General features: G+C 45.8%; 1 protein-coding gene across 4 annotated transcripts; it reads left to right on the top strand.

Annotated features, from left to right (window-relative positions):
• The first annotated feature begins 45,586 nt into the window (after positions 1-45,586).
• LOC136620987 (protein unc-93 homolog A-like) lies at positions 45,587-137,415 on the top strand. 4 transcript variants are annotated; one of them, XM_066596141.1, is made up of 10 exons: positions 45,587-45,749; positions 57,203-57,376; positions 61,927-62,108; positions 72,449-72,678; positions 78,542-78,718; positions 95,728-95,939; positions 111,970-112,105; positions 114,284-114,415; positions 116,306-116,439; positions 136,914-137,170. In XM_066596141.1, exons 2-10 carry the CDS (start codon positions 57,287-57,289, stop codon positions 137,019-137,021), a joined length of 1,401 nt encoding a protein of 466 aa, XP_066452238.1. In that variant the 5' UTR covers positions 45,587-45,749; positions 57,203-57,286; the 3' UTR covers positions 137,022-137,170. The 4 variants fall into 4 exon arrangements, with proteins under 4 accessions (XP_066452238.1, XP_066452236.1, XP_066452235.1 ...); XM_066596139.1 differs by lacking the exon at positions 116,306-116,439 and adding an exon at positions 53,406-53,618 and having other exon boundaries at positions 45,588-45,749; positions 136,914-137,415; XM_066596138.1 differs by lacking the exon at positions 116,306-116,439 and having other exon boundaries at positions 45,588-45,749; positions 136,914-137,415.
• The last annotated feature ends 6,764 nt before the right edge of the window (positions 137,416-144,179 follow it).

Raw genomic sequence — 144,179 nt, 5'->3', positions numbered from 1 at the left:
CATGGCTAGGCCCATAATGAAAGGAACACCCGTTGGATTTCAGGGTACAACTGAATTAATTCCAGGCCCCATTGCCCACTTGTAGAGCCATTGAGCAGTCAAAACGATAAAGAACCCCCACAAATGACACCACTTTGAAAAGTAGACCCGTTAACGAGTTCATCTAGGGGTGTACTGCATATTTTGACCCCACAGTATTTGAATGAATCAAAGCAAAGCAGAAGGAAAAAATTCAGATTTTCTTTTTTTTGGGCAATTCTGACAATTTTAAAACAGTCTTTTTTGTACAGTGTACATAGTAATTAAGACGTTCTCCCCAAAATGGATACCCCCATTTGTCCCGTGTTCAGAAACATACCCATTGTGGCCGTAATCTACTTAAAGGACACGTGGCTAGGCCTATAATGCAGGGAACACCCGTTGCATTGCAGGGCACAACTGAATAAATTCCAGGCCCCATTGCTCACTTGTGCGGAAAAAAAAAATTGACGCCCTAAAAATAATCCCCCCCCCCCACACACTCCACGCCATTTCTGGTGTTCCCTAAATCTTAGATAAAAGTAATAATTTGAACTGTGTGTTTTTTTTCGAAGACACGGGTAATTAAGGGGACCTGGTTGGGATGGGTACATTGGGCAATAAAACCGGGTATCCCGCCTCCTCTCATGTTTTTTGTGGGGTACTTCTGACCTCAGTGCCAAGGATGGGGTGTAAGGCTGGGTTCACACTGGACGGATTTGCCGCGGAAATTCCGTCGGGAATTTCGCTGCGGCAAATCCGCCTGCGGCCGCTAATCCTGGGCTTAGCCAGCCATGCGGACGAGATTTCTCAGAAATCTCGTCCACATGGGACAAAAAACCCTCCGCGGCAAAGCCGGCATAAGCCGGAGCTGCGGATTCACCGGCCGCAGCATGTTCATTTTTTTTTTCTTCAGCTGCAGCCGCGCTGTCTTCCATGGAAGTGCCGTCCACAGAGGAGAAGCAAGCGGCCAGGCCACTTAAAAACCCGCGGCTAAGTGCCGCAGGTTTTGAAGCAGCAAATTCCCGGCAGAAATCTTGCGGTTCTTCACTGCAGCCAAACCGCGAGATTTCGGCCCAGAATCTGCGGAGTGTGAACCCAGCCTAAAAAGTGGCGCTGAGTCTCCGTAAGCTTGCAGAGCTGCGGTGGTCTCACACAGAAGGCGCTCAAGAAGCTGCTCCTGGAACTGCAAGAAGGCGAGCGTTCCCGGGCTTCTTGTAAATTACGGACTACAAATAGCGATCTAAATAATGCCGGGTTCACACGGCCATAAGTGGAATCTGCTTGCGGAGGCCCGCAGTGGATCCCAGCTGTGAACCTAGCCATGGCGCTGCATACGGACACGTAATGTACTGCGCATAACTGCCTACTCACGCAGGCAGTCATGCGCAGTACACCTTTCTTTTGTTTTTATTTCCCGTGCCATCGGTTAGCGATGACACAGGTACCCGCAGCCCGTATACAATGTAGTTGCGTATGGGCTGCCGGTATATCCACGTCCATAAAGCACAATGGGCTCTATGTTGCAGATATCCGCCGTAAAATAGAACCTGCTGCGTTCTCTTTCTGCGAGTGGATTACACAATTCCGACCTGCTAATGTGAGTGGAATTGTGTAATCCAATGCGATTGATCTGTGTATTACCGCGGAACAGACGTATGCGGGATCTGTAATTCCTATCCGATCATGTGAGACCGGCCTAAGGTAGATCGCTATCTTTTTATCATGTGACCGGGGACCGCTCACTGCTCCAGGCTCTTGGTGACCGTTGGTCGCCGGGAGCAAGGAGACTTTAGGTTTCCTGGGCTCCCTGCCTCCTGCGCATGTGTCCAGCATTTTGCCGGCGGTCGCATGCGCAGAATGTCGGGAAGGCCAAGGAGGAGGTCTCCGGTAAAAAGTTTCATCTCCTCTCACTGATCGCATCGGTGAGGGGAGATGAAACCAACTTTTTTTTTTACTTTTGTGTGATCGCCATTATCCATTGGATAACGGCGATCACGTGATCAGGAACCGCTCACCACGGCTCCCCGTGAAATCTCCAGGCTCTTGACTAAGTTTTGTAGCCAAGAGCAGGGAGATTTTAAATTACCCAGGCAATCCACAGCTTTTGCGCATGCATCTGCTGTTTTGGCGACGGGCACGTGCGCAGAAGCTGTGGTAAGGTCCACGGATAAATCCTGGGGCCTTAGGTACGTAATTTCATCCTCCCTCATGGATATGATCTGTGGGGTGAGATGAAACGTAAGCTTTTTCAACTTTTTTTTTGCTTTTTCAACCTTTTTTTTAATTTTTTTTTGCTTTTTACACCTTTTTTTTTACTTTAAATGATCACTGTTATCTATTGGATAACAGTGATCATGTCCCCAGTGACATCCCTCTGCTCCTGGCTACACATGGTACCCAGGAGCGTGGGAATTTAAATTTCCCGGGGCCTGAGCCCCTCTGTGCATGCGCCCAATGCGCGGAAGGGGACTTCAGGTCCCGGAACATCGCGGAGGACCCAGGTTGAGTATTTTCACCTCCCCTCATGGATCGGATCCATGAGGGGGGGTGAAGTTAACTTTATTTTAACTTTTTAAAACTTTTTTGTGATCGCCGCTATCCATTGGATAGCGGCGATCATGGGCCCGGGGACCACTCACCACAGCCCCAGGGGACATCTCCTGGTTCCCGGCTACCTTGAGAAGCCGGGAGCCAGGAGATTTTAAACTTACCGGGGCTCCCGGCCTTCTGCGCATGCGCGTGACATAATTTGTCTGGCGCTCACGTGCAGAACAGCGGCGACAGGACCCGGAGAACCCCTTCACCGCGGGACACTTGGGAGAAGGCTGGTAAGTAATTTCAGCTGCCCTAATGGATCCAATCCAATAGGGCAGCTGAATCTTTAACTTTTTAAACTTTTTTTTAAACTTTATTGCGAACGGCGCTATCCATTGGATACCGCTGATCACATTGCCGGGGGGGCCTGCCCGCAGCCCAGGATGACAGCTCTATGCTGTTGGCTACCTGCGGGCACCGACAGCATGGAGCTGCCAGGTCCTCAGCTAAGAGGGCATTAATCCAAAGAGGATGTATGTTTTTACGTCCTCTAGGATTAAAACCCACTTAGTGAGGACGTAAAAAAGCAATGGTGCCGTCACTAAGGGGTTAATTGCATTGAGCAAGCAGTTACAGCTAATTGAGCAAGACAGCTCTAGAACACTAATATATGAGCTCATGCAAAATCAATTCATCTGTGTGTGTAACACTTGTTTGTGGAAAAGTATCGACTCAGCCTGAATAACTCAGTAGATCAAGATTAATATCATCCTTAAACATGTGCACCTATGCAGGTGATAATTAAAGGTGTGTGTCCATTAACAGCAACTTATAAACGCACGTGTGAATGTGCGTGCTATTGAGGTCTGATGGGCGTTATTAGGTGTTCACGTTGACAATGAACACAAACAAGTGAAAGTAATAGCTCTCAGACCTCTTGGTATTCATTCCAGAAATAAAGGGAATAAATGAGGACATAATAGTCCATAGGGAGCATACACACAAAACTCATAAATCCCAACTGTGAATACAATAAAGAATGAAATAGTCCTGTATTTTGGGGACACACTTGAGCTATCCGTAGTAGGGGATTTGATCTAATAGATACACTCATCAGAGAATAGTGATGGTTGTATTATTTCCTTAATAGGTTGGATGAATCGGAATATATGATGAGCCAATCAGGCATCCAGTCACCTATATAGTCACCAGGAAGTGTGAAGGGGGTTGTACCCTGATTGGCCATATTGATATCTATGAAACAAGTGAGAGTGGTAAAAGGATTATTTCACCACCACATTGAGGGTATCACCATCTAACCTGGATGGATATATAAATTTGTGACTAAGTAACATAGGAAATTTGAGAGAATATATGTGCACACGTTTTTTAACAATATCAATAAAAGGTAAATTTTATAATTAGGGATTCCTTCCGGTGACCTCCTATCTATGCCTGTGCATATTTTAAGTGTCAGTCTTCACTGAAGTCTTCTAGCATTCTATTCATGAATTCATAAATTATTCCTGAATCAAAAGTTCAGGATAAAAAGTGTTGGAGATTTGTCTAGAACAAATACAGATATAGTGCATTTACTTGTAGCAAGAAGCATAATAAGTGAGTTTTTGTAAGTATGATAGTTTTTTAATAAATCATGTAGTATCTGTTCAAACTTCAGAGCTAGCTATTTAATTAATTGATACCAGTAATATAATATTACTCAATGATAGGGACACAATGAAGAACTGATGAGCCATATGGCATCATTTTTGGTTTCTTTAATTTCTGTTAACAAAAATTTAGCTTGTATTTCCAAGCTGGGCCATTGCAATCTGGCAGAACACCGGAGTGAAGCAGCCCAGTGAACAGCTACTGTTGGCCTATCCTGAGGGTGAGCCATCAGAAGCCCATAACTGAACAACCCCTTTGGTATTCCTTGCTCTCAGTTCTTCTTGACTGTCAGACTACTGGTCATCCACAGAATCATTGTGCAATTCTGTGTACGGTAGTGACTGGAAATGGGGAGAACGAGGAAGTCAGGAGCAGGAAGCGATATTTGTTAATAGGTGTTGGATCGCTTCTCTTGGAAAGGGCCAACTTTGGGTCTCATGTGTCCAGGAGGTCGAGTACTCAGGTCCCATGAATATGATTGGTGACTGGTTAGACAGAAATTGGGAAGCTTTCCGTCCCACCTGCCTTGATAAAAAAAAAAATATATATATGTATTAGCTGATATACCCAGCTACGCCTGAGTTAATTTGGTACTGGTGTTTATCTGGTGTTGACACAGAAAATCTTATGAAGTTGTGGTTACTTTAGAGATACAGAGGAAAAAAATATGTTCACCATTTTGCATGGTTCTTTGCGTTACCCTGGAAACACCACGTGGAGGTAACCATGTGACATATATAAAATAAAAAATAAAAATTCCTATTTATGAAATAATCAATGCTTGTGCCAAATTTCAAATTTCTATGACATCGGGAAGTGAAAAAATTAGATTCCATACGTAAAATTTGGATGCTAATTCTTTTGCGCTTAGGAAAAGCTAATGGGTCCCAACTCGATGATTCAATTCTATTTATGACATAATCAATGCCCGTGCCGAATTTCAAGTTTCTATAACATCAGGAAGTGAGAGAATTAAATTCCGTACGTAAAACATGGACGCTAATTGTTTTGCACTTAGAATTGAATAATCGAGTTGGGACCCAATAACTTTTCCTATTTATGACATAATCAATGCTCGGGCCAAATTTCAAATTTCAATGACATCGGGAAGTGAGAGAATTAGATTACGTACGTAAAATTTGGATGCTAATTCTTTTGCGCTTTGAATTGAATAATTAAGTTGGGACCCATTAACCTTTCCTATTTATGACATAATCAATGCTTGTGCCAAATTTCAAATTACCATGACACCGGGAAGTGAGAGAATTAGATTCCGTACGTAAAAATTTGGACGCTAATTCTTTTGCACTTAGAATTGAATAATCGAGTCGGGACCCATTAGCTTTTCCTATTTATAACATAATCAATGCTCGTGCCAAATTTCAAGTTTCTATGACATCGGGACGTTGGAAAATTAGATTCTGTACGTAAAATTTGGACGCTAGTTCTTTTGTGCTAGAATTAAATAATCAAGTTGGGACCCCTTTACTTTTCCTATTTATGACATAATCTATGTTTGTGCCAAATTTCAAGTTTCTATGACATCGGGAAGTTGGAAAATTAGATTCTGTACGTAAAATTTGGACGCTAATTCTTTTGCACTAGAATTAAATAATCAAGTTGGGACCCCTTTACTTTTCCTATTTATGACATAATCTATGTTTGTGCCAAATTTCATGTTTCTATGACAGCGGGAAGTTGTAGAATTAGTCAGTTAGTCAGTGAGTCAGTGAGGGCTAGATATTTAAAGGGGCCATGTTTCCTCTTACGTCTGGTGCCCCACCTGAGTCCTGTTGACAGGTGTATGTTCACTGTAAGCCTTTACTAGGAACAAATTGCTAATGGGAGGACTGCTTGACAAAGGCCAATTGCTAGTAAAAACATTGCAGTTATCTGCCGTTTTACTTGCTGAAGCAGAATAAAGGTGTTCTGGAACTGGAAACTACACCTCTGTGTGTCATGGAACTGGGGTCCGGGTACTGGAAGTCCCTGAAACTGCCCGCAACCCCTGTCCCTACCTACTTGCCCCCCTCAACTAAGTCCCAGGGCGACAACTGGGCGATAGTCCCTAGACTTTCTAGGGAAGTGGGGCAAGGGGTCAAACTACAGACACTGAGACAAACAAACACAAAGGCAAGGCAGGCAATCCGGGTCAGCAACAGGAAGGTACGCGGTACAAGGGGTCAGGCAAAGGCGAAGTCAGGGACAAAGCAAATAGTCAAACAGGAAGACAGGCAAATCCAAAGAACACGAGTACAGCGGAAGATCTAACTAACACTGGCAATGCTGGAAGGAACAGAGGCGTTTAAATGCTGTCAGAGCTCCTGCCCCTTGCTGGACAGACAGAGACCAAGGACCAGGGGCGTAACTATAGAGGGTGCAGGGGATGCGGTTGCACCCGGGCCCAGGAGCCTTAGGGGGCCCATAAGGCCTCTCTTCTCCATATAGGGAGCCCAGTACTATGAATAATGCATTATAGTTGGGGGCCCTGTTACAGGTTTTGCATTAGGGCCCAGAAGCTTCAAGTTATGTCTCTGTGCAGCATGGTTTAGGTATGGGTACGGGTACAGATACAGATAGAGGCGGGGCCCCAGCTCACGTTTTACATCAGGGCCCCTGAGCCTTTAATTACGCCCCTGCCAAGGATGTGTGCCTGGTCATCATGGCGACAGGGACACGGCACGGGGCAGCACCCACCGCATCCTTAGCAACCCAGCGGCGAGCAGGATTACGGCAGCCAGGGGAGGTTACCAGAACCGGGGCTCCCCTACGCTGCACAGCTGCAGCCCGGATGATAAGGCCGGCGGTGTGGGCGCGGGTGAGTACGCGCTCGTCTCTGCAGGCGCTCGGGTCGGGTCCCGTGGCGAGAATTCTCGCCGCCGGATCCGACCCGCTCGTCTGCAGGCGGGCTTAAAGTTATGTTTAAGATGACTGGGTTGTCCTCAGAAGGACATATTGGGAAAAAGTTCAGAATGGAGATTTGATGGACCATACCAGATCCAGTTGACGCCTGCCTCTTCAGTCAAATTGAAAGAAAAGATAATTGGATCCATGCCAACCACTGTATGTGAGTCTCCATCCAAAATAAAGAATCAAATACCTGCTAGACTATACATATGTTTTAAGTTATGATTATAGTTCCATGGCTTTGGGTTAGAATATTATGTTAGAAAATAATTCAGACAATATGTGTGTTACAAATCATGAAGTATTTGTTGTAGAAAACCGAAGAACTGTTTTATGCATACCCATGCTCCTATAATATCCTCCTCTATGATTTTGTTTGTATATCCCTCATTTCCTCATTATGAAGGAGGCCAAATCATGTAAAGGAATTTTTGTATGTATTCATGTGTATGCGTATATAGTTCCTGAAAGTGGTTACACATGGCTCGGTGAACTCTGGTAAGTTTTCATGAACTGGGGATCATCATGCAATCTCATTTGTGCAGGAAAAAGTGTCACTATGTATTTTATCCCTCCTGGACAGGATGTGCATGTGCGGAACTCACTAATAATGTTGTGCCTCTGTTTCCAAATCACATCCCCTATGGGGATTACAATAGGCTACCTAATAAAATAGTATACAATATGTGAGATAAAATGGTAGAAAATTGGGCCAGAGTTATGCTCTGCCTTTTAGATGACAAGTTGTCTGGAGCCCTAGATCATACGGTAGTAGTCATGCCAAATTTTGTGTTACTGTATAATCGTCAGTCATACATGGTGAGCTCTGAGTTCACACTTTCCAGGGCAGCTGAAGATTATTGGCTGAGGACAATAGTAAACCTCATGTAATGTTTATAGACTAGGCCTACTAGATGACTTTATTTGCCCAATCATACTATGGATGAGAAATTAGTTAATGCAAGTTACTGATTGTCTAGATCATAAAAGTTTTGAATATTAGGGCTAGCTAACCAAGTAATGCAATTCAGGGTTAATTTTGTAGCTAGCTAACCAATTACAGCTGCCCAAGAGTGTTATATGTTAGTAATATTAGAGATGAGCGAGCACCAAAATGCTCGGGTGCTCGTTACTCGGGACGAAATTATCGCGATGCTCGAGGGTTCGTTTCGAGTAACGAACCCCATTGAAGTCAATGGGCGACCCGAGCATTTTTGTATATCGCCAATGCTCGCTAAGGTTTCCATTTGTGAAAATCTGGGCAATTCAAGAAAGTGATGGGAACGGCACAGCAACGGATAGGGCAGGCGAGGGGCTACATGTTGGGCTGCATCTCAAGTTCCCAGGTCCCACTATTAAGCCACAATAGCGGCAAGAGTGGCCCCCCCCCCCCCAACAACTTTTACTTCTGAAAAGCCCTCATTAGCAATGCATACCTTAGCTAAGCACCACACTACCTCCAACAAAGCACAATCACTGCCTGCATGACACTCCGCTGCCACTTCTCCTGGGTTACATGCTGCCCAACCCCCCCCCCCCCCCCCGCACGACGCAGTGTCCACAGCGCACACCAAAGTGTCCCTGCGCAGCATTCAGCTGCACTCATGCCACGCCACCCTCATGTCTATTTATAAGTGCGTCTGCCATGAGGAGGAACCGCAGGCACACACTGCAGAGGGTTGGCACGGCTAGGCAGCGACCCTCTTTAAAAGGGGCGGGGTGATAGCCCACAATGCTGTACAGAAGCAATGAGAAATATAATCCTGTGCCACCGCCATCAGGAGCTGCACACGTGGGCATAGCAATGGGGAACCTATGTGCCACACACTATTCATTCTGTCAAGGTGTCTGCATGCCCCAGTCAGACTGCGGTTTTTTATAAATAGTCACAGGCAGGTACAACTCCGCAATGGGAATTCCGTGTGCACCCACAGCATGGGTGGCTCCCTGGAACCCACCGGCTATACATTAATGTATCCCATTGCAGTGCCCATCACAGCTGAGGTAACGTCCGATTAAATGCAGGTGGGCTTCGGCCCACACTGCATGCCCCAACCTGACCGGGCTTTTTAATTCATAGACACAGGCAGGTACAACTCCCTATTGTGAAGTCCCTGTGGACCGACAGCATGGGTGGGTGCCAGGAAGCCACCGGTGGCACATAAATTCATGTTAAATGCAGGTGGGCTTCGGCCCACACTGCATGCCCCAGGCAGACTGGGTTTCTTTAGAAGCTTACACATGTAGTTACAACTCCGTGTGGACCGACAGCATGGGTGGCTCCCTGGAACCCACCGGCGGTACATAAATATATCCCATTGCAGTGCCCAGCACAGCTGATGTAACGTCAGCTGTAATGCAGGTGGGCAAAAAATTAATTGGATTACACTGTAGGCGAGGGCCCCAAAAAATTGGTGAATTGGTTAATGTGGCTTAATTGGTAACTAGGCCTGGAGGCATCCCAGTTAAAATCAAAATTGGTTCAGGTGAAAGTTTCAACGCTTTAATGAGCATTGAAACGTATAAAAATTGTTTACAAAAATTATATGACTGAGCCTTGTGGGCCTAAGAAAAATTGCCCGTTCGGCGTGATTACGTCAGGTTTCAGGAGGAGGAGCAGGAGGAGGAGGAGGAATATTATACACAGATTGATGAAGCTAAAAGGTCCACGTTTTTGATGGTGATAGAGAACAATGCTTCCATCCGCGGGTGCAGCCTACGTATTGCTTAGGTATCGCTGCTGTCCGCTGGTGAAGAAGAGAAGTCTGGGGAAATCCAGGCTTTGTTCATCTTGATGAGTGTAAGCCTGTCGGCACTGTCGGTTGACAGGCGGGTACGCTTATCCGTGATGATTCCCCCAGCCGCACTAAACACCCTCTCTGACAAGACGCTAGCCGCAGGACAAGCAAGCACCTCCAGGGCATACAGCGCGAGTTCAGGCCACGTGTCCAGCTTCGACACCCAGTAGTTGTAGGGGGCAGAGGCGTCACCGAGGACGGTCGTGCGATCGGCTACGTACTCCCTCACCATCCTTTTACAGTGCTCCCGCCAACTCAGCCTTGACTGGGGAGCGGTGACACAGTGTTGCTGGGGAGCCATAAAGCTGGCAAAGGCCTTGGAGAATGTTCCCCTGCCTGCGCTGTACATGCTGCCTGATCTCTGCGCCTCCCCTGCTACCTGGCCCTCGGAACTGCGCCTTCTGCCACTAGCGCTGTCGGATGGGAAGTTTACCATCAGTTTGTCCGCCAGCGCCCTGTGGTATAGCATCATTCTCGAACCCCTTTCCTCTTCGGGAATGAGAGTGGAAAGGTTCTCCTTATACCGTGGGTCGAGCAGTGTGTACACCCAGTAATCCGTAGTGGCCAGAATGCGTGTAACGCGAGGGTCACGAGAAAGGCATCCTAACATGAAGTCAGCCATGTGTGCCAGGGTACCTGTACGCAACACATGGCTGTCCTCACTAGGAAGATCACTTTCAGGATCCTCCTCCTCCTCCTCCGGCAATACACACTGAAAGGATGACAGGCAAGCAGCATGGGTACCCTCAGCAGTGGGCCAAGCTGTCTCTTCCCCCTCCTCCTCATGCTCCTATCCCTCCTCCTCCTCCTCAACGCGCTGAGATATAGACATGAGGGTGCTCTGACTATCCAGCGACATACTGTCTTCCCATGCCTCCGTTTCCGAGTGCAAAGCGTCTGCCTTTATGCTTTGCAGGGAACTTCTCAAGAGGCATAGCAGAGGAATGGTGACGCTAATGATTGCAGCATCCCCACTCACCATCTGGGTAGACTTCTCAAAGTTTCCAAGGACCTGGCAGATGTCTGCCAATCAGGTTCACTCTTCTGTAAAGAATTGAGGAGGCTGACTCCCACTACGCCGCCCATGTTGGAGTTGGTATTCCACTATAGCTCTACGCTGCTCATAGAGCCTGGCCAACATGTGGAGAGTAGAGTTCCACCGTGTGGGCACGTCGCACAGCAGTCGGTGCACTGGCAGATTAAACCGATGTTGCAGGGTCCGCAGGGTGGCAGCGTCCGTCTTGGAGTTGCGGAAATGTGCGCTGACCCGGCGCACCTTTCCGAGCAGGTATGACAAGTGTGGGTAGCTTTTCAGAAAGCGCTGAACCACCAAATTAAAGACATGGGCCAGGCATGGCACGTGCGTGAGGCTGCCGAGCTGCAGAGCCGCCACCAGGTTACGGCCGTTGTCACACACGACCATGCCCGGTTGGAGGCTCAGCGGCGCAAGCCAGCGGTCGGTCTGCTCTGTCAGACCCTGCAGCAGTTCGTGGGCCGTGTGCCTCTTCTCTCCTAAGCTGAGTAGTTTCAGCACGGCCTCCTGACGCTTGCCCACCGCTGTGCTGCCACGCCACGTGACACCAACTGCTGGCGACGTGCTGCTGCTGCTGACACATCTTGATTGCGAGACAGAGGTTGCGTTGGAGGAGGAGGAGGAGGGTGGTTTAGTGGAGGAAGCATACACCGCCGCAGATACCAGCACCGAGCTGGGGCCCGCAATTCTGGGGGTGGGTAGGACGTGAGCGGTCCCAGGCTCTGACTCTGTCCCAGCCTCCACTAAATTCACCCAATGTGCCATCAGGGAGATATAGTGGCCCTGCCCGCCTGTGCTTGTCCACGTGTCCGTTGTTAAGTGGACCTTGGCAGTAACCGCCTTGGTGAGGGGCGTACAATGTTGCGGGAGACGTGGTCGTGCAAGGCTGGGACGGCACATCGGGAAAAGTAGTGGCAACTGGGAACCGAGTAGCGCGGGGCCGCCGCCGCCATCATGCTTTTGAAAGCCTCCGTTTCCACAAGCCTATACGGCAGCATCTCCAGGCTGATCAATTTGGCAATGTGCACATTTAACGCTTGAGCGTGCGGGTGCGTGGCGGCGTACTTGCGCTTGCGCTCAAACAGTGGCGCTAGCGACGTCTGGACGCTGCGCTGAGAGACATTGCTGGATGGGGCCGAGGACAGCGGAGGTGAGGGTGTGGGTGCAGGCCAGGAGACGGTAGTGCCTGTGTCCTCAGAGGGGGGTTGGATCTCAGTGGCAGGTTGGGGCACAGGGGGAGAGGCAGTGGTGCAAACCGGAGGTGGTGAACGGCCTTCGTCCCACCTTGTGAGGTGCTTGGCCATCATATGCCTGTGCATGCTGGTGGTGGTGGCTCCCCAGCTGATCTTGGCGCGACAAAGGTTGCACACCACTGTTCGTCGGTCGTCAGGCGTCTCTGTGAAAAACTGCCACACCATAGAGCACCTTGACCTCTGCAGGATGGCATGGCGCGAGGGGGCGCTTTGGGAAACAGTTGGTGGATTATTCGGTCTGGCCCTGCCTCTACCCCTGGCCACCGCACTGGGTCGGTCTGTGCCCACACCCTGACTTGGACCTCCGCGTCCTCGCCCGCGTCTACGTCCTATAGGCCTACCCCTACCCCTCAGCATGGTGTATTACCAGTAGTGCAGAAACAGAACGCTGTAATTAAATGTGCCGCTTATTGGCCTGTGGTTGGAGGCTCACTTCGCTTACCGAACGCACAGCAGAGCCAGGAAATAATTTTGCGCAAGCCTGCCGTAACACTTAGCTGGCTGCGTATGAATTAGGAGGACAACTACACCCAGCACAGACCCAGTACACTGAGGACAGTCACAGGCAGTCCAAATAGATTTTTTTTCCCAAATGTTTTTGGAAAGGCCCACTGCCTATATTCAATAAATATATGTCTTCTGTCCCTGCCTCACCGCTACTGGCCCTGGAGTATGTAAAATAACTGCAGACTGTTGCACTGTGGACAGGAATACAGCGGTGATGTAACAGCCAACACAGAGCCAGGAAATAATTTTGCGCAAGCCTGCTGTAACACTTAGCTGGCTGTGTATGAATTAGAAGGACAACTACACCCAGCACAGACCCAGTACACTGAGGACAGTCACAGGCAGCCCAAATAGATTTTTTTTCCCAAATGTTTTTGCAAAGGCCCACTGCCTATATTCAATAAATATATGTCTTCTGTCCCTGCCTCACCACCACTACTGGCCCTGGAGTATGTATAATTACTGCAGGGCGCAATGCTCTGCACGGCCGATACACAAAAAAAAAAAAAGTGCAACACTGCAAAAAGCAGCCTCCACACTACTGCACACGGTTAGATGTGGCCCTAAGAAGGACCGTTGGGGTTCTTGAAGCCTAAAGTAACTCCTAACGCTCTCCCTATAGCAGCTCCGGCACCAACAGCACTTTCCCTCCTCTATGTCAGAATGCATCTGTGGCGAGCCGATTTATATACTCGGGTGACACCTGATCTCGCCAGCCACTCACTGCAGGGGGGTGGTATAGGGCTTGAACGTCGCAGGGGGAAGTTGTAATGCCTTCCCTGTCTTTCTATTGGCCAGAAAAGTGCGCTAATGTCTCAGAAATGAAAGTGAAAGTAACTCGAACATCGCGTGGTACTCGTCACGAGTAACGAGCATCTCGAACACGCTAATACTCGAACGAGTATCAAGCTCGGACGAGTACGTTCGCTCATCTCTAGTTAGTATGTTTTATATATTATTACACTTAGATATTCTTATGCATCAAACACCTGATTACAATTTGGAGCTACAGGGAATCTTGTGTACTGGTTGAAGCCTGGAATAGACCTTCCACGCTACTGAGTACAAGTGAAGTAATAGCTCTGGGAACATCACTAGTAATAAATTATATATCATGTGATTTAGCAAGAGCACTTAAAGGGGTTGTCCCGCGCCGAAACTGATTTTTTTTTTTCAATAGCCCCCCCCGTTCTGAAAAGAAACCGGATAGTGCTTACCTGAATCCCCTCCGGTGACTTCTTACTTACCTTGTAAAGATGGCCGCCGGGATCTTCACCCTCGGTGGACCGCAGGTCTTCTGTGCGGTCCATTGCCGATTCCAGCCTCCTGATTGGCTGGAATCGGCACGTGACGGGGCGGAGCTACGAGGAGCCGCTCTCCGGCACGAGCGGCCCCATTCAGAAAAGAAGAAGACCGGACTGCGCAAGCGCGTCTAATCCGGCGATAAGACGCTGAAAATTAGACGGCACCATGGAGACGAGGACGCCAGCAATGGAACAGGTAAGTGAATAACTTCTGTATGGCTCATAATTAATGCACAATGTACATTACAAAGTGCATTAATATGGCCATACAGAACTGTATACCCCCACTTTGTTTCGCGGGACAACCCCTTTAATGCTATCTTGCACACCTTTGACTTACTACTGGTGAATGTACAAGGTACTTAGGATGCTATTCTATAGAACAGAGCTACAATTGATGGTATTTGATCACAGATGTAAGACATTTTGTAGTATTTGTTATTTCAACCTAACTGATAATTTGATTGACTTCCCACTTCCTGGTTTAGTGTATTTTTGTTTTGTTTTTTTGCTTATTTTTCTGCATACTTTGTAGTATAGTGGTAAACTTGTATATTCTTTAGTTGTTGCATTCAGTGCATACATGATCTAGTATTTAAACAATAATTGGCTCATGGTCCATTAATACACAGATTTGTAGTATGTTTTGTTAAAAATAAAAATATGGTTTGGTTGTTTAGGTGAAATCCAATTCGGATACGACTAAATGGTTGCATCATCATTCATCATCTATCCCAGCATGTGGCAGCAAGAATCCTCTGCTCTCAGACCCAGGGGTTAGAATAGAGGCCTTAGGGATGAGCTGGGGCCGCCCTATGTGGGTATAATCAGAGGATTATGGATGGTTCCTAGGAACCTCTATCTTCCTGGTTAGGTAAGGCAACACATTCCTTAGGCCTCCTTCCCACGAACGGATTTCCGCCGCGTAATTCGCGGCGAAAATCCGCTGCGTTGCCCGCAGCTATTAGGTTCTATTGAACCTAATAGCACAATGCTCACGATGCGTAATTCCACCGCGGAATTACGCACCGCGATTTCTCCCGTCCTCACCCGCAGCATGCTCTATTTTCTGCGGGTGAGGACGGGCTGTACGCACTGACGGCTTCCATTGCAGTCAATGGAAGCCGTCCATTCACGCTATCTCCCGCTGTAACCAGCGGGAGATAGCGTGAAAAAACGCTTTCCCGCCCACCGCCGAGCGTCATATGACGCCAAATGACGCGGTCCGGCCGCGTCACGTGACACGGCCGGCCATGCACGTGACACGGCTGGTGACGCGAGGGCGGTGGGCGGTGACGGGCGGTGACGCGCGGCGGTGGGCGGGGAAGCGATTTCACGCTATCTCCCGCAGGTAAGTATAGGGGCTCTGGGGGGCGCCGTGACGGGCTTCACAGCGGAATATTACGCTGCGGAGCCCGTCACGCTCGTGGGAAGGAGGCCTTAGTGGTTAGTTTTTGGACGATGGAAAAGGTCATGTCGTTGACAGTATGGGGGAGGAGCTCGGTAGCATGATGAATCGGCCGCAAAAGAGGGAATTGTTAGTGAAATGGATATGACTCCATGTTCTATCCAATGCGTAGCCATTTTGTAAGGCTGTAGCCATCTCCTGTATCTCTTTTTACTGTATTCACTTGTCCTCTTTTGGAGGATTTATGGATATTAAATGGTTCTTTAATAAACCTAGCGCGAATCACTAAGACTTTTGCTCCAGAAGATAGCTACTGTGGCCTTTAGACTTGCTGGCGGGTCAAACTGACATCTTCACTTATGTTCATTAACATTATGTGTAAACTACTTATTGTTTACATTTACTGTTCCAAGAAGTTAATCATGTATGGTCATGTATTGATTGGCATTTTAGATGTTAAATCCTTTATCTTGCATATATTATATTTTGTTTATATTCTTTGACAAATGGTAACAAATGAATTATAATAGATTTGAATCATTGTAATTGAACATGTGACCCTATAAAAGGGTCACTTGTCACTCAAATAAACAGATTACTTTGGATCACATCTCATGCTGTGTGATTTAATGTTAGTTTCCTGAGCTCAGCTTACCTCTAATAATTAAATTTGGACCCCAATGGCATATTGTAAAGCAAATATTGGTTTGCACTAATAGGATCATAATAGATGTACCATGTAGCAGAGCTGTTTGTGTGTGAATCAGGATGTAGCAGAGCTGTGTGTGTCATGTGCTGAGTGTGTGATGTGTAGGGTCAGGATGGATGTAGTAGAGCTATGTGTGTGATGTGTGGGGTCAGGATGGATGTAGCAGAGATGTGTGTGTAATGTGTGGTGTCAAAATGGATGTAGTAGAGCTGTGTGTATGATGTGCAGTGTGTAATGTGTGTGAATCAGGATGGATGTAGTAGAGCTGTGTGTGTGATGTGCTGTGTGTAATGTGTGGGGTCAAAATGGATGTAGTAGAGCTGTGTGTGTGATGGGCTGTGTGTGTAATGTATGTGAATCAGGATGGATGTAGTAGAGCTGTGTGTGAAATGTGCTGTGTGTGTAATGTGTAGAGTCAAAATTGATGTAGTAGATCTGTGTCTGATGTGTGTGAATCAGGATGGATGTAGTCGAGCTGTGTGTGTAATGTGTAGAGGCAAAATGGATGTAGTAGAGCTGTGTGTGTGATGTGCAGTGTGTAATGTGTGTGAATCAGGATGGATGTAGTAGAGCTATGTGTGTGATGTGCTGTGTGTAATATGTGGGGTCACAATGGATGTAGTGGAGCTGTGTGTATAATGTGCTATGTGTGTAATATGTGGGAATCAGGATGGATGCAGTAGAGCTGTGTGTGTAATGTGCTGTATGTGATGTGTGGGTCAGCATGCATGTAGTAGAAATGTGTGTGTAATGTGTGGGAATCAAGATGGATGTAGTAGAGCTGTGTGTGATGTGTGGGAATCAAGATGGATGTAATGTGTGCGGCATGTAGTACAGCTGTGTGTGTAATATATTGTGTGTGTAATGTTTGGGAATCAGGATGGATGTAGTAGGGCTGTGTGTGTGATGTGTGGGGATCATAATGAATGTTCCATGTAGAACAGCTGTGTGGCGCATTGCACCACCAGAAACACTGGTACTATCATTTCCTAATAATTACTAGCCTATTTATACCCAGGACTGTGACTGTAACAGGCACACCCTCTACATCTAAAGGAAAGAAGGCTTCTACACTGACATAGAAGGGGGTTCTTTAATGTAAGAGCAGTGACAGTATGGAACTCTCTCCTGAGGACGTGATGATGGTGGATTCGATAACAGAGTACAAGAGGGGTCTGGAGGATTTTCTTCAGCGATAAAAATTACACATTATATTACTAATTACTCTGAATGGTTGGTAATTCGGGGATTATTCTGATTGCCAGATTGGAGTCAGGAAGGAATTTTTCCCTTAAATGAGGAAAATTGGTTTCTACCTCATTGGCAGTGGACATTTGTCTTTTTTCAGCTTAACATACTATGTTACTCCAACTGTTCTCCAATTTCATTAAATATCTAGGCTCAGAAAACACACAAAAGTCTCAGCAAACTGTTGAAGAAAACTTAGTTTGTAGACATAATTGTATGATCATTGAATGCATTATAGCATTATTAGACTAGTAACTGATAGTACATCTTTACTTAACATAGTAATTTAAGACAAGGTATACTGTATGCTTTGAGCATAACAGCGGAAAGACAAATAAGGATTACATTTCCTGAATAATTTGGCAATATATTACGATAATCCCTCCCCAAACTCAGTAGAAGGGATCCTTCGACAAACATACAATGGTTCCCCTAGAAGACACCGTTTGTATAGTTGGCTAGTGCAGTCTCTGGGTGAGTATTTTACTTTTTCTATCATGTATGACTATTCCATTATAACAATCATGACACATCATCTGCTGATAATTTTAATGATGCTTCTACACCATTTAAAGCTGAAGAATTTATGTTTGCTACATAGATTTGCCAATATAAAACATGAACTAGTGTTCCATTATTCTAATGTTCCTCATCATTTGTCTGCTCACATTTGGGTTTCCTAATACCATGTTCACTCATGGGACTATATTGTATATTGCTAACATACCAAGAAGATGTTAGATTGTATTTGCTCTTTATGTTGTAATTTTTGGTACACTGTTTGCATTTCTTGTTATGCTGCTTTGCGCTTTTAAGTCTTTGAAACCACAAAGTTTCAATTTACTATGGCTACGTTTAACATTAGAAGTAAAAAAAAAAATGTTTCAAACTTTTAGGGTGTCTTCACGCACAGTAACTTCTGCGGAATTTCCATAGCATTTACAGTACAAGCTATTTAGGTGTGGATTTCACACTGTGCATTTGCTGTGAATTTTCTGCTGTGTGAAGGCACCTTTCGAACCTATTCAGAAGGGTGATTTTTCTATCCAAGTGCCATCCATGTATTTCAGAACTAGGGCAGCACTGAAACCCATTATAACCAATTCAGCTATACACTCAGGCATTTTTTCACATGGACAGCACATTCTATTCTGGTCAGATTTATAGACCAGGATCAGATATGCAGTGTCTACTTGTGTCCGTGTGTTGTGCGATGTAACTTGTGCCCGAGAATCTCAGGAGCAACTCGCACTTGACTGTCTAATGATGGCCTTAATGTTGCACTCACACGTGAAATCTTTCAAGTAGTTATTTTTACTCTTTTTTGTCAGTTGTGCGTGCCTGGGATATTTTTCTGTAAACACAGTTATTTTTGAATTGAAAGTTGGTATGTGTGCTTTTTTAAGATATCATAGTGCACTTTTTTGAAATTACAGCATTTTGTAAGTGTGTTTTCTAATAATTTTTCCCTAATGTTCTCAATGAACAAAAGAAAAAATATAAAATAAAATGCATGAAAATGCTTATGATACCTAGGATTTTTTTTTTTCATTTAAAAATTGTATGGTGTGCCGGATGCCAGAGATATTCTCTCTACATAAAATCAGCGGTATTGAGAAGTACAGTAGGGCTTCAGAGAAACCTATGGAGAATGTACTGTACAGATAGTCCCCGACTTGTGAACGTTTGATTTCTGAACTTCGCAAGTTGCGAACAATCTGTCCTGCACAGTATGATGTAATGCTATGGCATTACATCATACTGTGGAGGGACCGGACAGGCTTCTATTAAGCCTGTCCGGTCAGATCACGGGACGCTGTGCGGTTGCTAGGCAGCCCGGAGCGTTCTGAAAGGCCCTAGGGCTGCCTATGCAGAGTACCTATCAAGCCGTGCACTTGATAGGTACTCTGCATAGGCAGCCCTGGAGCCCTTCAGAAGGGCCCTGGCTGCCAAGCAACCACACAGCGTCCCGCAATCTTATCGCGGGACACGGTATGGGACCCTTGAATGTCGGGTGCCGGCTGTTTCTTACAGCCGCCACCCGGTGGCAGCAGTTCTGACGAGCCGTGCCGCTCATCGGAACTGTTAACACTTTAAATACCGCTGTTGACAGCGATATTTAAAGCGTTAACAGTTCTGATGAGCGGCGCAGCTCGTCGGAACTGCTGCCGGGTGTCAGCTGTAAGAACAGCCTGCACCCGACGTTGTATGGAGCGGGATCCCCCCGCAATCCCGCTCCATGCAAACATTTGTTCGGTCATACGAACAAATGTACTTGCGAACAGGTTCCTGGAAGAGAACCTGTTCGCAAGTAGGGAACCATCTGTACTATGCTTCCAAAGAATTCAACTGCTTGCATGAGACCCACTGATAGGTCTACATGTCAACACTGCAGCATCGCATCTGAAGACTACCACTGGCATCGCGCTGCGAGCTGTGACCTAATGGAACCACCAAACAACAGTCATAAGATTCCAAAACTGCTTTGGTCACAAGACGCACATAAATTTTCCATCGTAGACTGCAATGTAAGTCGTGTGCAACTGTGATTTACTTGAGAGCTCTTTAGAAGTTGTTACTTGGCCGTTAAAAAAAAATCTCAAACAGTCGCACAGCATCAAGTCACACAAACTTTGTGGTTGCATGACTTTTCCAAGACTTGATGCTGCAAGACCAAAGTTGCCACGTTATCCCCTAGCCTTAATCCAGTATTTTGGTTGCATTTTTCAATGATTAATGTACAAAAATTAGTTAGCTAACACACGAGAAATGAACACTTTCTATTACTTACTGTAGTAAAACAAAACTTTCCTGATTGAATTCGAAGGCAAATCTTTAAATCACACCACATATCTTCTCCTCTAATTGGAGAACTGAAACCAACAGAGTAACTAACTTATATTCCCAATATATGTGCTGACTTATGTAAGAGCTTGAGTAAACATTAGCCTATAATGTTGTTCCAAGAGTTGACTTGGAAATAATGGAAGCCCTGTATACACTATGTTATGGTATTATATACTCAATGTGATTTACAGTGTGATATGTACTACAATCTGAAACTAAACGCTGTTAAGTCCAGTTCACACAAGAACTGAGGAACTCAGACAGAACACAGAAAATTGCAAACTGGACTCGTGGACAGACATAAAACACACACAGAGGAGGAGCTCAAACGACACCCATACCTCCCACCTGAAACGTGTACATTCTTTTTAGTCCAGTTCGCACAGCAACTCAGGAACTCAGAACACAGAAAGCTGCGAACTGGACTCATGGAAAGACATAAAACTCACACAGAGGAGCAAAAGAGAACAAGTCTCCAGAAATAGAATGGAAAACAGACATAAGCTAGACTGACAAAATGATGTACAAGACTTATCCACATGGGCCTAATACAGATATACAAGTATGACAGATAAGGAAAGGGAACAGAACAAAAGCACAACACACACACAAAGATCTGTTGCCAAACTATTTCCTTTACTTTATTTTCTTTGTATAACAGTTCCTTCTCTTTCTATCCTTCTTCCTGTAATCTTCAGTCTTTAATAGAGATGAGCGAGCACCAAAATGCTCGGGTGCTCGTTACTCGGGACGAAATTATCGCGATGCTCGAGGGTTCGTTTCGAGTACCGAACCCCATTGAAGTCAATGGGCGACCCGAGCATTTTTGTATTTCGCCGATGCTCGCTAAGGTTTTCATGTGTGAAAATCTGGGCAATTCAAGAAAGTGATGGGAACGACACAGCAACGGATAGGGCAGGCGAGGGGCTACATGTTGGGCTGCATCTCAAGTTCACAGGTCCCACTATTAAGCCACAATACCGGCAAGAGTGCCCCCCCCCCTCCCAACAACTTTTACTTCTGAAAAGCCCTCATTAGCAATGCATACCTTAGCTAAGCACCACACTACCTCCAACAAAGCACAATCACTGCCTGCATGACACTCCGCTGCCACTTCTCCTGGGTTACATGCTGCCCAACCCCCCCCACACGACGCAGTGTCCACAGCGCACACCAAAGTGTCCCTGCGCAGCCTTCAGCTGCCCTCATGCCACGCCACACTCATGTCTATTTATAAGTGCGTCTGCCATGAGGAGGAACCGCAGGCACACACTGCAGAGGGTTGGCATGGCTAGGCAGCGACCCTCTTTAAAAGGGGCGGGGCGATAGCCCACAATGCTGTACAGAAGCAATGAGAAATAAAATCCTGTGCCACCGCCATCAGGAGCTGCACACGTGGGCATAGCAATGGGGAACCTATGTGCCACACACTATTCATTCTGTCAAGGTGTCTGCATGCCCCAGTCAGACCGCGGTTTTTAATTCATAGACACAGGCAGGTACAACTCCCTATTGTGAAGTCTCTGTGGACCGACAGCATGGGTGGCTTCCTGGAACCCACCGGCGGTACATAAAAATATCCCATTGCATTGCCCAACACAGCTGAGGTAGTAATGTTGTGCTTAATGCAGGTGGGCTTCGGCCCACACTGCATGCCCCAGTCAGACTGGGGTTCTTTAGAAGTGGAAACAGATGCATTTACAAGTCCCTGTGGACCCACAGCATGGGTGGCTCCCTGGAACCCACCGGCGGTACATAAAAATATCCCATTGCATTGCCCAACACAGCTGAGGTAGTAATGTCGTGCTTAATGCAGGTGGGCTTCGGCCCACACTGCATGCCCCAGTCAGACTGGGGTTCTTTAGAAGTGGAAACAGATGCATTTACAAGTCCCTGTGGACCCACAGCATGGGTGGCTCCCTGGAACCCACCGGCGGTACATAAAAATATCCCATTGCATTGCCCAACACAGCTGAGGTAGTAATGTCGTGCTTAATGCAGGTGGGCTTCGGCCCACACTGCATGCCCCAGTCAGACTGGGGTTCTTTAGAAGTGGAAACAGATGCATTTATAATTCTCTGTGGACCCACAGCATGGGTGGGTGCCAGGAAGCCACCGGCGGTACATAAAAATATCCCATTGCATTGCCCAACACAGCGGATGTAACGTCAGCTGTAATGCAGGTGGGCTAAAAATTAATTTGATTACACTGTAGGCGAGGGCCCACAAAAATTGCTGTATCAACAGTACTAATGTACATCAGAAAAATTGGCCATGGCCAACCAAGAGGGCAGGTGAAACCCATTAATCGCTTTGGTTAATGTGGCTTAAGTGGTAACTAGGCCAGGAGGCAGCCCAGTTTAACGAAAAATTGGTTCAAGTTAAAGTTTCAACGCTTTTAAGAGCATTGAAACGTATAAAAAATTTTTAGAAAAATTATATGAGTGAGCCTTGTGTCCCTAAGAAAAATTGCCCGTTCGGTGTCATTACGTGAAGTTTCAGGAGGAGGAGCAGGAGGAGGAGGAGGAGGAATATTATACACAGATTGATGAAGCAGAAATGTCCCCGTTTTGGATGGTGAGAGATAATGAAAACAAAGATCTGGTACCGTGTTAGCCAGTAGAGCAAAATGTGATTGTTCTCTTGCTGAGAACAATCACATTTCGGATGGTGAGAGAGAACGATGCTTCCATCCGCGGGTGCAGCCTACGTATTGCTTAGGTATCGCTGCTGTCCGCTGGTGGAGAAGAGAAGTCTGGGGAAATCCAGGCTTTGTTCATCTTGATGAGTGTAAGCCTGTCGGCACTGTCGGTTGACAGGTGGGTACGCTTATCCGTGATGATTCCCCCAGCCACACTAAACACACTCTCTGACAAGACGCTAGCCGCAGGACAAGCAAGCACCTCCAGGGCATACAGCGCGAGTTCAGGCCACGTGTCCAGCTTCAACACCCAGTAGTTGTAGGGGGCAGAGGCGTCACCGAGGACGGTGCTGCAATCGGCTACGTACTCCCTCACCATCCTTTTACAGTGCTCCCGCCGACTCAGCCTTGACTGGGGACCGGTGACACAGTCTTGCTGGGGAGCCATAAAGCTGGCAAAGGCCTTGGAGAATGTTCCCCTGCCTGCGCTGTACATGCTGCCTGATCTCTGCGCCTCCCCTGCTACCTGGCCCTCGGAACTGCGCCTTCTGCCACTAGCGCTGTCGGATGGGAAGTTTACCATCAGTTTGTCCACCAGCGCCCTGTGGTATAGCATCATTCTCGAACCCCTTTCCTCTTCGGGAATGAGAGTGCAAAGGCTCTCCTTATACCGTGGATCGAGCAGTGTGTACACCCAGTAATCCGTAGTGGACAGAATGCGTGTAACGCGAGGGTCCCGAGAAAGGCATCCTAACATGAAGTCAGCCATGTGTGCCAGGGTACCTGTACGCAACACATGGCTTTCTTCACTAGGAAGATCACTTTCAGGATCCTCCTCCTCCTCAGGCCATACACGCTGAAAGGATGACAGGCAAGCAGCATGGGTACCGTCAGCAGTGGGCCAAGCTGTCTCTTCCCCCTCCTCCTCATCCTCCTCATGCTCCTCCTCCTCCTCCTGAACGCGCTGAGATATAGACAGGAGGGTGCTCTGACTATCCAGCGACATACTGTCTTCCCCCGCCTCTGTTTCCGAGCGCAAAGCGTCTGCCTTTATGCTTTGCAGGGAACTTCTCAAGATGCATAGCAGAGGAATGGTGACGCTAATGATTGCAACATCGCCGCTCACCATCTGGGTAGACTCCTCAAATTTTCCAAGGACCTGGCAGATGGCTGCCAACCAGGCCCACTCTTCTGTAAATAATTGAGGAGGCTGACTCCCACTGCGCCGCGCAAGTTGGAGTTGGTATTCCACTATAGCTCTACGCTGCTCATAGAGTCTGGCCAACATGTGGAGCGTAGAGTTCCACTGTGTGGGCACGTCGCACAGCAGTCGGTGCACTGGCAGATTAAACCGATGTTGCAGGGTCCGCAGGGTGGCAGCGTGCGTGTGTGATTTGCGAAAATGTGCGCAGAGCTGGCGCACCTTTCCGAGCAGGTATGACAAGTGGGGGTAGCTTTTCAGAAAGCGCTGAACCACCAAATTAAACACATGGGCCAGGCATGGCACATGCGTGAGGCTGCCGAGCTGCAGAGCTGCCACCAGCTTACGGCCGTCGTCACACATGACCATGCCCGGTTGGAGGCTCAGCAGTGCAAGCCAGCGGTCGGTCTGCTCTGTCAGACCCTGCAGCAGTTCGTGGGCCGTGTGCCTCTTCTCTCCTAAGCTGAGTAGTTTCAGCACGGCCTGCTGACGCTTGCCCACCGCTGTGCTGCCACGCCGCGTGACACCGACTGCTGGCGACGTGCTGCTGCTGACACATCTTGATTGCGAGACAGAGGTTGCGTAGGAGGAGGAGGAGGGTGCTTGTCCACGTGTCTGTTGTTAAGTGGACCTTGGCAGTAACCGCGTTGGTGAGGGCGCGTACAATGTTGCGGGAGACGTGATCGTGCAGGCCTGGGACGGCACATCGGGAAAAGTAGTGGCGACTGTGAACCGAGTAGCACGGAGCCGCCGCCGCCATCATGCTTTTGAAAGCCTCCGTTTCCACAAGCCTATACGGCAGCATCTCTAGGTTGATCAATTTTGCAATGTGCATGTTTAACGCTTGAGCGTGCGGGTGCGTGGCGTCATACTTGCGCTTGCGCTCAAACTGTGGCACTAGCGACGTCTGGACGCTACGCTGAGAGACATTGCTGGATGGGGCCGAGGACAGCGGAGGTGAGGGTGTGGGTGCAGGCCAGGAGACGGTAGTGCCTGTGTCCTCAGAGGGGGGTTGGATCTCAGTGGCAGGTTGGGGCACAGGGGGAGAGGCAGTGGTGCAAACCGGAGGCGGTGGACGGGCATCGTCCCACCTTGTGGGGTGCTTGGCCATCATATGCCTGCGCATGCTGTTGGTGGTGCCTCCCCAGCTGATCTTGGCGCGACAAAGGTTGCACACCACTGTTCGTCGGTCGTCAGGCGTCTCTGTGAAAAACTGCCACACCGTAGAGCACCTTGACCTCTGCAGGGTGGCATGGCGCGAGGGGGCGCTTTGGGAAACAGTTGGTGGATTATTCGGTCTGGCCCTGCCTCTACCCCTGGCCACCGCACTGGGTCGGCCTGTGCCCACACCCTGACTTGGGCCTCCGCGTTCTCGCCCGCGTCCACGTCCTATAGGCCTACCCCTACCCCTCAGCATGGTGTATTACCAGTGATTTGATTTCCCAGGCAGGAAAGAAATTGGCGCAAGCCTGCTGCTAAACGTAGCTGGCTGCGTATGATTTCTGTTTACGTTCTGCACCCACCACACACGTACCCAGAACGCTGAGGACTGTCAGAGGCAGGCCAAATTGAATGTTTCCCTTTTTTTGGTAAAGAAAAGGCCCACTGCGTATATTCAATCAATAATATATGTCTTCTGGCCCTGCAAATGTGTCACAGAACTGCAGGGTTGCAGAGTTATTAACTACAGCAGAGCAAGGAATTTCACAGGCAGGAAAGAAAGTAGCGCAAGCCTGCTGTAAAACGTAGCTGGCTGCGTCTGATTTTTTTACGTTCTCCGCGCAGCACACACGTACCCAGAGCCCTGAGGAGTGTCAGAGGCAGGCCAAATATACTTTTTTCACTTTTTTTTAAAAGGAAAGGCCCACTGCGTCTATTCAATGAATAATAACTGTGTTGTGCCCCTGCAAATGTGTCACAGAACTTTAGTGTTGCAGAGTTATTAACTATGGCAGAGCAGGTATTTCCCAGGCAGGAAAGAAATTGGCACAAGCCTGCAGTCAACCATAGCTGGCTGCGTCTGATTTTTTTACGTTCTCCGCGCAGCACACACGTACCCAGAGCCCTGAGGAGTGTCAGAGGCAGGCCAAATATACTTTTTTCACTTTTTTTTAAAAGGAAAGGCCCACTGCGTCTATTCAATGAATAATAACTGTGTTGTGCCCCTGCAAATGTGTCACAGAACTTTAGTGTTGCAGAGTTATTAACTATGGCAGAGCAGGTATTTCCCAGGCAGGAAAGAAATTGGCGCAAGCCTGCAGTCAACCGTAGCTGGCTGCGTCTGATTATTTTTACGTTCTCCACGCAGCACACACGTACCCAGAGCCCTTAGGACTGACAGAGGCAGGCCAAATATAATTTTTTCACTTTTTTTAAAAGGAAAGGCCCACTGCGTCTATTCAATGAATAATAACTGTGTTGTGCCCCTGCAAATGTGTCACAGAACTTTAGTGTTGCAGAGTTATTAACTAGAGCAGAGCAAGGAATTTCACAGGCAGGAAAGAAAGTGGCGCAAGCCTGCTGTAAAACGTAGCTGGCTGCGTCTGATTTTTTTACGTTCTCCGCGCAGCACACACGTACCCAGAGCCCTGAGGACTGACACAGGCAGGCCAAATATACTTTTTTCCCTTTTTTTTTTTAAAGAAAAGGCTCACTGACTATATTCAATCAATAATATATGTCTTCTGGCCCTGCCTGCACAATTCTGTCCCTGTAGTATCAATGCAGGGTGCAATGCTCTGCACAGCCGATTTTGAGAAAAAAAAAAAAAATGCAGCACAGCTAACAGCAGCCTGCACAGTACTCCACACGGTTAAATGTGGCCCTAGAAAGGACCGTTGGGGTTCTTGAAGCCTACACTCACTCCTAACACTCTCCCTGCCTAACCACCACTTCTGTCCCTAATGCAGGGTGCAATGCTCTGCACAGCCGATTTTGAGAAAGAAAAAAAAATATCCACTGCTAACAGCAGCCTGCACACAGGTAAATACATAGTAACATAGTAACATAGTATGTAAGGCCGAATGAAGACATTGTCCATCTAGTCCAGCCTGTCTATCCTACTGTGTTGATCCAGAGGAAATGTGGCCCTAAGAAGGACCGTTGGGGTTCTTGAAGCCTACACTCACTACTAACACTCTCCCTACAGCAGCTCCGGCACCAGCAGCACTGTCCCTCAGCTAACTCACAAGGCATCTGAGGCGAGCCGCGGGAGGGGCCGACTTTTATACTCGGGTGACATCTGATCTCCCCAGCCACTCACAGCAGGTGGGTGGTATAGGGCTTGAACGTCACAGGGGGAAGTTGTAATGCCTTCCCTGTCTTTCAATTGGCCAGAAAAGCGCGTTAACGTCTCAGAGATGGAAGTGAAAGTAACCCGAACATCGCGTGGTACTCGTTAAGAGTAACGAGCATCCCGAACACCCTAATATTCGCACGAATATCAAGCTCGGACGAGTACGTTCGCTCATCTCTAGTCTTTAACCTTTAGTATATATAATCCTTGCCTTTATATCTTTCTTCTCTTAATACATTCTTTCATTTTATATCCTTCTCATTATAATACAATTCTTCTTTCTATATCCTTCTTTAGTTACTGTTATCTAAACTGAATCCTTTCTTCTCTGCTTTGTCTAGCTTTGTTTTAATCATTTTCTTGGGTACCATTCTGTTAAGTCCAGTTCACACAAAAACTCAGGAACTCAGATGGAACACGAAAAACTGCAAATTGGACTCATGGACAGAAATAACCACAGAGGAGGGGCCCAAATGACATATGCATTCCTCCCACCTAAAACATGTATATACTGTTTAGTCAAGTTTACACAAGAACTGAGTCAGGAACTCAGACGGAATGTGGAAAAATGTGAACTGGACTCATGGACAGACATAAAACATACACAAAGGAAGGGCCCAAATGACACACATACCTCCCATTTAAAATGTGTACATTCTGTTATATAATTCACACTCAAAACTAGCAAAACTCCAGTGGAACTCGGAAACAGCAGACCTAACTAAATGCCCAAAATACGACTAAGCATACCCGCACGCATAAACAGATGTAAATAGATATGATGCAAAGTATTGGTTTGTATTTTAGCCATGATACTTTAGTCCGCAAGTCCATTTCAAGGGTACTTGTTGTCTCACGGGTCCCTACTCTAATGAGATAACATCCACATGAAACTTGCCTGCATGTAGGGCGATGGAACCTAGGGACCTACCTAGACCTAGATGACACCAACACGCCAGGGATTGGCAAACAACACAGAATACCATACACCTTGAATATGACTGTCCACACCTCATGTCCGTCACCCTGCAAAGACACGCAGGAACATGACACTGTTTACACTGAGCACACTGAACAAACAGAGGAAAGCCCAACAGTCCCTAGTAGAGGAGCTGGTATATATGAGCAGCAGACCGATGGTGATTGGCTGGCTGGAGAAATCCACACCCAGCCAGCTCAATCAGCCCCCATCTGTAGGGCTGTGCTGATGGAAACCCATGTAGAACAACAGATCCCAGCAGCACACCCTAACAGCTCTCCTATGGCAGCACCCCAACTGCTAGGCAGCGCCTTTAGAAAGACTAGTTCTTGTTCCGCTGGACTTGTTGTTACTTGTTGTTACCATGCATTTCATACTTGACAATTCATTTAAATGTGGGTTATAAAATATTACATTTTGTAAGTTTTCCTTTAACCCTTTCCAGTCCACTGTCTGACCTCTGAAGACATTATAATATAAGGCTGTACAGCTCCAATGTTGGAAGACATCCGTCACGGTTCTCTTACTGTACATTGTCAGCCTCTCTGCTGTCGGAGCCTATTCAACGTGTCACCTCATGTAGTACTGGCTTTAGCCAGCATATAGCGCCGTTGTATAATGGCAGAAAAAGAGTAAGCCCCCTAGGAAAGCCAGGATACAAATTGGATTGGAAAGGGTTAATGGAAGTCTTCAGATGCTGAACAGACATCTGTCTCAGATGATTTAGTGATACTGCATTGAGCAGGGGGCTGGACCCGATGACCACGGAGGTTCCTTCCAACTCCTACCATTCTATAAGATCATAACCTCTCAATTTAAAGTTCTTTCCGATGAGTGGAATTATTCTGCATTCTGAACCCAGATATAGCACCAACATTCACACATCTCTGTATAGATTTTAATGTGGAATTGAAATGACTTAACCCTTTCCAATCCAATTTGTATCCTGGTTTTCCTAGGGAGCTTACTCTTTTTCTGCCATTATACAATGGCGCTTTATGCTGGCTAAAGCCAGTATTGCATGAGGTGACACGTTGGATAGGCTCTGACAGCAGAGAGGCTGGCAATATACAGTAAGAGAACCCTGACGGATGTCTTCCAACATCAGAGCTGTGCAGCCTTAAATCATAATGTCTTCAGAGGTCAGACAGTGGATTGGAAAGGGTTAAATCAGCCTGCAATTCCGCATCAAAATCCACAGTGACCAGAATAAGTTGTAAATTTGGGGCAAAATATTGAATAATTCCGCCACATATAAAAACACCCTAATGATTATCAGTTTGTCAATATGTCTACTTTCTATTGAGCAATCGTTCTAAAGTTAAAAATTCATTAGAAACCTTCTGCACTCTGCATGCTTTGAATGAAGTGCTTGGTACTTTGCTATGGTTCTTATATTCAGTACTAGGGCCTTGTTGTATGTCTCCGATTACAAGCAAATGGAAACCGCAGTAATAAGAGTACTGTAATAGTTCTAGGGCTTCTGTAGCGTGAGAAAGATTAGTAAAGATTATGTCCTCACTTGCTCTCATCTTCTCATAACACATAAGGGTATTAATTCTCTCAACCCACATCACAAAACGATGGACCCTGGAAGCAAAGTAACCTGGAAACATTGATATAATAGCGCCACTCCATTACAGTTGAATGTTCGTCTATTTTCAATTCCGTACCAAAGTCCAAACATTAGCAGTGCAGATTTTGGGGCTGAATATTCCACATGAGGGCGTATTCCACAACACTGTTGAGGAATATTCTGTCCTGTATGAAAGCTGCCTTAAGCTGTGTCTTTAGGTGTGTCTTGCATAAATATTCTACCAATGTGAAAGGTCCATAAAAGGGAAGGTAAATGAGAAGTCTTTTACAGAATATATTATTTGCTAAAGAATAATCCTAAAAGAGCCGTTCCCATCTGAACCGCATCTAATAGCCTAATCCTGAATTGCCCTTATGCAATGACTTGATCTCCGCAGTGAAGTGTTCCTAACATTGTTTGCTGTGTACTTGGGGTTCATTCCAACATTATAATTGCAATAATTACATGAAATGTTTCTTTTTTTTGCTTATCTGTTAATCTGAATAAAGTTGTCCAGCTACTCCCTGCTTCCTTCATAATCCATATTAAACTGTGGGCACATCACAAAGGGAAGGCTGGGTGTGACCTGGGCTGAATACAGTTTAGTTCTATCTCCTACATCTACAGATAAGCATTGAGAAAGATATCTCCTGGAGATCCTATTTCTTTGTTGCCTTTCTGTACAGTGATATCAGATATCTGCTTATAATGATGATATTTCTAAGGATGAAATTATTTTTCCACCTATAAAATATAACACACTGGATCACAGGAAAAAAATGTTGTCTGCTACTTGGGGCATTTTATTGTCCTGTACTAAACTGAGTGTGTAGTCGGATTTTGCCTAGGACGTTGGGTTCTTTTTTTTTTTTTGCATCTGCTTTTATTGATAATTTCTAATATATGACAAACATGTAATACATGAAAGCAATACAAAACAACTCGGTCAGATGAAAAGGGACTACTAGTTCAACATGTCAGGTCGAAGCCGAGTAGTCCGGCTAATAAGCTTAACAACTTGTTAAACATGGTTGGGGTGATTTACAGACAAGACGTACAGGTTGGGGGGAGGAAGAGAGGGAGGAGGGAGGGGGATAGCTAATGGATTCATACAGTAAGCAAAATCCTATACGTTAGCGCTTCTGATCAGTGCGTGAGTAACGCCAGTCTGGGGTGCTCGGTCTCCGCCTCGTCCCACCTCCAAGCACAGACTGGGCGTAACCGCCTCATCCGTCTCTCCCGGACAAGACAATGATAGGACTACAGCTCAAGGCGCAATCTACGCCAAGAGCCCCATAGTTCCAGGAATTTGTCATGGTTACCTTTGGACCAGCTAGAGAGTTCCTCCAAGTTGCAGGACAAATCCATTCTATCTCTCCATTGAGATATTGAGGGAGGTAGTTTTTGCATCCACAAGGAGGGGATAAGTGCCTTTGCTGCGTCAATTGCCTGTGCCAATAGTTTCTGCTTTAAAGGGTGAAAGCACCCAGATGGTCTCCATAGAAAGATAATCTCCGGGGTCAGTGTAAAATTACGTGCTAGCTTCCTAAGATTTCTCTCCACTTCGTGCCAGAAGGGCATCAAGATCTGGCATTCCCACCAAATGTGTAAGTAAGAGCCTGTGCCCGTCCCACATCTCCAGCATTTATCGCATGTAGTTAGTTTGTGGTCAGAGAGCCACTGAGGTGTCCTGTACCATCTAACAAGTAGTTTGTAATGGGCCTCCTGTGAGAGAATGCATTGGGACAGGCCATAGGCCAACTTCAAGATTAATTGGATGTCAGAGAGAGATAAAGTGATATGTAGTTCCTTCTCCCAAGAGGAGAGGAATGCAGGCTTCGAAGTTAGAGAGGGTGAAATAAAGTGCTTCCGAAGGAAAGCTATTTTCCTGTGGTTAGGTCTGTTCTCATCCACTGTTTTCTCAAAAGCAGTGAGAGGTCTTGTGGAAGGATGTGTCTTAAGAAAGTCCCCAATTATTCCTCTTCCGTGCGCTAAATGTAAGAATGACATAGGCTGGTCGGGCAGAAGGGAACGCACAGTTTCACTCGGGCCCAGGTGGGCCATAGCCTGTAACTCCCTAATGGGTCTGTTCTTGAATTTAGCCCAAATCTTACTGAGGCATGGGTCTGAAGGGGTCCCCATAAGGCTAGGCAGCATGCACAGGGGAACGATCGGGGAGGGCGTTGGAGCCAACGTCTCCCTTCGTAGATCCCAAGTCTCGCACGGCCCCTGCAGGAGGGGGTTGAATTTCTTATTTCTGTAGAGATTTTTCCTAGGGAACCACAGATCCTCTGCCAGGGAAGCTCCGTAGGTCTCACCGACTAAGTGCTGCAGTAGTGGGTCTCTTGTAGGAGTGGTCAACTCCAGTCAGTAGCTGAGGTGAGATGTTAAGTAGAAATCGTGGATGCAACGCAGGCCAACCCCTCCTTCTTCTCTTCTCCGTATCATAAGGCTATACGCTAACCTTGGTCTTTTCAATCTCCATATGAAATTAGTGAATAATGAGCGAAGGGTATGGAAGAAAATGGGGGGAAGATAGATTGGAAGGGTTCGGATCTGGTACAGGATTATTGGGAAGATATAGGATTTTAGTATGTTTTTCCTTCCGAACCACGAGATATATGGGTGGTCGTAGCTCTGTAAGAGGGTCTTTATTTTAGTATTAAGCGGAGGAAAATTGAACAGATACAAATTCCCAGTTTTCTTTGTGAGTTTTATCCCAAGGAAGTCAATTGCAGAATTGGACCAGGAGAATGGAGAACCCGTCATCAAGTTTTTACAGCGTATAGTAGGGATAGAGACATTTAACACTGTCGATTTGTTAAAATTAATTTTAAAATTAGACAGGGTCCCAAACTGTTCCACGCTGCGGGTGAGCTTGGGAAGGCCCTTCTCTGGATTGGTAATAAGGAATATGATGTCATCCGCAAATGCTGCTGTCGACAGTTCATGACTCCCTACTGAGAGGCCTCGTATCTCCTGGTCCAACCTAATACTCTGGAGCAGTATTATTAACGATAGGGTATTATTGATTTTCAGTCTGGCGTAGGGTTCGGAATATAATGAAAAGATAGCTGTGACAAAGGCAGGAGGAAAGTTGAAGTGGAAGAGAACAGAGTTCATGTATAACCAATCAACCCTGTCGAAAGCCTTTTCAGCATCTGTGCTTACTAAGGCCAGGGGTAGTCCTTTCGATTGGGCATGGTACAATGCGTGGAGGATGCAAGCACAATTGTCTCTTACCTTTCTGCCTCTTACAAAGCCCGCCTGCTCTCTGTTTATCAAGTTTGGGATGAAAGATTCTATTCGTTTCGCGAGAAGTTTGGCCCAGAGTTTTATGTCTAAAATAATTAAAGAGATGGGCCTATAGCTGCCACACATCTCCAGATCTTTATTACCCTTATGGATGAGGGTGATGTGCGCTTCTTGGCTCTGTTTTGGAAGTTCGCCGCCCTGGAGGAGAGAATTGAAGACCTCGGTTAGGCGGGATACTAAAGGGGAGCGGAAGGTTTTATAATAAATGAGTGGAAGGCCATCTGGGCCGGGGCTCTTTCTGGGGGGAGAAGAGTCTAATGCTTTCTCTACCTCTGATTCCGTTACCGGAACCAATAGTGAGTTTGCCTCCTTCTCGTCTAGCCCAGGTAGTTGTAGGTTTTTTAGGAAGTGGTTGATTTGCTTTCTAGTATTACTAATATCTTCTTGGGGTGCACGTGGGCGCAGGTTATACAGCTGAGAGTAATATTTCTGGAATTCGATAGCTATGTCCGGGGTGGACGAGACTCGCGAACCCGACTGGGATTTAATTGAGTTGATATGGTTCTTAGAGTGGGCCTTCTTAATCAATGCAGACATGTATTTACTGCCACGGTTCCCCTGAACAAAGACCACGTGTTTAAGGTTTAAGTGCTTTAGCCACTTGGTTTTGTGCTTGTGAGTGTCTGTTGTTGATCGCTGCGGAAGCCAGCAGTAGTCGCCTCTCGTGTTGGGGTTGAAGTGGCCTTGATATCTTTTTTCCACTGTGGCGATATCTTGGTGGAATCTTTCCCCATGTTCATCACTCGTGTCACCCAAAAAATCCAGATGAGAATGTAAGAAATGAATGTTGAGCGACATTCGGCAGCTGAGTTGCTGATATGCTACTAACATGGGACTTACAAGTTCAACGTGGTTGTCAGCCTGATGGTTGCCAAGTAAGTTTTACACAACTAGCATAAATGCATCCCAAACATCAAGCTCAAGTGCGCTCAATTTGGATCTAAATATGTCAAGAGTCAAGACACATTAATTTGCGATTTCAGGACCAACAAAAACTACTGCTTTTAGTTTGGCTTCCCTTTTGGTTTTTCCAAACTTGTCCTTCAGATACTGGAAACCATTTCCATTCTGATCCATAGCCATGACAAAGTTTCCCATTAGGCCCAGCTTAATGTGAAGTGGTGGAAGGTACACTATCATTGGATCACCCAGTGATACGTGTAGCACATTGTATCTGCCAACAGTGTGCTCAGCTCTGGATGGCCGCTGCGTCACTTTGTAAGGATTGTGAACAATCAGGAGAAACTATTTACTTGTTCTTATTTGAAAATCCAGTAATATTGGTTGTGCAGAAATAGCCGTCCGAGTGATGAGCTATGCTATCAGTTCGTGCCAAATCATAGGCACAGCAAACAGCATTGCTTCCTCTTGCCATTGAGCTACTGTGTGAGGCCAGAGCAGCACACAGTGCAGCAAATATGAGGTTCCCATCTTTTGTCTTGATCTCCAACTTTACACCCAAAATACTACTTTTAAGCAATCTTCATTCTCTTTGTCAGTTTTTTTTTTCCACTTTGCGGTTTTACAATTTGTCAGGTATTTGCACTCAACGCATGTGGTGTATTTACCACAAATGTAGCAAACATTGTCTGGATGGTTAACAGCTCCGCCTGCTCATCTTCAGGATAAAACAGACATACTAGTTATATAAGAAAGCAGTATTTTCTAGTATAAGCTTGCGCTTGGCCCATCTCGCATTATATAGGCCTAGCAACTGCTGCCATCAGCTTACTGACATGTGCAGATGTGCCCGAATGCTGCAGGAACCCGCTGCTGCAAGGATGTGTTGCACACAAGGCGCTGGAGGGCATGATGCAGGTAATGGTGCAGCAGTTATAATGTTGTTATGCATCAGTACGTGGGCTAATCTACCAAGTTGTCGCCAAACTGTAGTTGGCCCAGAACTTGAGATGTAGGCAAATTTTAACTTCAGATTCAGAATCAGCGCACTCGATTTCGTGTAAATAACATGTCTTACTCCTAGTAGCAAAATGTTTATTTTTAAGTGAAATTAGTCTGCTTAGGACCTGCTCAGACTTCGTTATTGGCTTTGTTCACCGTGTTATTCTTTCACAAAATGCTAGAAATGAATGGAAACCTGTTGGTTTCAGTTTCAGCAGTTTTCATTAAGGCCTTGTTTACACGGATGACACGGCATAGCCACGAGAAAATTGCAACGATATCGCATCGCTGGTCCATGCGATATTGCTGCGCTTTCTCGCAGTGATACAACGACTTTGTAGTGCTACAAAGTCGCATGTGGTGCTACAAAGGATTTTCAGGGGGGGGGGGGGGCTTGAAATATAAGCCCTACCCCGGAAATAAGCCATAGCTGAAGAACTTTTTTTTTTAAAAGTATACAGCACGTTAGAAGCGCTGTCAGTGGCTCCTTTGCAACTTCTTCCTGGTCCTGTTTTTCTTCATCTCTTCTGGCTGGGGATTGAAAAATCCCTGCATCCTAGAAGCGCTCGCTATGATTGGCTAACACTTAGCCAATCACAGCCAGCAATCGATGAATGGCAGTGATTGGTTCATCAAATGCTGACTGTAATTGGCTAAGCGTCAGCCATTCACAGCCAGCTCTTCCAGGAGGCAGGGATTTTTCAATCCCTGGGCAGAAGATGATCAAGAAAAACAGTGTCGGGGATAGGGAAAAGATGCGGCTGGTCTGCCAGCGCTTCTAAGGTGATGTATACAGTTTTTTTTATTTTTTCCCTGCAGCTAGGGCTTAGATTATAGCTTTGACAGTAGGTTTTCCTACTGTCAAAGTTGCATCGCACTGCAAACAAATTGCATTTTCGTGTGATGTGATGCAACAGAGAGGAAGGCTCCATAGGAAAACATAAGCTACAAAACCTCATGAGTTGCAGGCATATCGCTGGAGCCACAAGGTTTTTGTGTTGAGTTGTTGCATGCTACAAAGCATCACACGTGTAAAGTAACCCATAGGAAAGCATGGGCTTCACATACATGCGATTTGTAGCATTGTAGCAATGCAACAAAATCGCACGACTTTGTCGCCCGTGTGAACGAGGTCTAATGGCCAACATAAGTTCTATTGAGGTTCCATGCAGGGGTGTCATTTTAGGGATTTTAAACAGAAACCTTGATGGGACCCCTGGATGGAGCCTATCAGGTGGTCTGAACAGGCCCCTAGGAAGGTAGTCAGTACATATTAGGTGGTAAAAACCTATTCTAGACTCTCCTATTAGATGAACTGCATGGTTATCAGAAAAAATAGCATGGAAGTGATCCAGCAGTCACAGAAAGGTGAAAAGATTAACCTATTTAGAACCAGGCACTGTAAATTTACAGCACCTGATCCTGGGCTTAAAGCCCAGCCATATGTAAAATTATGGCGGGGATTTAAGCCTCCTGCCTTTGCAATCAATCAGAGCAGGATGGGTTGTCGGCTGTTAGTAACAGCTAGTAACCCAGAGGGGAAGGCAGGAGGAGTTTTTAACCCTTTCTGTCTTCTCCTTCCCCGAGTACACAGCGCTCAATGAGCGCTGCGTACTAAAAAGTGAAAGCAGAAGTGTAACTTCCACTACAGGAGCCCGGGGGTCATGTGACCGCCGGGATTCCCTGCTACAGCAGAGCTACAGGGTTCCACAAGACCCTGATCACCTCTGCCAGTGACTATGTCACTACAGGGGATGTTTTTCCCTGTAACTGGGGCTCCTATGGATGGCCCCAATTACAGTGGAAAAAATGTCAAATAAAAAAAAACTAAAAAGATGTGAATGTCCCCCAGGAGGTCTTATATGACATCCTGGGGGGCATAGATCGTAAAAAACATAATTATATACATCAGTAAATTAAAATTAAAGGATACAAAAGCAATCTATATATATAAAGCCGAAAGCCCTCACTGACTCACTCACTCAGTGACTGACTGACTGACTCACCACTAATTCTCCAACTTCCCGATGTCGTAGAAACATCAAATTTGGCACAAGCATAAATTATCTCCACAATAGGAAAGTAAAGGGGTCCCAACTTGATTATTCAATTCTAGCGCAAAAGAATTGGCGTCCAAATTTTATGTATGGAACCTAATTCTCTCACTTCCCGATGTCGTAGAAACATGAAATTTGGCACAATCATAGATTATGTATAAAATAGGAAAAGTTAAATGGGTCCCAACTCGATTATTCAATTCTAGCGCAAAAGAATTAGCGTCCAAATTTTACGTGTGTAATCTAATGCTCCAACTTCCCAATGTCGTAGAAACATGAAATTTGGTACAAGCATTGATTATGTCATATATAGGAAAAGTTAATGGGTCCCAACTCGATTATTCAATTCTAAGTGCAAAAGAATTAGCGTCCACATTTTATGTACGTAATCTAATTCTCTTATTTCCCGATGTCATGGAAACTTGAAATTTGGCACGAGCATTAATTATGTCATAAATAGGAAAGGCTAATGGGTCCCAACTCAATTATTCAATTCGAGCACAAAAGAATTAGCATCGCAATTTTACATACGTAATCTAATTCTCTCACTTCCCAATGTCAGAGAAATTTGAAACGAGCATTGATTATGTCATAAATAGGATAAGTTAATGGGTCCCAACTCGATAATTCAATTCTAGTGCAAAAGAACTAGCGTCCAAATTTTACGTACGTAATCTAATTCTCTAACTTCCCGATGTCATAGAAACTTGAAACTTGGCACGAGCATTGATAATTATTTCATAAATAGGAAAAGTTATTGGCTCCCAACTCGATTATTTAATTCTAGCGCAAAAGAATTAGCGTCCAAATTTTACGTATATAATCTAATTCTCATATTTCCCGATGTCATAGAAACTTGAAATTTAGCACGAGCATTGATTATGTCATAAATAGGAAAAGCTAATGGGTCCCAACCTGATTATTCAATTCTAGCGCAAAAGAACTGGCGTCCAAATTTTATGTACGGAATCTAATTCTCTCACTTCCTGATGTCATTTTATATAAAGGAAGCGTTGCATGGTTACCTCCACGTGGTGTTTTCTGGGTAACGCAAAGAACCATGCAAAATGGTGAACATATTTTTTTCCTTGGTATCTTTAAAGTAACGACGACTTCATAAGATTTTCCCTGTGAACACCAGATAAACACCAGTACCAAATTAACTCTGGCGAAGCTAGTATATACATAAGAAAGAAAATAACCCAAAGCCGATGCCAACCAAAACTGTTGCTATATGCGCTCTGTAATCTAAAACCATACATATAATCACAGAGGTGAGGGAAAAAACAAAGACATTATTCACAGAAAAAGCCAAAAATACAATACCTGAAGGTCTGCAAAGCAGACACGGTCGCCATAGGCACAATCGCCATAAGGCAGGCACAATCGCCATCGGCACAATCGACGTAGGGCAGGCGCAATGGCCGTAAGCCCTGGAGATATGCAGTCAGCCAGACTATAAAGTGGAGGAGCAGCTTGTTCTTGGCAGGCTTGGCAGTCACCCACTCAACCCAGCCCAGAATGGGGAGGAGTGACTGCATATACTAATAGCCTGCACATGTGAACGATACCAAAGATGCCTGCCATAGATGGATGGTGACCCACCATACAGGATATCAACCCTGGCTGATATAACAGCGGGTTGTCCTGTATCTCTAAAGTGGGCCACACTGGCTGACATCTTGGGCTCCCCCACCAAATAGCAAACTACATACAAAAGTACTAATGCATACTAATAAAATGCGGGTGTTGGTACTGCATTTTGGCCAAAACGCATTGGCTGACGGGCCGCGCCGAGGCCACACCGCTTCCGTCAGTACCTACGCTAACTCACTATAAATTACATAAAATCACAGAGGTGAGGGAAAAAACAAAGACATTATTCACAGAAAAAGCCAAAAATACAATACTTGAAGGTCTGCAAAGCAGACACGGTCGCCATAGGCACGATCGCCATAAGGCAGGCACAATCGCCATCAGCACAATTAGAGATACAGGGCAACCCGCTGTTATATCAGCCAGGGTTGATATCCTGTATGGTGGGTCACCATCCATCTATGGCTGGCATCTTTGGTATCGTTCACATGTGCAGGCTATTAGTATATGCAGTCACTCTTCCCCAATCTGGGCTGGGTTGAGTGGGTGACTGCATATTAGCCTGCCAAGAACAAGCTGCTCCTCCACTTTATTGTCTGGCTGACTGCATATCTTCCAGGGCTTACGGCCATTGCGCCTGCCCTACGGCGATTGTGCCGATGGCGATTGTGCCTGCCTTATGGCGATTGTGCCTATGGCGACCGTGTCTGCTTTGCAGACCTTCAGGTATTGTATTTTTGTCTTTTTCTGTGAATAAAACCATACATATTGTATATCAAAATGTCCAAAACGAAATGAGGAAGATGTTTCCATACTTTTTTAAGTTTATCTCCCAATAAAACTATAAAATGGGCAAAAAGTCAGTGAAAAAGATATTTAAAAAAATAGCCCTATATGTCAAGGGAAAAAAAACGCAACAAAAATAATTTTGGTAGCTAAAGGAAAAAAAATAGGGCAGTAAAACTGCCACATGGGTAGAATCCCTAAAAAGTGTTTGGCAAAACTTGGCACCATAATGGGACACACATATTTACCTGGGCTATAAGGCCCCTATTGTCAGGTTGTGCTGCTAGGATCTGTTGTGTTACTGGTTTCCAGGAACACATTGTCAAGGGGCTGGGGTAGAGGTAACTGGGAGTCCCTGAAACTACCCGCGACCTCTGTCCCTACCTACTTTTCCCCCTAGGCTAGGCCCTAGGGCGACAACTTGGTGACAATCCCTAGGCTAGCTAGGGATGCGGGGCAGGAGTCAGACTCACAGACGAATACAGGTAAACATACAAACACAAAGGCAGGCCAGGAAATACGGGTCGGCAACAAGAGAGAATGAGGTACAAAAGAGTCAGGCGGCCCAGGTACTAGAACCAGTAGTGTGGGCACAGAGACCAGCAGAGCCACCAGACCTGACAGTACCCCCCCCCCCCTCCTATGGGGGGACACCGGACCCCGACGACCAGGAGCGGGCTTGAAGTGGAAGGCCCTGTGGAAACGTCAGACCAAATGTGGTGCATGCACGTCCCTGGCAAGAACCCACGTTCGGTCCTCCTAGCCAAACCCCCTCCAGTGCACAAGGTACTGTAACGCACCTCTAACCCGTCTGGCATCAATAATTCTCTACACCTCAAATTCTAATTCTCCTTGCACCTTCATAGGAGAGGGCGGGTCATGGGTGGGCAAGGTGAGAGTCACAAACCTCTTTAGCAAACTCTTGTGGAAGACGTTGTGAATAGAGATGAATGAGTATACTGGCTAAGGCACATTACTCGAATGAGTAGGGCCTTAGCCGAGTATCTCCCTGCTCGTCTCTAAAGATTCGAGGGCTGGCGGGGGAGAGCGGGGAGGAACGGAAGGAAGATCTCTCTCTCCCTCTCTCCCCCCGCTGCCCCCTGCTCCCCGCCGCAACTCACCTGTCACCACCCCCCGAATCTTTAGAGACGAGCGGGGAGATACTCGGCTAAGGCACTACTCGCTCAAGTAATGTGCCTTAGAGAGTATACTCGCTCATCTCTAGTTGTGAACCTTTCAAGACCCAGGAAGGGATCATTTATATGCCACCAGGTTAACAACTTGAGAGATTAAAAAAATGGACCAATAAAACGAGGAGCAAGCTTTAAGGACGGAACCTTAAGTCTCAAATTCTTAGAAGACAGTAAAAACTGCTCCCCAACCAAAAAAGGTGCAGAGATAGTGCGTCTTTTATTTGACTGCCTAAGCAGTTTCTCCTGGGAACCCTGAAGGTTCTTATGAACCTGGGCCCAAACTGTGCACAGTTCATCCGTAGATGTATCAGCAGACGGAGTGTCAGAAGCAGAAGGAGTAGAGAATGTAAACCGGGGATGGAAACCATAATTACAGAAAAACAGTGAGACTAGGGAAGACGAATTAATATGGTTATTGATGGCAAATTTGGCGAGAGGTAAGTAGTTGGCCCACTGAAACTGATTATCACAAACAAAAAGTCGTAGGTACTGGATTAATTCTTGATTCATGCGTTCAGTTTGTCTGTTAGACTCACAATGAAAGGCAGAAGAAAAGGACGAGTTAACATTTAGGTTCTTGCAGAAAGCTCGCCAGAAGCGAGTGACGAACTGTACCCCTCTATCCGAGACAATATCCTTCGGAATCCCATGTAGCTGAACAACATCCTTGTTAAACCTCTCTGATAATAACTTGGCATTAGGTAACTTGCATAGAGAAACGAAATGTGACATTTTGGTGAAACGACCCACTATAACCCAAATGACCGTGCTCCCAAGCGAGGGGGCAAATCAGTTATAAAGTCCATGGACAGACGGGTCCATGGCCTGAATGGAATCGACAAGGGGAGAAGAGGACCCTCAGGACATCTCCTAAGATTCTTTCCCCTTGCACAAACCGGGACACAAAGAACCGTACATCCCTGGTTATATGAGGCCACCCATAAACCCAGGATAGAAGTTCCTGAGTTCCCCTGATACGGGGGTGACCAGCTAGGACTGAACCATGCATCTCCTCTAACACCTTCAACCTCAACGACAAAGGAACAAAAAGTTTGCCTTCCGGAAGGGCTTCAGGTGCCATTTGTTGAGCAGCGTGTACAAGCGGTGAAAGGTCAGAGGATACAGCAGCAAGAACCACCCCGGGGGAGAGAATACTCTCAGGCTCAGACTCAGAAGGTACCAAAACTCCTAGACAAGGCATCCGCCTTAACATTTTTTGAGCCGGGTCTGTAAGTCACCACAAAGTTGAACCATGAAAAGAACAAGGCCCAGCGGGCTTGCCGAGCATTTAACCTCTTAGCAGAGTCTAGATAGGTGATGTTTTTATGGTCTGTGAGTACAGTGATCCGATGGAGTGCTCCTTCCAGAAAGTGCCTCCATTCCTCAAACGCCCACTTAATAGCTAGTAATTCCCAGTTACCTATGTCGTAATTTCGTTCAGTAGACGAGAACTTCTTAGAAAAGTAAGCACGAGGTTTGTGAGTGTGGAGGAACCTTGAGACAGTACCGCTTCAACTCCAAATTCGGAGGCGTCTACCTCCACCACAAACGGACAGGATAGGTCAGGCAGGATGAGGACGGGCGCAGAAGAGAAGGCAGCCTTCAGGGTAGAAAAGGCCGCCAGAGCATCAGAGGACCAGATACTTACATCAGCCCCCTTTCTGGCTTAGCTACCACAGAGGAGTTCTTAATAAATTTACAATAGTAGTTAGCAAACCCAAGGAAGCGCTGTAGAGCTTTTAAGGTGACTGGCTGAACTCATTCCGTGATGGCTTTCACCTTTACTGGATCGATCTGAATATCACATGGTGTAATGATTTACCCCAAGAATGATATTTTCTGGACAACGAAAACACATTTCTCCAATTTAGTGAACAATTTGTTAGCCCTGAGGTGAGTCAACATGGTTTGTAAAAGGAGAAAATCAGGATGTCAGCCAGGTATACCACAATGAACACGTCCATGATATCCTGGAAAATGGAATTCATATACCCTTGGAAAATAGCTGGGGCATTACATAACCAAAAAGGCATAACGAGGTATTCGAAGTGGCCAAGAGGTGTTCTAAAAGCCGTCTTCCACTCATCCCCTTCCCGTATATGGATTAGATTATAAACTCCCCTCAGGTCGAGCTTAGAGAACTGGGAGACAGCATAGGCAGACTGGTCGGGCTCGTCATAGATTTGACCCAGAGCTGAAAAGAAGGCATCCAAAGACTGATGTGTGGGGGAGTCAGAGGGTAAAGAGAATGCCCAATTTTGAGGGTCTCCTCTCAGTCGGAAAATCACGATCCCCACCCTCTGATACTCTGTGCCAGAAGAGTGGGGTCGCTGATCAAAATAAAGTTTGCAGCCTTCCCAGAAGGCAAAAAGCTGTTTCCTCTCACCAGCAAAGAAATCCGACAAAGTAGCTCGAGGCTCAGGAGTTGTCACCGGTACCGAGGGGTGTTGACCCAGAGTCATAGCCAACACCTGTTCTCGTTGTCGTAAACAGGTAGCCAGGTCCTGAACCAGGGTAGTCAGGCCCTGGACCTGGTTTGCCAAGGCAGATACGGCCTCCTTAGAAGTAGCAAAACGTAGCCAGTTGGATAAATGTGTCTGACCTGTTGTGGGCCAGTGTATCTGTCAAGGGGCGGGGGTCCGGGTAACTGGGAGTCCCTTAAACTACCCGCAACCCCTGTCCCTACCTACTTGCCTTCATAGGCTAGGCCCTAGAGTGACAACTGGGCGACAGTCCCTTGGCTAGCTAGGGATGCGGGGCAGGAGTCAGACTCACAGACAAATATAGGTAAACATACAAACACAAAGGCAGGCCAGGAAATCCGGGTCGGCAACAGGAGAGAACGTGGTACAAAAGAGTTAGGCGAAGGCAAAGTCAGGTTTGAAGGAAGCAAGTCAAGCAGGGAATCAAATGCAGGTAACGCTGGTGTATCTGGAGACCAAACATACACTGGCAGCGTTAGGAAGAAACTGAGATGCTTTAATACTGTCAAAACTCCTGTCCCAGCAGCTGATTGGGGTGGGAAGCCTGAGAGCAGCAAGATCTAATCACAGATTGCTGGGAGTGAACAGCCCCCGGCACCTGCTAAAGACAGGAGGAACGCGCCTGGGTGTCATGCAACGGGGACGCGGCACGAGGCAATAACCTGCCACGTCTCCAGCAACCCAGCTAACTAGGCGCATGCTCCCTGCGCACGGGAGCGTGCATCCAGAGTCGGCATACCGTATCACGGCAGCCAGGGGAGGTCACCAAGACCATGGCTCCTCTACACTGCACCCCCACAGCCTGGGTACTATAACCGGTAGTGCGGGCACGGAGACCCCCAGAGCCGCTGGACCTGATGCACACCTTCACAGGTGGGGTTAATTGAGCTGGCTGGGTGTAGTATTCTCCAGCAGCCAATCCCCTTTAGTTTGCAGAATATAAAAACCAGCATCTCTTAGTAGTTGATGCTGGTCTTTGTACTGCTTGGATATCACTGTCTTGTGCCCACTCAGAGCTGTGTTTGCATGTAGCTCTGTTAGTGTCTCTCTGCTTCCCAAAGGCGGGTTGGACACCTGTAGTCCTTGTCTCTATGACTTGCAGACCCCCTCTTCCCTTCCCATCAGGTGCGGCATCCAAACGTTTTATGTCTCATTTGTGTGGCAGATGGGTAATGTCTGACTCAGTTCCCTATGTCAGCATGGTGGCTGACTGTCTATCCCCCCTGGTATGAGAACATTTTTGACTTGCTGTGGAGTTTCATCTGTGTGCATGTGAGCTTTTTATATGGTGAGTTTTTTTGTGGTGAGTCTCTGCATTTTGTGAGATCCACCTGGTTGTGAGTGCTCTCCCTTCAGGGAGAGCAGGGCTGAGGTTCCAGCGTGGGGCCGCCTTTATAGAGGCAATTGCTCTGCTTTGTTACGTAGAGCCATGCCATCTTCCCAGCAGTATAGGGCCAGTTGTCCCTAAACCCGTGTTTTCAGGTCACATTTGTGAGGGCCCAGTGCCCACACAAATGTATCACCTATCTTAGACATACACCACTGCTTGCCTTTATATGTGCCATACTGAATTTAAAGAGGTTGCCCCAAGATAGAGTTTTAGCACCTATCCAAAGGATAAATGATAAAAGACTGATTGGCGGAGGTCTCACCTCTGAGACCCCCACCAATCCAGAGAGTAGGGGTCCTGTTTCCCTCCTTCTTCTTACTATGGGCTCACTGCACTTTTCCACCCCACCAACCCCCGCAGTGAGGAGGAGATTGAATGGGGTGTTGCTACATTCCACTTCAGTCCAGCATGACATCACTGTGTGTGAGTGCAGCGAGCCTGCAGTGATAGAAGAGGGGACACAGGACCCCCATACTCGGGATCTTATGGAAAGATGATAAAAGTCTATCTTGAGATAACGCCTTTAACCAGAAATTGCGATAATAAAGCTTGAATATATTTTAGAATACTGGAATAATTGTTAGTATACCATCATGTACAGTTGACGTTGATTCCCAAGAAAAGTATCTTGAAGGAGAATAATTTAACTATTAATCCTATTATAACTCCACCCTGATTTTTTTAAATCATATGCATAGCATCTCATATATTAGATATTCTGCTAGCAGTAGAAATACATCAGTGTCTAAAATAAACTTATGCTAATTTTATGGATATCTTATTTTATTTTATCTTATATTATCTGTACTATCTTGCTATGATTCATTTACTTCCAATATATGCCATATGCTCAAAGATGATTCAATGTTACCTAAACATAAACGACATCAGAACCCTATAAATATAATAGGCCAAAAAGGCTTTGCTGCATAATTGTAGCTCAGAAATATCAAAGCTTCCGATATCAGCCCATAGACATAGGTTCCTTACTGTGACTATATATGAAAGCTTCAGTGCATCGAGCAAGGGCTTAAAATCTGGAACTCACAGTGTTGTTTTGTAGACACAGCAATGATTGCATGACAGAGAGAGAGGTAAGTACTAATGAGACACAGGCTGCAGCATGCTGTACACTGTGTAAACTGACATTAATGGAGGGCACTGTGGGGCTGGTAGTACTGGTGCCCAGTGTGTGGCCTCATGTCATGGGGGGCACTGTTTGCCTGACAGTATTATGATGGGTGGTTGAGATGTGCATACCCCTTATATAAGGACATGGCCACTTTGACCATAAGGACAAAACAATTTTGGGGGGATTTTCATCTCCATTTTTCAAAAGCCATAACTTTTCATCTGATGTTCTGAGGAATATGTCACATGTTACATGGAGTTCTCAGTATACATGGGTGACATACGACATTACCTCATTGTATACTTCGATCTCACATGATTGAACCGTTTTGGCGTGGTTGCATTGTTTGGCTAAGTATATGTATTAGTCCTTTAAATTGTGACAATATTGTGATCAGATGTTTTATTACAGATAAGCGAATGCTCATTGGGCTCATGTTTCTTTCCATCCTTTATAAATATTTATATTGCAGTATGGGAGAAACATTTCTTTTGTTTTGATGTTTCTGTTTGTGTGGAGGACATTGGATGGTTCAGCAGATACGAATATGCTCCTCATTTAGAGGAGTGATCCTTCAGTACTAGCAAAAAAAAACTCTCTTACCCAGTTAAACATTACTGGCTCATATAAGTGTAACATATCTCTCTGTGAATGTTGCAAATATATGATGAATGCTGGATCTTTTTGTTCATATGTCACTGACAAGACTTATGACATATCTTCTTTTAGAAACTGTTCTACCACATATCTTGTCTATCTTATTGCATGTACAATTCTTCAGCAGTCTCACAGCATTTTGCTATGTGTCATTAGGGCAATCTGGATACGTTTGTGGTAACTGATATAAAAAACATCATGTGTATCTATTAAATAAGTACGGTATTTGTTTTTGTGGAAAGGCATGTGTTGTTTTTAAATCTCTTGTATTTTACTATGGAACTGAATTACGAGTAAGAGGCAAGCTTTTTAGGCTCGAAACGCGTCACTGATGTTCCATGGTTTTTCCCATTTGCCTTTCTCTTTGTTGCTTTTAATCATTATGTAATAAAGGCTGAGTTTTATTCTATTTTTGAGTGCTGAAACATATACTCTTTTTTATGGATTTTTATCCATGACTGGAGTGGACTTTTTTTTCCTGCAGCATTTGTGAACTATTGAGATTTATTGCTGGACTTTGAAGATCTTGGCAGGAAAGTGAAGGAACTAGGAGCACAGTGGTTGACCATGGAATAAGAAAATGGAACAAGATTCTAGAGGTGAACAACTGTCTATATCAATGGTACCATCAGCAAAGATTTGGATTTCTAGACCATGGAGTGAATTAACTATGTAATGGACTCCTTGCTTAAGACGGGTTGCACCTTACAAATACAGGAAACCATGTATTTGTCAGGCACCTTTTTACACTCATCAGAAGAGATTTAAGCTAGAACAATATGGGGAGGGAAGTAAAAGGCTAGGCAAAAATATACAACTTATTAATACATTTGAGACCCTTGCTATTAGAAGTGGAAGGAAAGAACAAACTAGAATGTTTTTAGACAATTGCACAGAGCATGGGGGGGGGGGGGGGAGGAGAATTGGAGCTCCTAACACAGGAAGAGAAATATGATGTCATAAGCATCACAGTAACTTAGTGGGATGATACACATGATTGGAATACATGGCTTGAAGGATACAGCGTATTTATAAGAAACAGACCTAATAAAAGGGGAGGAGGTGTTGCATTGCATGTTAGGAATTCATTAGAGATGAGCGAACGTACTCGTTTGAGTATTAGCGTGTTCGAGATGCTTGTTACTCGTGACGAGTACCACGCGATGTTCGAGTTACTTTCACTTTCATCTCTGAGACGTTAGCGCGCTTTTCTGGCCAACAGAAAGACAGGGAAGGCATTACAACTTCCCCCTGCGACGTTCAAGCCCTATACCACCCCCCTGCAGTGAGTGGCTGGCGAGATCAGGTGTCACCCGAGTATAAAAATCGGCCCCTCCCGCGGCTCGCCACAGATTTGTTCTGACATAGAGGAGGGAAAGTGCTGTTGGTGCCGGAGCTGCTATAGGGAGAGTGTTAGGAGTATTTTTGGCTTCAAGAACCCCAACGGTCCTTTTTAGGGCCACATCTAACCGTGTGCAGTACTGTGGAGGCTGCGTTTTGCAGTGTTGCACTTTTTTTTTTTTTTGTATATCGGCCGTGCAGAGCATTGCGCCCTGCAGTAATTATACATACTCCAGGGCCAGTAGTGGTGGTGAGGCAGGGACAGAAGACATATATTGTGAGGCAGGGACAGAAGACATATATTTATTGAATATAGGCAGTGGGCCTTTCCAAAAACATTTGGGGAAAAAAATCTACTTGGGCTGCCTGTGACTGTCCTCAGTGTTCTGGGTCTGTGCTGGGTGTAGTTGTCCTCCTAATTCATATGCAGCCAGCTAAGTGTTACAGCAGGCTTGCGCAAAATTATTTCCTGGCTCTGTGTTGGCTGTTACATCACATTCCAGTCCACAGTGCAACAGTCTGCAGTTATTTTACATACTCCAGGGCCAGTAGTGGTGATGCAGGGACAGAAGACATATACAGTGTATATAGGCAGTAGGCCTTTCCAAAAACATTTGGGGAAAAAAATCTATTTGGGCTGCCTGTGACTGTCCTCAGTGTACTGGGTCTGTGCTGGGTGTAGTTGTCCTCCTAATTCATACGCAGCCAGCTAAGTGTTACAGCAGGCTTGCGCAAAATTATTTCCGGGCTCTGTGTTGGCTGTTAAATCACCGCTGTATTCCAGTCCACAGTGCAACAGTCTGCAGTTATTTTACATACTCCAGGGCCAGTAGTGGTGACGCAGGGACAGAAGACATATTTACTGAATATAGGCAGTGGGCCTTTGCAAAAACATTTGTGGAAAAAAATCTATTTGGGCTGCCTGTGACTGTCCTCAGTGTTCTGGGTCTGTGCTGGGTGCAGTTGTCCTCCTAATTCATATGCAGCCAGCTAAGTGTTACAGCAGGCTTGCGCAAAATTATTTCCTGGCGTTCCATAAGCGAAGTCAGCCTCCAACCACAGGCCAATAAGTGGCACATTTAATTACAGCATTCTGTTTCTGCACTACTGGTAATACACCATGCTGAGGGGTAGGGGTAGGCCTAGAGGACGTGGACGCGGGTGAGGATGCGGAGGCCCAAGTCAGGGTGTGGGCACAGGCCGAGCCAGTGCGGTGGCCAGGGGTAGAGGCAGGGCCAGACCGAATAATCCACCAACTGTTTCCCAAAGAGCCATGCCACCCTGCAGAGGTCAAGGTGCTATACGGTGTGGCAGTTTTTCACAGAGACGCCTGACGACCGACGAACAGTGGTGTGCAACCTTTGTCGCACCAAGATCAGCTGGGGAGCCACCACCACCAGCATGCGCAGGCATATGATGGCCAAGCACCCCACAAGGTGGGACGAAGGCCGTTCACCGCCTCCGGTTTGCACCACTGCCTCTCCCCCTGTGCCCCAACCTGCCACTGAGATCCAACCCCCCTCTGAGGACACAGGGACTACTGTCTCCTGGCCTGCACCCACAACCTCACCTCCGCTGTCCTCGGCCCCATCCAGCAATGTCTCTCAGCGCAGCGTCCAGACGTCGCTTGCGCCACTGTTTGAGCGCAAATGCAAGTACGCCGCCATGCACCCGCACGCTCAAGCGTTAAACGTGCACATTGCCAAATTGATCAGCCTGGAGATGCTGCCGTATAGGCTTGTGGAAACGGAGGCTTTCAAAAGCATGATGGCGGCGGCGGCGGCCCCGCGCTACTTGGTTCCCAGTTGCCACTACTTTTCCCAATGTGCCGTCCCAGCCCTGCACGACCACGTCTCCCGCAACATTGTACGCGACCTCACCAACGCGGTTACTGCCAAGGTCCACTTAAGAACAGACACGTGGACAAGCACAGGCGGGCAGGGCCACTATATCTCCCTGACGGCACATTGGGTGAATTTAGTGGAGGCTGGGACAGAGTCAGAGCCTGGGACCGCTCACGTCCTACCGACCCCCAGAATTGCGGGCCCCAGCTCGGTGCTGGTATCTGCGGTGGTGTATGCTTCCTCCACTAAACCACCCTCCTCCTCCGCAACCTCTGTCTCGCAATCAAGATGTGTCAGCAGCAGCACGTCGCCAGCAGTCGGTGTCGCGCGGCACGGCAGCACAGCGGTGGGCAAGCGTCAGCAGGCCGTGCTGAAACTACTCAGCTTAGGAGAGAAGAGGCACACGGCCCACGAACTGCTGCAGGGTCTGACAGAGCAGACCGACCGCTCGCTTGCGCCGCTGAGCCTCCAACCGGGCATGGTCGTGTGTGACAACGCACGTGCCATGCCTGGCCCATGTCTTTAATTTGGTGGTTCAGCACTTTCTGAAAAGCTACCCACACTTGTCATACCTGCTCGGAAAGGTGCGCCGGGTCAGCGCACATTTCCGCAACTCCAAGACGGACGCTGCCACCCTGCGGACCCTGCAACATCGGTTTAATCTGCCAGTGCATCGATTGCTGTGCGACGTGCCCACACGGTGGAACTCTACGCTCCACATGTTGGTCAGGCTCTATGAGCAGCGTAGAGCTATTGTGGAATACCAACTCCAACATGGGCGGCGTAGTGGGAGTCAGCCTCCTCAATTCTTTACAGAAGAGTGGGCCTGGTTGGCAGACATCTGCCAGGTCCTTGGAAACTTTGAGGAGTCTACCCAGATGGTGAGCTGGGGATGCTGCAATCATTAGCGTCACCATTCCTCTGCTATGCCTCTTGAGAAGTTCCCTGCAAAGCATAAAGGCAGACGCTTTGCACTCGGAAACGGAGGCGTGGGAAGACAGTATGTCGCTGGATAGTCAGAGCACCCTCATGTCTATATCTCAGCGCGTTGAGGAGGAGGAGGAGGGGGAGGAGCATGAGGAGGAGGGGGAAGAGACAGCTTGGCCCACTGCTGAGGGTACACATGCTGCTTGCCTGTCATCCTTTCAGCGTGTATGGCCAGAGGAGGAGGAGGAGGAGGATCCTGAAAGTGATCTTCCTAGTGAGGACAGCCATGTGTTGCGTACAGGTACCCTGGCACACATGGCTGACTTCATGTTAGGATGCCTTTCTCGGGACCCTCGCGTTACACGCATTCTGGCCGCTACGGATTACTGGGTGTACACACTGCTCGACTCACGGTATAAGGAGAACCTTTCCACTCTCATTCCCGAAGAGGAAAGGGGTTCGAGAATGATGCTATACCACAGGGCGCTGGTGGACAAACTGATGGTAAACTTCCCATCCGACAGCGCTAGTGGCAGAAGGCGCAGTTCCGAGGGCCAGGTAGCAGGGGAGGCGCAGAGATCAGGCAGCATGTACAGCGCAGGCAGGGGAACATTCTCCAAGGCCTTTGCCAGCTTTATGGCTCCCCAGTAAGACTGTGTCACCGGTCCCCAGTCAAGGCTGAGTTGGCGGGAGCACTGTAGAAGGATGGTGAGGGAGTACGTAGCCGATCGCACGACCGTCCTCGGTGACGCCTCTGCCCCCTACAACTACTGGGTGTCGAAGCTGGACACGTGGCCTGAACTTGCGCTGTATGCCCTGGAGGTGCTTGCTTGTCCTGCGGCTAGCGTCTTGTCAGAGAGGGTGTTTAGTGCAGCTGGGGGAATCATCACGGATATGCGTACCCGCCTGTCAACCGACAGTGCCGACAGGCTTACACTTATCAAGATGAACAAAGCCTGGATTTCCCCAGACTTCTCTTCTTCACCAGCGGACAGCAGCGATACCTAAGCAATACGTAGGCTGCACCCGCGGATGGAAGCATCGTTCTCTATCACCATCAAAAACGGGGACATTTTTGCTTTATCAATCTGTGTATAATATTCCTCCTCCTCCTCCTGCTCCTCCTTCTGAAACCTCACATAATCACGCCGAACGGGCAATTTTTCTTAGGCCCACAAGGCTCAGTCATATAATTTTTGTAAACAATTTTTATATGTTTCAATGCTCATTAAAGCGTTGAAACTTTCACCTGAACCAATTTTTATTTTAACTGGGCTGCCTCCAGGCCTAGTTACCAATTAAGCCACATTAACCAAAGCGGTTAATGGGTTTCACCTGCCCTCTTGGTTGGGCATGGGCAATTTTTCTGACGTACATTAGTACTGTTGGTACACCAATTTTTGGGGGCCCTCGCCTACAGTGTAATCCAATTAATTTTTTGCCCACCTGCATTACAGCTGACGTTACATCAGCTGTGTTGGGCACTGCAATGGGATATATTTATGTACCGCCGGTGGGTTCCAGGGAGCCACCCATGCCGTGGGTCCACACGGAGTTGTAACTGCATGTGTCCACTTCTAAAGAACCCCAGTCTGACTGGGGCATGCAGTGTGGGCCAAAGCCCACTTGCATTAAACATGACATTACCTCAGCTGTGATGGGCACTGCAATGGGATACATTAGTGTACAGCCGGTGGGTTCCAGGGAGCCACCCATGCTGTGGGTGCACACGGAATTCCCATTGCGGAGTTGTACCTGCCTGTGACTATTTATAAAAAAACGCAGTCTGACTGGGGCATGCAGATACCTTGACAGAATGAATAGTGTGTGGCACATAGGTTCCCCATTGCTATGCCCACGTGTGCAGCTCCTGATGGCGGTGGCATAGGATTATATTTCTCATTGCTTCTGTACAGCATTGTGGGCTATCGCCCCGCCCCTTTTAAAGAGGGTCGCTGCCTAGCCATGCCAACCCTCTGCAGTGTGTGCCTGTGGTTCCTCCTCATGGCAGACGCACTTATAAATAGACATGAGGGTGGTGTGGCATGAGGGCAGCTGAAGGCTGCGTAGGGACAGTTTGGTGTGCGCTGTGGACACTGCGTCGTGCAGGGGGGAGGGGGGTTGGGCAGCATGTAACCCAGGAGAAGTGGCAGCAGAGTGTCATGCAGGCAGTGATTGTGCTTTGTTGTAGGTAGTGTGGTGCTTAGCTAAGGTATGCCATGCTAATGAGGGCTTTTCAGAAGTAAAAGTTGTTGGGAGGGGGGGGCCCCCACTCTTGCCGCTATTGTGGCTTAATAGTGGGACCTGTGAACTTGAGATGTAGCCCAACATGTAGCCCCTCGCCTGCCCTATCCGTTGCTGTGTCGTTCCCATCACTTTCTTGAATTGCCCCGATTTTCACAAATGGAAACCTTAGCGAGCATTGGCGATATACAAAAATGCTCGGGTCGCCCATTGACTTCAATGGGGTTCGTTACTCGAAATGAACCCTCGAGCATCGCGATAATTTCGTCCCGAGTAACGAGCACCCGAGCATTTTGGTGCTCGCTCATCTCTAGAATTCATACATCTCCACATAGATTCAAGCTTCAGAGAAACTGTTTGGGTAAGAATACAAGGAGAGAACAACAGAAAGGACACCATTGTAGACATTTACTATAGGCTGTCTGGACAAGCAGAAAATATGGATGAACTCTTTCTACATCAGATGGCCAAGTTCTCAAAAAAGCACAACATAGTGATGATGGGAAATTTTAACTTTCCAGAAATTTGTTGGGAATCTCTCTCAGGTAATTAGTAATGGGTCCAACAAATTCATATCCGCTCTTTCTGACAATTTTATCTTGCAGAAGGTAGAAGAGAAAACAAGGAGATCTGCTATCTTGGACCTAATTTTTACCACCAAGGAGGAAATGGTTGAGGAAGTATGGGTGGCTGGGAACTTAGGAGGCAGCGATCATACTATTCTTGAATTCTGGATAACAAGGGGAGGAAGACCTGAGAAGACTCAGACTTGAAGGGTAGATTTCAGAAAGGCAGATGTTAATGGATTCAGAAAGAAGGTAGGAAGGAACCAATGGCTGAATGTTCTTAAAGACAGAAATGAGAATCTCAAACCACAATCATCAACCATCTCTAAAAGAAGGAAAAATGGGTGAACACAGAACTTACACACATGCTAAAACTGAAAAAATATATATGTTTATCAAATGAAAAGAGGGGGGATATTTAAAGAAGAACATAATGCAGTCTGCTGAAACTGTAGGGCAAGTGTCAGAAAAGCTAAAGCTAATAATAAATTGAGGTCTGCAAGAGAGGTCAACAGCAATAAAAAGGATTTTGTGGGTATATAAACAGCAAAAGAAAAGTCAAAGATGCTATAGAATGTTTACAGGATGAAAATGGTGGATTGGTTGAAAATACTGTTGAGAAGGCCAAACTTTTACATTCCTATTCTGTTTTATCTCAGAAAATAAATGTAGCATCAGCTGATCTTCCCTGTGCTATTGAGTGAACAAAAGAAAGTAGGCTATCTATTAACAGAGAGATGGTGAGGGAATACTTAGGTAACTAACATGAATCCAAGTCTCCAGGTCCAGATGAATTACATCCTAGAACACTAAAGGAAGCAGCAGAGGTAATTGCTGAATCACTCACTATAATCTTTGAAATTTCCTGGAGAATAGAAGTCCCAGAAAATTGGAAAAGGGCAAATGTTGTCCCTATCTTCAAAAAGGGAAGAATATGGACCCAGAAAACTACAAGCCTATGAGCCTGACTTCTATACCTGGAAAGATCTTCAAACAAATTATTAAACAACAAATGCAAGTACTTGGATTAGAATGGAGTAATTATCAAGAGCCATTATGGGTTTGTAACAAACAAGTAATGCCAGACTAATCTAATTTCTTTTTATGATAGAATCATAAACTAGGTTGATCAGGGAAATGTGATATAGTATATATTGACTTTAGAAAAGCATTTAACAAAGTATCTCATATTATGCTTACTGAAAAAATGACCAAATATGGGGTTGACAATTTGGCTGCACATCAGATTGGAAGAATGTCTCAAGTGGGGTAGCACAAGTCTCTGTCCTGGGCACAGTGTTGTTCAATATGTTTATAAACTATCTAGATGAGGGAATTGAGGGGAAACTGATAACATTTGCTGATTATGAAGTTTAGGAGGGATAGCTAATACCGTGTTTCCCCGAAAATAAGACAGTGTCTTATATTAATTTTTGTTCAAAAAGGTTTAACTTTTTTACATGTATAGCTGCCTGGACACTATTTAAATTGAATTTTTAATTAACTGTTAGCAGGGCTTAATTTTGGAGTAGGGCTTATATTTCAAACATCCTCAAAAAGCCTGAAAAATCATTTTGCATCCTCAAAAATGCTGGAAAATCATGCTATGTCTTATTTTCAGGGTATGTCTTATTTTCAGGGAAACAGGGTACTAGAGAGGATTCAAAAAGATCTGGACAAGCTTGAACAATGGGTCGCAACTAACAGAATGATATTTAACCAGGAGAAATGCAATATCCTATATCTGAGCAGATGCATAAATGAAAAAAGCACATACAGAAAGGGAGAAATTGGGCTAAGCAGCAGAACATATGAAAAAGACTTAGATAAAGTAATAGATTACAGATTTAACATGAGTCAACAGTAAGAAATACAATTCTGGGATGTATTAAGAGAAGCATAGAGTCTAAACCACGTGAGGTAATTATCCCCCTCTACTCTCTTCCTTAGTCAGACATAATTTGCAATACTCTGTCTAGTTCTGGACAACCTAATTTAAAAAAAAACATCAACCATCTGTATCAAGCTCAGAGAAGAGCTACCAGGATGGTGAGCCGTCTGCAAATCATGTCCTATAAGGAACGGTTTAAGGATCTAGACATGTTTAGCTTTCAAAGAAGAAGGCTGAGAAGAGACTTAATAGCTGTCAACAAATATCTGAAGGGCTGTTACAGTGCAGAGGGATTAGCCCTATTCTTATTTGTACAAGGAAAGACTAGAATCAATAGGATGAAACTGAAAGGGAGGTATTTTATTGTAAGTATTAAACCGTGGAACTATCATCGCTGCCGGTCTCCACTGATCTTTTGATACGCCATCCTGGATTAGGAGGCGCCTCCACATAGGCGCCTCCGTGAAGTAAGTCACAAAACTTATTTCTGCACTCTACTAAATCCTTCTGCTTGGTTGAGCGCTGAGGACTTTTTTCTTTCTCTATTTGCATTTATCTCATCTGCACAAGGAAAGACTAGAACCAATAGGATGAAATTGAAAGGGAGGAGACACAGATTAGATATTAGACAGTGAGAGTGATCAATGAGTGGAACAAGTTGCCATGGGAGGTGGTGAGTTCCCTTCAATGGAAGTCTTCAGAGGCTGGACAGACATTTGTCTGGATGATTTTGCGAATCCTGCAATGAACAGGGGGTTGGACCAGATGATCCTGGAGGTCTTTTCCAACTCCACGATTCTATAGTGAGCTGATCTTGTTTGCTGTTTCTATCCAAAGCACAAATACAACTAGGGACTCAACATTAGATGAAAGGGGCATAGGGCAATGGTAACTGGAGGATGATGATAATAATACTAGTGAAAAATAATACAAATTCTAATGATTCTGAAAAATAATTAAACTGAAGATGAAGACCTGAACATGTGGTATTGCATGCTGAAAACTGAATGACAGATCAGCCTGTGTGAACAGGCAGTTGTTCACTTAAGAACAACTGCCTGTTTATTGAGAATAAGGCAAGCCGGAATGATCTTTGACCCACTCTGCCTGCATTCACTGAGCGATGCTCATTGTTGTGTAAAAGCACAGAAATGGTTATAACGCTGGGACGATCTGTTGGGCATCTGCACCAAACAGGTGGTCCTGTGTAAAAGGGCTCAAAGTCTTTTTATACTTTTTTCACTCACTTTCAAATAAATGGCATAAAATCCCTCTCTGTTTGTGTCTTTACTGTTGAATTAAAGGAGTATTCCCATTTCAAACTTTTATGGCCTATCTGCAGCATATGTCATAAAAGGCGGATAGGTGTGGATCCCACATATGGGACTCACATCTCTCTTGAGTTAAGGCCCTCACTGCCTCCAGCCACTCTGATGGTAGTGGCTGGGGTGGAGAATGTAAATAGCCACGTTTGTACTATGCTGATTACATAACTCCCATAGAAGTCAATGATAGTTTCACAAACAACATGGCACAACAAGTTACCGTGTATCTGTAACCCTGTTAGTGTAGCTTCCACTAAATTCTGTGTAGTTAAAGAAACAATGTAGCTCAGCTGAGGTCGTCTGGCCTGGCTGCCCCAAAATCAGCTGTGTTCTCGACTTGGCCATGTTTGGCCAAGATAGGAACATCTCTTTAATGCTGTTGACATTCTTCCTTGATAACCTGTGACTATTTTACATTTGAACTGTCTTTTTTTCTTGTTTGTTTGTGATTTTAATTATCATACTCCTTGTATTATATGCACACTTTATGTATGGATAGTTCAGTAAACATAAACAGTTTATAGGAAATAAACAATAGTGTTTCATTATTTAAATATTTAAAATGTGACTTTCTTGTGTATATTTTCTATACTCACTTGCCTTCTTAATATGTTTTTCAGGAAAGAATTATGGACTCTGTGTAAATGCAAGAATATTAAGAATTGACATACCATCAATTACAATAAAAAAAAAAAAAATCAAACATGGACCTACGTCATCTAAAGAATATCTTTATAATATCAGTGGGATTTTTACTTATTTTTATTGCCTTTGGTAGCCTCCAAACATTGCAGGTAATTTAGTAAACAGTGTAAAGAAAAATATTTGAATGCTAAATATTTATACATATATATGTCTATACATACATTTTCAGGCAGTCTTTGTGCTAAAGTTCCCCAATAAGGTTTATTTGGATAGGTGATAAGACTTATTAGTGTGGATCATAAAGCCAAGACCCCCACCGATCCTGGCAACAGAGGTCCCTTGTCCATGATTTTTTAACACTATGGACATCTACAGGACATGGAGATTGAATGAAGCGGCGGTCACACATCTTTGGCGCCACTCCATTCATTTCAATAGGGCTGTTGAAAATATCTAAGTACAAGCGCTTGACGATTTCTGTCAATCCCATTTAGAATGAAGGAATGCAGACAGCCCCTAGAGAGAAGGAGAGGGGAAGAGGAGACCCCCATTCTCGGGATTGGTGTGGGTCTCCACCAATCAGACATTTGTCACCTATGCTATGGATAGGTAATTCAAGTCAATTTTGGAATAGCCCCATTAAAATGTCTGGTGGACTGAATGTTCAAAATGCTTTGCATGCAATAGTTTCTAATGGAGATATCATACAACACTTGGATGATAAGGTTAATGTAATATTGTGTTTATACGTAAAATGACTACAATCCATAAGAGGAATCCAACAATCTGCAAAGCTGAATACAGAGTATGAATGAGCTGCTACAGAAACTGCAGCAAGGACAGATGAGGGAATCAGCTTGTATGCCCCTTGTGTCAAAACACAAGCACAACAGCAAGGGGATAATCTTGCAAGTAAAATTGCAAATAGCAATGATGGAAATGATTGTTATAATGCAGAGACAGACAGACACCAATGACATGTCCACTGAAGTCCACATGGTTATGATGGTGCAACAAGTGGCTGTAATGCTTAAGATGAAAACTAAGGCAGGTGCCAGCCAGAAGATGATTCTACAGCGAGTGAGCTTCACACAGCCTGTGACCGAAGAGGCTGTAGTGGGGCCCAGTGCTTCAGTTAAAGGAAGTTCAAGCTCTTAGGCTTGGCTTACACTGGTCAAATAGCTGGGCACCGTTAATGGGGTCAGTACTTGATGTGCCTTCACATTTTTATGCTTGTGTTTACATTAGTCAAGGAACTATGCCCAGAAAAAAAAAATCCCTCCTTCTACTGCTAGTTCACTCGCCTCTGCACCATCCTGTCTATTTACACAGAGAAAGTGCAAGGCAGGCTCACAGTAGAGTAGGGGCAGTAAGACTAATGGGCAAGCAATTATGCTGTCTGCTCAACCACTCAACCTTCCTAGTACTTGCCTGTTTACTCTACTGTCCACTTTACAAGGGTGTTTACACTGGTTGAGTTGATATGGTTTTATTAAAGGGGTTGTCCCGCGGCAGCAAGTGGGTCTATACATTTCTGTATGGCCATATTAATGCACTTTGTAATGTACATTGTGCATTAATTATGAGCCATACAGAAGTTATAAGAAGTTATTCACTTACCTGTTCCGTTGCTAGCGTCCTCGTCTCCATGGTGCCGTCTAATTTTTGGCATCTAATCTCCAGATTAGACGCGCTTGCGCAGTCCGGTCTTCTTTTTTTCTCAATGGGGCCGCTCGTGCAGGAGAGCGGCTCCGTGTAGCTCCGCCCCGTCACGTGCCGATTCCAGCCAATCAGGAGGCTGGAATCAGCAATGGACCGCACAGAAGCCCTGCGGTCCACCGAGGGAGAAGATCCCGGCGGCCATCTTCACCGGGTAAGTAAGAAGTCACCGGAGCGCGGGGATTCAGGTAAGCGCTGTGCGTTTTTTTTTTAAAGTCCCTGCATCGGGTTTGTCTCGCGCCGAACGGGGGGGCTGTTGAAAAAAAAAAAAAACGTTTCGGCGCAGGACAACCCCTTTAACTTGCCTCCCTACTTGGCCATCTACATGACCATTCTAAAGTAGACTTTAAAGCGCAGAGAATTCCATGCAGGAAAAAGTGTCATACCAGTGACGAAGGCTCAGTGCAGCCGATACGCATCTGGTCCAGAGATGTGTATACCTGGCAATTTTAAATATGTCTACATAAAGAAAGATTATATATTTTATTCTGCAAGCAAGCGTGGATGACACTTTTTCCTGCATGGAATTCTCTGCTGTTTAAGCCCAGGACCGGGGGCAGGTGAACCCGCTTGAGCAAGCAGTGGATCATGAGATATATGAAGTGAGCAAGCTGACAGCACAGCACACTATTTTCAAGTGTCTTAGACTTTAAAGCATCTCTCTGGTTCATGAGAAGTGCTAAACTCCTTCGATCAGAGCCAATCTAATCATGTGATAGGTTATATAATATACAAAGTAATTAAAAGTAATATAGCGTTTAGGCAGCTGTGCATGGACCTCTAAAAGGATTAGAAAACATGATGTGCTTTTTCCAGAAATGGCATAATATTTGTCCAAGTACTGTGCTTTGTATTGTAGTTGAACCTCATTGACTTGGCAGGGATAAATTGTAACTACTACAGAAGCAGTAAAAGGAGATGAAAAGATATTTAAAAATGCTGCAGATATTTTAGCTGCATGGCCTGATCTTGATTTGTTTCTTGTTTGGTCTTTTGTGTGCTGGTTTCACAAATTCAGGGGCAAGCTGCTTCAGCAGGGTACATTACTTGAAGAGGACCTGTCACTTACTGACATGTTTGTTTTTCTAATACTTGTATTCCCTCTTATACCTTGTGTAATGATTTCGGAGCCTCTTTTCTTGTAACTGCTTTGTATTGTTCTTCAATTAGTTCTCCTAGAAAATGAACTCCTAAGTGACCAAGCCTGTTTGTGCCTTAATGACCAGGCCAAATTTTGGGAATCTGACGTGTCACTTTAACATAGAATAACTCTGTAAAGGTTTTGCATATCCAAGTGATTCTGACATTGTTTTTTGCCACATATTGTACTTCATTTAGGTGGTAAAAATAGACCCTCATAAATGACCATATTTTTAAAAATATCCATGTTAATATATTCACTGAGGGGTGTCATACATATTGTGATCCCACAGTTTTTTTTTCAGGAGTTAATGCAATTTAGAGGAGAAAAAAAAATCATGTGCTTGCAAATACGTCATTTTAAAGACAGTTTTGTTTCTATAGTGCACACGAAAAAGGGGTTTGTACTCTAAAATGGATCCCCCTGTTTGTCCTGTGTTCAGAAGCATACCCATTTTAGCCCCAGCCTGCTTACAGGACACACAACTACGCCTGCAATGGAGGAAACAGCCATTGGATTTCAGGGCACAACTGAATAAATTCCAGCCCCCATTGCTCATTTGTGCAGAAAAAAAAAATGACTCCCTAAAAAGAATCCCCCACCTTCTCTTTTTGGCATTCTCTAAATCTTAGATAAAAGTAATAATGTAAAACTCTGTGGTACATCTCAAAAGAGGAGTAATTACGGAGGATTGGTTGGGATGGGCACATTGGGAAATAAACTGGGTATCCCTCCTCCTCCCATGCTTACTGCAAAACCAACACTTTTTTGGTGGGTATTTTTTGACTGCAGTGGCAGGGATGGAGTGTAAAAAGTGTCGCTCTGTGAGCCTTCACACCACCTAAGAATAGTAAGCATGCAAAATAGACAATACATGTAGAATGAAGGATTTCCTTAGCTCGGCCACAAGGAAACACTCAGCCTTTCAAAAATGAGGTGACCCTGAAATATAACAAAATCCACAATTCCCAAGAATGAGTAAAATTGGCCTTAGGATGAGTAAGATGTATATACTAACACTTGCTCTTTGCCTTTGAATTATTTGTAATACCTGAATCACAAAGGACTAGGTACTTGGTTACCTATTCCCCCCACTACAGTACATTAACCCCTTCCCATCATTTACCTTTACAATTCCATCTTTTGTTGGGATTCGTCATAAATTTGGCAATCACACACTTCATAAACCATATTCTTCTCCAATGTTATTTTACCGTAATTCTGGTTAAAATTGTTTTTACATCGGTGACAACATAAGACTACGAACTCTTTTGGCCATTGCTAAGTTTCACATGATTGCCTACAATACTATTTATCTTTTGACACTCTTTCATGTTCGGATACACCATTAATCTAAATAATGGTATATCCGAGCATAATAATGGTATATGCTAAATAAGAATGAAAAAATAAAACCTCACCTTGCTGCAACTTTAGTTTGCTCTTTCTTTTTTCTCCAAGTTGCAGGGATATGTCCACACCCGCTGCCACTCAGTCCCAGTGGCTTTTACAACACACAAACATGACTTCCCGGGAACACGGGTTCCCAGACAGTTATGTTTGTGTATCCTAAATAAGCCTGGGTTGCTTAGGCCCAGCAGGAGAAATTATTCTGAAGGCCTATCCTCCAGCTGTACAGAAGCTATGCACATCCACTCTTGATTACTCATAAAACTATTCCAGGAGATATCATCAATAAGGTCTAATAGGTGACTTGTGAATGAGTTCATAAGAAACAGACCCTTGTGGTGAGATATTAATAGGGTGTAATAGGTTTCTCTGTTGTCACATTTCTAAACCAATAGTAATACATTTTAATTGTACTTTTTGTCCTTGCAGAGTAGCCTTAACCCCTCTGGAGGACTGGGTGCTGTGTCTCTAAGTGTTATGTATGGTGGTCAAATCTTGTCTGCAGCAGTTTTTACTCCATTTGTCATTAAGAAACTTGGATGTAAATGGACACTTGCCGTTGCCACCTGCTTGTATATCATCTACACCCTGGCAAACTTTTTTCCAAGATGGTAATGTTAAATGCTATATAAAAATGTATATTGTAATGTATGCAATAATTTTAATGTTATACATATCTGCTTTCATACAAATATTATTGTTTACTGGGGTTTCTCCCCACCCAACCCCCCACTCAAAAAAAATAATTAGAGACTACAAGCACATATAGTATGACAATCATTAAAATACTAACAACGACCTGTCCGTCCATGCGTAAGTGAGTAGTGACTGGGTTTGTGAATGACTTACAGGTTCTGCCCCTGATCACATGGCAGTGACATCATCGAAGGTCCTTCATCCCCAGTGAGGGATTTACATGCTCCACCCCTGATCACGTGACAGTGACATCATCACAGGTCCTGTACGCACCTGGCTGCTGTCCACCTAGGTGTTCATTAGTATTGCATAGCAGCTGAGGCCGCAGGGAATTTGTAAGGGATGGAATACTAACGAACACCTACTGCAGCCATGTACTTACAGGACCTGTGATGATGTCACCGTCATGTGATCAGTCACCTGTGTGGGAACAGTGCGGGGTCACATGACCAGGGGGGGGGGATCAGTTTGTGCAGGACTCTGCTATGCTGCTTTTCATTCCTGTTGTATGAAGAATGTATGTAGCAGAGCTGTATGTAATGTAAATGTAGCAGTGCTGTGCATGTGGGACGTGCATGTAGCAGAGCTGTGTTTCCTAATAATTACTAGTACCTTATATATAAAACACAAAATCTGTTTGTTTGCGTTGTATACAAATCCACAGTTCTGGTACGTTTTTTGTTCTTCAGCACCAGGTGACGAAAACTGGCATAATTAAAAATTGAAAACTCAGACATCCCCTGTAATTTTTGTTGCAAATAGCAACCAATCACAGCTCAGCTTTCATTTCTTATACCGCTGAGGTAAAATGAAAGCTGTGCTGTGATTGGTTGCTAGAGCTCAGCATTCATTTCTTATACCGCTGAGGTAAAATAAAAGCTGCGCTGTGATTGGTTGCTATTTCTTACACTTCTGAGGTAAAATGAAAGCTGCACTGTGATTGGTTGCTATGGGCAACACAGATTTTCTTTTGGACAGCTTTCATAAGAGTGTGGTACTATGCTCATTTTTGTAGCCCACTTTGTATATCCCAGGACCACTAGTCATAAAATCGCTGTGAAACGCATGGGTATATCACCTGGTACTATATAATCCTCAAACCTCTACCCCACCCCAAGAAAAATGCCAAGGAAGGAAAAATAATTAAGAAAATGCAACGTCCATTCTAAAAAGCTTAAGAAAAATGAAACATCCATTCTAAATGCTGAATTATATCAATCAGTTGTTAAGTAAGCATTGGCTCTCAGTCCGTGGTTTTCACAACTAAGAAATTCTTTAATTCTATTTTTCCTCTGAAGCAAACCTTTTAAAAATTATGACCTGAGTCTGCACCTTCCATTCATGAATAGATAAAACGTGGGCTACAATCCAGTTTCTTGCTATTACTAAAGCCCTCATAATCTCTTTTTTATTTAAAGAACACTTTAAACTTGATCCCTCACAATCCTCAGAATACACACAGTTGGATCTAAAGGGATTTGTATTTTGTATATCAGTTCAATAATATCCACCACTCCCTTCCAAAATCTGTACAGTCTTGGACATCTCCAGAGCCATCAAAGCATTTAGGATGAATATCTGTCATTCTATTATCCATTTTGCATGACCTAACTAGTGTATAATGCAGCCTATGTGTAACAAAAAAATATGTAATTCTCTGTGATCCATTCAATGAACTATGAACTCAATGCTCTATGCAATTAATGTTGAGTGAGCTTACCAATATCTGGACACCACTGTTTGCTTAGAAAGCATTTTTTCAAGAAAGACCTTAGTAACCTTGCATAATTTTTGTCATTAATTCCTTTGTTACATATAGTGTATAGCTATTTAGTTGTCATATTTTCCTTACTTTTAAGACAACCATTCCTCAACTGCATATATCTGTAAAAAAAGAGGAAGAATATTAAATTCTTCTTTCACTTCAATCAACCCTATATTACCCCAAAACTCTGGTATTAAATTGTGCTCCTGAAATATACATTGTTCCAAAGTGGAGAACATATTAAAGGGGTTGCCTGGTTACCCCCAGCATGAAAATAAGAAACACAGCCAGAGGCGTAACTTAAAGCTCTTGGGCCCCGATGCAAAACCTGTAAAAGGGCCCCCAACTATAATGCTTTATTCATAGTACTGGGTTCCCTATATAGAGAAGAGAGGCCTTATGGGCCCCCTAAGGGCGCCTGCACACGAAGGGAAATTCGGCAGCAGGATTTGCCGCGGAATTTCCGCTGCTGGAAGCCTGTATAGGATTGCGTTAACAAAAGCAATCCTATGCAGACGGCCGCGATTCGGCCGCACGAAATCTCGCGCGGCAAACAAATCGCGGCATGCTCTATTTCTGTGTGGGGCTCGTAGAGCCCCGCACAGAAATGTCACTCACCCGCCGCCGGCTCCGGTCTGCGCATGCGCCGGCTGCCCGATAAGCCGGCACCTCAAACAGCCAGAGCCGTGGACGCGGGTGAGTACTTGCTGGTCCCTGCAGGCGCTCGGGTCGGGTCCTGCAGCGAGAATCCTCGCCGCAGGATCCGACCCGCCCGTCTGCAGGCGGCCTAAGGCTCCTGGGCCCGGGTGCAACCGCATCCCCTGCATCCCCTATAGTTACACCAGGGAACACAGCTATACTTACCTCTCAGCAGCCATCGGAATATAGTGCTGCAGTTTGCTTGTGGTCGCAGTAATTGTTGTGACGTATTATGTCACAGGAAAACATGACAGCTGTAGCCAATGAGAGGCTACAGCGTGTCACGTTCTTGAACCCCTGGCATCATGGCGCTCAGGATGTGAGAAGAGTGATGACAATGCAGCAATCATGTGATTTACTACGACATTGTTAGGGTTGTGCGTCTGGGACCTGTGGTTCTACAGGTTTCCTTGTGCACACCTTCACAGGTAGGCGTTAATTGAGCTGGCTGGTGTCAGGCAACTGGGGTCCGGGTACTGGAAGTCCCTGAAACTGCCTGTAACCCCATCCCTACCTACTCGTCCCCCACTAGCTGGGCGGGCGGAGACAGAAGATGTGCGCCCGGCTGCCGTGGCAATGGGGATGCGGCACGGGGCGGCACCCACCACGTCCCTACCAACCCAGTGGTGTCCAAGACTATCGCGACCTGGGGAGGTCACCAACACTGGGGCTCCCCTGCGCTGCACCCCAGCTGCCTGCCTGCATGCTTAACTAAAGTGTCTTTCTCCTTCCCTTAAGATGGTCTAGACAACTGTAGTCCTTGTCTGTATCATATGCAAAACCCCTCTTCCTTTCCCTTTGATAGATGCGGCCTCCAGATCTCTAACGTCTTGTGTGTGTGTTAGAGCATTGATGCTTAAGACTGATCCCTAGGTCAGCACAGTGGCTGACTTTCTATTCCCCTGGTGTGAGGACACTTGAACTGGCTATGGTTTACCATCTGTATGCATGTGAGCTCTGGGTGGAGATCCTGTTAAATATTGTATGCACAACCTGGTATGTTGGTGTGAACAGCGACATGTGGTATGTCTGTGCTAGTGGCCAGAAATGTGCTTTATGTGCTGTCCTGTTCTGTGTTCAGTGTGTGTGAACAGTGTAGTGTCCTGTGTGTTTAGTGCATCTTTCCAGGCTCCTAATCAGGGATAGCCAGGTCCTAGATGAAGACAGTGGAGCCGACCTTATCAGGATGATTACCCTGGAGAGATGTAGCAAATATGCTGTGTGAGTTTGCGGTTTTAAAAGGACACAATCCTGCATCCGCATGGTGGCATGGCGCATGGTGAACTGAGCAGATGTAACAGATATCACATGTCACTACAATCATTGACCCACAGCAGGTTTCAGCACTGCATTCCGGAAGCCATAAAGGGGTAAGTTTAGCTAGGTTTATTATTTTCATACAGGAGATCCTATTGAAAAGAGGTTGTGCAGTAACTGTACAACCCCTTTATAGAACTATATACCCCACATAAAGTTTTTGCTTATTTCTTACATATATACAGTGGTCTGTGCAAATAAAGGTAACTTTCCCCCCTCTTTCTTAACAAACCTGATTCAATTAATGAAGATATATCATCATAAAAAAACAGCTAATTATCTATTATAATCATACTGATTCTGCTGTACCAGGGATTGTATCTCACTTGCTAAAAATATAATCCCAAATTTGGGACCGCTAATTCACTTCTTCTTCATTAAATTGTAAATAGATCTGTTTCATTGTCTCTCCCTTCTTCTCCCATATGCGATCATTCAAAATGCTTTCCAATGTCCAAAATAATTTTCTGAATTAAAGAAGAACAAGTCAACATTTCTTAATCTTCAAGCTTTATAGAAATTTGCCTGCAAATATCCCAAGATATGTAAAATTACCCAAATGAGAGAAATAAATTTACAGATTCTTTCTCCTGGGATTTTTCTATCAATGGAATCAGAATAAATTCCGTTCAGTTTATAGTTAATCCTGAAACTCTAAATTCAGAAATTATATTAAATACACGTTTTATTACGTTTTCTGTATGCCTGAGAAAAATCCAGATGATATCAGCATATAGTGAAAGGCTCCTTCCATGCCAAATCATCACAAAAATTAACTTTTTAGTCCAACTCTCAGATTTTCATGAGATTCGGAAGGATGATAGAGGACATAAAGCAATTTACAGCCATAAAAAATTCAGCCCTCAGTGACACACGGTATTCATATAGCAAGTATGCAAACATGAGATAAAATTTATGTTTACAAGGTCATGAATAATACTCATAACTTCTAATTGTTGCTGGACTTTGATCTCGGCCTTGTTTTGTAGCTATTGGAGAATGAAAAATCATCCAAATAATACAAACTCACCATCCTCAGCATTATTCAATAAAACACACTCAGTGAAAGAGGAAAACTGTTCAGAATAGTGTCAAGACAATGAAAACCTCTCTGGTAGGCATGTATCAAAGCTTACCATGTATCAAAACAAATCATTAAAGTGAAAACCAAATTCTTTAATTCTTTGAAATTTTTTGGATACACAGATCGCACACAGAAAGCAGATTTTACATCTGTATTAGCTATCAAATCCCCATGACTACAATTACATACAATGAACAGTAGGCAATTCACAGTCTGTCTCATCATTCAAAGACAAATTCTTTTGGATATAAAAAGTGATGATATTTGTTTGGCTTTTTGGGGGGGACTAGTCCCAATGGAGACAAACCAAAATTCTAAAACAGGACCAGCAATTTTACTATCATTTAACTCTTTCAAAACAATTTAAACAAAACAACTCTAATCAAGTTGACAGACTTCACATTATTTAACCCAAAACAACTTTGGACTTTAAACTCAGGCAAAAAAACATATTTTAAAATCATTAAACAATAATTTGGCCTTTGTTTGGATAATTCCTTATTCTTTTGATGCACAGCCTTTTCCAGACATTTGATTGACATACTGACTTGCCCTTTTGAAACAATGAAACACTGGATGTCAGCTATTACAAAATGAACATTTGTGTTTGCAATGACAATTTACCTGACACAGTGAATCTCATTGTAAAAATACATTCCTTTTTGAAGGCTTTCATTACCTTGAGAATGTTATTGTCTAGTAGCTAAAAGAGATATTTGTAGGAGCATTAAAGATGAGCGAACACCAAAATGTTCGGGTTCGCGTTATTCGAAACGAACTTCCCGCGATGTTCGGGTGTTCGTTTCAAATAACGAACCCCATTGAAGTCAATGGGCGACCGGAACATTTTTGTATTTCGCCTATGCTCGCTAAGGTTTTCATGTGTGAAAATCTTGGCAATTCAAGAAAATGATGGGAACGACACAGCAAGTTCTCCTCTGCCACAGCTGTAACAGCTGTGGCAGAGAAGAACGATGTTAGCCCATTGAATTCAATGGAGCCGTCAATACAGCCGACTCCACTGAATGCAATGGGCTGCCGGCGATCGCGGGATGAATTGTCGGAAAGTGGTTAAATATATAAGCCCTTTCCTGCAATTCATCCAGAAATGTGTAAAAATAAAAAATATATATATACTCACCTGGTGCCGGCAGACGGAGTTCAGCGCGGCAGGCTGCAGTTCTCCTGAACTGCTCTGAACAGCTGTGAGTAGTATTCAGCAGCCGGGGATTTAAAATCCCCGCCTGCTGAATAAGATGCCTCTGAATGGTCACAGCCTGACCAATCAGAGGCCAGCCCTCACTCACACCCATTCATGAATTCATGAATGGGTGAGTGAGGGCTGCCTCTGATTGGCTCAGGGGCAGGAGAGCTGCCGGCACCAGGTGAGTATATATATATTTTTTATTTTTACACATTTCTGGATGAATTGCAGGAAAGGGCTTATATATTTAACCCCTTTCCGACAATTCATCCCGCGATCGCAGGCAGCCCATTGCATTCAGTGGAGTCGGCTGTATTGCCGGTTCCATTGAATTCAATGGGCAAACATCGTTCTTCTCTGTCACAGCTGTTACAGCTGTGGCAGAGAAGAAGGATTTGTCTTCTATATGTTCTCAATGGGGTTGGCGCTGCTGCCGCCGGCCCCATTGAGCGCATATAGAAAAGATTTCTCAGGGAAGAAAGTTAAAGTAACCCGAACATCCGAACATCGTGTGGTGTTCGTTACGAATAACGAACATCCCGAACACCCTAATATTCGCCCGAGCATCAAGCTCGGACGAGTACGTTCGCTCATCTCTAAGGAGCATCAAACCCAGCCATAAACCCACATCTTTTACACCTTGTCTCATATAAGTCTGAACTGGTAACTTTGGGCTAAACATTTCATCATAATGATATCACGCCGTTCCACTGAAATTCAGATAAACGTACTAAATAATATCCGTGTGTTGAAATAAACCTGAGCTCCTCTCAGGAAACTTCTCACTTAAAGCAGCAGCGTAAACAGAAAAAGCCTGCAACCCATTGTTAAAAGATCTCGGAGCAAGGAATTTATTGTCCACATTTTTATCCTCCTTCTGAGGCTGGATTCACACAGGCGTTGGTGTTTTTACGTTCGTAAAACAATGTATGAGAGGGGCAGCGTATATCCGCCGGGCGGTAAAACCTGGCCGGTATACTCCCGTGTAAATCCAGCCTAAGGCCTCCTTCCCACGAACGGATTTCCGCCGCGTAATTCGCGGCGAAAATCCGCTGCGTTGCCCGCAGCTATTAGGTTCTATTGAACCTAATAGCACAATGCTCACGATGCGTAATTCCACCGCGGAATTACGCACCGCGATTTCTCCCGTCCTCACCCGCAGCATGCTCTATTTTCTGCGGGTGAGGACGGGCTGTACGCACTGACGGCTTCCATTGCAGTCAATGGAAGCCGTCCGTTCACGCTATCTCCCGCTGTAACCAGCGGGAGATAGCGTGAAAAAACGCTTTCCCGCCCACCGCCGAGCGTCATATGACGCCAAATGACGCGGTCCGGCCGCGTCACGTGACACGGCCGGCCGTGCACGTGACACGGCTGGTGACGCGAGGGCGGTGGGCGGTGACGGGCGGTGACGCGCGGCGGTGGGCGGGGAAGCGATTTCACGCTATCTCCCGCAGGTAAGTATAGGGGCTCTGGGGGGCGCCGTGACGGGCTTCACAGCGGAATATTACGCTGCGGAGCCCGTCACGCTCGTGGGAAGGAGGCCTTATATAGTTAAAAATAATCCTTAGCTGCTCGTAATAAAAGCAAAATATCCACAAATTCATTGTGTCAGATTTTCTCTTTTACAACTGGTAAGTGGAAACCCAGTGGAAAAGCTTTGCATGTATTATATCCCTGTTCAAACAAACTTCACTTAAGGGCCATTTACACGCAAATGAATGAACAAAAATGCGTAATAATAGTTATGTCTAAATGCACAAAAAATGTGTACTAATCATTTACTTTCCTTTATTGCTGACTTTCAACCAGCATAAAACTCTTCTGGGCTATCCAGAAGTCTGGATAGCAGACCTCTCTGGGCTCAGTCACACGGATGCCGATCTGCCCGTGTTCCTCCACGATAAGGGCAGATTGGCGCCCGTGTGACTGAGCCCTAAGACGGCCGCACTGCAGGTGCGGAAGACTCTCCGCACCGCCGGAAGAAAGAACCCATGGCCGGCAATGGAGCCGGTCATGTGTTCTTTCTTCCGGTGGTGCGGAGAGTCGTACGCACCTGCAGTGCAGCTCTCTTATTGTGCAGGAACACGGGCGGATCGGCGCCCGTGTGACTGAGCCCTCTGTGTGTAATGCTCTCCACTCAGTGCTTCACATAGAAGCTCTGAGCGAGAAGCCAGCAAGAATTCAGTGATAGTGCTGATCTAAACACCCTGCACAAGCACTAACAATTAGTGTTGTTGTTAGTGTTTGGCAGTCGTTTACCAACAGTTGTCCCCAGTGGCGTATCTAAAGGCTTAGGGGCTGGGGTGTAAAGCTCAGCTCGGCCCCCACCCTCACAACCCATACCCATACATAAATCATGCTGCATACAGCTGCAAAACGAATTTCCATATATGATCTAGTCCCCTGGCGTAATCTTTCCAAACATGACTCACTTCCTGCACTACATGAAAATTTGCTTGTAGCTCTTTAGGCCACTCTCACACACATACCGCATTTTACCGCTATTAGTACGGCGTGCCGTGCTAACCACGGTAAAATACTCCCATTACCTGAGCTCAAACGCGGTGTTTCTAACGCCACGATTTTCGAGAACTGTCTGTTCTGTTTTTGTGTTTTTGCGCTTTTTTATTGCACTTCCTCTCATATTACAATGATGGGGTACATTAAATCATGTGTTCAAAACTGCAGCTCGAAATTGCAGTAAAAATGCCACGATTTCAAGCTGTATTTTCTGAATGTAGGTGTGAGAGTGTCTTTAGGCCTCATGTCCACGGGCAAAAGAAGAATTAAAATCCGCAGCGGATTTTAACTCTTCTCCTGCCCGCGGATCCGCATCCCATAGGGATGCATTGACCACCCGCGGGTAGATAAATACCCATGGATGGTCAATAAAAGTGATTTTAAAAAATATGGAGCATGAAAAAATCTGGACCATGCTCCATTTTCGTGCGGGTCTCCCGCGGGGACGGGTCCCGCGGGCTTCTATTGAAGCCTATGGAAGCCGTCCGGATCCGCGGGAGACCAAAATCGGAATTTACTCACCTGCTCCGGATCTTCCCTTCGCCGCGGCTTCATCTTCTCTCCGTCGCGGCCGGCTTTTTTTTCTTTGGGCCGGCGCATGCGCGGGGCACGTAACCGACGTGCCCTGCGCATCCGCCAAGCTGAAGAAAGAAGATCCGGCCGCGACGGAGAGAAGATGAAGCCGCGGCAAAGGGAAGATCCGGAGCGGGCGAGAGGTAAGTTTATTCTTATTTTTATGCCTCATGTCCGTGGGGCAGGAGGGACCCGCTACGGATTCTACATGGAGAATCTGTAGCGGGCCTGATTTTCCCCGTGGACATGAGGCCTTAGGGTGCGATAACGTTTGTATTCTACTGTGAACTACAATAACGAAAAACACATTAAAAAAACCTGCATGCAGTATTCAAAGACTACATATGTTTTTAAGAAACAGCATACACTATAAAAAACTGCATGTGTTTTTGATGCGTTTTTTAATTGTGTGTAAAGTGTCAATCGAGGGACTTCACCTTGTTGTCAATGGCTTCACTTTGTTGTCATTGAATTCAATGAATGGCTGAGCGCTGTGACGAATCACAGGCAGCGCTTAGCTGTCATTGAATGAATGGCTGAGCGTTGCCTGTGATTGGCTGAGTGCTAAGCCAATCAGACCCAGCTCTTTCAGGAGGCAGGGATTTCTAAATCCCTGGCAGGAGAAAGAGCTTCACAGCAGTGCCAGGGAATCAGCGAAAAGACGCGCCTAAGCCCTCACATCGGCAGAGAGGTGATGTATATGTTTTTTTTTTATTTTTTACAGCAGCTAGTGATGATTTTCAGGGAAGGGCTTATATTTAAAGCCCTTCGCGGAAAATCACTGCGGGGGTTGCCATTATCCTATTGCTTTCAATGGGGCCAGCTGCAGTAGCGCCGGGCCTATTGAAAGCAATGGGCACGGAGCTTCGGGCACATGCATCTTTAACATCCATTTTGTATGTGCACATAGGTGCGTAAAAAAAGGTTGCTCTTCTGACTGAGCCCTTAGTAATATATAGAAATGTTTCATAAGCCCAGGCATTTATATGAGAATACTTGTGCATTTTATAATTTTTCAGACCTATATGTACAGTTAAATGCCTTTTTTTGCTATTTGTTTAATTTTGTTTGCTTTGGCTTGATTTTTCAGGTATACCCTCATCCCAGCATCTGTGTTGTTAGGTCTAGGGGCAACTCCCTTCTGGACAGCAAAATGCATATACCTTACTGTAAGTGCAAGGCGACACGCACTAAACTCTGGTAATAAAGATATGCATGTTATCAACCAATACTTTGGAATCTTTTTCTTTGTCTTCCAATCATCTCGTATTTGGGGGAATCTAGTATCTTCTTTACTATTAAACTTCGCACAACGAAATGGTAAGAAACACTTAGCCTTGAAAATTATTTAATGACTTGTTTACTTCTAACATTAAGTTCTTAGGTTATTAACAATTCTAGATAACATTTAATTCTTACTTGTTTTGAAAATTTTAAAGGGGACCTTTCAGCCCATTTAATTGAAGGGATACAGGGCAGAAACATCTTCTTTTGCTAAAATTGTACAAGGAACTTAATTAATAATTTGCAGAAATGCGTGTGCTATGCTGATATGAATGTTACATCAATCCTGGTAGGTCTACTTATGAGTTGGGAAGCTTCTTCCTACAACAGACAACTTTGATTGTCAGCTATTTCTCCTGCCACATCTCCTGATAGAGAGATGCTATATATGTTTGTCCAGCATAAGTAACTGAAAGCCGAACACACAGTTTTGTTCAGAAATGTTATTGAATACTTTTCTAATCAAAGTAAATGATTTAATATATGCAGTTAGCAATGGGAAATTCTTCTTAACCACATTGTTTATATAAAAAGAGTGATCGGTAGGTATGAGTTTCAAACGCAGACAGCATGAACTCCTCTTTCAGAAGGTCTGGAGGAACAGAACAGGGTTCATATGGAGCAACAATTTGTGACCATCAGACTCAGGGCATAAACAGATGAGCGCATGCAGAAATACACTCGCCACTGCGGAGTGTATATACGCATGAACAAGTCAAAATCCTTTTTTTTTCTACTGTTTGAATTTTGCGCTATTGCAATAGGTAAAAAAAAAAAGAAAGGTCCCGCAAGGCTTATCTTTTCTCGCACGTAGTAATAGCAATGGTTTCATTTTGTCATGTTTTACAGAGGTGATTTTCACGGCTGCAAAACCAGACAAAATATCATGTGCCTGTTCAGGGCTCAGTCACACGGGCGTTTTAACGTCCAATTATTTGCACTATATAGAACCAATGCTTTCAAATGGCAGCGGTCACATGTGCGAATTTTACATGCGCAAAAACATCTGCGGCAAAAATTATAGGACACCGTTTGTTAAAACGTAGGTAACTGCGACATTGGTGTTTTTTGAATGTGAAACCTCTGAATGCTGTTGCATCCAGGGGTTTCACCTTGTGATCAATGGGGCCGTCGGCAGCAGCCCCGACCCCATTGAGAACATACAGTGAAGATCGTGATCCTCTGGCACAGCTGTGGCAGAGAAGCACGATGTTCTCCCATTGAATTCAATGGAACCGGTGCTACAGCCAGCTCCATTGAAAGCAATGGGCTGCCGGCAAGCCCTGCAGTGATTTTTGGGGAAGGGCTTTAAATATAAGCCTTTCCCTGAAAATCATCCCTAAAATGTGTAAAAAATGTTAAAAAATATATACTTACCTCTCTGCAGCTGCCGGGGCTCAGTCGCGTCTAACTGTGTTTTCTCCTGAACTGCTATGAAGAGCTTTCAGCAGGCGGTGATCTTAAATCCCCGCTCCCTGCAAGGGCTGCCTCTGATTGGCTGAGCACTTCAACCATTCACAGGCAGCTCTCAGCTGTCATTCAATAGCTGAGAGCTGCCTGTGATTGACAAAGAGGCAGGTAATGACATTACAGAGCTGTCCGCAAGCCCAGGCACTGGGGTTTCTCTGTATTGGAGAGGAGAAGCCACTCCACATGGCTGCAGCCCCACTGGAATGGAGGTGTGCTCATTAGACATCAGCAGTTGCCTGGAGGTCTGTTGGGTCAAGGGATAACCATGATGGTACCGGTTCGGCTGCTCTACTGGGAACCTGAGTCAGGATGCCATCAGGTACAGAAGTCTGTTGGTGCCATGTTGGAGAAGAGCCACCACGTAGGTATTGAGGGGACCAAGTCTGCACAGTGTCTAGGCTTAGGCCGGTCTCATATGAACAAATTCTTGCTATGGAATCTGCAGTCAGCGTCCACACAGAGGATCTGCAGGAAATGCTAGATGCACTGAAAGGTATGTAAAAATCTCTTTTTCCATCACACTCGCAGAAAAATTGCAACGTGCTCCATTTTGCTGCGGACTAGACACAGATCACCTCCATTGAAGTTAATGGAGGTTGTCTGATCCACAATCCATCAGCAATTGACATATACAAATATTTATAAAAAAAATCTGTACTGTGCATGACCAACAGTGAGTGTCCGTGGTCATCTGCAGTACAGAATAAGCAGGTACTCGGGGTTGCTGCTTGGAGTCACAGCCAGATTCTGCTGTGGGAAACCGCATGTGGAATCTGTATTGTTCGTATGAGCCCGGCCTTAGAAAGAGCTATGTTGGTCCGGAGCTTTGTGTGGTTGCTTCCACATGCCGAAGCCAAATCCCCTGATCATTTATTTTTATCCTGAGACTCATTTAACATCTTTTGTCAAAAAATAAACATTGTGTCATGGTCTTGTTCAAGTTCGGATCCTCTTTTTGTAACAAGTGCAGGCAGGTAGCATAGTCAGGGCAAGCCTGAGGTTGGTACACAAGTATATCCGCTTGCCATGTGGAGGAGTAGGTAGGTTATGGAGCTTGACTACAGGCTTGGAGGCACTATAATTTCGCAATGAGGATGACACCAGGACAGGTTTATATAGAGCGCCCAATTAGGAACAGGGCGGAGCCAAAACAGGGAACTGGACCAAGAAACAGGATTCAGCAGAGGAGCTTATCAGAGGGCTGGATAGCTCAACAGGTAGAGCCACCACTTGGAACACAGGAGCTCCTATATTTGAGCTCTGACACATTGTTTTCATTTGTACTCTGTGGTCTGCATTGCTGTAACCTGTGTTGCATCCACAAACTCGCGATAATAGCACGAGTGCAAGATACTGATGAACAACCCATTAACACACCTACCATATACCATACATATTGGGGGGAGCGCCTGCTTAGTGTTGGAGTAATCACTTAATTTAGCTGATACTCAAAGAATAGCGTAGCCTCAATTAAGTATGCCAAATTGTGTATATATAATGCAATGGAGAAGAATACAATGTGAAACAGACAAGTGGCATTTCAAGATTCACTTCCTTCTCTGATGCTCTTTATTGAGTAAAATATATATATATATATATATATATATATTTATTTATTTTTTTAAAACCCTGTAGCATGAGCTAATCATGAACAGACATTGCCCGGCTATCATCTAGTCATCCTTTGACAGGGGGTCAGGTTCCTCCAGCTCAGCAATAATCAAATTATTCAAAAAGTTACAATTGATGTAGCAGTTAGATTATCTCCAGCTAGCATGAAAATACTTTTGCTAAAGCTGGCAGTTATCTTAGCTTGTTTACATGAATGAATATTTTTACTAACGCCTCCTCTACTCAGCTGGTAACTTCTGTTTTTGACTGTATTAACGAGTCCATTATAACCCGTAATAATCCTGATATAAAATAATGTGTAAAACACTAGTACAGGTTACTCTTACATTACTATTATACTTGCGCATATATATGGCATGCTAAGGTTGCCAGACTAACTGATATGTGTAGTGCGCCATGCATGCTTACAACCTATTAATGACACCACGTGAAATTCAGCCCAGCAAGTTACCCCGCAGCTCACAAGTGAACCACACTGGACTGACACCCCAGGCTCACCCAGCATCTAAAACCAGACTGCTTATTACAAAAACAATAAGAGGTATTATTTAATATTTTGGTCAAAATACATAAGCTTGCAACCAATGTCAAGGGTCCCTGATTATCTTGCAAGTCCCTACACTAACACTTTCAAACATATCATTACAAAGGGAAAAATCAACTCAAAAATCATTGCCAGCAGACATATTTATTGATATACTGATAGAAGGATATACAAGGTCAGGTATGCATCACTTCCCAAAAGAATGAAGACAGGCAGACTGCTATATACAGTGCTATGCAAAACTTTTAGGTAGGTGTGGAAAAAATGCTTTGACGTAAGAATGGTTTCAAAAATAGGAGTGTTAATAGTTTATTTTTATCAACAAACAAAATGCAAAGTGACTGACCAAAAAAGAACTTTACATTGAATCAATGTTTGGCATGAACAACCTGTGCCTTCAAAACTGCATTAATTCCGCACACTTTTTGAAGGAACATATCAGGGCGGTTGTCCTAAACATCTTGGAAAACTAAGCATAGAAGTTCTGTGGATTTAGGCTTGCTCTAACCTCTTCATGTAATCCCAGACAGACCTCCATTTGCAGTTGTATTGTGAACAACAAAACTGATCTGCTACAGAGTGGAACCCGGTTGTCTCCAGTTACAAATCCAGCTTTAGTTTGGACAATGACGATGGCAGTATTTGTGTCTAGAGACCTCAGGGTGAATGCATCAATCCTGCCTTTGCTGTGGATTGGCACATTGCCCCCACAGCTGATGTGGTGGTCTAGGGGGCCATGACATACGACAGTCGGTCACCCCTAGTAGTGGTACGAGGGATAATGACAGGTCAGCGATATGTTCAGGACATCCTGCTGCCACATGTGTTCCTCTCATGACAGGGCTTCCAAGAAGCATTTAACATCAGGATAATTCTTAGCTGCACACACAAGGGTGTCATAGAAATGCCTCCACAACACTTCCAGGGCCTGCCTGGTCACCAGATTTATCCCCAATAAAACATGTATGGGGCCATCTGGGATGCCAACTTCAACAGCCTACAAGTTTGCATGATATACAGGCCCACTTACAGCAAATGTAGAGAGATATACCTCAGGATATCATGAGGAACCCTTCAAAGACAAGTTCTCTTTGATTCCGACAACTCAATCTAGTTGCTTGATTTTTTTTTTAGAACGAGTGATTGAGATATACAGATAGTCCCCGACTTGCGAACATTCGAGTTATGAATTTTGCAAGATACGAACTATCTGTCCTGCACAGTATGATGTAATGCTATGGCATTACATCATACTGTGCAGGGATAGCATTACATCATACTGTGCAGGGACCGGACAAGCTTCTATCAAGCCTGATAGAAGCCTGTCCGGTCAGATTGCGGCTGCTAGGCAGCCGGGGGCCTTCTGAAAGGCCCTAGGGCTGTCTATGCACAGCGCCTATCAAGCCGTGCGCTTGATAGGCACTCTGCATAGGCAGCCCTGGGGCCTTTCAGGAGGTCCCCGGCTGCCTAGCAACCACACAGCGTCCCGCGATCTCATCGTGGGACGCTGTACGGGCCCCCTGAACGTTGGGTGCAGGCTGTTTCTTACAGCGGGCACCCGGCGGCAGCAGTTCCGACGAGCCGCTCCGCTCGTCAGAACTGTTAACACTTTAAATACCGCTGTCAGAGCGGTATTTAAAGTGTTAACAGTTCAGACGAGCAGCGCGGCTCGTCGGAACTGCTGCCGCCGGGTGCCCGCTGTAAAAACGCATTTGTTTGACTTGCGAACAAAATGGACTTGCGAACAGGCTCCTGGAATGGAACCTGTTCGCAAGTAGGGGACCATCTGTATATATATATATATATATATATATATATATATATATATATATATATATATATATATATATATATATATATACATACTGTATATATATATAATCACCTGCAGAGGAAGGCAGAGGGTAGACACAATGGCCACCCCCGTAGATAGATAGATAGATAGATAGATAGATAGATAGATAGATAGATAGATAGATAGATAGATAGATAGATAGATAGATAGATAGATAGATGAGAATCTGGCAGGCATTTTACATACATGAAGAGGGTACTAGTAGTGGGATTAACCGAAGCATCAACAGTGAAAAGGCCACGTATACATACATTCTGTATGTGAATTTTGTACTATGAGCCATAATTAATGAAATGTAATTTTGTGATAATAGTTTCTTTTTAAGATTGTTTAATTTTTTTTTTACTTTTTCATGTGAAAATTAGGATAATCTAGAATGAATTTACTTGACTTTTTAGCTGAAACAATCGAAAATAATACAGACTGTGGTGCAAGTGAACCCTTATTATTGTCATCTGGGAATTGGAATCAGACTGTTGGAAACTTAAGTGAGCAAAGTGGAAATTGGAGTCAGACATCTTACAGTCCATCACAACCATTTATGCTAGTTTATATCATTTTAGGAGTGTATGCAGGTAAGATGATTTTAGTTGTTTCTCTTTTGCTTAAGCTAGCTGTGAATGAATGAATGAAATATAAACAAAGGGGTTTTCTGAAAATAAAAAAGGATGGGCAGGAAATGCACAAAAACAAAAAAGATAAACCATACTCACTGCACTAGACTAGTAAGGGTGGTGGTGGACATCTAGTCAACAAATATGGCTTCTTTATTTGTGTGCATTTTCTACCCATACAATGTTTTAAAAAAAATCTCAGAACACCCCTTTAAGATTTGTGTATATTTCTCTCTTCAGTCCAAAATATTTTATGTGAATTTGGTATCGTTGCAGTGAGATGCAGCAGAAAAAAGTGCTGTCTAATTAACTAATATTTCCATTATAGTACATATTGCAGTCAATATACCCATTAATGTTGACTGAACTTTTGAAAAGTTTAGTTAATATGGTTCGCCGAACTTCAGTAAAAAGTTTGTGTCACGACCGACCTCAGCGCAATGCAAACCACGCCCAGGACGAACGCGAATAGAAGGGGAATTAAGACAGACTGAATAGAAAATGAGACTTGCAAGCAATTTTTAAACAATGACTGATTAACACCAAAATACTTACCAGGAATACTAACTCGCATAAGCAGATAAAATAGCTGAAGTACGTACAAGGTATTGGTTAATATTTTGGCCAAGACACTTAAGCTCACAAGCCCACGACAAGGGTCCTCCTTGTCTCATGAGTCCCTACTCTTACAAGACAATTTAAACCCCAGCAAGTCCTGCCTGCAAGCGAGCCGATCATCCCAATTGGGATGGCCCAACGCTGGAACCTAGGGGCCTGGCTCGCCACTGATGGTAAATGGCATACAAATAGAACAGGAAACTGTTCACACCAATAGATGAAGGAATCCCAGCCACAAGTTCCTTTATGCAGCAACACCAAGCAACACATGCATGACTCCAAACACCAGGGTTCTGGGAGGAATAAGGAGAACATAAATGATCAGCATCCTCTAGTAAGTGCGACTGGTATTTATGTGCAGCAGACTAGTGGTGATTGGCTGGCTGGAGCAGTATGCATCAAGCCAACTCAATCATCCCACACCTGTGCAAGTGTACTCCTGGAAACCCACAGAACTACAGGTCCTAGGAGCACAACGTGACAGTTTGGTTCGGTCTAAATTTGTTTGAACATAACCAGAACTTCACCAATACCCCTTAAACCTATGTATAACGCTGTCTAAGAGCCATAACATTTTAGTTCTTCTTCTTAATAAGTGTATGCACCATAGAATACAGGTGATACGTATGAAGAAGAAACCCATGCAATCCCAGGGAGAACATATAAATTCCATGCAGATGTTGTCCTTGGTAGAGATGAGCGAGCACCAAAATGCTCGGGTGCTCGTTGATCGAGTCGAACTTTCCGCGATGCTCGAGAGTTCGTTTCAAGTAACGAACCCCATTGAAGTCAATGGGCGACTCGAGCATTTTTGTATATGACCCATGTTCCGCTAAGGTTTTCATTTGTGAAAATCTGCAAAACCTACGAAAGTGATGGAAACGACACTAAAACGGATAGGGCAGGCGAGGGGCAACATGCAGGGCTGCATCTCAGGTTCCCAGGTCTCACTATTAAGCCACAAGAGCGGCAAGAGTGGGCCCTCCCCCTAACAATTTTTACTTTGGACAAACCTTCATTAGCAAGGCACACCTTAGCTAAGCACCACACTACCTCCAACCAAGCACAATCACTGCCTGTGGGACACGCCGCTGCCTCTTCTCCTGGGTTACATGCTGCCCAACCCCCCCGCATGACCCTGCATCCGCAGCGCATACAAAACTGTCCCTGCGCAGCCTTCAGCTGCCCTCATGCCACACGATGGCTTCATAGCCACACCACCCTCATGTCTATTTATAAGCGCATCTGCCATGAGGAGGAACCGGAGGCACACACTGCAGAGGGTTGGCAGGGCCAGGTAGCGACCCTCTTTAAAGGGGGGCGATAGCCCACAATGCTGTAGAGAATCGATGAGAAATTGACGTTCGATCTTCATTCCAATCCTGTGCCACCTCCATCAGGAGCTGAAAACGTGCGCATAAAGGGGACTCAGCTGCCAGCCCAGCACTTCTACACATCTCCACAATGCAGCAATACTCTGTGTGGGAAGTAAGTGAGCCGACCCTGGGTCAGCCTCTGTCCCAGCAAACACCTTGTGTGGCCCAAGGTGCTGCGAGTGACATAGCAATGGTGACTCCATGTGTCCACACACTACTCATTCTGCTTGGGTGTCGGATACCTCATCGACAACGCAAGGGGTAAACCATCTGCACTCTGCACCCTACCAAAGTCTGTCAGTGTTTTGGGGACAGACAGGTAAAACACCTCAATGGGAAGTCTATGTGCACCCACAGCATGGGTGGCTCCCAGGAACCCACAGACGGAACATAAAGAAAACCCATTGCAGTGCCCCGAATAGCTGAGGTAATGTGAGAGAAAAGACATGTTGGCTTCGGCCCACACTCCATGCCCTAGTCAGTCTGTTTTTTTTTTTTAAAGTGCCAGGCAGGTACAACTCCGCTATGGGAAGTCTGTGTGCACCCACAGCATGGGTGGCTCCCAGGAACCCACAGACGGTACATAAAGAAATCCCATTGCAGTGCCCCGGATAGCTGACGTTACGTGAGAGAAAATACATGTTGGCTTCGGCCCACACTCCATGCCCTAGTCAGTCTGGGTTTTTGGGGGGGCCAGATAGGTAGAGCACGGCGATAGGAAGACTTAGTGCACCCATAGTATACACAGACCCCTGTAATATTCCTGTAGCAAAGGTATAAGCTGATCCCAGTAACAGTTATGTTGCAGAAGTCTAGGGAGACCCCAGTAACATTTCTGTAGTAACAGTATAGACAGACCCCAGTAACATTTCTGTAGCAGCAGTATAAGCAGACCCCTGTAACATTTATGTAGCAGAAGCATAGGCAGACCCCACTACCATTTTTGTAGCAGCAGTATAGGTAGACCCCAGTACCATTTCTGTAGAAGTAAAGGCAGACCCCAGTAACATTTCTGTCGCAGCAGTATAAGCAGACCGCTGTAACATTAATGTAGTAGAAGTATACGCAGACCCCTGTAACATTTCTGTAGTAACACTATAGACAGATCCCAGTAACATTTCTGTAGCAGAAGTATAGGCAGACCCCAGTAACATCCTTGTGGCAGCAGTATAGGCAGACCCCAGTAACATCCTTGTGGCAGCAGTATAGGAAGACCCCTGTAACATTTACGTGGCAGATGTATAGGCAGACCCTTCTTACATTTCAGTGGCAGCAGTATAGGCAGACCCCTGTAACTTTCTTGTAGTAGAAGTATAGGCAGGCAGACCCCAGTAAAATTTCTGTAGTAATAGTATAGGCCAACCACTGAAACATTGGGGTACCATGAGCGTAGGTGAAGGCTGGAAAAATTAGTTGGATAAGAGTGTAGGCGTGGGCCTGAAAAATGAGTGTGCCAAGAGTACAAATGTACCTCTGAAAAATCTATCACCTGAGAGGGCAGGTGAAACCCATAAATATTGTTTGAAAGATACAGCTCACTGTTGCTTAATTTGTAACAGAGCCTATAGGCAGCCCTGTTGAAAAAATTGGTTAAATTAAAGTAAAAACATTGGTAGATGAGCCTTTTGGGCCGCATAAAAATTGGCCGTTCAGCGCGATGACATGTTGTTTCTGGGGGAGGAGTAGCAGGAGGATGTCTAATATCAGAGACAGATTGACAAACCTAAATGCCCCGTTTTACCGTCGATACAGAAGAGTGCTTTTTCTGCGGTTGCAGCGAAATGAATCTTTAGGTACCGTTGCTTTCCGCTGGTGGAGAAGAGAAGTCTGGGGAAATCCAGGCTTTGTTCATCTTTATGAGTGTAAGCATGTCGGCACTGGCAGTTGACAGGCGGGTACGCTTGTCTGTGATGATTTCCCCAGCTGCACTAAAACCCTCTCTGACAAGACACTAACGGCAGGGCAAGCAAGCACCTCCAGGGCATACAGCACAAGTTCGTGCCACGTGTCTAACTTTGACACCCAGTAGTTGTATGGAGCAGAGGCATCACGGAGGACAGTGGTACGATCGGCTACGTACTCCTTCACCATCTTTTTACAGTGCTCCCTCTGACTCAGCCTTGACTGAGGAGTGGAGACGCAGTCTTGCTGGGGAGCCGTAAAGCTGGCAAAGGCCTTGGAGAGTGTTCCCCTACCTGCGCTGAACATGCTGCCTGATCTCCACACCTCCTCTGCTGCTTGGCCCTCGGAACTGCACCTGCTGACACTAGCGCTGTCAGATGGGAAGTTTACCATCAGTTTGTCCACCAGGGCCCTGTGGTATTGCATCACTCTCGAACCCCTTTCCTCTTCGGGAATGAGAGTGGAAAGGTTCTCCTTGTACCATGGGTTGAGCAGGGTGTACACCCAGTTATCCATAGTGGCCAGAATGCGTCTAAAGCGAGGGTCACGAGAAAGGCAGCCTAACATGAAGTCAGCCATGTGTGCCAAGGTACCAGTACGCAACACATCGCTGTCCTCACTAGGAAGATCACTTTCAGGATCCTCCTCCTTCTCCTCCACAGCCCATACACGCTGAAAGATGAGATGCAAGCAGCATGGGTACCCTCTGCAGTGGACCCAGCTGTCTCTTCCCCCTCCTCCTCCTCCTCCAAAACGCGCTGAGAAATAGACATCAGGGTGCTCTGACTATCAAGCGACATACTGTCTTCCCCCATCTCCTGTTCTGACCGCAAAGCGTCAGCCTTTATGCTTTGCAGCGAACTTCTCAGCAGGCATAGCAGAGGAATGGTGACGCTAATGATTGCAGCATCGCCACTCACCATTTGGGTAGACTCCTCAAAGTTTCCGAGGACCTGGCAGATGTCTGACATCCAGGCCCACTCCTCGGTAAAGAATTGGGGAGGCTGACTCCCACTACGCCGCCCACTATTGCTCTACGCTGCTCATACAGCCTGGCCAACATTTGGAGCGTAGAATTCCACCGTGTGGGCATGTCGCACAGCAGCCGGTGCTCTGGCAGATTAAACCGATGTTGCAGGGTCCGCAGGGTGGCAGCGTCTGTTGTGGACTTGCGGAAATGTGCGCAGATGCGGCGCACCTTTCCGAGCAGGTCAGGCAAGTGCGGGTTGTTTTTCAGAAACCGCTGAACCACCAGATTGAAGACGGGAGCCAGGCATGGCACATGTCTGAGGCTGCGGAGCTGCAGAGCTGCCACCAGGTTACGGCCGTTGTCACACACGACCATGCCCAGTAGGAGGCTCAGCGGCGAAAACCAGAGGTTGGTCAGCTCTGTCAGACCCTGCTCGGGGGCCGTGTGCCTCTTGTCACCTAGGCTGAGTAGTTTCAGCATGGCCTGTTGACCCTTTCCCACCGCTGTGCTGCCGCGCCACGCCGACTGCTGGCGACGTGCTGCTCACGTTTCTCAATTGAGAGGTAGAGGTTGCGTAGGAGGAGGAGGGTTTAGAGGAGGTGGCATAGACTGCTGCAGATACCAGAACCGAGGAAGGAACTGCTATTCTGGGTGTGGGTAGGACGTGTGCGGTCCCAGGCTCTGACTCGGTCCCAGCCTCCACCAAATTCACCCAATGTGCCGTCAGGGAGATATAGTGGCCCTGCCCGCCAGTACTTGTCCACGTGTCCGTGGTTAAGTGGACCTTCCCTGTAACCGCGTTGGTGAGGGCATGATTGATGTTGCGGGAGACGTGCTGGTGTAGGGCTGGGACAGCACACCGGGAAAAATAGTGGCAATTGGGGACCGAGTAGCGTGGGACCGCCACCGCTATCATGTTTTTAAAAGCCTCCGTTTCCACAAGCCTGTACGGCAGCATCTCCAGGCTGATCAATTTGGCAATGTGCACGTTTAAAGCTTGAGCGTGCGGGTGCATAGCGGCGTATTTGCGCTTGCGCTAGCGACAGCTGGACGCTGCGAGACATTGCTGGGTGGGGTGCTTGGCCGCCATATGCCTGCGCATGCTGGAGGTGGTGAGGCTGGTACTGGTGGCTCCCAGGGTGATCTTGGCGCGACACAGGTTGCACACCACTGTGCGTCGGTCGTCCGCCCTCTCACTAAAAAACATCCACACCTTTGAACACCTAGGCCTCTGCACGGTGGCTTGGCACGAGGGGGTGCTTTGGGAAACAGTTGGGGGATTCTTCGCTCTGGCCCTGCCTCTACCCCTGGCCACCCCACTGCCTCTTCCAACCTGTCCTGCTGCTGCACTTGCCTCCCCCTCTGAAAACCTGTCCTCAGTTGGCTTAGTGAACCAGGTGGGGTCAGTCACCTCATCGTCCAGTGGCTCTTCCTCCGAATCCTCTGTGCGATCCTCCCTCGGACCTACTGCCCTTACTACTACCTCACTGATAGACAACTGTGTCTCATCATCATCGTACTCCTCACCCACTAAAAGCTCTTGAGACAGTTCCCGTAAGTCCCCAGCCTCATCACCTGGACCCTGGGAACTTTCCAAAGGTTGGGCATCGGTCACGACAAACTCCTTTCATCGAGTGAGGAGGCTGGGAGGAAGGAGGAGCAGCAGCCAGAGGATTCAGAGTTACAGCAGTGGACGGCGTAGAAGACTGGGTGGTCGATACATCGCTGGATGCATTTTCTGCCATCCACGACAGGACCTGCTAACACTGCTCTGTTTGTAATAAAGGTCTACCACGTGGACCCATAAATTGTGATATGAAGCTGGGGACCCCAGAAACTTGCCTCTCTCCTAATCCCGCAGCAGCCGGCTGCGATTCACCTGGACCAGGAACTCGTCCTGTGCCCACACCCTCACTTGGACCTCCGCATCCTCGCCCGCGTCCACGTCCTCTAGCCCTACTCCTACCCCTCAGCATGGTGGATTACGAATAGAGCAGACACGAAGTGGTGTTCATAATTATGGAATTATTGGCGTACACTTTCACGCTGACAACGGTATTGTTACGCTAACTCCTGACAGAAACAAAGAATAAGGAAGGCTGCAAACAGGCCTAGCCATGCAATAGAGATGCAGTACAACTCCCACCAGACACCCAGTAAATTTAGGACGGTCAGAGGTAGCCCAACGAAGGAGCTTTTATTTAAATTTTTTGGAAAAACAATACAGGCTATATAGCGTGTATATGATTTTCCCTCTATCAGTGGCTGCGGCCATATGCTGTGCGTGAAGTTGACGGCAGACACAGAGCGGTGTAAATAATTATGGAATTATTGGCGTACAGTTGGAGGCTGACAGCGTTTATGTAACGCTAACTCCAGGCAGAAACAAAGAATACAGAAGGCTGCAAACAGGCCTAGCCGTGCAATAGTGATGCAGTACAACTCCCAGCAGCCAGGCAGTAAAATGCAAACAGTCACAGGTAGCCCAACGAAGGAGCTTTTTAAAAAATGTTTTTGAAAAAGAATACAGGCTATATAGCGTGTATATGACTTTCCCTCTATCAGTGACTCTCGCCGTACACTGTGTGTGAAATTGACGGCAGACACAGAGCGGTGTGAATAATTATGGAATTATTGGCGTACACTTTCACGCTGACAGCGGTTATGTTACGCTAACTCCAGGCAGAAACAAAGAATAAAGAAGGCTGCAAACAGGCCTAGCTGTGCAATAGTGATTCACTACAAATCCTACCAGACACCCAGTAAATTTCAGATGGCTAGAGCTAGCCCTAAGAAGGAGCTTTTAAAAAAAATTTTTGAAAAAGAATACGGGCTATATAGCGTGTATATGACTTTCCCTCTATCAGGGGCCATCGTCACACGCTGTGCGTGAAGTTGATGGCAGACACAGAGTGGTGTAAAAAATTATGAAATTATTGGCGTACATTTGGAGGCTGACAGTGGTTATGTAACGCAAACTGCAGACAGAAAAAAATTATACGGAAGGCTGCAAACAGGCCTAGATGGGTAATAGTGAAGCACTACAACTCCCAGCAGCCACACAGTAAAATGCACACGGTCACAGGTAGCCCGACGAAGGACCGTTGGGGTTCTTGTAGACAGGATTCTACACTACCACTGTCCCTGTCTCATGAGCACTGTCCCTATACTCTGTATTATTGACTGCAGACTGAGAACACTATAGCTGTAATAGCCTGCACAGCCTGAGATGAAAAAAAAATTTTTGGTGCAAAACTGCTCCCAGCAGCCACAACAGTAATGCACACGATCAGATGTGGCCCTAAGAAGGACCGTTGGGGTTCTTGTACACAGGATCCTACACTACCACTTTCCCTATAGCAGGAACAGCACTCTCCCTGATCTCTCCCAGTGTGTGTCCGGGCGGGGCCGCTTTCAGTACTCAGAGGTCACTTGATCTCATCAATTACTCACTGCAGGGGGGTGGGATAGGGCTGGAACATCACAGGAGGAAGTTGTAATGCCTTTCCTGCATGTGTATTGGCCAGAAAATGGCGCTAAACATGCAGGGAAGGAAATGGAATTGACTCGAATACCATGTGGTGCTCGTCTCGAGTCACGAGCATCTCGAACACCTAATGCTCGAACGAGCATCAAGCTCGGACGAGTGTGCTCGCTCATCTCTAGTCCTTGGTCAAATTTGTAACCTAGGACCACAGCACTGAAAGGCAACAGTGCTAACCACTGAGCAACTGTGCTTCTACTTTCTACTCACAAGGGAGAGAAAGAAGGTGAGGAAGAAAGATGAAGAAGCATGGTAGCTCAGTGGTTTGCACTATTGTCTTCTAGTGCTGGGGTCCTAGGTTCAAATCTGGGGTCAAAGACAACAGCTGCATGAAGTTTATATGTTCTCTCTGTGTTTGTGTGGGTTTCTTCATAATAATCACCTTTATTTATGTAGCACAAACATTCACTAAGAAGGAGAAGAGGAAATCCTTTTAGTGTGTTTGGCCAAGATGTACCACCTGAGCTTCGGGTTCGCACCGAACCAAATTTTTAGTAACATTAGACCCAAAACTAGTACCCATTATAATATACCCCTTATTTTGAAACACTGAGAATATTGCAAGTAGCAACTCATTATTCAATGCATAATGTTGCACCTATTTTGCTGGTTTATATTATGTGGAGATTGTGTCATGTGATCTTCAACTGGATGACATGGTAGGGGAAATGTCTGTGCACTTACACTACCGTTCAAAAGTTTGGGGTCACCCAAACAATTTTGTGTTTTCCATGAAAAGTCACACTTATTCACCACCATGCGTTGTGAAATGAATAGAAAATAGAGTCAAGACATTGACAAGGTTAGAAATAATGATTTGTATTTGAAATAACATTGTTTTTACATCAAACTTTGCTTTCGTCAAAGAATCCTCCTTTGCAGCAATTACAGCATTGCACACCTTTGACATTCTAGCTGTTAATTTGTTGAGGTAAGCTTGTGAAATTGCACCCCACGCTTCTAGAAGCATCTCCCACAAGTTGGATTGGTTGGATGGGCACTTCTGGCGTACCATACGGTCAAGCTGCTCCCACAACAGCTCAATGGGGTTCAGATCTGGTGACTGCGCTGGCCACTCCATTACCGATAGAATACCAGCTGCCTGCTTCTGCTGTAAATAGTTCTTGCACAATTTGGAGGTGTGTTTAGGGTCATTGTCCTGTTGTAGGATGAAATTGGTTCCAATCAAGCGCTGTCCACTGGGTATGGCATGGCGTTGCAAAATGGAGTGATAGCCTTCCTTATTCAGAATCCCTTTTACCCTGTACAAATCTCCCACCTTACCAGCACCAAAGCAACCCCAGACCATCACATTACCTCCACCATGCTTAACAGATGGCGTCAGGCATTCTTCCAGCATCTTTTCATTTGTTCTGTGTCTCACAAACGTTCTTCTTTGTGATCCAAACACCTCAAACTTGGATTCATCCGTCCACAACACTTTTTTCCAGTCTTCCTCTGTCCAATGTCTGTGTTCTTTTGCCCATCTTAATCTTTTTCTTTTATTGGCCAGTCTCAGATATGGCTTTTTCTTTGCCACTCTGCCCTGAAGCCCAAAATCCCGCAGCCGCCTCTTCACTGTAGATGTTGACACTGGTGTTTTGCGGGTACTATTTAATGAAGATGCCAGTTGGGTACCTGTGAGGCGTCTGTTTCTCAAACTAGAGACTCTAATGTGCTTATCTTCTTGCTTAGTTGTGCAACGCGGCCTCCCACTTCTTTTTCTACTCTGGTTAGAGCCTGTTTGTGCTGTCCTCTGAAGGGAGTAGTACACACCGTTGTAGGAAATCTTCAATTTCTTAGCAATTTCTCGCATGGAATAGCCTTCATTTCTAAGAACAAGAATAGACTGTCGAGTTTCAGATGAAAGTTCTCTTTTTCTGGCCATTTTGAGCGTTTAATTGACCCCACAAATGTGATGCTCCAGAAACTCAATCTGCTCACAGGAAGGTCAGTTTTTTAGCTTCTGTAACGAGCTAGACTGTTTTCAGATGTGTGAACATGATTGCACAAGGGTTTTCTAATCATCAATTAGCCTTCTGAGCCAATGAGCAAACACATTGTACCATTAGAACACTGGAGTGATAGTTGCTGGAAATGGGCCTCTATTCACCTTTGTAGATATTGCACAAAAAACCAGGCATTTGCAGCTAGAATAGTCATTTACCACATTAGCAATGTATAGAGTGCATTTGTTTAAAGGTAGGACTAGTTTAAAGTTATCTTCATTGAAAAGTACAGTGCTTTTCCTTCAAAAATAAGGACATTTCAATGTGACCCCAAACTTTTGAACGGTAGTGTAGTTATTGAGTATTCTCATAGAGTCCATGTTTAAATAAAAAAAAGTTCATATTTCTTTCTTTGTAATACTGTGCAATCTTCAGAAATAGGATTAAAATGGCATGTAAATATACACTCAATTGGTAGATGTGTGCAATGTAGGAATTAGAGATGAGCGAACGTACTCGTTCGAGCTTGATGCTCGCTCGAGTATTCGGGTACTCGAGATGCCCGTTACTCGAGACAAGCACCACGAGGTACTCGAGTCAATTCCATTTCCTTCCCTGCATGTTTTGCGCCATTTTCTGGCCAATAGACATGCAGGGAAGGCATTACAACTTCCTCCTGTGACGTTCCAGCCCTATCCCACCCCCCTGCAGTGAGTGGCTGGTGAGATCAAGTGACCGCCGAGTATTTAAATCAGTCCTGCCCGCTCATCCTGCAAGTGCAGGCCAATAATTGCCTAATTTTTACACCGCTGTGTGCGTCCCGTCAACTTCACGCACAGCGTACGGCCACAGCCGCTGATAGAGGGAAAGACATATACACACTATCTAGGCTGCTGTTTTTAAAAAAAAAAAAATGAAAAAAAAATCCTCCTTAGGGCTACCTGTCACCGTGTGCATTACTGTTCTGGCTGCTGTGACTTGTAGTGGCTCACTATTAGCCAGCTTGGCCTTTCTGAAGGTAAGTGTATACATTTTTCGACCTACAGTGTGCGTTACAGTACCGCTGTGATCGTGCAAGTGCAGGCCAATAATTGCCTAATTTTTTACACCGCTGTGTGCGTCCCGTCAACTTCACGCACAGCGTACGGCCACAGCCGCTGATAGAGGGAAAGACATATACACGCTATCTAGGCTGCTGTTTTTTGTTTTTTTTTAATTTTGAAAAAAAACCTCCTTACGGCTACCTGTCACCGTGTACATTACTGTTCTGACTGCTGTGACTTGTAGTGGCTGACTATTAGCCAGCTAGGCCTTGCTGCAGGCCAGCGTATCATTTTTTGGGCCTACAGTGTGTGTCACAGTACCGCTGTCAGCCTCCAAGTGCAGGCCAATAATTGCCTAATTTTTTACACCGCTCTGTGCGTCCCGTCAACTTCCCGCACTGCGTACGTCCACCGCCGCTCGGTTCTGGTATCTGCGGCGGTCTATGCCACCTCCTCTAAACCCTCCCCCTCCTCCTCCTCCAACAATGAAAACATTCTTGGCAAATGCTTTCGCTTTGGTCCGTCTTGCGCCGGTCCAAGAATTTCACCCAAACCGGCACAATATGAATGCCCCTGGCCGTCCCTCTTAATCCTGGTCACAGTTCTGAAAACCAACAAAATACAACCGGGGTCCTATTCCATTATTCCTAGATGAAGCATTCAGCGACCGGTAGAGCAATAGTGGCTTCCATCGTGTTGGTACTGATAATAATTACATATTTTAGTGTACAGCTGAGGTAGGAATAGAGCCGACTATAGAACACAGCATCCCTGCAGGGCTGGGGACAGAGTAGCAGCAGGCACATATCCTGGGTGGAAGCAGGCCAGCTGAGATCCACATACTCCCAGACTGATTTTGGACTGATTGATGAGGCCTTTACTTATGATCATCTTTGGTAATTCCTGACAAAAATGAGTGGTATAGCCAGAAACTTGCATTGCTAACACTTTGAAATGGTCAACAGAAAACATATGAATGAAGCCTTTCCATATTTCTGATTCAGATGAGGAGGAGTTCAGACCTTTAGTACCTAGAATATCCTTTTCATTGCTATCAAATGCCCCTCTTGTCTCAGAAAATACTAGCTTTTTCACAGAGCTGTTGTCGCTTCCACTTTTGTTCTGTGACTTGACTTTTGTCCATTGGCTCTTATTCGTATCTGAAGGTTTGATTTTGCCCATGGAGGCAAAATTCAAGGTGGAGACGCGGAGCTGAGCCTGACCCTGGGCCCGCTAACGTGCTTCCTACACAGACTATAGCAGGTCCTGGTCATGCTGTCTTGGCCTTGTAATGCCACCTCCTCCTCCCGCTTGGGGTCAGGGGATCAGCAATGCGCATCATGTATTTTCTCTCGTGTTACCACAGTTATCGGAGAAACTTGTTTTGGGCCAAAGGAGAGGAGCGTAACTGCATTAACGTTACAGGGGTCTGCCTATACTTCAGCTGCAGAAATGTTACAGGGGTCTGCCAATACCGCAGCTACATAAATGTTACTGGGGTCAGTCTATAGTGTTGCAACTAAAATGTTACTGGGGTCTGTCTATACTGTTACTACTGAAATGTAACTAATACTGGGCTCTGCCTATACTGCTGCTACGGAAATGTTACTGGGGTCTGTCTATACTGTAACTACAGAAATGTTACTGGGGTCTACCTAGACTTCTGCAACATAACTGTTAGTGGGTCAGCTTATACCTTTGCTACAGGAATATTACAGGGGTCTGTGCATAGTATGGGTGCACTAAGTTTTCCCATCGCGGTGTTCGACGTATCTGGCCCCCCAAAAAAAACCAGACTGACTAGGGCATGGAGTATGGTCCGAAGCCAACCAGTATTTTATCTCACGTTACCTCAGCTATCCGGGGCACTGCAATGGGATTTATTTATGTACCGTCGGTGGCTTCCTGGGACCCACCCATGCTGTGGGTGCACACAGACTTCCCATTGTAGAGTTGTACCTGCCTGTGACTATGAAAAAAAGTCAGACTGACTAGGGCATGCAGTGTGGGCCGAAGCCAACCTGTACTTTATCTCACGTTAGCTCAGCTATCCGGGGCACTGCAATGGGATTTATTTATGTACCGTCGGTGGGTTCCAGGGAGCCACCCATGCTGTGGTTGCACACAAACTTCCCATAGCGGAGTTGTACCTGCCTGTGACTATGAAAAACACCAGCCTGACTAGGGCATGCAGTGTGGGCCGAAGCCAACCTGTACTTTATCTCACGTTACCTCAGCTATTCGGGGCACTGCAATGGGATTAATTTATGTACCATCGGTGGCTTCCTGGGACCCACCCATGCTGTGGGTCCACACAGACTTCCCATAGCGCAGTTGTACCTGCCTGGCACTATGAAAAAAACCCAGACTGACTAGGGCATGCAGTGTGAGCCGAAGCCAACCTGTATTTTATCTCACGTTACCTCAGCTATCCGGGGCACTACATTGGGACAAACAAGAGGAGCGATACAGCGCTAATGAGACGTTCACAGCTACGCTAGCATTGGAGGCAGCTCTAGGCCAGCGATTGCTAAGGGTTTGTGCAGAGGCCTATGTCCTGGGTGCAGTGAAAGTCCGCTTCCTGCCTACGATTGCTGAAGCTGTTGGCCGAGGCCTATGTCCCGGGGGAACTGCAACTGCGCCAGGTTGGGGCTGTGCAACTTTTTCCTGGCTAATCCAGTCATTGGAGCGGGGAAAGAAAACGTAACTGATTTACTGAGCCCGTCGCAGATGAACTAGCATCGAAGTCCGCTTCATGCCCGCGTTTGCAGAGGGTGTGGGCTGAGGCCTATGTCCTGGGGGAAGTGCAAGTACCCCAGGTTGGGGCTGTGGAGCTTTTTCCTGCTAATCCAGTCATTGGAGCGGTGAAAGGAAAGGTAACTGATTTACTGAGCCTGTCGCAGATGAACTAGCATCAAAGTCTGCTTCATGCCCACATTCGCAGAGGGTGTGGGCTGAGGCCTATATCCCGGGGGAAGTGCAAGTACGCCTGGTTGGGGCTGTGGAGCTTTTTCCTGCTAATCCAGTAATTGGAGCGGTGAAAGAAAAACTAACTGATTTAATGAGCCGATGAACTAGCAGATGAACTATTATCGAAGTCCGCTTCATGCCTACGATTGCTGAAGCTGTGGGCCGAGGCCTATGTCGTTGGCACGGTGCAAGTCTGCCATGTTTGGCCGCTCTGATTTATTTATTGTTCATGTCTTGGGTTGCCTAGGACTTACCTATGCTGTTGGTGCACACTTAGTTCCCATCGCAGTGTTTGATCTGTCTGGCACAAAGACACTGACTGACTTGGGTAGGGGACAGAGTCCAGATAGCTTTCCCCTTGCGGTGTCGATTGAGCTATGCAACACCTAGACAGAATGAATACTGTGTGGGCACATGGATTCCCCATTGCTATGTAACTCATGCCCACGTTTGCAGCTCCTGACGTAGGTGGCACAGGATTGGAATGAAGATCAAACGTCAATTTCTCATTGATTCTCTACAGCATTGTGGGCTATCGCCCTGCCCCTTTTAAAGAGGGTCGCTGCCTGGCCCTGCCAACCCTCTGCAGTGTGTGCTTCCGGATCCTCTTCATCGCAGACGCACTTATAAATAGACATGATGGTGGTGTGGCTATGCAGCCAGTGTGTGGTATGAGGGCAGCTGAAGGCTGCGCAGGGACACTTTTGTGTGCGCTGCGGACACGGGGTCGTGCGGGGGGGGGGGGGGGACCTGGGAGCCTGAGATGCAGCCCAGCATGTTGCCCCTCGCCTGCCCTATCCGTATCTGTGTCGTTTCCATCACTTTCGTAGGTTTTGAAGATTTGCACAAATGAAAACCTTAGCGAGCATCGGCGATATACAAAAATGCTCGAGTCGCCCATTGACTTCAATGGGGTTTGTTACTTGAAACGAACCCTCGAGCATCGTGGAAAGCTCGTCTCGAGCAACAAGCACCTGAGCATTTTGGTGCTTTCTCATCTCTAGTAGCAATGTTCAAAGACAGAACCCTGACACCACTAAAACCACACTTCTCATAATGATGCATCCTGGTACATCCAATTCATAGAATACACAAAGTACAACAAATGATGCACGATAAAACTGTTGCTTGTCCCCATTAATTTTCTAATTGATAATGGAACCACTTGTGCAAGCTATCAGATTAAACCATACTATAAAAGGTATTCAGCTAGCTGGTAGGAAACAGACTTAATCTGTTTGCAGATGATGCTTATCATATCTACTATGTCTAATCCTGAATCCTCTATACCTGAGGTGGTTAAACTACTAGAATTGTTTGGTTCCCTTTCATATTATAAAGTGAATGCTTCAAAATCTTTGATCCTAGATTTTCATATCTCAGCTCCTGAGAAAGAAAGACTAAAGAAAGTGTTGTCTTTTAAATGGTGTGACGAGTCAATTCCATATTTGCTTTACCTGGAAAATATCAACTTTAGCCAACACAAATTTTTATCATTTACTTACTTCCCTCTCTCTAGAATTAAATAGAATATCACAAAACTCCTGGTTAAGCCTGGCTCACACAGCCATAAGCATAAAACGCTGCTTGCATCATGCAGCGTTCTACCACCGTGGAGCCGCCAGTGACAGCGAAATTGTACTGGTCTAATGAAATATGTTGTCTTTTACATCTTATGGCTCTTTAATTATATAGTTTGGGAGCAGGAGGAGGGGAGGAGGAGGAAGAGGAAGAGAGGGAGAGGAGGAAGAGAAATAATAATATTGGTGGCTCAGGTGGTTAGCACTGTTGCCTTGCAGTGCTGGGATTTAAATCTGATCAAGGGCAACATCTGCATGGAGTTAAATAAAGATGATTATTATTACACACAGGAAGAACATACAAATTCTATACAGATGCTGCCAGATTTGCACCTAGAACACAAGTACTGTAAGTCAACTGTGGTAACCACTGTGCCACAGAAGAACTACCCCCTTCTGTAAAGTGGTTACGATTGGTTACTTAATTTAACCCACTAACACTACTAAGGGCTCCTTTCCACGAATGGATTTCCGCCGCATAATACACGGCGGAAATCCGCTGCGTTGCCCGCAGCTATTAGGTTCTATTGAACCTAATAGCACAATGCTTACGGTGCGGAATTCCACCGCGGAATTCCACACCGTAAAATCACCCGTCCTCACCCGCGGCATGCTCTATTTGCCGCGGGCGTACGCACAAACGGCTTCGATTACAGTCAATGGAAGCCGCCCGTCACGCTATCTTTCGCTGTAGCACAGCGGAAGATAGCGTGAAACCGCTTCCCCGCCTACCGCGTCATGTGACGCTGTGGGCGTGTCATACGACGCGGCCGGCGCATCACATGACGCTGTAGGCGTGTCATATGACGCTGCAGCGCGTCACGCGCTCTATTGCGCATGCGCGCCGAAGCGTCTTGCGCAATGTAGGACGCCGGATCCAGAGGTAAGTATTGGGGTCTCTGGGGGGGGGTGCCGTGACGGGCTCCACCACGGAACTATGAATAGAGTGATCTCCCTTTAGTACTATTTTGTATTCACTATTGTTCTGTTAAGCTTATGCATTCATTTACATTTGCAGCTTGCGGCTTGTTAGCTCTGCTACTTATTACTGTGTTTTTGGATCCACTTGACCATCAAACTGAAAAAACAAATGAGGGCCTCCATGAAAACTTCTGGACACCATTTTTGGCTACTATAAAACACCTTCAAGATAAGCGCCAGTGCCTCCTAATTCCTTTAACAGTATATAGTGGAATTGTACAAGGGTTTATTTTGAGTGATTACACAAAGGTAAGCATCTGCTTTTTATTGTATTATTCTCTGTGTAAACCCTTGAAGAGCATTTTATTCACTGAAATTCATGTACTTTTCATTGACAATTATTTTTGCAATATGGTTTAATAAAACATTTTGCACCATTTGTCTTCTGCAGCTCCTACATATCACTGTAAGTAAAATAATTTTGCTTTTGAAAATGTGTCCAAAGCCTTTAAAAGAGAATTCCCTCTTCATTTAAATGTGGCATCCACCTGTGGTTATGATTAGGGAAATAGCCAAGCTTTGTATCTTTGAAATTACATTCAATTATGTGGGAGTTATGGAAACAATGTAGAACAGCTAGTTTGGCTGCTTCCATACTCAATGCCATCTCAGGGCTCAGTCACACGGTCGTTTTTTTTGACCGATTTGCAGATGCACTAGCGATTTGCGTCTATATATACCCAATGCTTTGCAATGGGATCGGTCACATGTCTGTTTTTGTTGCGGATGTGCCGAAAAGTATATGACGATTCGCAGAACGCATGTAACTGCGTTCTGCGCAAATCGTTGTTCTTGTATATGCGCTCAATGGGGCTGGCAGCAGCAGCGCCGACCCCATTGAGAACATATACTCAGATCGTTCTCCTCTTCCACAGCTGTAACAACTGTGGCAGAGAAGAACAATGTTCTACCATTGAATTCAATGGAGGCGGCAATACAGCCGGCTCCATTGAAAGCAATGGGCTGCCGGCAAGCGCTGCATTAATTTTCGGGGAAGGGCTTCAAATGTAAGCGCTTCCCTGAAAAGCACCCAAAAAAAGTGTAAAAAAATATATATACTCACCTTTTTGCAGCTGCCGGAGATTAGCCGCGTCCAGCCGTCTCTTCTCCTGAACTGCTTTCTGGGCTGCCTCTGATTGGTCACAGCCCTCAGGCAATCAGAGGCAGCACTCACTCACCCATTCATGAATTTAGAGGCAGCACTCACTCACCCATTCATGCTGGCTTCGGTCCGTTTTGCGCACAAAAAAATCGCATGAAAAAAACGCCTTTGTGACTGAGCCCTCAGGCAGTAGAGGTGAGCTGGGATAGGGTTGCGAGAGATAAATTGAGCTAGATAAAGAGAGATAGTTTTAGAGATAAATTGCAGGTCCCAGAATTGTGAGCCTCGTCCATTACACATCCTGTGGATCTGCCATAAATGTCTAAGATGGGAATACCAGTTTAATGGATAGAGTGAAAATTGATCTGCCTATTATTATAATAATAATCTTTATAATGAATAGAAACATTTGTTTTGCAATTAATGAAAACAAAGGCTTGGTACCGTGTTAGCCAGTAGAGCAAAATGTGATTGTTCCCAGCAAGAGAAGCCACGTAATCTTGTAGATATGATACCTTTTAATGGCTAGCAAAAATACATGATGTAATAGCGAGCTTGTGAACCTCTTGGGCTCTTCGTCAGGCTGAGGTTCGCAAGTTCGCTATTACATTATGTATTTTTGTTAGTCATTAAAAGGTATCATATCTACAAGATTATGTGGTTTCTCTTGCTGGGAACAATCACATTAAAATATACAGATAATAACTTCAAACAGTCACTAACACATTAAAGAGAAATGCCAGTAGAATTTTTTTTTAATAATGAAAACAAAGATCTGGTACCGTGTTAGCCAGTAGAGCAAAATGTGATTGTTCTCAGCAAGAGAAACCACATAATCTTGTAGATAGGATACCTTTTAATGGCTAACAAAAATACATGATGTAATAATAGCGAGCTTCCGAACCAACGCAGGGTTCTTCTTCAGGCTTATGGATTGGATCTGAAGAGGCATGGATATTTATACACACTTATAACATACATACTTATGACAAGGCACAGATATGGATGTGATTGGTTCCCACTTAAAAGGAATTCTGCAACAGCAAACAAACTTTTTTTGTCTAGGCACTGATAGCGGAGTGAAAGTTTTATGGTCCCTAAATTACTGTTGGGGGGGGGGGGGGAAGGTCGGGCAGGCTAGAAATGCTACAAGAGGTACACAAACATTTTTAGCTTAACACTGATAAGGGAGTGAAAGTTTATGGTCCCTGAATTACTGTTGATGGGGGTCTTATCTGTATAATGTCTCACACTTCCCATTCACGCATAAATCCTGGGGAATAATTTAACCCAGTATTCAGCATGTCAAAGGTTGTTATCAATTTATATTCCCAAATTCTTCTGTGGTTTTGTGACTTGAAACCACCCTTCAATATCAAAACTCTCATATCTCCTATGTCATGTCCATGGTTAGAGAAGTGCTCAGCCACAGGTAATTCTCTTTTTCAGTGTTTAATAGTGTGGCGATGAGATTTCATCCTGGCTTTCAGTTTCTGTCCTGTTTCTCCAACATAAAGATAAAGACCCCCAACAGGACATTTACTGCACAGGATCAGGTACACAACATTGGACGAGGAACATGTGAATGTCCCTGGGATCTTATAGTCCTGCTGTGTGTTGGGGATCCGTATCCTGTCCGCAGTCAGTACATGTGAGCAGGTCTTGCAGCTCCTTACATTACAGGAATAAGTTCCTTTTTGTGTGTCAGAGGGCAATGCACTCCTGATTATAAAGTTCCTCAAGTTAGGAGGTTGCCTGTAACACAGAAGCAGAGGGTCCGGGAATATGGTTTTCAGACGGTCATCCTTGTGCAGGGTATGGTGGAGTTTCTTTGCAGTTTTCCTTAGTACCTCTAGTTGCGGATTGTAGGTCACTACTAGAGGCACACGATTGTTTCTTTCCTTCTCCTTGTATTGGAGTAGTTGATTCCTCGGTATCCTGGTGGCTCTGTTGATTTGGTCATGAATTGAGGTGGGATGGTAGCCCTGATTTATAAACATCCTTTTAAGATAGTACAAATGTTCCTCTCTATCTGTTGGGTTGGAGCAGATCCGGTTATACGTGATGGCCTGGCTGTAGACAATGGACTTTTTGATGTGTTTAGGATGGAAACTGTCCCATCTGAGGTATGTAGGCCGATCAATCCGTTTTCGGTACAGGGATGTCTGCATTGAGTTGTTTAAAATCTTTATGGTGGTGTCCAAAAAGTTGATTTCTGTATACGAGTAGCTTAATGTGAGGTCTATGGTGGGGTAGAATGCATTGAATCTTTCATGGAATTTTATTAGTTCTTGTTCGGTGTTGGTCCAGATGATCATGATGTCATCAATGTAGCGCAAGTAGGCCAATGGTTTGCTGGGGCAGGAGGCCAGAAAGTCACTCTCCAGTTTTGCCATAAAAAGGTTGGCATATTGCGGTGCCATTTTACTGCCCATGGCAGTCCCGGTGAGTTGCAGGAATATCTCTTTGCCAAAGGAGAAATAATTGTGTGTGAGAATGAATCTTGTGAGTTGTAGCAGTGCATCAGAGGCGACCCCATTGGCCTCAAGGTGCGCCTGGCAGGCAGTCAGTCCATCCTCGTGTGGAATGTTGGAATACAAGGATTCCACATCCATAGTGGCCAGGATGGCGCCATTGGGGAGGGGACCTACGGTTGACAGTTTGTTTAGTAGGTCCGTAGTGTCTTGCAGGTAGCTGGTTGTGTTTCTCACCAGTGGTTTGAGGATTCCTTCCACCCATCCTGAAATTCCTTCAGTGAGGGTACCCACACCTGAGATAATCGGCCTTCCTGGGTTGCCAGCTTTGTGTAGTTTTGGAAGCATGTAGAATGTTCCAACCTTGGGGTTCTCCGGTATCAAGTCCAGAAGTTTTGTGGAGCCCACAGACAGGCTTCTGATGACCCTTCTCAATTTCCTCACATATTTCTGAGTCGGGTCTTGATTCAGTTTGGTGTAGTACCTGGTGTCCGTCAGCTGTCTGTCTGCTTCTTTCTTGTAGTCTGATGTATTCATGAGGACTATAGCACCACCCTTATCTGCAGGCTTAATGGTGATTTCCTTGTTGCTCTTAAGTGCATGAATGGCCCTTCTTTCCTGCATATTGATATTAAATGTTTCACTTCCATGCTTCTCCAGTATAGTGGATTGCACCGCATGTCTAAAGGAGTCTATGTATTTGTCCAAGGTGTGATTCCAGCCAGGAGGGGGCGTCCAATCAGACTTCTTTTTGGCCCCAAGTTTCTCCTGTGTTATGTGCTTGAAAGTCCTGTGTCCTCTTTATCATGAAAGAATTCTTTCAGTCTTAGTCTTCTGAAATATTCCTCCATGTCACTACAAAGTTCTGTTTTGTCAAGCGTTTTAGTGGGACAGAATGAAAGTCCCCTGGAGAGGACACTGAGCTCCACCTTACTGGGGTTGTGAGATGACAGATTGATAACACAGCTGACTTTACCTTTGTCCGTGTCCCGTTGGGGGTCCTGTTCCTCCTGCCAGACTCGGGCTGCTCCTGATCCGTGTTTGGGTACAGGCCTGCTTTGAGTCGGTCTCTGGAGTTTCTTTTCCAAGCAATTTACTGATTGCTGTGCTTGGGTCACCTGGTTGAAAAGTGGCTGAATAGGGTTTGGAGACAGCACCCTGACAAGACTGTAACGTAGGAAGATTTGTGGTGTGAAGGGAGTGAGTGTGGGCTCTTTAAGCCGACCACGCTAAGTGAAAGACGGTGCCACATAAGCTGAGAAAGAGATACAGAGTGTCACTGAGTGCAGAAAAGTGATGTGCAGTGAAAGGAGCTTACAGCAATGGGTCGTTGGTGGCTCTTATGAGGATGGGTCAGATCTCTTGCAGTGAAAGGAAGCAGCTATGGCATACTCCCCTCTCCGGAACCTGCAGTGAAACATTAGTAGACTTTAATTACTGAGCTGTGGCCGAACCTAAACAGCAGTTGTAAATTGAGACTAGTGTGTTAGACAGGAGTGCACACATTTAAGAGCAACTAGGACAGAACTTAACTTCAAAGTAGTTGACCACTATTATTTTTAGCTTGGGACTATTGCAAGCATCCTTTATCCTGTTGTGAAGTGTACAGTATTCCCCATTAAAAGCGGGGTACCACTAATAAATGCAGTCTTATTGGACTCTAAGGATTGAGGGGACTCAGATTTGTTTAACTTGTTAACCCCTTAGTGACAACCCCATAGTGTTTTTATGTTCTGTCTGGCTGGGCTTTAATTCCTAAGGCTGTAAAGATGTTCTCGCTCTGTGGATTAAAGCGCTGCAGGCTGTGGACGTGACAGCTCCCTGCTGTTGGCTACTAGAGAAAACCGAGTACTGAAGCTGTCATGGGGGACCACGGGGAGCAACCCCAGGTCATGTGATCAATGATATCCAATGGATAATGGAGCTTGCATTGAAGTAAATGCAAAGTTAAAAGAGTTAAAGTTTCAGCTCCTGTCACGGATTGGATCCATGAGGGGAACTGAGAGCACTCACCCCCATCCTCGCATTTTGCAAGGCGATTTGGTATCCTAGGATCTTATGCCTGAATCTGCGCATGCACACCAGATGTTATACGTTACGCGCACATGCAGAAGAGTGATAGGCCGGGGAAGTTTAAACACTCCCTGCTCCCGGCTAGTATGGGTTTCCCTGTCACGTGATCACCATTATCTGTTATAACAGATAACGTAAAAGTGAAGTGAAGTAAAATAAAGTGTGGGAAAAAAAAGATGAAAAAAAGTTTGTTTCATTTTCCCTCACAGATCAAATCCGTGAGGGAAGATGAAATTACGTAACTAAGGTCCCCAGATTTATCCACGGACCTTACCCTGGCTCCTGTGCACGTGTCTATCGCCAAGGTGGCAGATGTATGCACAAAAGCCGCGGATTGCTGGGGTAATTTAAAATCTCCCAGCTCCTGGCTACCAAACGTAGCTGAGAGCCTGGAGACTTCATGGGGCACCATGGTACTTGGTCCTTGGTCACGTGATCACCATTATCCAATGGATAATAGAGATCACATAAAAGTTAAAAAAAAGCTAAAGCTCCTCTTCTCATCACGGATCCGAACTGTAAGGGGAGGTGAAATTACTTACCTAAGCCTCCAGCAATGTTCCCCAATGAGATCTTTACCTATGGACCTTTCCCCAGCATTGGCGCATGCGCCCATCACCAAAATGGCGGTTGCAAGCGCAGAAGGTGAGAAGGGCCAGGAAATTTAAAATCCCCTTGCTCTTGGCTACTAAAGGTAGTCAAGAGCCTGGACCAGTGACCGATGGCCACGGTGAGTGGTTTCTGGTCACGTGATCGCCGTTATCGAATGGATAATGGCAATCATGTAAAAATTAAAGCTCCACCCTGCACCTTGTCACAAACAGCAATGGGAGGGGAGCTTAGCTCCGCCCTGACCCACCCCCTCCCATTGCAAACAGCCAGCAAGGGGCAGTGAGGAGCAGGGAAGGGGTGAGAGTTTAGGAGTCACGCTGCTAAACTCCCTCCCACCTACCTTCTCCAGCAGCTGTGATAGGCTCCCATAGGAGTCTATACAGCTGCCACCCGTGTAAAATCCCCAGCCGAAATACACTATCCTGGGGCTGCGTATATCAGCTTGGCGTGAAAACCCCACCAATATATGCCCATGTGAATCCAGCCTTAAAGTGACATATGTCAGATTTTCAAAATTCGTTTTGGTCATTAAGGCGCAAACAGGCATGGTCACTAAGGGGTTAATAACAACTTAGAAAGACTAATCAGAGAGCTTAGACTGTCTTGGTTATACAGTACAAAGTTGAGTGATCATAGCTAATAGAGTATAGTGTTTGCTTTCTCCTACAGCTGATTCTGGTTGTGATAGAATTTAAGGTTTAATTACATTGTTATTAGAGATAAGCGAGCATGCTAGTTTGAGCATTAGCATACTCAAAAGTACTCGTTACTCAAGTGAGCACCACACAGTGCTCGGCTGCTCAAGAAAATTTTACCCTCTCCTCCCCACATGTTTATTTTTTGCTAAAGTGTATGCAAAATAGTTTTTTGCATACACTTTAGCAAAAAATACAGAGTGTAAAATGAGGACAGGACACACACTAAATTGTTTTCAATGGAGCCGAGGCTGCTGCTGGTGGCTCCATTGAAGACAATGGCCTGCTAGCACACCTGAATTGTTTTTCATGGAAGGGCTTTACATATAAGCCCTTCCCTAAAAAACAATAATTTTAGTGTAAAAAAATAAATAAATAAGAAAAAAACGTACTCCATTTATTCGTCGAGAGCTGCCTGTGATTGGCTGAGCACCTTAGCCAATCACAATTAGCTCTTTCAGCAGGTGGGGATTTTAAATCCCGCCTGCTGATAGATCAGCACTACAGAGCCTGGGACAGCAGGAGAGAAGACGCGGCTGAGCCCCGCAGCTGAAGGGAGGTGAGTATGTTTTTTTTTTTGTTTTTTTTCAATACTACTACTGTTTTTTCAGGAAAGGGCTTATATTTTTTAAGCCCTTCCCTGAAATCCAATGACAGGGAGCTGGCAGCAGGATCCTCTACCTCAGCTGTTATGTGTGACAGCTTCGGTAGCGAATTAAAGAATTCCTCTGCTGCAGCTGTCACAGATATGGCAGGTGCAGCAGCAGGGAATTCTTTTTACTAGCGGCGATGAAGGAAACATCTGCTGCATGCGGCAGATGTGTTTTGCATGCCCGCGGGGGACACGGCAGCAGCGGAGAGGTAAGTGTTTTTTTTTCTTTCTTTTTTTTTTTTACACTAAAATTATTGTTTTTTAGGGAAGGGCTTATATGTAAAGCCCTTCCATGAAAAACAGTTCAGGGGTGACGGCAGACGATTGTTTTCAAAGGAGCGGCCAGTAGCAGCCGTGGCTCCACTGAAAAATGCTTGAGACTCCCATTGACTTCTATGGGGTTCGTTACTCGAAATGAGCTCTCGACATTATAAAAGGCTTGGCTCGATTAACGAGCACCCGAGCATTTTGCTGCTCGCTCATCTCTAATTGTTATGCAATCCTGTTAATTATTTCTCCCTTGAACCAATTTGTTTTGAAGCCATTTAGTATTCAATAGTAAATACTGAAAATTGTGTCTTTGTGTTTTCAGTTTCTCTGTCATATCCTGAACGACCTGCACAATTCCACGGTCGCATTGCATAAGAATATTAATTTTGTTTGCAAAACATCTCTAATATGTTCCCATCTTGCTATCAGCTGATCACACTAGATGTGCACACTGCAGGAGAAATGTCATATTGCTTGTCACTCATTCAAATCAATATACAGCTGTGTAATACATAGTCACTCTGAGTCTTTTTGAGTTGGAGCCATTCTTCCCAACTCTGTGGATGATGGCTGACATCTATGTCCACTAATATGGCATAGCAACAGGTGTTGTCCTAATGGGACAGCCTCCTTAACCCCTTGATGACATGAATATTTTGCCACTTAACAACTAAGCGATTTTTTTTCTGCTTTTCATTATCTTATTCCAAGATCAATAACATTTTTTTTCATCACATTAGCCATACGAGGGTTTGGTTTTGTGGGAGAAATTGTATTCTCTTATGGCACTACTTTGGGGTATAAATAATGTATTGCTTAACAATTATTCATTTTTGGGGTTTGGGGTAATAGAAAAAAAATTCTGCCATTGCATTGTTTTTTGGGGTTTGAATTTACTGTATTTATCATGCAGATAATTATGTTATCTGGTTTACCACTTCACAGAGGCAGTAAGGTCCCAATTACTTAATTAAGCTCACTTTTAGGACCCAAAAATATAAATTCATAAAAATTAACTTTTAATAAATATTGCTTAAAAACCTTATGGACACACAAACAAAAAAAAAAAAAAAATCCACTATCCGGTAGGGAATGTGAAATTGTATCTGTCAGGACAGTGTCCGGGATATGGGGGTCCCTGAGATATCCCGCAACCCCTGTCCCTGCCTACTTGCCCCCCTGGGCTAACCCCCAGGGCGACAACTGGGCGGCGGTCCCTACCCTCACTAGGGAAGCGGGACACGGGAAGACAAACAGACACTGAGACAAAACAACGGTAGAATGGTCAGACAATCCGGGTTGGCAACAAGAGGGTACGCAGTACGGAGGGGTCAGGCAAAACGTAGTCAAGTCCAAAAGCAGGTGTCAGGAAAGCCGGGGTCACAAAGAGTAGTCAGGATAAACGCGGGTGCAGCTGGAGAACCAAACTAACACTGGCAAGGGCTGAAAGGAAAACACACATATTTAAATGCTGTCAGTGCTCCCGCCCCAGAAGCTGATTGGGGCGGGGAGCCTGACAGCAGCAGGGCTAATCAGGGAGGTGCTGGGGGCACGCCCCCAGTCTTGCTGCACAGACAGTTACTAGGGAAGCCAGCCTGGTAGTCAAGTGACTAGAAGCACCAGCTGCCTCCCTAGCAACCCGGCGGCGACCAGTCTTACAGCGGCCCGGGGAGATCACAAGAACCGGGGCTCCCCTGTGCCGCACTCCTGTAACCCGGGTGGCAGGACCGGTGGTGTGGGCACGGCGGCCCCGAGAGTTGCAGGTTCTGACAGTACCCCCCCTTCTACGGGGGGACACCGGACCCCCATGGCCAGGTGCGGGCTTAAGCGGGAAAGCCCTGTGGAATGACTGGACTAGGCGTGGCGCATGAACGTCCCTGGCAGGGACCCATGTCCTATCCTCAGGGCCAAATCCTCTCCAGTGGACCAGGTACTGCAGCACACCTCTAACCCGTCGGGCATCAACAAGCCTTTCTACTTCATACTCCAGTTCCCCCTGTACCAGAGAAGGAGGGGGCGGGTTCTGGGTGGGTAGAACTGGAGTCACATACTTCTTAAGCAAGCTTTTGTGAAAAACCTTGTGGACCTTCCAGGAGTCAGGAAGTGCCAACTTATATGACACCGGGTTGATAACCTGCGAAACAGTAAATGGGCCAATGAACCGAGGAGCAAGTTTCAGGGAGGGAACCTTAAGTCTCAGATTCTTGGATGACAATAAAACTTGCTCCCCGACCACAAAAGGTGCAGAGATAGTACATCTTTTATTTGAGTATTTACGCAGTTTCTCTTGGGAACCCTGAAGGTTCTTACGAACCTGGGCCCAAACTGTGCACAGTTCCTCAGAGGATATGTCAGCGGCCGGATTGTTCGAGACAAAAGGAGTACAAAGCGAGAACCGGGGATGGAACCCATAGTTACAAAAAAAAGGTGACAATTGGGTCGACGAGTTAACATGGTTGTTAATAGCAAATTCGGCGAGAGGTAAGTAGTTGGCCCACTGATACTGGTTATCAGAGACAAAAAGTCGCAGGTACTGGATAAGTTCTTGATTCATCCGTTCCGTTTGTCCGTTACTCTCGGGATGGAAAGCGGAGGAAAAAGACAAATTAACGTTTAGATTTTTACAGAAAGCTCGCCAGAAGCGAGCGACGAACTGAACCCCTCTATCTGACACTATATCCTCGGGGATCCCATGTAACCGAACAATCTCCTTGATGAACATTTCAGACAGAAGTTTGGCGTTAGGCAACTTGCAAAGCGGAACAAAATGTGACATTTTAGAGAAACGGTCAACTATTACCCAAATGACCGTATTCCCCAGCGAGGATGGCAGATCAGTAATAAAATCCATGGACAAATGGGACCATGGCCTGGACGGAATGGGCAAGGGAAGAAGAGGACCCTCAGGACGTCTCCTGAGATTCTTCCCCCTTGCGCAAACCGGGCACGCGGACACAAATAACCGTACATCCTTGGCCATGAGCGGCCACCAATAGAGTCTGGATACTAACTCCAGAGTACCCCTGATGCCGGGGTGTCCAGCTAGGACTGAAGCATGTGTCTCCTCTAACACTTTCAATCTCAGTGACAACGGGACAAATAATTTGCCTTCCGGAAGGGCTTCAGGAGCTGATTGTTGAGCGGCGTGTATGAGAGGTGAAAGGTCGGAGGAGACAGCAGCGAGGACCACCCCAGGGGAGAGAATGCTCTCAGGCTCAGACTCGGAAGGTTCCGGAGAACCAAAACTCCTAGACAGGGCATCAGCCTTGACATTCTTAGAACCGGGTCTATAGGTAACAACAAAATTGAACCGAGAGAAAAACAAGGCCCAGCGGGCTTGCCGAGCATTTAACCTCTTAGCAGAATCTAAATAGGTGAGGTTTTTATGGTCTGTGAGTACCGTGATCTGGTGATGGGCTCCTTCCAAAAAATGCCTCCACTCTTCGAAAGCCCACTTAATAGCCAGCAATTCCCGGTTGCCTATATCATAGTTCCGTTCGGTGGAAGAGAACTTTCTAGAAAAATAGGCACACGGTCTAAGGTTAGTGAGTGTGGAGGGACCTTGGGACAGTACCGCTCCCACACCAAACTCAGAGGCATCTACCTCCACCACAAAAGGGCAGGACAGATCCGGTTGTACTAGGACGGGCGCAGAAGAGAACGCCGCCTTTAGGGTATCGAAGGCCCTCAGAGCCTCAGAAGACCAGGTACTCACATCTGCTCCCTTTCTAGTGAGGTCCGTTAGAGGTTTAGCCACCACGGAGAAGTCTTTAATGAATTTGCGATAGTAGTTGGCGAAGCCGAGGAAGCGTTGAAGGGCTTTCAATGAACCTGGCTGGGCCCACTCCGTGATGGCTTTCACCTTCCCAGGATCCATCTGGAAGTCGCATGGCGTGATGATATACCCTAAGAATGATATCTTTTGTACCCCGAAAACACATTTCTCGAGTTTAGCAAACAGCTTGTTATGTCTGAGTCGAGCTAGCACAGTCTGAACATGAGTATGGTGACTCGGCAAGTCGGAGGAAAAAATCAGAATGTCGTCTAGATATACAACAACGAACACCCCCATGATATCCTGAAACACTGAATTCATGTACCCCTGAAAAATGGCGGGGGCGTTACACAATCCAAAAGGCATAACTAGGTATTCAAAATGACCGAGGGGCGTATTGAAGGCGGTTTTCCACTCATCCCCCTCCCGAATGCGGATGAGGTTGTATGCTCCCCTGAGATCAAGTTTAGAAAACCATTGGGCACCAGCGACCTGGTTGAGGAGGTCAGGAATGAGTGGAAGAGCATACTGGTTTCGGACTGTGATTTTATTTAGCTCTCTATAGTCAATACAGGGCCGGAGACCCCCATCCTTTTTCTCAACGAAGAAAAACCCGGCACCCACCGGGGATTCTGAGGGCCGGATGTGCCCCTTGGCCAAGCTGTCCTGGATATAGTCCCTCATGGATTCTCTCTCTGGAACCGTAACATTATAAATGCGGCCCTTAGGAAGTTTGGCCCCAGGAATCAAGTCGATCTTACAGTCCCATTCCCTATGAGGGGGCAGAGCTTCAGATAATTGCTTGGAGAACACGTCAGAAAAATCAGAGAGGTAATCAGGTAGGGGACTCCCCTCGCAGGTGGAGATTCCCACCTTCACTGGACAAAGGTGGTTGGCACAGCGGGGACCCCACTCTACCAGTTCCAACGTGTCCCAATTTACTACCGGGTTGTGCTCCCGGAGCCAGGGGAGGCCTAGGACGACGTCCACAGACAAATCTCTCATCACCAGAAAAGTGCAGGTTTCAACGTGTAGGGCTCCTATAGTAAACCTTACTTCAGGGGTAACCAGATTAACAACCCCTGCTTGCAATGGAGTGGAGTCCACTCCTGAAACAAAAATCGGAGTCTCTAAACGTAACAAAACCCCGGACAGTTGAGCAACGAAATTAAAGTTAACGAAATTAGCAGCAGCCCCAGAATCAACGAAGGCTTGCCCAGTACGGTGGAAAGCATGAAATTCTAGGGTGCAGGGCAATAACATTTTGGACAACACAGGGAGTACCTTGGCTCCTAGACAGTCCTCCCGACAACTGCCTAGGAGCGGAAGTTTTCCTGCCGTGGCTTCTTAGCGCAGGTTGCAATGCGGTGACCCAGCTCCCCACAGTAGAAGCAGAGGTTCTTCTTCAGGCGGTATTCCCGTCGTTGCTTGGGGTTCATGGCTCCCAGCTCCATGGCCTCGGTGGTGGGAGGTAAAAAGGTCGGGTCAGTCGAAGAAGTGGACGTGGGGAGTGGGGTGGTCCGAGCGGCGTGTCTGGCCCTCAAACGTCGGTCGGCCCGAATAGCCAGCGACATGGCTTGCTCCAGGGTTCTAGGCTCCGGGTGGGCCACGAGTAGGTCCTTAAGACCCTCAGACAGACCGGTCAAAAATAGGTCTTTTAGGGCGGCATCATTCCACCCGGATTCTGTACAATGTTGGCGGAATACAGCGCAGTAGTCCTCCGCCATCTTGCGACCCTGGCGCAGGGCCAGGAGCTTGGAGACTGCGTAGCCGGCCCGGTCGGGTTCGTCATAAATTTGACCCGAGGCGGAAAAAAAGGCGTCAAGGGATAGTCGGGTGGGAGAGCCAGCTGGTAACGAGAAAGCCCAATTTTGGGGCTCTCCCCTCAGGCGGGTAATTACGATTCCCACTTTCTGGTATTCAGTACCAGAGGAGTGGGGGCGGAGATCAAAGTAGAGCTTGCAGCTCTCTCTAAATGCAAAAAACTGACCTCTCTCTCCGGAGAAGCAATCCGGAAGCGTGGCTCGAGGTTCTGACATTGTTCCTGGAGCGGAAGGGGGCTGCATGGGACCTGCAGCTGCCACTTGTTCCTGTAGCTGCAAGCGGGCTGTTAGGTCCTGGACAAGGGTCGTAAGGACCTGGACCTGGTTCGCTAAAGCCGCCACGGCCTCCATCGAGGGGCTCAAAGTTGCCAGGCGGATGCAAGGGTCTGACCTTCGTTCGGCCAGTGTTACTGTCAGGACAGTGTCCGGGATATGGGGGTCCCTGAGATATCCCGCAACCCCTGTCCCTGCCTACTTGCCCCCCTGGGCTAACCCCCAGGGCGACAACTGGGCGGCGGTCCCTACCCTCACTAGGGAAGCGGGACACGGGAAGACAAACAGACACTGAGACAAAACAACGGTAGAATGGTCAGACAATCCGGGTTGGCAACAAGAGGGTACGCAGTACGGAGGGGTCAGGCAAAACGTAGTCAAGTCCAAAAGCAGGTGTCAGGAAAGCCGGGGTCACAAAGAGTAGTCAGGATAAACGCGGGTGCAGCTGGAGAACCAAACTAACACTGGCAAGGGCTGAAAGGAAAACACACATATTTAAATGCTGTCAGTGCTCCCGCCCCAGAAGCTGATTGGGGCGGGGAGCCTGACAGCAGCAGGGCTAATCAGGGAGGTGCTGGGGGCACGCCCCCAGTCTTGCTGCACAGACAGTTACTAGGGAAGCCAGCCTGGTAGTCAAGTGACAAGAAGCACCAGCTGCCTCCCTAGCAACCCGGCGGCGACCAGTCTTACAGCGGCCCGGGGAGATCACAAGAACCGGGGCTCCCCTGTGCCGCACTCCTGTAACCCGGGTGGCAGGACCGGTGGTGTGGGCACGGCGGCCCCGAGAGTTGCAGGTTCTGACAGTATCATACAGTAACACTTCAAGATCAGTATCGATCTTGGACGTTTTCTTTATTATGTCTTTTACGTCCAAAAGATAGCTCTTTTTTGGGGGGGTTTCTTGGTTTTAATGTTCCAAAAAACCTATGCATTTTTTCCGAACCTGAACATGATGTCGTAATCAGCCGGAATCTACATGCAACTCATATAGTCCAATGTATAATAGACATGAGATGTTTTTATGTACAGAATAGACCTTGTAATTGCCCAGATGTTTTTATCTACAAAATAGACCTTGTAATTGCCCTACGCGTTTCGCCCACTGCGTGGGCTCCTCAGGGGCTCAAGTATCTCCTGGGATGATTCCCTGGAGAAAGGGTTATCAGTCATCAACTGAGTATAGAAAATTGTTTATAGATTAGGACTATAATCCATTAGAGGCAATGAGTAAGTATAGGTAAGGTACTGTATTGAATTAGCACCCCACTATGAGGAGTGATCGCTGCAATAATACCTCTTAAGCTGATATGCGGTACTTGATAGACCAGGACTGTCATGCTGCCGCTTGTTCTATTTATTTTATGATTTCATTCTGCTTTATCTGATCCTGATAGGGGGGGAAACCTTACAACCCTTCACTAGGCTGAGAATTTGCCTGACTGCAGAAAAACCCTATTTAGTGGGAGCTATACTATTGATAGCTTTTGAGTATATCAAAACTCACCTACTAAAAGGATCTAATAGACAGCGATGTATTACCTGGGGAACTTTTTTTAGTGCGCAGACTATCTGGGTATTGACCAAGACATCACTCTAAGTGATAACTGGGCACTGTTCCTTTAGGAAATATTATTAGGCTATCAAGTACCGCATATCAGCTTAAGAGGTATTATTGCAGCGATCACTCCTCATAGTGGGGTGCTAATTCAATACAGTACCTTACCTATACTTACTCATTGCCTCTAATGGATTATAGTCCTAATCTATAAACAATTTTCTATACTCAGTTGATGACTGATAACCCTTTCTCCAGGGAATCATCCCAGGAGATACTTGAGCCCCTGAGGAGCCCACGCAGTGGGCGAAACGCGTAGGACATTTACAAGGTCTATTTTGTAGATAAAAACATCTGGGCAATTACAAGGTCTATTCTGTACATAAAAACATCTCATGTCTATTATACATTGGACTATATGAGTTGCATGTAGATTCCGGCTGATTACGACATCATGTTCAGGTTCGGAAAAAATGCATAGGTTTTTTGGAACATTAAAACCAAGAAACCCCCCCAAAAAAGAGCTATCTTTTGGACGTAAAAGACATAATAAAGAAAACGTCCAAGATCGATACTGATCTTGAAGTGTTACTGTATGATACAATTTCACATTCCCTACCGGATAGTGGATTTTTTTTTTTTTTTGTTTGTGTGTCCATAAGGTTTTTAAGCAATATTTATTAAAAGTTAATTTTTATGAATTTATATTTTTGGGTCCTAAAAGTGAGCTTTGTTATCTGGTTTAGCATGATTATAGCGATAGCATGTTTATATAGTTTTTATGTGTTACTACTTTTGTACATTAAAAACACTTTTTTTTAAACAAAAAAAAAAATGTATTTCCATCACCACATTCCAAGACTTGTAGCATTACACCTGTGTAAGTGGTAACTAAGTGGTCAAACATTCCTGAAAATTTTTAATTTTCTATTACATGCAGTCACTAATACATGAATTTCATAATTTCTTTCACAGTCCTATGTCACTTGTTCTTTGGGAATGCAGTATGTTGGCTATGTGATCATTATTTATGGAGTGACTGCCTCAATTTTTTCATATGTGTTTGGAAAATTGACAGTGTACATAAAAAGGATTTCCTTCTTTTCTGCAGGTAAAATTTATTTTTTTTCCAATCTAATTCACAAATAAATGGATAATACAGGTATTATAAATATAGTAATGTAAAAAAAGGCCTCTGTACAGTATTCTGTAGATATACCATTCAAATGAGTAAAATGAATATATATACTTGGCAAATATGTATCTACTAGTACCAGTGTTTCTGGTGGCGCAATGCGCCACTTACTAATCAAACTACTAATGACTGCTTGTCTTAATGTATGTGTGTGAGTGCTTCTCATGCTCTGCCCCTGCTAATGTCATGTCTCCGCCCCTGGTGATGCCATCAAAGGTCCTACAATATATATAAAACACAGAGTCTGACCAACAGAAGAACACCACAGTTAGGGCTCTTGGAAGGGCAGGGCAAAAATAACAAAATGAGAATAAAACTAAGCCATTATTATCTTATAAGACATAACTCAGTGGTCCTGACAGAATACATTGACCTACCTCCACCACTAAGATCCAGTGGGCTGAAGGACTTGTGGTGATGTCACTGCTGTGGGAGGAGCCAAACTGTGTTTGTCTTTTGTGGTAATTAAGCTACTGTGAGTGTGATATGCCACCACAAACACTGCTACTATAAAGTCCTAATAATTAGTAGTATAGTAAAAGGGGTTGGAGTTGGTCACAGATCCTAAACAAGCAGAGCTGGACAGCAGCCATGTGCTTACAGGTCCTGTAAGCACAGGCCTGCTGTCAGGCCCTGCATGTTTTAGAACCTGTGATGATGTCACCGTCAGGGGCGAAGCTCAGAGCCCTGGTGACTGATCACATGATGGTGACATCATCACATGTAACTCACACAGTCACTCACAGACAGGTGGGCGTTAGTATTTTGATACTGTATTTTTTGTCTTGTGCTTTAGGCCAACTAAACTTTGTAGTAATGTGTTTTGTTTTGCAAAAAGCAAATGTTATTAGAAAGAAGCAAAATATGTCAGGTTCACACAATGCAAATGTACTTGTAAGGTTTCCTTTTAGCCAAACAGAGTGGATCCAAAAGAAAGACTTTTAGGGTATGTTAACATGGAGCAAATTGACAGCGTGCTTTCCATAAATCCAATCCCAAATTACAAAAAAACCCATCATACTAAAGATATTCAAAAAATATGGAGATGCTTATAATTAATAACATTCAGTGATATCATACTTTCTTGTTGAGATTCTGAGGGTGTCTGCTCTGCAATTCAAAGATCCACATGGCCTCTTTAATTAATGGTAATTTTCTAAGGTTCTAGCTCCTAGTTGGTTGCTATACCCTCTTAATGCCTTTAAAAGTAAAAGCACTTACATCACCTTTATAAGCAGAGGATTCATTAAGGGAGTTACTGCTGCTGAGAGCTATATTTGCAAACAAAAAAAAAAGGGTGTGAGTTTGTTGTGATCCAAAGTGTTTTGTGTTTCAAGCATGTGACGTAAGATCAAGCAACTTTACATTCAGTGGCTTTAGAAAGTAATCACTTACTTCTATTTACTCTTTATATCTGTTATTTTTCACTGATTTTTAGCAGTACTATTCCCACTTAGAATATGCTCCATGATTGACAATGCTGTCCAGTGTACATCTTGTGTCATTTGTGCCATGTATGCAGTCCTTGAACAGCCTTTCAAGGCTATCAGGGACGCTAGTCCTAAAATAGCACACCCCAGCAAGTTTTCAAATTGGAAAATGAGGGGAATGTCATTACAGGGTTAACACTGCTGCAGCATGACATGTCCTCTGACCATGAGGGGATGTCTATTCCAGTCAGAAGGAAATAAAGAGCACAGAACGGGCTAGGCAGGTCCTGGTAGTGTGGTACTCACAGGGCAATCTGTCACAAAGACTGGGATCATCGAACAGTGTGTTCTCAGCCAATCAAGGCAATGCTTCATTGGTTTATTTTTTGCCTTCCTTCAGATCAATATTGAGGGTAATAGGCTGAACTGGATAGACATATGTCTTTTTTTTGGCCTAACATACTATATTACTATGTCTGATATTCCAGCCAAAACCTCCTCTAACTATACTTTTCAGATATAAGTTTAAAAAAATGAAAACATTTTTTGAAAAGGAGATGCACTTTTATGCTTTAATTTGAGAGACCATGATTTGACCAGAGCCATTATTTATTTTAAGAGGATGGTTTTTCCATTATTCATTCTATTCTTTTCCTTTGTACAGCTATGATTATAAACATCAGCAGTATAGCAGCGCTGTTTATATGGAAGCCTCATCGTTATCAACTTGGAGTGTTTTTTGTATTCACTGGCCTATGGGGTACTGCAGATGCTGTTTGGCAAACACTATTGAATGGCAAGTATTACATAAACCTTGTTATCCACTCATTGCTAAAGTTAAAAAGTAAGAGAGATAGACCATATTGCAGGTTCAGTCTTGCTAAGATTTGCTGTTTAAAATTCTGCATGTTCCTTTTCAGTGTTCAACGATAGCTATCACATCCAGGGTTTGGTTCCTCAGATAGCCCAGAGGTCTCTTTGCTGCATAAGGAAACGCAAGTGTTAGGTTGCGTTCACACGGGGAAATTTAGCTTGCATTATGCACTGCAAGCTGTGTTGAATTCCACTCAAAATCCACATGGATTTTCATGCACAATTGCATGTAGCTTAATTCTACAGGCAATTCCGTATCAACATCTGCAATGAAACTTGTGAGTTTTGGTGCAGAATTCACTGCAGCGAATTTGGGTGCGTAATGCATTGCAGTGCCCATTGTTTTCAATGGGGCCAGCAAAGCATTGCACCATGTGCTAGGTGCACAAGAGTGTGATGCAAGGTTTTACATTAAAAACAGCAGGAAACACTACATGATCCTCCATCATGGCTGTCCGCCACGCCAGTGGATTGCAACTTCCCTGAAGTGATGCAAGACACTTTTGATACGGGGAAATCGCACATTGGAGAGCCTTAGGGACCTTTCACACAGGCCAGAATTACCACGCAGGACACATCCAAATCTGCAGCTACAGAATTCTACATTTCTGTAGTTCTAACTGTGGATTTTGATGCAAAATTGCAGGCAAGGTTTAAGCTATTTTGAATTTCGTATCAAAATTCGCAAGTAGTCTGTGAATTTTGGTGCAGAATCTAAGTGGCTTGTGGTGCATCTTCCATGCTAATTCCGGCCTGTCTTAAATTTTTTTTTCTTCCTTTTTCAGCATTCACTATGTGGCGTAAATGACACGATAACTTTTTTTCTGTGGTTGGTATGATGACAAAAATACCAAAAATATAATTTTTAAAGATTTTTTCACTTTTTCACAACCTGAACCCTTTTATTGTTTTGAAATTATTTTGCAAAGTCCCATGGCATGTTTATTGACAGCTGTGTGAGGGCTTGTTTTTTGTGTGACGAGCAGTAATTTCATTGGTACCATTTTGAAGTATGCATGACTTTGCTTTTTTTTTAATAGTTTGCCAAGAGAGATATACCCAACATGTATATTTTTTATTCAGTTTTGAAAAAATCAACAAAGGGAAAAGTTCAAGTGCAAAAAAGTGGGGGTTTACTATTTTTTTTATACCTCTTTTTGTCCTTGTAGGGGACTTAAACCTGTAATCTCTTGATTGCTTAGATAATATATTGCAGTACTTCACAGGCCATGGCAAATCTAGACTTCATTGACTGATGCCCAGTTGCCATGACAATCCATCAGCCATTCTCGATTACATGATCATCATAGCATGTAACAGGTTAATGCTGATCCTTACTGCTGCAGCAGGAGACCAATTGTCAATCACACTGGCTCCTCCTGCGAATAGTGCTGGTTCAGCTCCTAAGCCTGCACAATCTATATACCATAAATATATGGCATTTTGCCTCAAACACCTTCTCGCCATGACATACAAGGGGTCCAGAAAGTCTTTAAATTTTTCATTTTGTTATGTTGTGACCATGTGTCACGGGGATTTCGTGTGGGACACAGGTTTCAGGATAAGTTGAAGCCAAGGAGTTAATAGAAATATACAACATTTGGGGGGGCGTGGCCTGGACGAGCACAAGATGGCAGCGTAATATCTGACCTCCGCTAGGCATACCACTAAAAGCGGCTCCAAAGCGACTGAAGAAGCTTTCTCCTCTGCTAATTATACCGGCAAACACCTCTGCAAGCCGATATCCACCAGGAGATGTCCCGCAGAAGAGTCCAGCGCTCCTAGCCTAAACGGCTGGATGATTTCTTTTCAGCGCCGGCCACCCGACACGCTGCTGCAGCAAGCGCTCTGACATCCCCGGTGTCTAATGCAGGACAACGAAGGGAGAATTCCTCTTCACCAGAGACACAGATAAGATCTTCTCCGGAACAGCTGCTACAAGAAGCGGTGAGTGAAACACACAAAGCCCCTAAACAACATAACAACGCAGGGAAAAGACACAGCATGGCCCCACATGTTGCCCACAAAATGGCGCTGGCCCCCCTGCAGCATAATACAGATCACTCTCCATCAGCAAGCCCACAAAAACAGAGACCCAGGATAGAGGACAATACAAATGCAGATTTTCAAGATGAATCTCTTAAAGAGTATATTTCTGCTTTGCCCTCTTCTTCACAACCAGCCTCTGAAACATTTATAAAGGACATGGTGATGGCTTTAAGTGACTCACTGCAACTAAATTTTCACTCTCTAAAATCCTCCATAAAAACCTCATTAGAAGATATAGGCGCCAGAGTCTCGCATACGGAGAACAAAATGGGAGAATTTTCACAATCCCATAAAGCATTGATAGATGCACATTACGAGCTTGTAGATGAAGTATCCCAATTAAAAGCAAAAATAGCAGACATGGAAGATAGGAATAGAAGGAATAACATCAAAATTAGAGGAGTTCCGGAGTCTATATTAACATCTGAAATTCCTGATTACCTAAACCGCCTAATGGCAACTATGCTTCCTAACGCATCTGCACTAGACCTAGCGGTCGACAGAGCCCACAGGCTTCCTAAGCCCAGCTATCTCTCTGACTCTGTACCAAGAGACATTATCGCAAGGATACATTTCTTTCAAACAAAAGAAGCTTTCATGTCTGCTGTACAGAAAGCAAATCAGCTACCTGCACCATACGAAGGCATTCGCCTATTCACAGATTTATCCAAAGCTACCATGCAAGAAAGGAAAAAATGCTCCCATATCACCATAGCTCTGCGTCAGCAAAAAATACCTTACAGATGGGGATTTCCCACAAAAATTCTGATTAGGAAAAATGACATAACCCATGCAATTCTCAAACCGGAGGACGCTTTCCAATTATGCAAATCCTGGGGCATAAATCTACCCCTTCCACAACGTCAGCTACCCACAGGAGAAAAAGATACCACGAGATTCAAAGACTCGACCTACAAATGAGGGACACTCTACAAGAGGAAGCCTAATTCACCTAAGTAGGTGGTCCTGCCAGCCTGAAATACCCAGGCAAACTTTTCACCACCCCCCCCCCCCTGCAAATATTGTACAGGCCCTCTAGCCTGAGACAACCCCTTAGTTCTAAATTTTCTTACTATTTCTGATCTACTAGTTTTGGTAGTTAAATTTGCATATACGCATAATATTGCTCTTCGTAATTATTGTAAGATTCTGAAACTAGATCTAGTATTATAGAGAGCAAGTTGCTTAATGCTATAGAACTCATACCTATATAGTTAAGTTTTCTTATGTTTAACTGTTGGTCCATTTGTGCTCCCTCATCTTAATAAGAAATACCAAAACTAACAAAATGTCAATCAAAATACTCTCCATTAATGCAATTGGTTTAAATTCTCCATTTAAGAGATCCTCTCTCTGGAAGGAAGCAATTTCTTCCAACGCAGATGTATTGTATGTTCAGGAGACCCACCTCGTAGCCTCCACAGGACCTAATATCTCGCACAACAAATTTCCAAAAATATTTTCTGCATGTGCATCTAGAAAGCGTGCGGGAACGCTGATTGCGTTCAGAGATACACTACAAACGGAAATAACAAAATAAATTATAGACCCTGCGGGGAGATACCTTATCTTAACAGGTACGCTTAACTCTAAACTATTCACTTTGGTAAATCTATACGCACCAAAAAAATCACCCATACGCTTTCTAAACAAATTGACAAGGAAAATAAGGAGGTGCGAGGTCGGTACCCTAATCATTTGTGGCGATTTCAATACAGTGCCAGATAAAATACTAGACTCATCAAGAGGGCTCCTCAGATCTACCCCATCCCTTTCTCCATGGCTTCAAAAAGAAGCACTGTACGATACGTTCAGATGCTTAAACGCATCCTCTAAAGAATTCTCCTTCTATTCTTCTAGGTTTAAATCCTTCTCAAGGATAGATCTTATCCTAGTGAACTAAAAAGCTCTTCCATCTCTTACAGATGCCCAAGTGGGCCTAATAAAATGGACAGATCATGCACCTGTTACAATATCTATCTCATTAGATCACACACAAGAAAAAACCAGAAATTGGAAAAACAATACATTCCTTATGAAACTCCCAAATTACCACAAGACTATCCAAGAGGAGATCAGGGAATATTTTAAAAATAACGTTACCCCAGATGTATCTCCAATCATCATATGGAATGCCCACAAGGCATATATAAGAGGCGCTTTAATCAAAATCAGCTCGCACCACAAAAGGGAAAAAACTAAAAAATTAGACACTAGAGATGAGCGAACGTACTCGTCCGAGCTTGATACTCGTTCGAGTATTAGAGTGTTTGAGATGCTCGTTACTCGTGACGAGTACCACGCGATGTTCGAGTTACTTTCACTTTCATCTCTGAGATGTTAGCGCGCTTTTCTGGCCAATAGAAAGACAGGGAAGGCATTACAATTTCCCCCTGCGACGTTCAAGCCCTATACCACCGCCCTGCAGTGAGTGGCTGGCGAGATCAGGTGTCACCCGAGTATAAAAATCGGCCCCTCCCGCGGCTCGCCACAGATTTGTTCTGACATAGAGGAGGGAAAGTGCTGTTGGTGCCGGAGCTGCTATAGGGAGAGTGTTAGGAGTATTTTAGGCTTCAAGAACCCCAACGGTCCTTCTTAGGGCCACATCTAACCGTGTGCAGTACTGTGGAGGCTGCTTTTTGCAGTGTTGCACTTTTTTTTTTTTTGTATATCGGCCGTGCAGAGCATTGCACCCTGCAGTAATACTCCAGGGCCAGGAGTGGTGGTTAGGCAGGGACAAAAGACATATATTGTGAGGCAGGGACAGAAGACATATTTATTGAATATAGGCAGTGGGCCTTTGCAAAAACATTTGGGGAAAAAAATCTATTTGGGCTGCCTGTGACTGTCCTCAGTGTTCTGGGTCTGTGCTGGGTGTAGTAATCCTCCTAATTCATACGCAGCCAGCTAAGTGTTACAGCAGGCTTGCGCAAAATTATTTCCTGGCTCTGTGTTGGCTGTTAAATCACCGCTGTATTCCAGTCCGCAGTGCAACAGTCTGCAGTTATTTGGCATACTCCAGGGCCAGTAGCGGTGACGCAGAGAGAGAAGAGATATATTTATTGAATATAGGCAGTGGGCCTTTGCAAAAACATTTGGGGAAAAAAATCTATTTGGGCTGCCTGTGACTGTCCTCAGTGTACTGGGTCTGTGCTGGGTGTAGTAGTCCTCCTAATTCATACGCAGCCAGCTAAGTGTTACAGCAGGCTTGCGCAAAATTATTTCCTGGCGTTCAGTAAGCGAAATCAGCCTCCAACCACAGGCCAATAAGCGGCACATTTAATTACAGCGTTCTGTTTCTGCACTACTGGTAATACACCATGCTGAGGGGTAGGGGTAGGTCTATAGGACGTGGACGCAGGCGAGGACGCGGAGGCCCAAGTCAGGGTGTGGGCACAGGCCGAGCCAGTGCGGTGGCCAGGGGTGGAGGCAGGGCCAGACCGAATAATCCACCAACTGTTTCCCAAAGCGCCCCCTCGCGCCATGCCACCCTGCAGAGGTCAAGGTGCTCTACGGTGTGGCAGATTTTCACAGAGACGCCTGACGACCGACGAACAGTGGTGTGCAACCTTTGTCGCGCCAAGATCAGCTGGGGAGCCACCACCACCAGCATGCGCAGGCATATGATGGCCAAGCACCCCACAAGGTGGGACGAAGGCCGTTCACCGCCTCCGGTTTGCACCACTGCCTCTCCCCCTGTGCCCCAACCTGCCACTGAGATCCAACCCCCCTCTGAGGACACAGGCACTACCGTCTCCTGGCCTACACCCATACCCTCACCTCCGCTGTCCTCAGCCCCATCCAGCAATGTCTCTCAGCGCAGCGTCCAGACGTCGCTAGCGCCACTGTTTGAGCGCAAGCGCAAGTACGCCGCCATGCACCCGCACGCTCAAGCGTTAAACGTGCACATTGCCAAATTGATCAGCCTGGAGATGCTGCCGTATAGGCTTGTGGAAACGGAGGCTTTCAAAAGCATGATGGCGGCGGCGGCCCCGTGCTACTCGGTTCCCAGTTGCCACTACTTTTCCCGATGTGCCGTCCCAGCCCTGCACAACCACGTCTCCCGCAACATTGTACACGCCCTCACCAACGCGGTTACTGCCAAGGTCCACTTAACAACAGACACGTGGACAAGCACAGGCGGGCAGGGCCACTATATCTCCCTGATGGCACATTGGGTGAATTTAGTGGAGGCTGGGACAGAGTCAGAGCCTGGGACTGCTCACGTCCTACCCACCCCCCGAATTGCGGGCCCCAGCTCGGTGGTGGTATCTGCGGCGGTGTATGCTTCCTCCACTAAACCACCCTCCTCCTCCTCCTACGCAACCTCTGTCTCGCAATCAAGATGGGTCAGCAGCAGCACGTCGCCAGCAGTCGATGTCGCGCGGCACGGCAGCACAGCGGTGGGCAAGCGTCAGCAGGCCGTGCTGAAACTACTCAGCTTAGGAGAGAAGAGGCACACGGCCCACGAACTGCTGCAGGGTCTGACAGAGCAGACCGACTGCTGGCTTTCGCCGCTGAGCCTCCAACCGGGCATGGTCGTGTGTGACAACGGCCGTAATCTGGTGGAGGCTCTGCAGCTCGGCAGCCTCACGCACGTGCCATGCCTGGCCCATGTCTTTAATTTGGTGGTTCAGCGCTTTCTGAAAAGCTACCCACACTTGTCATACCTGCTCGGAAAGGTGCGCCGGGTCAGCGCACATTTCCGCAACTCCAAGACGGACGCTGCCACCCTGCGGACCCTGCAACATCGGTTTAATCTGCCAGTGCACCGACTGCTGTGCGACGTGCCCACACGGTGGAACTCTACTCTCCACATGTTGGCCAGGCTCTATGAGCAGCGTAGAGCTATAGTGGAATACCAACTCCAACATGGGCGGCGTAGTGGGAGTCAGCCTCCTCAATTCTTTACAGAAGAGTGAACCTGATTGGCAGACATCTGCCAGGTCCTTGGAAACTTTGAGAAGTCTACCCAGATGGTGAGTGGGGATGCTGCAATCATTAGCGTCACCATTCCTCTGCTATGCCTCTTGAGAAGTTCCCTGCAAAGCATAAAGGCAGACGCTTTGCACTCGGAAACGGAGGCGGGGGAAGACAGTATGTCACTGGATAGTCAGAGCACCCTCATGTCTATATCTCAGCGCGTTGAGGAGGAGGAGGAGGGGGGGAGCATGAGGAGGAGGGGGAAGAGACAGCTTGGCCCACTGCTGAGGGTACACATGCTGCTTGCCTGTCATTCTTTCAGCGTGTATGGCCAGAGGAGGAGGAGGATCCTGAAAGTGATCTTCCTAGTGAGGACAGCCATGTGTTGCGTACAGGTACCCTGGCACACATGGCTGACTTCATGTTAGGATGCCTTTCTCGTGACCCTCACGTTACACGCATTCTGGCCACTACGGATTACTGGGTGTGCACACTGCTCGACCCACGGTATAAGGAGAACCTTTCCACTCTCATACCCGAAGAGGAAAGGGGTTCGAGAATGATGCTATACCACAGGGCGCTGGTGGACAAACTGATGGTAAACTTCCCATCCGACAGCGCTAGTGGCCGAAGGCGCAGTTCCGAGGGCCAGGTAGCAGGGGAGGCGCAGAGATCAGGCAGCATGTACAGCGCAGGCAGGGGACCATTATCCAAGGCCTTTCCCAGCTTTCTGGCTCCCCAGCAAGACTGTGTCACCGGTCCCCAGTCAAGGCTGAGTTGGCGGGAGCACTGTAAAAGGATGGTGAGGGAGTACGTAGCCGATCGCACGACCGTCCTCGGTGACGCCTCTGCCCCCTACAACTACTGGGTGTCGAAGCTGGACACGTGGCCTGAACTCGCGCTGTATGCCCTGGAGGTGCTTGCTTGTCCTGCGGCTAGCGTCTTGTCAGAGAGTGTGTTTAGTGCGGCTGGGGGAATGATCACGGATAAGCGTACCCACCTGTCAACCGACAGTGCCGACAGGCTTACACTCATCAAGATGAACAAAGCCTGGATTTCCCCAGACTTCTCTTCTTCACCAGCGGACAGCAGCGATACCTAAGCAATATGTAGGCTGCACCCGCGGATGGAAGCATCGTTCTCTATCACCATCAAAAACGGGGCCCTTTTTGCTTCATCAATCTGTGTATAATATTCCTCCTCCTCCTCCTGCTCCTCCTCCTGAAACCTCACATAATCACGCCGAACGGGCAATTTTTCTTAGGCCCACAAGGCTCAGTCATATTACTTTTGTAAACAATTTTTATACGTTTCAATGCTCATTAAAGCGTTGAAACTTTCACCTGAACCAATTTTTATTTTAACTGGGCTGCCTCCAGGCCTAGTTACCAATTAAGCCACATTAACCAAAGCGATTAATGGGTTTCACCTGCCCTCTTGGTTGGGCATGGGCAATTTTTCTGAGGTACATTAGTACTGTTGGTACACCAATTTTTGGGGGCCCTCGCCTACAGTGTAATCAAATTAATTTTTAGCCCACCTGCATTAAAGCTGACATTACATCAGCTGTGCTGGGCACTGCAATGGGATATATTTATGTACCGCCGGTGGCTTCCTGGCACCCACCCATGCTGTCGGTCCACACGGAGTTGTAACTGCATGTGTCCACTTCTAAAGAACCCCAGTCTGACTGGGGTATGCAGTGTGGGCCGAAGCCCACCTGCATTAAGCACGACATTACCTCAGCTGTGAAGGGCACTGCAATGGGATATATTTATGTACCGCCGGTGGGTTCCAGGGAGCCACCCATGCTGTGGGTGCACACGGAATTCCCATTGCGGAGTTGTACCTGCCTGTGACTATTTATAAAAAACCGCGGTCTGACTGGGGCATGCAGACACCTTGACAGAATGAATAGTGTGTGGCACATAGGTTCCCCATTGCTATGCCCACGTGTGCAGCTCCAGATGGAGGTGGCACAGGATTGGATTTCTCATTGCTTCTGTACAGCATTGTGGGCTATCGCCCCGCCCCTTTTAAAGAGGGTCGCTGCCTAGCCGTGCCAACCCTCTGCAGTGTGTGCCTGCGGTTCCTCCTCATGGCAGACGCACTTATAAATAGACATGAGTGTGGCGTGGCATGAGGGCAGCTGAAGGCTGGGCAGCGACAGTTTGGTGTGCGCTGTGGACACTGGGTCATGCGGGGGGGGGGGGGGGGGTTGGTCAGCATGTAACCCAAGAGAAGTGGCAGCGGAGTGTCATGCAGGCAGTGATTGTGCTTTGTTGGAAGTAGTGTGGTGCTTAGCTAAGGTATGCATTGCTAATGAGGGCTTTTCAGAAGTAAAAATTGTTGGGGGGGGGGGGCAGTCTTGCCGCTATTGTGGCTTAGTAGTGGGACCTGGGAACTTGAGATGCAGCCCAACATGTAGCCCCTCGCCTGCCCTATCCGTTGCTGTGTCGTTCCCATCACTTTCTTGAATTGCCCCGATTTTCACAAATGAAAACCTTAGCGAGCATTGGCGATATACAAAAATGCTCGGGTCGCCCATTGACTTCAATGGGGTTCGTTACTCGAAACGAACCCTCGAGCATCGCGATAATTTCGTCCCGAGTAACGAGCACCCGAGCATTTTGGTGCTCGCTCATCTCTATTAGACACGCTTACTACGCAAATTTCTAACATAGAAAAAAAGTTGCAAGGCTCTCCCTCTGAGGATCTACACAAAAGTCTTTTTGAACTACGACAAAAACTTAGAAAGATTTTATTAGATAACTTTGACAAGGAAATGAAATCTTCACAAGCAACATTTTACAAGTCAAACAATAAACCCTCACGCATGCTTGCTAGACTAATCAAAAAAAGACCTAAAAAAACTTCCATACCATACATCATAGATCCAAAAAACCCAAAAACAAAAATCACACACCCTACTCATATAACAGAAATCTTTCGTCAGTATTATATCAAGTTGTATAATTTAAAAGACGATAGAAACACGCCTCAACCGACACCTCAGAACATAAACAACTTCCTAAAAGGATTAAAACTGCCAACCCTTACAAAAAACCAGATAGAACATCTAAATTCTCCAATTACACCATTGGAAATCAATGACACCATTAAGTCATTGAAAGCCCAAAAAGCCCCTGGTCCCGATGGATTTTCTAATGACTACTACAAAATCTTTTATCCACAGTTATCCCTTCATATGTCTTGAGTCTTTGACCAAGGAATCAAACAAAAATATTTCCCCCAAGAGATGTTAGAAGCCACAATTGTGACTATCCCAAAGCCCGGAAAAACACCCACCTCACCAGAAAACTTCAGACCTATTTCGCTATTAAATTGCGATATAAAAATTTACTCAAAAACAATCGCCCGTAGACTCCTGAAAATCTTACCTGAATTAGTACACTCTGACCAAGTGGGGTTTACAAGCGGAAGACAGGCCTCAGATGCAACAAGACGTATATTAAACCTACTTCACAAAACAACACAAACACATTCCCCGACATTATTGGTTGCCCTAGACGCCGAAAAGGCCTTTGATCGCCTTCACTGGAAATTTGCCTTTTCTACCCTAAACAAATTTGGATTTTCAGGAAACATTCTGAATGCCATATCAGCCCTATACACATTTCCATCAGCAAAAATATTAGTAGATGGCACACTCTCCAACTCTTTCCCAATCACCAATGGCACGCGCCAAGGCTGCCTTTTATCACCGCTACTGTTCACACTAGTCATGGAACCCTTAGCAGAACATATCAGAAACAATTTAGAAATACAAAGCATAAACGCGGGTCATAGACAGCATAAAATAAGTTTGTTCGCAGACGATATTCTGCTAACAATAACGAACCCACTCAAGTCTCTAAGAGAAGTATACCAAACCCTAACTAAATTTGCAGAAGTTTCCTTTTACAAATTAAATATTACGAAATCACAAATTTTAGGAATTTACATAACGGAAAAACTAAAACAGGACATCAAAAAGGAGTTCTCTTTCCAATGGAAGGAAAAAAGCATCCCATATCTAGGAATAAACCCATGTTTCCCCCTATCTAACTTAACAATAGTCAACTATCTCCCTCTTCTGGCTGACATACAAAAACAACTGGAAACATACAAAACATGTCCTCTGTCATGGATGGGGAGAGTGGTCGCGTACAAAATGATAATACTACCTAAAATCCTCCACTACTTTCGAACCCTTCCGGTCCGAGTACCGAAACAAACTATTGCAGAATTTCAAAAACAACTTTCCAAGTTTGTTTGGCAGAATAAAAAACCTAGAATTGCGCTTTCAATCCTATCACTAAATAGATACCAAGGAGGAATAGGCCTACCAAGCTTGGAAACATATCGAAAAGCTACTATATTAAGCCAACTAACTTCTTGGACACAGCATAACCCAAATAAAGCCTGGCCCACATTGGAAATAGAACTAAATAAACAGAAACCACTACTTCCCCTTCTCCATGCTCAAACATTGGCCTGGGGCACCCCAAGTATGGCAAAAAATATGCACGTACCCAACTTATCCCCGCCCATGTTGGCTTCTTTGGAGGCGTGGAAAGATCTACTAGAAAAAGCGGATAAAACTCTATATACATAACCCCAAAAATACCTTTAAAAACTCTTGAATACTTAATTCCCAACCTTAACTTAACTTCATGGATAAACGCAGGAATTACATTTATCTCTGATCTAACTTCAAAACAAAACATCCTATCCTTCCATGACTTATCTGCGAAATATCATATAAAGGAATCTGAAGGCTTCAAATACACCCAGATATCATCCCTCATACAAGCACATAAACTACAAGACATTAAAATCCCAAAGATAGCAAATACAATTCTTAACTCCATACAAAACAAACTGATCACCAGAAACTTTTACGACACACTTACAGGCACACTAAAACCGTGAAAAAAGTGTCACCTATTAAACTGGGAGAAAGACATTGGTCAAGAAATACCAATAGACCAATGGATAAAAGCCTTTAAATGGGCCGGACAATCCTCTCATGGAGCCAATTTGATAGAAACCCACACAAAAATACTCACTAGATGGTACTATACGCCAGCCTTGCTAAAAAGAAGGAATCTATTAACAAACGATCTCTGCTGGAGAAATTGTGGTGGACAGGGTTCCTTGATCCATGTCTTCTGGTCTTGCCCATACCTCCGAACATACCTTTAAACTAATCCAAGACATATCCGGGACCTCCCTCCCGTTCAATCCCAAAGTAGCTTTACTACTAATAGATCCGGGTGGTCTCATACCTAATTTAAAGAGACTAACAGGACATATACTGCTGGGAGCGAAATATCTGATCACCAAAAAATGGAAATCTGAGACCCTCCCAAATTGACAAGAGCTCATCCAACTGATATCTGAACATGGAATATACGAAAAGATAATAGCCCTAAGAAACAACTCAATACAAAAGTACAAAGAGATGTGGAGCCCTTGGTTAAGCCTATTCCCAGTTTAGGGGAGCCTTTTATGGACCAACCAATCCTTGAGTTATAGGCCTAGTTGTAGAGGCCAATGTTTTGTTTACTTTATATGGATGAACAGTGAAGTACTCTAAATTATCCCATATGTCCTTTCCCTACCCTTCACCCTTTCCCTTCCCCCCCCCCCACATATACCTTTCTATTTCAGATCTCTCCCCCCCCCCTCCACTATCTAAGGTGAGCACTCCTCGATTTAAGTAGTAACCGAAAAATAGAATATAAGTGTATAAGTGCTCACAAAACTTTAATTTATAGAAAAAACCTATGTTTCCATTATCAATGTGAAGACCGCATGTTTGTAAGCTGTTAAAAATAATCAGAAAGTTGTAATGTCAAGCCTTTGATATAGGTTATGCTCTGTTCACATTGTAATGTAATTAGAGATGAGCGAGCACCATAATGCTCGGGTGCTCGTTATTCAGGACGAAATTATCGCGATGCTCGAGGGTTCATTTCGAGTAACGAACCCCATTGAAGTCAATGGGCGACCCGAGCATTTTTGTATATCGCCGATGCTCGCTAAGGTTTTCATTTGTGAAAATCGGGGCAATTCAAGAAAGTGATGGGAACGACACAGCAACGGATAGGGCAGGCGAGGGGTTACATGTTGGGCTGCATCTCAAGTTCCCAGGTCCCACTATTAAGCCACAATAGCGGCAAGAGTGCCCCCCCCCCCTCCCAACAATTTTTACTTCTGAAAAGCCCTCATTAGCAATGCATACCTTAGCTAAGCACCACACTACCTCCAACAAAGCACAATCACTGCCTGCATGACACTCCGCTGCCACTTCTCCTGGGTTACATGCTGCCCAACCCCTCCCCCCCCCCGCACGACCCAGTGTCAACAGCGCACACCAAACTGTCGCTGCCCAGCCTTCAGCTGCCCTCATGCCACGCCACACTCATGTCTATTTATAAGTGCGTCTGCCATGAGGAGGAACCGCAGGCACATCAGCTTTAATGCAGGTGGGCAAAAAATTATTTGGATTACACTGTAGGCGCGGGCCCCAAAAAATTGGTGTACCAACAGTACTAATGTACCTCAGAAAAATTGCCCATGCCCAACCAAGAGGGCAGGTGAAACCCATTAATCGCTTTGGTTAATGTGGCTTAATTTGTAACTAGGCCTGGAGGCAGCCCAGTTAAAATAAAAATTGGTTCAGGTGAAAGTTTCAACGCTTTAATGAGCATTGAAACGTATAAAAATTGTTTACAAAAATTATATGACTGAGCCTTGTGGGCCTAAGAAAAATTGCCCGTTCGGCGTGATTACGTCAGGTTTCAGGAGGAGGAGCAGGAGGAGGAGGAGGAATATTATACACAGATTGATGAAGCTAAAAGGTCCACGTTTTTGATGGTGATAGAGAACGATGCTTCCATCCGCGGGTGCAGCCTACGTATTGTTTAGGTATCGCTGCTGTCCGCTGGTGGAGAAGAGAAGTCTGGGGAAATCCAGGCTTTGTTCATCTTGATGAGTGTAAGCCTGTCGGCACTGTCGGTTGACAGGCGGGTACGCTTATCTGTGATGATTCCCCCAGCCGCACTAAACACCCTCTCTGACAAGACGCTAGCCGCAGGACAAGCAAGCACCTCCAGGGCATACAGCGCGAGTTCAGGCCACATGTCCAGCTTCGACACCCAGTAGTTGTAGGGGGCAGAGGCGTCACGGAGGACGGTCGTGCGATCGGCTACGTACTCCCTCACCATCCTTTTACAGTGCTCCCGCCGACTCAGCCTTGACTGGGGAGCTGTGACACAGTCTTGCTGGGGAGCCAGAAAGCTGTCAAAGGCCTTAGAGAGTGTTCCCCTGCCTGTGCTGTACATGCTGCCTGATCTCTGCGCCTCCCCTGCTACCTGGCCCTCGGAACAGCGCCTTCGGCCACTAGCGCTGTCGGATGGGAATTTTACCATCAGTTTGTCCGCCAGGGTCCTGTGGTATAGCATCACTCTGGAACCCCTTTCCTCTTCGGGTATGAGAGTGGAAAGGTTCTCCTTATACCGTGGGTCGAGCAGTGTGTACACCCAGTAATCCGTAGTGGCCAGAATGCGTGTAACGCGAGGGTCACGAGAAAGGCATCCTAACATGAAGTCAGCCATGTGTGCCAGGGTACCTGTACGCAACACATGGCTGTCCTCACTAGGAAGATCACTTTCAGGATCCTCCTCCTCAGGCCATACACGCTGAAAGGATGACAGGCAAGCAGCATGTGTACCCTCAGCAGTGGGCCAAGCTGTCTCTTCCCCCTCCTCCTCATCCTTCTCATGCTCCTCCTCCTCAACGCGCTGAGATATAGACAGCAGGGTGCTCTGACTATCCAGTGACATACTGTCTTCCCCCGCCTCTGTTTCCGAGCGCAAAGCGTCTGCCTTTATGCTTTGCAGGGAACTTCTCAAGAGGCATAGCAGAGGAATGGTGACGCTAATGATTGCAGCATCGCCGCTCACCATCTGGGTAGACTCCTCAAAGTTTCCAAGGACCTGGCAGATGTCTGCCAACCAGGCCCACTCTTCTGTAAAGAATTGAGGAGGCTGACTCCCACTGCGCCGCCCATGTTGGAGTTGGTATTCCACTATAGCTCTACGCTGCTCATAGAGCCCGGCCAACATGTGGAGCGTAGAGTTCCACTGTGTGGGCACGTCGCACAGCAGTCGGTGCACTGGCAGATGAAACCGATGTTGCAGGGTGCGCAGGGTGGCAGCGTCCGTGTGGGACTTGCGGAAATGTGCGCAGAGCCGGCGCACCTTTCCGAGCAGGTCTGACAAGCATGGGTAGCTTTTCAGAAAGCGCTGAACCACCAAATTAAAGACGTGGGCCAGGCATGGCACGTGCGTGAGGCTGCCGAGCTGCAGAGCCGCCACCAGGTTACGGCCGTTATCACACACGACCATGCCCGGTTGGAGGCTCGGCAGTGCAAGCCAGCGGTCGGTCTGCTCTGTCAGACCCTGCAGCAGTTCGTGGGCCATGTGCTTCTTATCTCCTAAGCTGAGTAGTTTCAGCACGGCCTGCTGACGCTTGCCCACCGCTGTGCTGCCATGCCGCGCGACACCGACTGCTGGCGACGTGCTGCTGACACATCTTGATTGCGAGACAGAGGTTGCGTAGGAGGAGGAGGAGGAGGGTGGTTTAGTGGAGGAAGCATACACCGCCGCAGATACCACCACCGAGCTGGGGCCCACAATTCTGGGGGTGGGTGGGACGTGAGCGGTCCCAGGCTCGGACTCTGTCCCAGCCTCCACTAAATTCACCCAATGTGCCGTCAGGGAGATATAGTGGCCCTGCCCGCCTGTGCTTGTCCACGTGTCCGTTGTTAAGTGGACCTTGCCAGTAACCGCGTTGGTGAGGGCGCGTACAATGTTGCGGGAGACGTGGTCGTGCAGGGCTGGGACAGCACATCGGGAAAAGTAGTGGCGACTGGGAACTGAGAAGCGCGGGGCCGCCGCCGCCATCATACTTTTGAAAGACTCCGTTTCCACAACCCTATACGGCAGCATCTCCAGGCTGATCAATTTGGCTATGTGCATGTTTAACGCTTGAGCGTGCGGGTGCGTGGCGGCGTACTTGCGCTTCCGCTCCAACACTTGCGCTAGCAACGGCTGGACGGTGCGCTGACAGACATTGGTGGATGGGGCCGAGGACAGCGGAGGTGAGGGTGTGGGTGCAGGCCAGGAGACGGTAGTGCCTGTGTCCTGAGAGGGGGGTTGGATCTCAGTGGCAGGTTGGGGCACAGGGGGAGAGGCAGCGGTGCAAACCGGAGGCGGTGAACGGCCTTCGTCCCACCTTGTGGGGTGCTTGGCCATCATATGTCTATGCATGCTGGTGGTGGTGAGGCTGGTGGTGGTGGCTCCCCGGCTGATCTTGGCGCGACAAAGGTTGCACACCACTGTTCGTCGGTCGTCTGCACTCTCAGTGAAAAACTGCCAGACCTTTGAGCACCTCGGCCTCTGCAGGGTGGCATCGCACGAGGGGGCGCTTTGGGAAACAGTTGGTGGATTATTCGGTCTGGCCCTGCCTCTACCCCTGGACACCGCACTGCCTCTTGCAACCTGCCCTGCTGCTGCCCTTGCCTCCCCCTCTGAAGACCTGTCCTCAGTAGGCGTAGCAAACCAGGTGGGGTCAGTCACCTCATCGTCCTGCTGCTCTTCCTCCGAATCCTCTGTGCGCTCCTCCCTCGGACTTACTGCCCTTACTACCACCTCATTGATGGACAACTGTGTCTCATCGTCATCGTCCTCCTCACCCACTGAAAGCTCTTGAGACAGTTGCCGGAAGTCCCCAGCCTCATCCCCCGGACCCCGGGAACTTTCCAAAGGTTGGGCATCAGTCACGATAAACTCCTCTGGTGGGAGAGGAACCATTGCTGCCCAATCTGAGCAGGGGCCCGAGAACAGTTCCTGGGAGTCTGCCCGCTCCTCAGAATGTGTCATTGTAATGGAGTGAGGAGGCTGGGAGGAAGGAGGAGCAGCAGCCAGAGGATTCAGAGTTGCAGCAGTGGACAGCGCAGAACTCTGGGTGGACGATAGATTGCTGGATGCACTTTCTGCCATCCACGACAGGACCTGCTCACACTGCTCAGTTTCTAATAAAGGTCTACCGCGTGGACCCATTAATTGTGAGATGAATGTGGGGATCCCAGAAACGTGCCTCTCTCCTAATCCCACAGCAGTCGGCTGCGATACACCTGGATCAGGAGCTCGGCCTGTGCCCACACCCTGACTTGGGCCTCCGCGTCCTCGCCCGCGTCCACGTCCTCTAGGCCTACCCCTACCCCTCAGCATGCTGTATTACCAGTAATGCAGAAACAGAACGCTGTAATTAAATGTGCCGCTTATTGGCCTGTGGTTGGAGGCTGACTTCGCTTACGGAACGCCAGGAAATAATTTTGTGCAAGCCTGCTGTAACACTTAGCTGGCTGCGTATGAATTAGGAGGACAACTACACCCAGCACAGACCCAGTACACTGAGGACAGTCACAGGCAGCCCAAATAGATTTTTTTCCCCAAATGTTTTTGGAAAGGCCCACTGCCCATATACACCGTATATGTCTTCTCTCTCTGTGTCACCACTACTGGCCCTGGAGTATGTCAAATAACTGCACTCTGTTGCACTGTGGACTGGAATACAGCGGTGATTTAACAGCCAACACAGAGCCAGGAAATAATTTTGCGCAAGCCTGCTGTAACACTTAGCTGGCTGCGTATGAATTAGGAGGACAACTACACCCAGCACAGACCCAGTACACTGAGGACAGTCACAGGCAGCCCAAATAGATTTTTTTCCCCAAATGTTTTTGGAAAGGCCCACTGCCTATATACACTGCATATGTCTTCTCTCTCTGCGTCACCACTACTGGCCCTGGAGTATGTAAAATAACTGCAGACTGTTGCACTGTGGACTGGAATACAGCGGTGATTTAACAGCCAACACAGAGCCAGGAAATAATTTTGCTCAAGCCTGCTATAACACTTAGCTGGCTGCGTATGAATTAGGAGGACAACTACACCCAGCACAGACCCAGTACACTGAGGACAGTCACAGGCAGCCCAAATAGATTTTTTTCCCCAAATGTTTTTGCTAAGGCCCACTGCCTATATTCAATAAATATGTCTTCTGTCCCTGCCTCACAATATATGTCTTCTGTTCCTGCCTCACAATATATGTCTTCTGTCCCTGCCTAACCACCACTTCTGGCCCTGGAGTATGAATAATTACTGCAGGGCACAATGCTCTGCAAGGCCGATATACAAAAAAAAAAAAAAAGTGCAACACTGCAAAAAGCAGCCTCCACAGTACTGCACACGGTTAGATGTGGCCCTAAGAAGGACTGTTGGGGTTCTTGAAGCCTAAAATACTCCTAACACTCTCCCTATAGCAGCTCCGGCACCAACAGCACTTTCCCTCCTCTATGTCAGAACAAATCTGTGGCGAGCCGCGGGAGGGGCCGATTTATATACTCGGGTGACACCTGATCTCGCCAGCCACTCACTGCAGGGGGGTGGTATAGGGCTTGAACGTCACAGGGGGAAGTTGTAATGCCTTCCCTGTCTTTCTATTGGCCAGAAAAGCGCGCTAACATCTCAGAGATGAAAGTGAAAGTAACTCGAACACCACGTGGTACTCGTCACGAGTAACGAGCATCTCGAACACGCTAATACTCGAACGAGTATCAAGCTCGGACGAGTACGTTCGCTCATCTCTAAATGTAATGTTTTCTAAGCGTTGATTAATAAAGAAAAAATGTTTTAAAAAAGAAATATACAACATTTTATTTAAGGATACAGAAATAATGATAATACCATTATGAGCATGAGCAACAACGAGAGTAACTGGCAACAAACAAGAATCTGAGTTTCACTTAAGGCCTCATGCACACATGAATCCCGCAGCGGAATACGCCTGTGCCCGCAGACATGGGCATTAAAAGACAGTCTCTTACCTCGCCGCCTGCCGTGCGGGTCTTCTCCATCTCAGCCGAATCTTTTTTCTTAAGCACAGCAGATGCGTCCAGACACGCCAGCTGACGAGCCCGTTGCATGTGCAGTGCCTTTTTTTTTACTCCCCTGCTTTCCCATGGATGTGCAGAACATCCGCAGTGACAGCTGCGGGTGTACTGCAGATCAGATGGCTTCCATTGACTTCAAAAATAGAGCATATTGCGATCTCTTCCAGGGCGTGCGATTTGCACGCCGGGTAAAAAAAAAAAAATCGTATCTGCATGCTTTTAGCTGCTCTGCGGGCGCCCATGTCTCATCAAATCCGCTCATGTGCTTGAGGCCTTATATTGTTCGCACTAACTCAGTTTTGTGTCCATTACTACAAGTGATACATAAAAACAATATGAATGATATTTGCAAGAGTCAGACTGATAACAATGGAACGTAGACATGTGAAGCAGTACACAGTCCTTTTGAACAAGGTTATTATTGCACTACTTAGAATGCACTATAAGTAAACACAGCATCTGTATTCCCAAGATGCACTGTGGTATATTGCAATGAATCTTTGTTCATAACCAGGGTGCACTGTCTCTTTTTCACATAGGAACTGTCAGTTGCATATGTCTTCTTATTTTTCTCTTAATGCACCCATGATTGTCAATGAAAATTAACGAAAAACGCCGCGCAAAATGGCGCGAAAAACGCTGCGTTTTTCACGCACGAAAATCGGCAACGCCAGTGGGTATGCGCCCTAAGTAGAAATCACTGCTGTGTTTCCCTATACAACAATCCTGTTGTGTCTGTACTAGCGTTCATACTTATGATCTGGGTTGGAGCAGATCTCACTTACAGTTGGTCGCTGAAGAGTACAAGCATCTCTGTTCTGGTATTCCCTTAGAGTTCGGTCAGATGAGCATTTTTTTTCGCACGCCTACGTGCGCAAAAAAAATATGCGCTCCATAGATGTGCAAAATGCACGTGACCGAAGCTCTGGGCTTTTTTTATATGTGCCCAAAATAGTGTGTGCAGGCCTTCAATGGGCAAAGTTTCAGATGCCCGTTCACTGGAGCAGCTGCCCCACGAAGGTCCCATCATCACTGAACACTGTGACAGCACTGTTACAGTGTTCAGTGATGATGGGACTCCCCGTGGACATGAAAGAATTCCCTGCCACAGCTGTCACAGCTGTGGCAGAGAACCGCGAAGCTATGCCATTGCTTTCAATGGGGCCGGCACTGCTGTTGCCCCATTGAAAGCAATAGGATGAAGGCAAACCCCTGCAGCGATGATTTTCGGGTGGGGGGGGGGCTTAAAATATAAGCCCTACCCCGAAAATCATCCCTAGTTGTAAAAAAAATTTTTACTCACCTAGAAGCGCTGTCTGGTTCTTCTCCCCGTCAGTCTTCTTCTGTATTCTGGTGGCTGGAGATTGAAAAATTCATGTCTCCAGAAAGCACCACCTCTGATTAGCTGAGCGCTGTGACCAATCAGATGCGAGAGCACAGAGCAAGATAGAACATGCTGCGATTTGTTTCCTGCATAGCATCGTGCCATGCAGGAAAACATCTTTTATGTGTATGACCCCATTCAAAACAATGGGGTTCCTGATTTTGCGCCTCGAAATGAAAACAAAACAAATTGCATAATTGGTTACCTATTACAGAAGCCATAGCACGTGGGACTTGTAAAAGCGGCATCACCCTCTCTGCAAATCCTAGCTCCATCTCTCTTTCCAGATACTGTGCTTCCCGCTCACTAAGGGATGTGTCCATCAACATCCTTAAGTCCTGGCAGCATCTTCTCTTCTCAGGCCCGCACCCTTAGACTGTCTCCACACGAGCACCTGCCCGTAGCCACCACACTCTAGCCCCTGCAGCACTTGCTGCTGATCTCTAGTGACTTTAGGACCTGTGAAGGGAGGGCAGACTCACACCCACTTACTATACCAAATGCACAGAGGCTGTCTGTATTAACCCCTTGGGGGTGGCCCCTTAGACTTGTCCAAATTAAAACCAATTTCAAGTTTTTGCTCATCATTCTGCACTTAATATCCCATAATGACGAAATGGAAACAGAATGCTCAAATCAATTGCTCTGCTTGTTTGTCTACTGATTGCTGCAATGTTTACGAGGGGTAATGGTCAGGTAAACAAGCATTCTAATGAAAGCTCATTCACAATCATTAAATTATTTACTATGGTGGTCAAGTTAAATAAATTGCATTACATGTGCATATATAATAGGAGTTTCATGCAAGTGTGATGTGAGTTTTAAATTTTCCTAATGAAACAACAGCTGACTTTCACCTGCATGTTTGTCGATGTGTTTTTCTTGCAAAACACAACACACTTACAGGTAAAATTGCGAGTTTAAGAGTACGATACTGGTTTAAATTTCTCGCACTTGCCCATGTAAATGTAGTCTTAATGAAAGAAGTGACTTTTTACAAGCTAAAACAACTTAGGGTTTAAACAGATGGGCATGATTTTGTCCCGTTATGTGGTCGTGAAAATCACCGCCACACAACGGGACAAAAGAAACCATTGGTTTTTACTATTGGGATTCTCGCGTATTAGGGCGCCTACCCACTTGTGATTTTTTTTCCTTTGCGTTTTGTGTTTTTTCTGAAGAGCAATTAGGATAGAATGTGTTCTTGTCCACTTGCGGTTTTTTTTTCGGTCCGTTGCAATTTTTAACATAGGAACTGTCAGTTGCATATGTGTCCTTATTTTTCTCTTAATGCACCCATGAATGTCAATGGAAATTAACGGAAAAGGCGCGAAAAAGCAGCGAAAATCGCGCCAAAAACGCGCGGAAAACGCTGCGTTTTTCACGCACGAAAATCGCAAACGCCAGTGGGTAGGCGCCCTAAATGCAATGCACGAGAAAAGATAGGATCTGCCCTATCTTTCTTGTATGTAGTGTTCGTATGTGCAAGAAAGATAGGGCAAGACCTATCTTCTCGCCATTTTTTTCAAACTCACACGCTATATCGTGAAGTTTGTATAGTCCAGAATAAAAAACTCTGGTTTTGTGCTAATGAGCTCCTAAGCAGTGAGCATATTAGCGCATACCCCATGTGTGTTTTCCCTCAAAATGGATATACAGATGAAGAAACACGTATTAGGTTCAATATCTGTTCTGAGTGGGGAGGAGTTTGGATCCTATGGGACCTTTCACACGAGGTGGAATACCCCGCCATGTGCCGTCCCTGAATTCCATACCCAAATCCACATTGCTAACTGTAGATGCAGAATTGCCAGACAGATTCTGCTATTTTCAATTTCACACCAAAACCCGCATCATAGCGGTGCAGATTTTGAAGCTGAGTGTTCCAGAACGATGTTACTGAATATTCCGTCTTGTGTGAAACGTCCTTATTAGAACTTGACACTAAATCTTTTAGGTAATTTTAAAATAAATTCAATTCTTTTAAACAACTGTAAATAAAGATTCAAAATGTAACTTTCTGCGTTCTATGTGCAGGTTTTTACGGAATACTCTTTGAAGAAAACAGAGAAGCAGCTTTTGCCAATTATCTGCTATGGAAATCCCTCGGATATGTCTTATCATTTGGTTATAGTTCATTTTTAGGTGTTTATGTAAAATTATGCATTCTGTTAGCTATTTTATTACTTGCAATGTTGCTTTATGTGATTGTTGAGTACCTTGAATTTAGGAAGACACAAGTACAAGTAGACATTTTTAAGGAAATAGAAGCTGTGAGTGAAAAAGTCAATGAACATTAAACAGTTTTTTTTTGTATAAAATATTTTCTTAAAAATATATGGCTCATTTTACATTAAAACGACTTGGAAATGCTGGATGAACTGGTGAATTTGATGAACCTCCCTCCCGACTTATCACTACATTGGATGTCACGTGACAGATGTAGTCACTTAAAACTTTTCTTAAACAACCATTGTAATTATCTCAAAAATGTTTATATATTTTTTGACAGTAAATAAAATAAATGTTATTTTTTTTTAAAAAGAAAAACCTATGTCTGAATGGCAATGTGCTTGTGTGGTTTTGAACAGTTATCAGCTAAAGCCAAAAAAAGATCCTATGAAGAAAGTGCCAACTTTATTAGTTATACCTGCACTTTCAAGATTGAAACTTCCCTGCATGGAAATAACGCATATGACCCCAGAGTGCAGAATAATATCAAGTGAGCAAGTTTTCCATTGATAAATTTGAATATGAGTGTGGACCCACTGTGCCCCTTTGACTTTGGGCTAATCCTGAGGGTGTTATCGGAGTTAACTTGGGCCGTAGGAGGCTTGGACTGTTTGGAAAACTTATTAAGAACCAGAGGTTTAAGAAGCGAGACGTGAAATGAATTTGGTATATGCAAGGAGGCAGGAAGGCGCAACTCATAACATATGGAGTTAGTTTAACTTTTTGGATACCTCGAAAGGGTCCAGAAATCGCGAAGCTAATTTATAGGAGGGTACTAGAGATGAGCGAGCGTACTCGTCCGAGCTTGATACTCGTTCGAGTATTAGGGTACTCGAGATGCTCGTTACTCGAGACGAGCACCACGCGGTGTTCGAGACACTTCCATTTTCTTCCCAGAAAATTTTGTGCCGTTTTCTGGCCAATAGAAACAAAGGGAAGGCATTACAACTTCCCCCTGCGACGTTCAAGCCCTATACCACCCCCCTGCAGTGAGTGGCTGGCGAGATCAGGTGTCACCCGAGTATTAAAATCTGCCCGCCCGCGGCTCACCACAGATGCATTCTGACATAGTTCAGGGAAAATGCTGTTGATGCCGGAGCTGCTATAGGGAGAGCGTTAGGAGTGATTTTAGGCTTCAAGAACCCCAACGGTCCTTCTTAGGCCATAGAAATCGCAGATTGCACCTATCTGCGATCTGCGATTCCTGTTCTCTTCTCTATATGCGCTCAATGGGGCCGGCGGCAGCACCCATAAGTTTACCAAGGGCCCTCCAGAATCTTGATGTAAACTGGACCCTCGATTGGATACTATACACAGAGGAAAGTCATGGAGCCGGAAGATGTGGTCAGTGAACTTCACTGCTAGTTGACTGGTGGAGGGTAATCTGGGCAATGGAACGAAATGAGTCATCTTGGAAAAATGATCGATGAACACCCAGATGACGGTACATTTATTGGATGAGGGTAAGTCGTGATAAAGTCCATAGCTATGTGCTGCCATGGAGCCTCGGGCATGGGTAGAGGATCAAGAAGACCGGCAAGTTTTTGTTTCAAGACTTATTTTGGGTGCAAGTAGTGCAGGCAGATACAAAGTTCCGGATATCCTCTACCATAGACGACAACCAGTAAAGGTGGCAAATTAACTGAGTAGATTTACATTGATCCGGGTAACCAACTATCTTGAAAAAGTGTCTCCAGGATAAACTGATCTTCTTTTAGGTTCAGGAATAAATGTTTTTCCCAAGAGGAATGTTCTTTATTCAAACGGGAGCCGCGGTTACTATTCTAGCAGGATCAATAATGTATTACGGCACCTCCTAGAAGTCACTAGCATCGAAAGACCTAGACAATGCGTTAGCTTTGACATTCTTATCAGTGGGCTGGAAATGCAAAACAAAATCAAATTGGGTGAAGATGAAGAATAAGATCCACCGGACCTGACGGGGATTGAGTCGCTGGGCAGTCTGTAGATAGGTCAAATTCTTGTGATTCATATAAATCAAAACAGGCTGACAAGCTCCCTCCAGCAAGAATCGCCAAAATTCCAGAGACAGTTCGATGTCTAACAGTTTCTGATCTCTAATGGAGTAATTCCACTCCGCAGCCGAAAAAGACATGGAGAAGAATCCGCACATCACCATCCTCCCAGATGCATCAGAACCGCTCCCTCACTGGTGGAAGATGCATAAACCTCCAGAAAGAACTGCTTGGAAACCTCTGGTCGGTGCAAAATGGGTGCCGACAAAAAGGCTGGTTTCAAGGTTTGAAAGGCAGCTTCAGCTTCAGGAGACCATCGCTTGGCATCAGCCCCTTTATTAATGAGATCAGAGAGCAGAGATAGGCACCAACAAGTTGAAGAAGTAAGGGATGAACTGCTGATAATAGTTTATGAAGCTCAGAAATCGCTGAATAGCGAGAAGACCAGAAGGACAATGCCTGTTCAACACAGCAGATATTTTGTCAGGGTCTGTCTGCATGCACAGATCAAAAATTATGCACCCTAGAAAAGGTAGAGAGTCTCAAAGATTCATTTCTTGAATCTGGCATAGAGTCGGTTCTTAATGACTGGAGTACTGTACGGACTTGTCTTCGATGTAAGTGGATATCCTCTGAGAAGATCAGGATATCAAGGTACACGACAACACACTTGTTGAGGAGGTCCGCAGAAATATCATTCATAAACTCATGAAAGATGGCTGGGGAATTGACAAACTGCATAGCATCACCAAATACTCATAGTGCCCATACCGAGCATTAAAGGCGGGTTTCCACATATTGCCCTCGCGGATGTGGATGAGATTGTAAGCTACACATAGATCACATTTCATGAAGATACTTGTTTTATTGAAAAGTAAATAAAGTTACAATATATTTTGTGGAGAATATATATAAAAGGTGAAATGTCTATTTCACTATCTGAGCCAGCAGAACAGAATGTGCCTGCCCCATCTTGCTCTGCTAACCGTTATCAGAATATGCAGCTTGATAGAAATACACGCTCATAACCTCAGGGCACACTTTTTACTCGCACATAATCCTCAGGCATCATTTGACCACACATTGCTCATTCTCGCCCCTGCCCCCTCCATCGAACACCTAAGATGTCGCTGTTTTTTATCTGAAACTATGTGATGTCGGACGCCGATGACGACAGAAGCTCACGCAGGACCGGATGGAAAAAGACCATAATTGGACTACCTAATCCCATGCTTTGATTTCTAATTACATATTGATTCCGGCATGCCCATAAAGGGCAATTAACTCATAATGCTATATAAGATGCTATACGCCTACTAATAAACAGAGTCCAGGAAGACTTTCTACACTGACAGTCTGTCTCTGTGTAATCTCTTCCATTGTGCGCACAATCTCTGAATGTGGTCAGTCCAGATCCATCAGACAGGTACCTTAAGTCTCGACCACGTAATACAGAACCTGTCATATGTTAAAGGGAATGGTTTGCATGCCCGTTGTTCTGAGAGTACTGGTTAATCGGCAGAGTCAACAGACTGTCCAGGGGGAGGGTAAAATTTATTGAATTTGTCTAGACAGACTCTTCTCCAGGGGAGCAATAGTTGACTCCGGGGAGACAGAGGGTGCTGCCGGACAGTGTAATTTGTCTAGACGGACTCTTCTCCAGGGAAGGGATAGGTGACTCTGGGGAGACAGAGGGTGCTTCCAGATGGTATTGGGGGTTGAAAGAGATCAACCTGGTTGCTGAAAGCACAGGACGTGATATAATGTGCCTGGCATCGGGAGAATGTCCACTGAACGTTAATGTTTACAAGGTGGCATAAGTGGCATCAATACGTGATAATAGATATATACAGTGCAAAAGTGTGATTGTGTCACCTATAGATATATAGGAAAAGGTGTATGATACTAGATATAGATATATGTGTATGTGTGTGTATATATATATATATATATATATATATATATATATATACAGTATATACACACATACACATATATCTATAGCTATCTATCTATCACCATACGCCTTTTCCTATATTACTATAGGTGACACAATCACACTTTTGCACTGTATATATATCTATTATCACGTATTGATTCCACTTCTGCCACCTTGTAAACATTAAGGTTGGTATCACACTCTTCTCTCCGTTCTTATCTCACAAGGCCCTGAGAAGTTAGGAGACAAGGAAGGGGAGGCTTTATATATATATATATATATATATATATATATATATATATATATATATACACAAATAATTAACGGAGCTTGCTTTTAGTGGCCGTTTTCTGGCCAATAGAAACAAAGGGAAGGCATTACAACTTCCTCCTGTGAAGTTCCAGCCCTATCCCACCCCCCCCTGCAGTGAGTGGCTGGGTAGATCAGGTGACACCCGAGTATATAAACTGGGGCCGGCCGCGGCTCGCCACAGATGCACGCTGAGAGACATTAGGGAAAGTGCCGTCATGTTGTAGCTGCTATAGGGAGAGTGTTAGGCTGTTATCTTCGTCTTCAAGAACCCCAACGGTCCTTCTTAGGGCCACATCTGACCGTGTGCAGTACTGTTGAGGCTGCTTGTAGCAGTTTTGCAAATTTTTTTTTTTTTGTATATCGGGCGTGCAGACCATAGCGTCCTCAGTCTGCAGTCATTTTACTGAGTATAGGGGCAGTACTGGTGAGGGACAGTGGTACAGGGAAAGAGATATACTGGCTATATAGGCAGTGGGCTTTTTCAAAAAAATTTGAAAAAAAAATCTTTGGGCTGCCTGTGACTGTGTTCAGTTTACTGCGTGTCTGCTGGGGGTAGTAGTCGCTCATTAATACCCAGCTAGGTGTTACTGCAGCCTTGCGCATAATTTTTTCTGGCTGCACTGTGCTTTCAATAACCACAGTCATCCTCCAACAGGGAAATCCATATACAGGCTATATAGGCGGTGGGCTTTTTCCTAAAAATTGGAAAAAAATACTATATTTGGGCTGCCTGTGACCGTCTTCAGTTTACTGCGTGTGTGCTGGGGGTAGTAGTCGCTCATTATTACCCAGCCAAGCCTGTGACCGTGTACAGTTTACTGCGTGTCTGCTGGGGGTAGTAGTCGCTCATTATTACCGAGCTAAGCGTTACAGCAGGCTTGCGCATAATTGTTTCCTGGCTCTGCTGTGTCCGTTACATGATCGCCATCATCCCGCCAGAGGGAAAGAGTATACATATATACGCTGCATACGGTGTCTGTCTGGTTTTTCACCTCACCATTTTAAAAAATTGAAGCAAAATACTTAAGGCCTACCACTGGCCTTTGGCCACTTGACTGGTTCTTTGCTGTGAATTCCAGTAGCTTAGTCATACGCACCTAGGTCTCACTACAGGCTTGCGCATAATTGTTTCCTGGCTCTGCTGTGTCCGTTACATGATCGCCGTCATCCCGCCAGAGGGAAAGAGTATACATATATACGCTGCATACGGTGTCTGTCTGGTTTTTCACCTCACCATTTTAAAAAATTGAAGCAAAATACTTAAGGCCTACCACTGGCCTTTGGCCACTTGACTGGTTCTGCGCTGTGAATTCCAGTAGCTCAGTCATACGCACCTAGGTCTCACTACAGGCGTGCGCAAAATTGTTTCCTGGCTCTGCTGTGCATTCCGTAAGCGAAGTCAGCCTCCAACCACAGACCAATAAGCGGCACATTTAATTACAGCGTTCTGTTTCTGCTCTACTCGTAATACACCATGCTGAGGGGTAGGGGTAGGCCTAGAGGACGTGGACGCGGGCGAGGACGGTCAGGGTGTGGGCACAGGCCGAGCTCCTGGTCCAGGTGTATCGCAGCCGACTGCTGCGGGATTAGGAGAGAGGCAAGTTTCTGGTGTCCCCAGATTCATCTCACAATTAATGGGTCCACGCGGTAGACCTTTATTAGAAACTGAGCAGTGTGAGCAGGTCCTGTCCTGGATGGCAGAAAGTGCATCCAGCAATCTATCGACCACCCAGTTTTCTACGCCGTCCACAGCTGCAACTCTGAATCCTCTGGCTGCTGCTCCTCCTTCCTCCCAGCCTCCTCACTCCATTACAATGACACATTCTGAGGAGCAGGCAGACTCCCAGGAACTGTTCTCGGACCCCTGCCCAGATTGGGCAGCAATGGTTCCTCTCCCACCGGAGGAGTTTGTCGTGACCGATGCCCAACCTTTGGAAAGTTCCCGGGGTCCGGGGGATGAGGCTGGGGACTTCCGGCAACTGTCTCAAGAGCTTTCAGTGGGTGAGGAGGACGATGACGATGAGACACAGTTGTCTATCAGTGAGGTAGTAGTAAGGGCAGTAAGTCCGAGGGAGGAGCGCACAGAGGATTCGGAGGAAGAGCAGCTGGACGATGAGGTGACTGACCCCACCTGGTTTGCTAAGCCTACTGAGGACAGGTCTTCAGAGGGGGAGGCAAGAGCAGCAGCAGGGCAGGTTGGAAGAGGCAGTGCGGTGGCCAGGGGTAGAGGCAGGGCCAGACAGAATAATCCACCAACTGTTTCCCAAAGCACCCCCTCGCGCCATGCCACCCTGCAGAGGCCGAGGTGCTCAAAGGTGTGGCAGTTTTTCACTGAGAGTGCAGACGACCGATGAACTGTGGTGTGCAAGGTTTGTCGCGCCAAGATCAGCCGGGGAGCCACCACTACCAGCCTCACCACCACCAGCATGCGCAGGCATATGATGGCCAAGCACCCCACAAGATGGGACGAAGGCCGTTCACCGCCTCCGGTTTGCACCACTGCCTCTCCCCCTGTGCCCCAACCTGCCACTGAGATCCAACCCCCCTCTCAGGACACAGGCACTACCGTCTCCCGGCCTTCACCCACAGCCTCACCTCCGCTGTCCTCGGCCCCATCCAGCAATGTCTCTCAGCGCACCGTCCAGCCGTCGCTAGCGCAACTGTTTGAGCGCAAGCGCAAGTACGCCGCCACGCACCCGCACGCTCAAGCGATAAACGTGCACATAGCCAAATTGATCAGCCTGGAGATGCTGCCGTATAGGCTTGTGGAAACGGAGGCTTTCAAAAACATGATGGCGGCGGCCCTGCGCTACTCGGTTCCCAGTCGCCACTACTTTTCCCGAT

Source organism: Eleutherodactylus coqui, chromosome 3, assembly GCF_035609145.1.
Source record: "Eleutherodactylus coqui strain aEleCoq1 chromosome 3, aEleCoq1.hap1, whole genome shotgun sequence".
Classification (NCBI taxonomy): Eukaryota; Metazoa; Chordata; class Amphibia; order Anura; family Eleutherodactylidae; genus Eleutherodactylus; species Eleutherodactylus coqui.
This window is presented reverse-complemented; position numbering and strand designations above follow the sequence as displayed.

What these genes read in the sequence shown, in the direction of transcription:
- LOC136620987 (XM_066596138.1), top strand. Translation starts at nt 57,287, where the DNA reads ATGGACCTACGTCATCTAAAGAATATCTTTATAATATCAGTGGGATTT. An exon ending in GCAAACTTTTTTCCAAGATG is followed by an intron (nt 62,109 to 72,448) that starts GTAATGTTAAAT and finishes TTGATTTTTCAG; the next exon opens with GTATACCCTCATCCCAGCAT. An exon ending in TTTTGAGTGATTACACAAAG is followed by an intron (nt 95,940 to 111,969) that starts GTAAGCATCTGC and finishes TTTCTTTCACAG; the next exon opens with TCCTATGTCACTTGTTCTTT.